Source organism: Lepidochelys olivacea (assembly GCF_965140295.1).
Source record: "Lepidochelys olivacea isolate rLepOli2 genome assembly, chromosome: 3".
NCBI classification, from domain to species: domain Eukaryota; kingdom Metazoa; phylum Chordata; order Testudines; family Cheloniidae; genus Lepidochelys; species Lepidochelys olivacea.
Genome location: NC_140413.1, coordinates 5,712,491 through 5,854,463, shown reverse-complemented (window position 1 = coordinate 5,854,463; position 141,973 = coordinate 5,712,491). Strand labels below are relative to the sequence as shown.

Sequence of the window (141,973 nt, the reverse complement as noted above, 5' to 3'; positions counted from 1 at the left end):
CTAATACGTCTCAACATGTAACTGTAAATGGGGTACTGTCATCTCACAGGCGTGTTTCTAGTAGGGTCCCACAGGGACTGGTTCTTGGCTGTACTCTATTTAACGTTTTTCTTAATGTCCTGGAAAAAAACATAAAATCATCCCTGATAAAGTTTGCAGATGACCAAGAAATTGGAGTGGTCGATAATGAAGAGGACGGGTCACTGATGCAGAGCAATCTGGATTGCTTTGTAAACTGGACTCAAGTAAACAATATGCATTTTAATATGGATAAATATAAGTATGTACATGTGGGAACAAAGACTGCAGGCCATACTTACAGGCTGGGGGACTCTACCCCGGGAAGCAGTGACTCTGACAAAGATTTGGGGGTCCTGGTGGATAATCAGCTGAACATGAACTTCCCGAGTGATGCTGTGGTCAGAAGGGCTAATACGATCCTGGGATGCATAGACAGGGAAAGTAGGAGCAGAGACGTTATTTCAGCTCTGTTTTTGGCACTGTTGCAACCGCTTCTGGAATCCTGTGTCCAGTTCTGGTGTCAACAATTCAAGAAGGAAGTTGATACATTGAAGCGGGGTCAGAGAAGAGTCACAAGAATGATTAAAGGATTAGAAAACGTGCCGGATAGTGGTAGCTCAATCTATGTATCTCAACAAAGAGACGGTCAAAGGGTGAGTTGATCACAGTCTATAAGTATCTACATGGGGGAACAAATATGTAATAATGGGCTCTTCAGTCTAGCAGAGAAAAGTCTAACAAGATCCAACAGCTGGAAGTTAAAGTGAGGCAAATTCAGAGTGGAAATAAAGTGTACATTTTTAATGGTGACAGTAATTAACCATGAAAACAATTTATGAAGGGCTGGATTCTCCATCACGGACAATGTTTCAGTCACGTTCGATGTGTTTCTAAACGCTCTGCTCTAGGAATTTTTGGGGGACGTTCTCTGGCCTGGTTTACACAGGGGGTCAGTCTAGATGGTTGCAATGGTCCTTTGGGATCTGTGGTGCACTCCAGGGATGCCGAGCAAAGAGTTGCACAGGAAATGTTCATGCTGTAAATGGAGGCAGCTTGAGGCCTGCTCAGTAATATGGTCTCAGCAGGGAGTGAATCCTGGCATTGCAGCAGCTAGAGACCGAACACACCTGGTAGGTCACAATGCAGCACTCATCACCCAGCCAGGGCAGACATGCCCAGGAGAGGACACATCTGATGTTAGCCTGATTCTGGCCAGGGCACCTTACATAGGATGGGGCTGTTTTTACTGTCCCTTTCCAACCCGTGATCACATGTCCGCCCACCCCTGTGGATCTAAAAGAGCCCTGGCTCTCCAGGTTTGGCACAGCCTCTGGACTCTGGATAGCTTCTCTCTGCAACACAGTGGCACTTGCATTCTCTGGCATCTGCACATGGCGCAGAGGGACACATTGGCCAATCCGTTAGACGCACGCGCGTTTCTGCTGACAGGGATGAATTGTGTTTGAAGTGCAGCTAAGCTCTGGGGGCACAAATGGGAGCAGCTGCCGCTAGGATTCAAAAAAGAACTAGAGCAGTTCATGGAGGATAGGTCCATCAGTGGCTATTAGCCAGGATGGGCAGGGGTGGTGTCCCTAGCCTCTGTTTGCCAGAAGCTGGGAGTAGGTGACAGGGGATGGATCACTAGATGATTCCTTGTTCTGTCCATTCCCTCTGGGGCACCTGGCATTGGCCACCGTCGGCAGACAGGATACTGGGCTAGATGGACCTTTGGTCTGACCCAGTGTGGCCGTTATGATGTTCTTATGAGATCTGAGACCCAGGGAAGTGACGGGGCTGAAGGAGGAACTGCTGTTTCCTATTGTAGTTTAGCTCAAACTAGCTCACACTGCCCTGCCAAGGGACATCAGCCTCTGCCTAGAGGGAGGGGCCCTGTTTTTCAAACAGGAATTAGTTTGGGGAAGTCCTATGCAGGATGTCAGACTAGATGATCACAGTGCTCCCTTCTGGCCTTATCTGTGAGTCTTCTAGGGGCAAGAAAGCAGTTCAACCTCCATGGCCCGTGTCTTCTGAGCCGGCCTGCAAGGGGGCCAGTCCAGCTGGTGGCTTTGGGGATATGGCCATCTGGTTACTAGGGACTGGAGCAGGCTGCACTGACTGAATTCACACAGTGGACACCGAACAGCTGTCAGGTGGGAACAGGTTCCACTCACTGCCAAGCCAGGCCAAGGTTCTACGTCCCCTTCGCCCTCCAACCCCGTCCCCTACAGTACTTTGGGGGAGTGTCTCAATGCCACTTCTCCTGCCTGCTTCATGGATTGTCTGGAGGATTATCTGGAGGGCCCCGTTGCGCTGGGCACTGCACATGCAGAATGAAAGAGGGTCCTTGCCCCAAAGAGATTACAACCAACAGCCCAAGGGAATCGCTTTCAAACGCTCGTGAACTCCCACTTGACTTGTTCTTTGGTGCATGGGGGACATTAGAGGGTTTTTCTTGCTCTCAGAGAGGTCTCTGATGATTTCCCTATGCCCTCAGATAACTGACACCTGCCTTATTGTAACAATAGTGCATTGGGCTTATATAGCAACTTCCCCTGGCTGACCTCAAAGGACTTTACAAATGTGAATTTAATTAAGCTCCATGACACCTCTATGAAGTGGGGCTGCATTATCTCTCATCTTACAGACCAGGAAACTGACTTGAGAGATCAGCGGCTTGCCCAGTTCCGTTTCATAGGGTGAGTGGCAGAGACTGAAATAGAACCGAGGAGTCCTGACTCGTAGACCCCTGTCCTAACTGCCAGGCAACACTGTACCATGCATGTTTCTGCTTCATTTTAACAGCTGGTACTGAGCAGGTAGGCTCCTCCTGCCTGAGGAATGGGGGCTTTGTGAGGCTGGAAAAGGATTTGTGGTGACATAGTTATAAATGATCGACAATAACGCACTGCTTATGCACAGTCTGTGATCTCCCCTCCTGATTTATGGAGGAGCTGAGGGCCGGTCTCCAGGATGGGCACGTGCTGAAATAAATAGAGCCGTGCTTAATTCAGCCTTTAGACAATCAAATGTGCTTCATTTCTAGGTGCAGAGCGTTCTGTCTCCAGAGCAAAAAATCTCTGTGTCAGAGCTTCTAAATATATCCCGGGCCTCGAGCCAGTGTCATCTGGAAGCAGAGAGGGGGGACAGGTTGCTTTTTAAAATTGCATTTGTCTAGAGCTTCTTGGAGGTTTCTAGTGTTAAAATGAGTCCAGGGGGATGGGTGGGAGGGAGCATTGCATCAGGTCCTGGTGACCTGAAAACATCTAACGTGGCTAAGTAATTTTCAACTTGTTATTTCCTTATTTCAGCCTCAGATCCTACCTTACTTTCACTGGCGTTCAGTATGTCAGACAGCCAATCTCGTGTCGTGGAGAGTGTGCGGTGAGATGGCTAGAGGCGTCACATGGCTTGGCAGTCTACCACATGAGGATATTGTCACCACCTTGTGTGTTTACAATGAAACATCACATAAATGGTTACTACCCTAGAACAGCCCCGATGTATGGGTCCCCTCCAGGCTGTCACTTTCAGCCGCCATCCGAATGTTTGAGTTGAAGAAAATCAAACCAGTGGAAACATACAAGGCTGCTTCATGACATTCTGCAGAGACTGAGTAAGCACGTGGGAAATGGGCTACCCTAATTTTAGGTCAGCATCGCTGATTCTTTGGAGAGCAATAGGGTCCTTGGGAGCACAGGGAGGTAGCTTGCTATAGGACCGCAGCGGGATCCTGCAGAGAAAAGCATTTGAGCCGTTCCCTCTCCTGGGAGATACACTCCACCACTTCACTGCCTTCTGCTGCTCAGCTCACAAGAGAGCCTTGATTTTTCGCTGACACGTGGGTCACCAAAAATAGTTTTTCAGCATTTTTTGCTTTTGTTGTGAATCTGTTCCCCTTATTCTACTAGGGCTGGGTTTGTTCCGGGGGCGGGGAGGGAGGTGGCTGCAGCTTGCAGCATGGGGCCCTGGGAAAAGGTTGATATTTCTGAACTTAGGATGGAACCGTGTTGCCGGAGGATGAGAATGTGTGTCACGTGTCATGCACACGCTGAGCAAATCGCAGAGTGGCACCAGGCTATCCCTGGCACGGAGCTGTCTTTTACAGACGCCTGGAAGTTAGGTGAAAAACTCCTGCTAACCCCATTGCAATACTTACCACATTCCCTGCCCCCACCTCCATTCTGCCAGTGACCCCTTTGTGCATCCTTTCACTTATCCAGGCCAAGATTTATACTAATGAATTTGGGGCCCAATTTGAGAGCTCTTAAAGGGGCCTGAGTTTCTGAACGTGCTGAGCACCCACTCTGTAAGTTCAGGGCCAGTTTGGAAAGGTTTAGCGCCCTGCTGCCATCTCTTGACTCTTTCCACCCAGCCCTCCAGCCCAGCTCACCACGCCACTGCCTCTCCTTGTTCAATCCCTCCTCTGGGTTGGCCCTGAGCAGTGAATTAACCTACCGAGGGACGGAAACGAATGGGAACCCAACACATGCACTTACTGTAACTCAGTGGAGGCGGGATCTTGTTGTCATCCTTCAGAAGGGAGAGCTCCTGGGAGCCCCGAACATTAGAACAGCCACACTGGGTCAGACCAATGGTCCATCTAGTTCAGTACCCTGTCTGGCAGTGGCCAATGCCAGGTGCTTCAGAGGGAATTAACAGAACAGGACATTTATTGAGTGATCCATCCCCTGTCATCAACTCCCAGTATCCGGCAGTCAGAGGTTTAGGGACACCCAGGCCATGGGGTTTGTCCCTGCCCATGCTGGCTAATGGCCATTGATGGACCTATCCTTCATAAACTTACATAATTGTTTTTTGAACCCTGTTATGGTCTTGACCTTCACAACATCCTCTGGCAAGGAGTTCCCCAGGTTGACTGTGCGTTGTGTGAAAAAATACTTCCTTTTGTTTGTTTTAAACCTGCTGCCTACTAATTTCATCCAACATCAGGCCTCATTGTGTTGGGTCTTGGGCATAGACCTCCTGAGAGATGGCCCCTGCCCTAAGGAGTTTACAATCTCGATAGACAAGACACAGGGTAGGAGAAAGGGAACCTTTACAGATGGGGAACTGAGACAAGTGACTTGACCTACGTCGCATGGGAAGCGAGTGGCAGAGACACCAGTGGGCTCCTGGAGTCCTGAGTGGAGTCAGGTGTGAAATTTTCATAGCGAATCTTGCAGTCACTGGAGCTGAGCCTGGCTCTGAGGTTGACTGAGTTTTGTGACTTTAAGAAGTTCACCCCGTGGGGAAATGTTTTTCCCCACTTCATCTCATGTGACTCTCTCCTCCCCCAACTGACAGCAGAGCAGCCAGGACACTTCCCTTCCCCAATTTGCCCACTCAGCCATCCCAAAGCCTCCCTCAAGAGGGCCTGGAACCCCTGGAACTGCACGATAACCTCTCCCCGCCGTGCGCTGTTCTGGGACAGGCTTTCCCAGCACCCAGGCACTGGGACATGATGCCCCTGAGGCCTTATGGGGTGTTACCTGCCCTTACAACTCAGTGCAGAGCCAACTGCAGTGGCTGAAGGAAGGGTTTCTCTCTCTCTGCTGTCCAGGGAAAGAAGATGGGGGGAACAGACAGCTTATGTCCCTGGAGGCCCAGGAGGCTGCTGGTCCCATCTGAACATTGCAGCAGTGCACTGAGGTGAAGATAGAGGGAGTGAGGGAATGCGTTACCTAGGGAGGTGGTGGAATCTCCTTCCTTAGAGGTTTTTAAGGTCAGGCTTGACAAAGCCCTGGCTGGGATGATTTAACTGGGAATTGGTCCTGCTTTGAGCAGGGGGTTGGACTAGATGACCTTCTGGGGTCCCTTCCAACCCTGATATTCTATGATTCTATGATTCTATGAGGGACCATCGTGGGTTGAGGCAGGTGAGATGTTCCCTTGGCGGGGAGGGAGTCTGATTCATCCAAGCAAACCTGAAGAGGGTGGACGTCATTCCAGTTCCCCAAGCCCCAGAGTTCCTCACATGGACGCCGTTGCAAACCCACCCCTCCACGCTCTGCCTGGCTTCAGTTCTGGCCACTAGACGAGCCCACGTACCGGCTGCTTGGAACCTGCTCGTCATTGCAAGAAAGGGGCTGTGAGCCCTCTAGACTGGAGCATGCCTGGACGGACTGAAGGCTGGTGACAGGGGTGAACCAGGGGCTTGCACAGACTCATTGTCAGTGTGAGAAGAGGATGCCATGCAAGCCGGTCCCACCAGGCGTTAGGAACCACTTAGCGAGAGGATCATGTCACTGGGCTATCTGTCTTGTTCCATGCATTGGGTAAGGGTTATACTGAGCGCAGCAGCCTTAGCTGTAAGTTAACTATGTTTGGCGAGGGAACGGGTAGCTGCTTGATTGTGCAAAGACTGTAAAGTGCTGTGGGTCAAGGGAGAGGTGGAAACACCGAGCCATGGTCATTAGTGTCAGTTCAGAACAAACTCAGGATGGCAAGAAGGTATTTGGTGCAAAGCAGCTGGCCCATATTTCACGGCAGGATGGACAGCATAGGGAATAAGGCGTTGGGGTAAGACTCAGCCAGTGTGGGTCCTAGTCCTGCCTCTGCAGAATCCCAGCAAGACCTTGGCAAGTCACTCAGCTACCTCATGCCTCAGTTTCCCTGTGTGTCCAAGGGGAATGATACCCCTCTACCTCACAGGGAGGTTGTGAGGCAAAGATCCATTAAGCGTGGTGCAGCACTCAGGTTCTGTGGAGGAAGGGGCTGTATGAATCCCTTCCTAGGTGAGGCGAACTTCTTTTCAACCTCCAACAAAGCGGCAAATGATGAATCTGACTAACCTGGCGAGAGAATCAGCTGTTAAATTGCTCTGTCCCTGTCGCTCCCTCCCCATCGCCAGCTTTGCTCTCAATTTCCCATGGAAAATGGGAACAAAAAGATCTCTTCCAATGCGCAGGGTTAAGGGAGAGACACGGTCGGGGGCTGAGTAATAGTGGCCCCAGGCACATTCCCAGCTCCGTTTTGTTTCACTTTCCGTCCTCCATTGTTTTCATATTTTTCTTCCCTTTATCCACTGATGAGCAGCTCTTGTTCCTGCTGGGGAAATGGGTGCACCCAGCTGGACAGGTGCCTTGAAAATCAAAGTAGATCTAAAATTCAACTTATAGGCTGGTTAGCCTGACCTGGGTCCCAGGCAAAATCATGGAAAGGCCGGTGTGGGAGGCCATCGGTGGCAGCGTAACTAACACGATGAAGCTAGACAGAGTCAGGCTAGAAATAAGGCGCGCACACATTTACCAACATACCCAGGGCTGTGGTGGCTTCTCCTTCACTGGAAATTTTAAAATCAAGTCTGGATGACTTTATAAAAGAACTGCTGTCGTTAAAACAGGAATTAATTCAGGGAAGCCTTATGACCCGTGCTATGCAGGGCAGATGAGATGATCACCATGGTCCCTTGAGGCTTTGTCTGTGAATATGGGTTTTAGGGGAAGCAGGTCTTGCCAAATAAACTTGATAATTTTTTTAAGAGATCTCAAGTTTACTTCAAAGGTGACATAATAGTTTAGCTTCTGTAAGGCATTTGACTTAGTCCCACATGACAATCTGATTTAAAAATTAATACCACACAAAATCAATATAGCCCATGTTCAATGGATTAAAAACTGGCTAGCTGATAGATCTCGAAGTTACGGTAAATAGGGAATGGTCACCTTAGGGGGGGTTCTTGTTGGGTCCCACAGGGATCTATTCTTAGCCCTAGGCTGTTCAATAGCTTCATCAACGATCGGGAAGAATATGTAAAATTTGGTGATAATGCCAAAAATGGGTGAGGTGATAAATAGTGATGGGGACAGGTCATTTATACAGACTGAACTGGATCACGTAGTAAAGTGGGATCATTTGAGCAACTTGCATTTTAACACAGCCAAATGCAAATAAGTTTCTGGAGGATAGGTTCATCAATGGCTATTAGCCAAGATGGTCAAGAGGACACACCCCATGCTCTCAGTGTCCTACAACCTCTGATGGCCAGAAGCTGAATGGACAAGAGCTCAGTAGTTGCCCGGTTCTGTTCATTCCCTCTGCAGTGCTTGGCACCGGCTACTGTCGAAAGACAGAATACTGGCTAGGAGGACCATTGGTCTGACCCAGTGAGGCTAGTCGGATGTTCTGGTGCGGATCACACTTACGGGATGGAAATTGGTACCCTGAGATGCAGGGACACTGAAAGGACTTGCGGGTCATGGTGGACAAGCAGATCGACATGAGCTCCCTATGAGGCGCTGTAGCTAAGAAACCAAATGCCATCCTTGGATGTAACACTAGGAGCAGGGGTGTGGTATTATCCCATGTACGGCATTAGCGAGGCCATTGCTGGATACTGTGCGCAGGTCTGGTGTCCACAATTCAACAAGGATGTTGAGAAACTGGGAAGGGGTCAGAAAAGAGCCCCCCAAGGTGGTGAGGGGCAGGTCGGGAGACATGTCTTGTGGTTAGACTTCAGTGACCAAATCTATTCAGTTCATCCCAAAGAAGATGAAAAGGTGACTTTGATCACGGTCTGCAAGGACCTACCTTGGCATTGTGGATTTCAGATGTGTGCAGTGGTTGTGGGTCAACTCATGTGGATAGCAAAAGGGTTAAATTTGGCAGAAAGCGTCAGTGCAGGGCACGTGGGGATGTGTATTAGGAAGGCGAGTGGCTCTCTGGTCTGTATATACGGTGGTACCGATTTGCCAAGGTGGGCAATGCAGAGATCCATCTCCAGACTGCATGGCACACGTGGGCAATGGGTGTTCCAGAGATCTGTGAGGTGCAGGTAGCGGGCATGTGACTCTCCTGTCAGTGGCTAAGATGCAGGATATGCTGTGGCCCATTGCTGTGCCCTGGTTGTCTGGGTGCACGGAGTAGAGTTAAGCTCACTGGGTGTAGGGTGGTAGAGACCCGGGATTGAGTTTACGCTTGGTCCAGACAACCTCTTCTTGATGGTTTCTTGCTGGGCTCAGTAGCCTGCTCCATGAGCTCACAAAGAATCATGGCAGAGCTCATGGAAGCCCTATGTTGAGACGTGTGGCTTTGGTGTGGTTGCGATGGGAACCCACCCAACAAGCCCAGGCTTGCCAGGTAGGTCCATGAACCTTTCGACCAATGTGAGCTTGAGGGGAGAGAGATGAGGAACCTGGCCTGGGATGAATTTCTTCTGTCATTAACGTGAAACGCTAGAGCAGGGGGTCTCAAACTTCATTACACTGCGACCCTCTTCTGACAACAAAAATTACTGCATGACCCCAGAAGCGGGGACTGAAACCTGAGCCTGCCCTGGGTGGGGTGGGGGCAAAGCCCGAGCCCCACCATTCTGAACAGGGGGGCCGAAGCTGAAGCTCACGGTCTTCAGCCCCAGGCAAGGGGGCCTGTAACTGGAGTCCTGCTGCGCAGGGCTGTAGACCTCAGGCTTTGGCTTGGGCCCTGGGCCCCAGCAAGTCGAAGGCATCCCTGGCGACCCCATTCAAAGGGGGTCACGACCCACTTTGTGGTCCCACCCCACAGTTTGAGAACTGCTGCACTAGGGGGAGTGGGGGCAGTTGCATGGGTCCGGGGAATCTGTGCAGTTGCAGTCGCGTATGTAAACGAGGCACTGCATGGTCCCGCGTGCAAATGAGGTACATTTGCAAATCCCTGGATTTCTAGTTGCACCCGAACATGTTCAGCGAGTTTCTGAGGAAACCCCCAACCTGGGCCAGTTTCCCTCGCAGGGGCGTGGGATTCTGACTAACACACGGCTAAATAAAGCCACAAATCCCAGCCCGGCTCCCAGCGCAGATTTGACTCGGTTCCCGCTGTAACATGTTCCGGGGCTGCAGTTCTTCTCAATCCACGCCCGTTGCTTTAACACATGGGCTCTTTCTCCCAGGGATGTGTCAAAGCCTACCGACCATTTCCCCGCCAGTTACAGAAACCTCCATTAAATATTGAGTACTTTTCCTCTGAGCCTTTTCCCTCTCTCTGTCGCTGGGATGCAGCAAGTTATCTGATCAGATTAGGAGGAGTCTAGTCTGCTCTGGATGCTGTATGGACCTAGCTCCCTCGGCACGGATGCATTATGCGCCTCATTACCTCGTTACGCCCAGTGATGGGGAACGGTTTACAACCTCCTGGTGCAAAGGGAAGCTACCTTGGCATGCAGCTTTGCTGTGCCACTCACCAGCCCCTTTGGCCTCTCTCTAGACCGCCGTCCTGCTCCCCTCGCTGTATCAGATCTGTTCTCGTTAGCTCCCCCTGCTCAGAAAACCTGCCCCGTCCTCACGCATTAGGCTGGGACATGAGATGCCTTTCGTGAGGATTTTGAAATATCCTGGGTTAATTCTTCCTTCAGTTCCTGCAGCCTTGTTTTTTCCTTCTTGCCATGCTCATTGCATTGGTTCCGCAGTGGGATGCGTGAGCCAGCAGGGCTGGGGTAGGTGCTGGGGAAGCAGATCCTCAGCAGAGAAATGAGCCTCACCCAAGGGGGTGTCGTGGATATACAACATTGGTGCTACGCCCTGGCTTTTAAATAGTCTCTGGGCAGGGCCCCCCAAAGGGGTCTCCCTCTTCCTTCATGGCAGGCCCTTTCCGAGGCTGAGCCCCTGGGCTCCAGCGCTGCTGCTTCGCACCCAGCCAGTCCAGTTGGGACAGACTCCTGGCAGAGCCTGGGACACTCTTCAGGGACCAGGCACCCCAGTGGGTCCTGGCAGTGAGATCAGGCACTCAAGCCCGGCTGGTTACCAGCCGGCTGGAACGCCGCATTGGAGGTGCTTAGGCGGGTATAGAGAGACGAAGGGTACAGCGTGGTTAGAACCTGGTCCATCTGGCCAAGCCAGAGCAATGCACCGGCCAAGCCATCCTGGATTCCTTCGTAGGTTCTGCCTTACGCTGCTTCGATGGCCTCCTGGGACCGTCCGCTGCTCCAGCGGTCCCCAGGGCCAGCTACCTGGGTCCGCCCCAGCAGCTGCCTGAGCGGCTGGCCCTGGAGTAAGCCGCACTGGCAGCTGCAGCCGCAGGAGTCCCAAAGGTCCCGGGAAGTCACAGAATCTGTGACAGACTCACAGCCTTATGTGTGATTGAATATTCTTATATCATTGGTTTTGCCTCTGTTAGACAATTGCAACAAATCTTGTACAAAGCATGGCATGGCCAGTGTCCATGGAAAAGTTATGATTTGCTATTACCCAGTTCATATGCATGTATTATCTTTGTATCTGAAGTTATCAATATTGGCTCTGCACTGTAGCTTACACGGGTGTTGTATTCCTGGGTAACACCCACCAGGTAAGATTTACATTAAGGCCAGACAGCTATGTATCGATGGCCCATCAAGGACACTTAGCTCTCACAATGGGGCATAGAAGAAACTCATTTCACCCAGATAGTGCTTCCTGTGGACACCTCAGCTAGAATATGGGGCAGTGGCTGCCCCGGAGTCATCAAAGCATGGAAAGACATGTGATATGCTCATGTGACCCTGGACTCCATCTTAGACCAGGAACAGAGGCTGTGAGCTTTGTCTGAGACAGTACAAATTCCATCCACATGGCAGAGGATATAAAAGGTCCGCAGAGATGGCTCCATTTTGCCTCTTTCCTGCCCTGGACTTCTCTGGACTGTGGATTTACAACTAAAAGGAGCATTTTGAACAATGGTCTGAGAACCTTCCAATCTTCTGGAAGTTACCAGCGAGACTTTACAAGCCAGCAGTTTATTCCATCACTGCTACAAACCTGATATACGGACTTTGCAATTATTTGTATGTAGCTGATCTATTTGCTGTTATTAATCCTCTTATTCTTTTATTATTAAACTTTTAGTTTTAGTTACACAAGTATTGGCATCAGCATGATTATTGGGTAAGATCTGGGTTATACAGTGGCCTGGCTAAGTGACTGATCTCTTGGGAGTAGAAGGACCCTATATGTGATTAAATTGGTTTTCAGAAACCGCTCATCATAGAATCCAGTGTCTGGTGGTTAGACAAGGGCTGGAACACCAAAGGAAACTTCATGTTTGGCTTTTTGCTAACCAGTGTGGCCAGACAGAAGTTCACTTTTGTTACTTGCTTGGTATCATCAATGATAGAATAACCACCCGTTGGGGGTGAGTCGGCCCTGTTTCTCAGCAGGTTGTCCTGAATTTGGCATCGTCAGCTGTGACCCACTGAGGCACGGTGACACCTGTTTACTACTAGCTAGTCTCTTATGTTAGTTATGCCACCACAGGCTCTGAATTTCCAATGTGCCGGTGGGTGCTCGACCCCAGCTCTGCCCCAGGCCCCGACCCCACTCCACCCCTTCCCCCAAGTCCCCACCCCCACTCGCCTCTTTGCACCCCCTCCCCTGAGCGTGCCACATCCTCGCTCCTCCCCCTTCCCAGCCAGAGCCTCCTGCACGCCACAAACCAGCTGACTGCGGCGGGCGGGAGGCACGGGGAGGGAGGGGGAGGTGCTGATCGGTGGGGCCCACCGGTGGGCGGGAGATGCTGGGGGAAGAAGGGGGGCCTGATAGGGGGGCTGCCGGTGGGTGCTCAGCACCCACCATTTTTTCCCCATGGGTGCTCTAGCCCCACGCCTTATCCAATCACAGCTGTAGCTAAAGCAGTAAAGCCATTTACGTGTTTTGCATTAGTACCTCTCTTTGCAAGAGCCAGTTTCACAGTCCTCAGTACAATTCCATTTCTTCCCCACTGTGGAACCCACACTATAGTGTCACAAGCAGGAGTTTTCCACTTCACCTTTGGTCGAGCTACAGCAGGTGTTCAGTTTGGTCAACACATCAAAGCTGGCTAGCGCATTTAGATGCCTGGCCCCCAAGGCAGTCATGTGGCTAAATCCCCCCTTGGATTGGTTTGAAAATTTCAGTGTCTCACTCCGGGTATCTGAGTTTGACCATGAGCAGGTGACCTGATGTTGAATGTGGCTGCAAATTCCTGATCATAGATTCATGGATTCCCAGCCCAGAACGGACCAGTGTGATTGTCCAGTCTGGCCGCCTGTATAAAACAGGCCAAAGAACTGCCCCAGAACAAATCCTAGAGCAGACCTTTAAAAAAACCATCATCTTGATTTAAAAATGGCTAGGGCTGGAAAATCCATCCTGACCCTTGGTAAATAGTTCCAATGGTTCCTTACCCTCCCTGTTAAAAACCGAGGCCCCATTTCCAGTCTGAATTTGCCTAGCTTCACTGGGTCCTTTTAGACCTTTCTTTGCTAGATTGAAGAGCCCATGATTATATATTTGTTCCTAGGTATGTAGAGACTGATCAAGTCTCCCCATAACTGTCTCTTTGTGAAGCTAACTAGGCTGAGCTCTCTGAGTCTATCACTCTAAGGCAGGTTTTCTAACCCTTTAATCAGTCTCGTGGCTCTTCTCTGGCCCCTCCAGAATTTATCAATGTCCTTCTTCAATTGTGGGTGCCAGAACTGGACCCAGGAGTCCAGCAGCGGTCGCACCAGTGACAAACACAGAGGTCAAATAACCTCTCTGCTCCCACTCGAGATTCCCTGTTCATGCAGCCCAGGATCCCATTCACTCTTTTGGCATCTTTTGGGACGTCAGCATCATGTTAGTTAAGTTGACTTTTCCGGTCATGTTCCAGCTTCCGTATGTTGTGGTAAAGACAGGCCATCAAAACCCACAGTGACAGGGGGCATAAAGGTAGCCAAATAGTCACACACCAGGAACATACAAAGGTCAGGCGGAGAAGAAAGGAGCCAATTGATTTCTTTTGAATAATACAAGTTACCTGCTCTCCTCCTTTACTGTTCTGCTCAGCCTTTCTCGATTGTTTTAATAGTTCTTTGTGACCCAGTGGATGTTGGTATTGATTTTTTCGTCAAAGCATCCATCACCTTGCCCCCGCAATCCTTCCTGACCAGAGCTATAAAAATCCATCTGGTGGCCGATGGGACATTCCTTACATGTCCTCGCTGGTTTATTGGCTCTTTTGAGTCCTCATTTACAGTGGCGTTGGAACTAGCTTCTGGCCCTAGCCTGTTTGCCAGAAGCTGGGAATGGGCGACAGGGGATGGATCACTTGGTGATGACCTGTTCTCTTCATTCCCTCTGAAACACCTGGCATTGGCCCCTGCAGGAAGGCAGGATACTGGGCTAGATGGACCCTTGGTCTGACCCAGTCTGGCTGTTCTTATAGTGGGGGTGCTGAGAGTCATTGAACCAAATGGTAAACCCTGGATCTGATGGAAACCATTTCAAGCCAGGGGTGCGGCAGCAGCCCTAGTTCCAGCACCCTTCTCATTTAAGCAATTTCCAAAAAGATTGTCCGGATTCTTGGGCTGGAAAGGAGGGAGGGTCTGGAGAAAAGACACAACATTTTAGCTGCAGGCTCAAATAGGGCTCCGGGCTCTCAGAGGCAAAGGAAAGGAGCCGCTGACCGTCTTCTGTTGGTATGCAGAACTGGGACAGCTTACTCTGCCTGGGCCAGATCCAGCATGAGGAAAGAGCGCCTCCTGCTGGCGACTTTACCTCGGCGAGTAAATGCCGCGCTCATTGAAGAGGGGGGCTTATAAAGCTGGCTAGAGACGGCTAGTGTGCCGATAGCAGCTATGCAAACTCCCCCCCTCCCCCCCGCCCGCCCCACACCTGCTACTCCAGTCCTGGTCTCCATGCACACGGTTCTGCCAACGCGCTGCTCCCTACAGTCGGGGTAGTGTTCGATGATTTAGCTGGGGATTGGTCCTGCTTTGAGCAGGGGGTTGGCTTAGATGACCTCCTGAGGTCCTTTCCAACCCTGAGATTTATGATTTTATGGAGGCGTCTGGCTGTGGTCTGTCTAGGGTTAGGTGGTGGAGAGGGGCTGGGTGGAGCGAACAGGGAAGCTGGGGTGAGAGAGGCAGCTCAATGCTCTTTACACAGGTGAGATTTGTGTTGGGGACACCTGTCCCCTGGGGACTGGACGGAGACCCATCCAGCCCATTCCACCAGCAAAGGAGAACCACTTGCCCCATTCCCTAGATCGTTCGTATTCAAACAAGGCCCCTGTTACAAGGGTCACTGTGCAAAGGACCTTCTGGTCCCCGCCTCTGTGGGAGCTGCATGGCGCCCCCATGGCTCCTTCTACACCTAATCCCTAGGCAGCCGTATCCACCAGCAGAGTTTCCTCTATTGCCCCTGTGCTGGAGGCCGGCACACGTGACCTCTTCCTTCCAGGCCCATGTCACTCTGCTGAGCCCCCAGCGCCACCTCCCTCCAGATCTCCTCCTGAATTGCTGACTGAGCTCCTTCTGCTGCCTCCGAACCCTACCTTTCGCCTGCCCCATGCGGGAGGCCGGGCACCCATAGAGGATGCTCCGGGTTGCCTGGATCCATCCCTAAACCCGCCTACTAGACGGCCTGGCCCTGTGTCTGCGCAGCTAACAGGGAGCCAGGCGGCCCCTCTTGGCCCCAGTGGGGCTGATCCCACAGTCCCCGAGGTGGGAGTCGGGCCGGCTTCGCGGAGAGATTTATCAGGGTCAGCGTGGTACCAGGGAAAGGGAATCAGGCCTGATGGCCCCACTCCCCACCGGCCGTTCCCCTGGTATTGCTGGCCTGCACCATGAGGGTAAAGCAGTGCTAGGTGGGGATGGGGGGTATTACACTGGCCTGGCACTGGGGGGACTGACGCAGCTGGCCAAGGAGAGCCAGGCCAGGCCCAGCGCACTCTCCACAAGGGCTGTGGTGTGGAGGGGATTAATATGGGGCTGCTTCTGTCTGAGCAGAGCCTGCCAGGTGGAATGTGCTGAGCATCCCCAAACTCATCTCACGTGTGCCCCTCAAGCGCTGGCTGTGGTGGAGAAGGGCCTGCTCCCTCCGCCAAGCCCCCTCCGGGCCCCTTCTGGCTCCAGCCACCATCAGCTGCCACCTGCTAACTCCTCTGGGTTTATTTACCGAGACTCCCGGGGCAAACGGCTCCGTCTCCATCTGCTCTGGGACCCCCAGGGCTGCCCTGGTCAGCGAGTCCCCCCTGGTTGGAAACGGCTCCACTCGGCTCTCACATACACCCAGCCCTGCACCGAACGCTCGCGGAGCATTCACACCCCAGCGCGGATTCGCGCCGAGCGAGAGGCGGGTTCTTTAGTCTCTGAAAAACAGATCCAGCCGGGCCATCCGGCCCAAACCAACCGTGCCTGGCACATGGCGCAGAAACCCTGGGCATTTCCATCGGGCACCGCTGCTCCAGCTGGGCGGGCGGGGGAACCCGCCTGAACATACCCAGCCCGCGAAAGAAGCCCTCCACGCCCAGCCGGAGCTCACTGGCGGACCCACCTGTGCTCTCCCTAGGGGGGGCAGGGCTCTCCCGGCCCCACGGGCCCCCGGCGCAGGGCTGGGGTGAGGTGGCAGCTAGCGACTTAGTGCATCACACGCTGTACGTGGGCAGCTCCTGGGCAGCGCTGAGGCACTGAGCAGGCAGGGACGGTGTCGCTGCCCTGGTTTTACAGAGGGGCACAGTCAGGTACAGTGAGGTGAAGACCACAGTTCTGAGAGCCGTGGTGGGTTCTCTTTGGGGGGGGGGGCCCAGCTTGGGGACACAACACTTGAGCACCCACAACTGGTGGCCACTTTGGAAAAGGGGAGCCTAAGTAACTTGCCCAAGGTCACAGAAGTAGCAGCCTCTTGGATCCCCGAAACTCCTGCTCTAACCACTACCCCGTACAACCAGAGAGAGAACCCCTGAGTCCTGGCTCCCAGCCCCTTGCTCTAACCACTACCCCATACAACCAGAGAGCGAACCCAAGAGTCCTGTCTCCCAGCCCCCAACCCCTGCTCTCAGCAGGGATTTGGCATAGATGAACCCAGCGGGGCCCTGTTCCACCAAGCACTGCAGAGGGGGCTAAGAGGAGCCATTGTCAGGGCCGACCCCTCCTTGCCCCTTGGCAGGCAGCTGGCCCTGCCACGTGGTGCCCTGGGAATTGCTGGGCCAAGGCCGGGCTGTCCCTGACCTCGGGGTTAATAGGGCCGTGGGCACGGTGCCCCTCGCTGGCAGGCTCTCAGTGTCCCTAGCAAACAGCTCTGGATGGTCTCACGCTGCAGCAAGCCCAGCTGGGTTTGTCTCCGGTATTAGACCCCGGAGATGGATTCCGCAGAGCTGCCCAGGCTAGGAGCAGGCCAAGAATGATTTACCAGGGAAGAGGAGGCCAGCTCCCTTCGAAGCAGCCGCTCTGGAGTGAGCAGAGCGAGCAGGGAACATGTCAGCTGCTCCAGGCTCTCAGCTACCCCGTCCCTGCGCTGCCTATGCGGTGCACCGTCCTGGGCTCCTTGAGGTGCCTGGCAGGCTGCAGGGCCGCTCCCAGCAGCTTGGCTTGTGTACCGGCTTTGGCCTGGCGACAGAGCGTCCATCCTGGGGAGAGCTACGAGGGGCGTGTCTCTTTACTCTGCTTTGATGCACCGCCAGGTGTGGCTGTTACTGGCTCAGGTAAGGTATGTCACACACAGCGTCTCCTACTGGCTGATCCGTGTACTACGGGTTTAGCTTTCCACCACACCCCCATGGCCCCAAGCTCCCTGTTACCCTGCCCACCTGCAGCGGCTTTCACCACCCCTCTCCCCCCACCCACTGCTTTCATGCAGCTTTTAACCCCTTCCACGCCTACACGATGGGGGAGGGGAGCTGACTGCCAGCAGCGGGGCTGGGGTGCATTGTCCCATGTGGAGGGGGGCCCCATACAGGACTGACTAAGGTGAGAAAGCAACTCAGTGAGTGCCCCCCCCAACTGCTAAGGACAAAAAGCCCTGTGCATAGCTAAGCCCGTCCCTTATTTACTTTCACTCTGGTATCGAAGCACTGATTGGAGGGAAGGCCCCCAAAGGTGTGAGAAAAGCCCTTAGGGAGAGAACACAGCCATCGGTGGGGACAGCAATCCTCTGGCCTGATCTGCACCACACAGAGCCATGTAAGGCAGCTTACGTCCACCCGATTACGTCAGCGTCTACACTACAGTCTTGTCCCACCAACGTAACAACACTGACATCGTAACACCACCTCCGCAAGAGGTGCAGGGCTTATGTCAGTGTAGTTACAGTGACACAGCGTCTGTGTAGACACCGTGTTACTTACATGGGCTGTTGGCAGAGAATCTGGCCCTTTGTAGCTAATTTCCTCCTTGTGAGTGGCCTGCGGTCGGCAAGGACAGGCTGATGTCCAGTGTTCAGGAGGGTGATGGCCTGCCCAGCTCACCAAGGGCCAGGGCTGCAACGCACTGTGTCAAGGTTCCTTCCCCACTCTGAGCTCTAGGGTACAGATGTGGGGATCTGCATGAAAACCTCCTAAGCTTACCTTCACCAGCTTAGGTTAAAACTTCCCCAAGGTACAAATTAATTTTACTCTTTGCCCTTGGATTTCCACTGCCACCACCAAACTTTATCTGGGTTTACTGGGAAACATAGTTTGGACACATCTTTCCCCCCAAAATCCTCCCAACCCTTGCACCCCACTTCCTGGGGAAGGTTTGGTAAAAATCCTCACCAATGTGCATAGGTGACCACAGACCCAAACCCTTGGATCTTAGGGCAATGAAAAAGCATTCAGTTTTCTTTCAAGAAGACTTTTAATAGAAGTACAGGAATCACCTCTGTAAAATCAGGATGGTAGATACCTTACAGGGTAATTAGATTCAAAACACAAAGAATCCCTCTAGGCAAAACCTTAAGTTACAAAAAAGACACACAGACAGGAATAGTCATTCTATTCAGCACAGTTCTTTTCTCATCCATTTAAAGAAATCATAATCTAACACACACCTAGCTAGATTACTTACTAAAAGTTCTAAGACTCCATTCCTGTTCTATCCCCGGCAAAAGCAACATACAGACAGACCCAAACCCTTTGTTTTTCTCCCTCCTCCCAGCTTTTGAAAGTATCTTGTCTCCTCATTGGTCATTTTGGTCAGGTGCCAGCGAGGTTACCTTTAGCTTCTTAACCCTTTACAGGTGAGAGGATTTTTCCTCTGGCCAGGAGGGATTTTAAAGGGGTTTACCCTTTCCTTTATATTTATGACACACTGCGATTTCAAAGCATGGCTCTGGGTAAGCTGTGAAGCCGACGGAGGCCGCCGAGGTCAGCCCGCAAAACCAGCCCCGGATTTCATAACAGAGGCTTTAAAAACAGCCATTTGTCTGACGCAGGAGGGGAGGACTAAGCTGAGCCTTCACTGGCTGGAGGGAGGCCCGAGGGAAAAGGGCCCAACAATGGACGCGAATGATTGAGTGAGCCAGAGGAGCAGCAGTAGGGTCCTGCCCTTTAATCCAATAAAGCCTTCAAGGCTCAGTATCTTTGGAGGGCCCACTGTATTCAACGGACGGACTATGTCTTGTCTACACGGCAGTGACTGCAGCGTGTGCGGACATCCCTGTGCTAGCTTCGAGCTGGGCAGCTCGGGTGCCAACAGCAGTGAAGCTAGGGCAGCCCAGGCTGTGGCATGGACTAGGTGCCAAATACCGCCCCGCAGGGAGCCTGGGTATGTACTTGGGCAGCTAGCCCCTGCTGCAGTGGCTTCACCGCGATTGGCACCCGAGTAGCCAGCCCCGAGCTAGCGGGGGTACGGGCTACACGTGCTGCAGTCACCCCACCCCCCCGAGCGCCGTGCAGACAGAGCCATGGGGGCGGAGAAGCTTGCGGTAGCCTTGGCTTACACAGCAGGGTCTTTCAGCGTAGGCAGTTGAGGCTCGTGTCTTTAAATGCAGAGATCTCAGGTTCAGGTCCTGCTGCTGACCCTCCCAGGGGCAGAGTGTTACACACACAGATACCCACCCTTTCATCCTGTCTAGACCAAGACAGTTGTTAGTCTCCGCAGTCAGAAAAGATACCCTGTGCAGCCCAGACGCCACTAGGAAGGGCCAGAGCACACTACCGCACGGGGGTGGGTTACGTTTCTAGATGGTAAATCAGGGGTAGGCAACCCATGGCAGGCATGCCAAAGGCGGCACGCGAGCTGATTTTCAGTGGCACTCACACTGCCCGGGTCCTGGCCACCGGTCCCGGGGGCTCTGCTGCCCGCCCAGGGTACTGGCCACCGGCCCCCTGCCAGCCGGGGTTCTGTCCGCTGGCCCCGCTCAGCCCACTCCTGGCTCTGCTGCTGGCCTAGGGTCCTGGCCGCTGGCCTGGGGCTCTGCAGCTGCCCCCAGCTGCCCTGGGGCAGTGAGGGGTGCAGACAGGGGCAGGAGGCGGTACAGCTCAGCACCCCCACCTTAAAAATTGTTCCAGCACCCCTGTGCTGGGATATTTTTAAGTCCTGATTTGCTGCTGACATCACTCTCACGCCACGCGGAACAGTGCACTGCCTTTGGCGTTGAGATTAGAGTGTACGTGCAAGGACCGGAATCAGAATTTTCTGACAGATTGCAAGATTTCCAGCGATTTGGCCCAATGCTTTCCTTTTCTAATTAAACCTGAAAAGTTCAACGAAAGCGACTTGGATTTGCCTATATTTCAGTGGATGGGTGCTGAAGATTTCAAAATGCAGCTCATTCAGTTAAAAAGCTCAGAACTGTGGGCATCGAAGTTTGGAGATCTGCGAAGTGCACTTGAAACGACCGAGAGAGATGTTTCAGAGCAGCAGCCGTGTTAGTCTGCATTCGCGAAAAGGAAAGGAGGACTAGTGGCACCTCAGAGACTAACCAATTTATTTGAGATGAGTTTTTTCATGAAGTTGATAGATTTCCACTCCATACGGCTAAATGCAGTGCCTTGCATAATGACAGGTTTCAGAGTAGCAGCCGTGTTACTCTGGATTCGCCCCTATTCTGACCTGCTGGACGCCCCGCCAGTGAAATTTAACTGTTTGAAGAAAACTGCGTTTGCAATGCTTTCAGCATTTGGATCCACATACCTGGGTGAACAGGTATTTTCACACATGAAATCTGTCCTCTGTCCCTCTCCGAGCTGGTTATCAACTGATCACTCAGAAGCCTGTGTGCAGTTTAAAGTATCCAAATACGTGCCAGACATTGGAAAACTCAGCAAGGAAAAGCAAGGGCAAGGATCACAATAAACTGATAAGATCTGCATTTTAATTTAATTTTAAATGAAACCTCTTAAACATTTTTAAAACTTTGTTTACTTTACATACGATAGTTTAGTTCTATATTATAGACTTATAGAAAGAGACCTTCTAAAAACGTTAAAATGTATGACCGGCACGGGAAACCTTACGTTAGAGTGAATAAATGAGGACTTGGCACACCGACCCCTGCGGTAAATCTTGGTCCTAGTCAGGAGGGACCATTTTAAAAAAAGTTGAGAGCGCCAGCTTGAATCGTTTTAGATTAAATCATCCTCTGTTTTGCAATTAAAACATCTGCCATCACCAACACTGCCCACACAAGGTGCCATTTCATTGCTGTCTTGTTGGGCTTCATGCCTCCGAGACACCTCTTCCACAGGGAAATGTGTGTGTTATTGCACTATCCCTGCTGGATCATGCTGCCGGCTGTGTGCTTACACACTCCTTGGGCTCCTCCAGCTGGCCATAGGCCCTCAGTGCAGGCTAAGCTGTTTGCCAGCCGGCCCACTTGCCCGAGGTCAATCCATCTGTCTGCCTGCTCACAGGTACACTGCTCTGTGTGAACAGTTCTGGCAGTAATTGCCCAACCCTTATCTGCTCTTCTATCTTGATTTACCTCCTCCCCCCATCTAGCGAACTGGTTCCTGCTGTTCCAGGAGCAAAATCAGCAGCTGGTCAGCCTGTGCCTCGAGGTGAAATGAACCCCCTTACGTACAGTATAATTTGCTTACCTAAAAAGAACAGGAGGACTTGTGGCACCTTAGAGACTAACCAATTTATCTGAGCATAAGCTTTCGTGAGCTACAGCTCACTGCATCCGATGAAGTGAGCTGTAGCTCACGAAAGCTCATGCTCAAATAAATTGGTTAGTCTCTAAGGTGCCACAAGTCCTCCTGTTCTTTTTGCAGATACAGACGAACACGACTGCTACTCTGAAACCTGAAATAAGTCTGTATCTTGTTCACTTTCTCAGCACAGCATGAGGGGACATTTCACCTATATTTCATGTTCTAATTAATTAATACTACAATCAAATGTGTTTTAAATTCTAGATTTACAACTCTTAAACAAGAGAACATAAGAATGGCCAGACTGGGTCAGACCAAAAGTCCATCGAGCCCAGTATCCTGTCTTCTGACAGTGGCCAGTGCCAGGTGCCCCAGAGGGAATGAACAGAACAGGGAATCATGAAGTGATCCATCATCCCCTGTCGCCCATTCCCAGCTTCTGGCAAACGGAGGCTAGGGACACCATCCCTGCCCATCCTCGCTAATAGCCATTGATGGACCTAGAGAAAATAATTAATTGAAATAGCTCAATTAATACTGCACACAATTAAAGAAACAGATTTTATGATAGAGAATTTCTGATGTCTCTTTTTAAGAACTTCACATTCCCTGCAGCATTTTATGAATCTGATCAATTTCTCTGTATTCATCCTGGAAGTCTGCAAAAAGAACAGCAGATTAAAACATGGTTAGTTGTCTCTCTTTTAAAAAAAGAATTGTCCATTTCTCTTTATTATGTAGAGAGAAAAGTGTTCTAATCCCCCACACAAATAAAGGAAAACAAGGGATTACAATTTTATGTATTTAAGTACTTTGCTAGATTGGGGCTTTAATACGTTCACCTCATAGACTCAGACTTTAAAACCAGAAAGGACCATCATGGTCATCTAGTCTGACGTCCTGCACATCACAGGACTCAGAACCTCACCCTGTAATAGGCCCCAGATCTCTGGCTGAGTCACTGAAGTCCTCAGGTCTTGATCTAAAGGCTTCAAGATACAGAGAATCCCACATTTACACTAGTTCAAACCAGCAAGTGACACGTGCCACACGCTGCAGAGGAAGGTGAAAAACTCCCAGGGTCTCTATCAATCTTGCCTGGAGGAAAATTCCTTCCCGACCCCAAATACAGTGATCAGTTAGACCCTGAGCATGTGGGCAAGACCCAGCAGCCAGACACTTGGGAAAGAATTCTCTGTAGTGATTCTGAGCTCTCCCCATCTAGTGTCCCCATCTCTGGCTGTTGGAGACATTTGCCAGTAGCAGTTCCGAATGGGCCATACGCCTTTGCAGACAACCCCCACTCTTATTAATCTATTTACGCTTGAGTTAATCATACTTAGCACCCACCTAGGGCTTTTCATCCGTAGAGCTCAAAGTACTTTGGAAAAGTGGCTAAAGTCTCATTATTCCCATTTTACAGATGGGGAAACTGAGCCACAGAGTGATTAACTGATGTACCCAAGGCCACACAGAAGAATGCAGCAGAACGGATGGTCTTGTGGTTACGATACTGCACTGGTACTCAGGAGCTGTGGGTTTGATTCCCAGCTCTCTCAGCATCCCTGTGAACCCTTAGGTAAGTCACTTATCCCAACCCTGCAGCCACAGAAGTCCATGGAAAGCTCCCAGAATATTTAGGCTGCATGTGTGGAGGTCAGGTAGCTCTCAGGATGCAAGGCTGCCATGCAGCCTTCCCTGCTCCATCTTCAGCCCTTTCATGATGGTCATATGGGTTGTGTGCTGGAGCCATGGAATACCTGCATCAAATGCAGCTCTTGACATCACAGGGATCTTCTGCGTTAGACCCCTTTTTCCGAAGGGTGGGAGGAGTAGTGGTATGCCAAAGCTCAATCTTCCAGCCCTTGCCGGGAGGACGTTCCTGCTTCCCCCAGCACTGTGGCTCCATGTAGTAAGGCAGTGGACTTCTCCAAATAGACGTAGGCCAGTTCACACTTAAATGTCACGTCAGGGCCTGGTTCAGCAGCTGCTCCTGTGGACCAATGAGCCCCTTGTTGTATCATTTCATCCTATCAGAGGGCTCCAGCCACGCAAATACCTTGGAGGAGATTTCAAAGTTTTACCTGGCAGCCTCTCGGTGAGTCCTTCCTGGTGAGACAAGGCGAGTTTGAGCATGATGGAAACGTCCTTCTTCAGCTTCGTCACGACGTAGTTCTGCAGCAAACACATTGCCCAGCACGTGAGCCTGGAAGTGACCTCACAGCTTTTTGCTCCTGAGAGCCAGCCCAGCTAGGGGAAAGGGAGCTGGAGTCTGCACCATCTGGTGCAGCACCAGCTGCATTGTCTGAAGTTCTAATCACAATCAACTACCCCGAGGGCATCATGTGAAGGCTCTGGGGCTGCACCCAGGTGTAACTATGAACCTTGTTTGCCCTGCGAGCTTTTATTGCTGGTTATGACAGGCAGGAAGAAAAGAGCCCAGCTTGACCCTTAGATCACAAGGGGAATTTACAGAGCTGGCAGGTGGCTTGTAAACAGAGCACATTTCATCTGGAGTGACGGTACAAATGATGCTCACGATGCCATTTTTACAGTCACTATTCAGAGTAGAACCATCTGTTAAGGTTTCATCTGGGAAAGCTGAACATAGTAAACTGCATGAAACTCAATATATCTATACATAGATATAGTTAGTTATGTTTATCTAAGAAAGGGAAAGCTAATAGAAATTAATATAAAACAGAAGCTAGGAGTTATAGAAAACTGGTAAGGGAAGCACAAGGATAACAGGAGAAAACTATGGTCAGCAGGGTTAAGGACAATAAGAAGGAGTTTTTAAAATATTTTAGGAACAAAGAATCCTAACAATAGCATTATTCATTATTGTCCATTATTGAATGGATGTATGGTAGTGGACCATTACTAGCTGAAAATGATAAAATAATCTATAATAATTCAGAAAAGGCAATATTGTTGAATAAATATTTCTATTCTGTATTTGGGGAAAAACACACAATCTACTCATATCATACAATGATTATAACACACTTTTCATTTTATTCGTGTCTCGGGAGGATGTTAACAGCAGCTTCTAAAATTAGACATTTTTTTAAAAACAGGAGATCCAGATAACTTGCATCCAAGAGTATAAAAAGAGCTGGCTAAGGAGCTCACTGGACAGTTAATGTTGATTTTCACTAAGTCTTGGAACATGGAGAAGTTCCAGAAGACTGGAAGAAAGCTAATGTTGTGACAATATTTAAAAAGGTTAAACAGGATAACCTGGGAAATTATAGGTTTGTCAGTCTGGCATTGATCCTCGGTTAGATAATGGAGTGGCTGATGCACTCAACCCCTGGCTATCAAACAGTTACAACCCATATTTGATAGTGATCACATCCTGAAAGAAATTTTTCCCCAAGCCACCTCTGCTGGCTTCCAAACAAACCACCAGATTGGCTAACCTCATAATCAGAAGCAAAATCCCCACAGAGCAGGACACACCAACTCAAAGCAGCACCAGATCCTGCCAGAACAGATGCAAGCCTGCAGACATGTCTCCGCTGCTGAGATGACCAATACTCCCCCAAAACACACCTTTCATGATCCATGGGTTCTACATATGCCTATCACAACGTGTGGTATACCTCATCCAGGGCATCAAATGCTCCAACTGCCACCATGTGTGTGAAACCAGACAATCGCTATGCCCTTGAATGGGCTCACACAGAAAACTCATAAAATCACCCTGTTACCTATGGGCAAACATTTTTTACGAAGAGATCAATCCTCCTCTGATCTCTGTCCTTTTCCTCAAAGGAAACCTGCACAACACATTCAAAAGACAAGCCTGGGACCTTAATAACTCTCCTAGAGACCAAAAATCTTGGACAGAATAGAGACACTGGATTTATGGCTTATTGCAACAACCTGCAACCTAACCAACCCTCCTTTGTCCTATGACTGGTAATTAGGTGTTAATTGCCCACGTCATTTACAATGGTCTACTGCTACATATTAAACCCTTATTCTTAACCATCAGTTTCACCTTGTATTTAGCTTTGACACACTGGTTACCTTTTCCAGACCTGAAGAAGAGCTCTGTGAAGCTCCAAAGCTTGTCTCTTCCACCGACAGAAGCTGGTCCCATAGGTGCTGAGCACCCACCTGCCACAGCTGTTCCCCGGCCCCGCTCATCAGCTGATGGGGGGGCGCCACTGTCCAACAGCTGATGGGGGATGGTGCTGCTGCCAAACAGCTGTTTGGTGGTTCTGGGAGGAGCTTGGTGGAGGGCAGAGAGCAGCGGGTGGGCAGAGGCCTCAGGGCGGGGGCAGAGCAGGGGCAGAAAGAGGCAGAGCAAAGGCGGGGCTTTGGGGGAAGGGGTGGAGTGGGCATGGGGATTGGGGTGGAGCACCCCTGGGGAGAAGGGAAAGCCAGCGCCCGTGATTGGTCCAATAGAAGATATTACCTCACCCACCTTGTCTCTATTAGGGGACAGCATTTACAATGTCACCAGAACCGCTTGCATCTCACAGTTGGTTCTTGTAATAGCTAGGCGGTCGCTATGCTCAGTACAATCCACAGAGGTAGACAGGGCTGGTTCAACAAGCTTTTACACTCACTGCAGGCCCCATCCGTTTGCATGTGTAATCAACCTGCTTGTTTGTATCTTTTAGTGTCTTGCAAATACTTGGATTCATCTACAAACCGATGTGCTCACAGTTGCCACGGGCACGTAGCTTTAAGGAGCTGGTGGAAACTGTTGTTCATTGCACTGTACCAGATGTTATAACACTGCTTGCTATTCTATATGAAGAAGACATGAGTTGCTGGAGCATACACCTACTCTCAGGAAAATAGTGCAATCACTCTTGTTTCTTGCTACAGCCTTCATGATCCCTGCAGTTCACTGCAGAGAGATCATTTTAGGCCCCAATCACCTGTTGTCTCGTCTTATATTTGGATCATATGCTCTCTGGGGCCTGTCCTTTTGTTCTGTGTGTATACAGCACCGAACACGATGGGGTCTAGCCAGCACCGGTGCTCCTTCGTGCTGTGGTAACACAATAAGAAACATGATAATGATTCTGCAAACATACACGCACTTATGTTTAAGCTGTTTGGGGTTCCATTGGAGTCAATGGTCCTGTTCAGTTAGGCACATGTGTGTTTGCAAGATCAGGGCTGTCATAACCATACAGCTAAGGGTAGCCTAGACTTCCTCCTTACCTGTAAGGGGTTAAGAAGCTCAAATAACTTGATTGGCACCTGACCAAAAAGGATCAATGGGGAAAGAAGATACTTTCAAATCTTGGGGCGGGGGAAGGCTTTGTTGTGACTGTTCTCTTGGGAAGCAGAGAAGCATCAGGTCAGAAAACTCCTGCTCCTATAAACCATCCTAAAAGTTTCTCATATTACAACAGTTGTAAGTAAAAACCAGGCAAGGCGTGTTAGATTATCTTTTGTTCTGTTTGTGAATTTTTCCTTTGCTGGAGGGAGGTTTATTCCTGTTTTTTGTAACTTTGAAACTAAGCCTAGAGGAAGTTCTGTTGTGTTTTAATCTTTTGTTACCCTGTAAAGTTATTTTCCATCCTGATTTTACAAAGGTGATTTTTACCCTTTTTTTAAAATAAAATCCTTCTTTTAAGAACCTGACAGATTTCTCTGTTGTCCTAAGACCCAGGGTTTGGGTCTGTGATCACTTTGTAACCAATTGGTTGGGATATTATTCTCAAGCCTCCCCAGGAAAGGGGGTGTAAGGGCTTGGGGGGATATTTTGGGGGAATAGGAACTCCAAGTGGTCCTTTCCCTGATTCTTTGTTAAATCACTTGGTGGTGGCAGCATACCCTCCAAGGGCAAAGAATTTGTGCCTTGGGGAAGTTTTAACCTAAGCTGGTAGAAATAAGCTTAGGGGTGTTTCATGTGGGTCCCCACATCTGTACCCTACAGTTCAGAGTGGGGAGGGAACCCTGACAGGGGCCTTAAAGGGTGCCTTGAAAATCAAGGTCACGTTGTGTCTGCTCTAGGTGGAAATTAAACATCCCCTGGAGAAGGGAATTTCCTTCAATATCTTTGGCCTACATTCTGGCTGGGTAGCTTGCTCTGGGCTGCTCCCTCTGTGGACACTGTACTGTGGCCAGACAGCACCACCCAAACCCATAAATACAGCCCCACAGAGCAGGGGGGAGCATCCCTCACCTTCAGTTCCTGGAGCTGCATCTTCATCTTCTCCTTTGCCTTCTCAAACATTCCACCCTCTGACTCTTTCTCAGTGCTCTCCTTGAGGGTATTTTGCATCCTCTGGCAGGATTGCAGCCCGTGGATCTTAGCTGCCTCTGTTGGAAAGATGGGAGCGGTCAGAGCTCTAGACAAGAGTGGGCAGGATTTGGGCAGGGAGGGTGGTGGGTGCTGGGTTTAGGTGAAGAAAAGAATGGCAGCCAACGGCATTGACGGCACCACCGGAGGGGACATCTAGCTGATTCTTCTAGTGACAGTGACTTTAGTGCTGGAGAAAGGAGCCAGCCTGGATGCCCCGGAGAATGACACTCCCTCATATTCCTCAATGCAAATGACACCGCCATGTTCACACGTGCTCCAGCCCAGAGTGGGAGGGGTTCACCGCCTCAGGGCACTGCAGAGATGCCAGTGAAACACTGAGCAGGAATTGATTTGTCCTAGATCCCAATTTCTGTTCCAAGACTCCTTCTCCCATGCCTCTTTAATCCTTCTGGAACTCCTCCACCCATCCACAAGGATCTCAGACTGACCCCTGTAGTAGAGAGAGAGAGAGAGACAGCATGGAGTATGGGGCCTGGTGAAAGACCTGATTTGAGCCCTGAATCAGAGGCTGGGAATCAAAGTCAGGCCATGTATTAAAGCAGGCGCTTACAAGTTCACTGTCCGGTACATGAACTTGGCAAGGCTCCTGCTAGTGTTGCTAAAATACAGGCATTCCTAGAGTATATAAACACACTCCAGAAGGCTAGCACAGGTACACCCCAACCTAGCAAAAGAAAAGAGGGTTTGACAGAAGAGATGAATGGGAATGTTTTGCCTGAGACATCAGAAGAAAAGTAGAAGGGGAGGTAACAAAGAGGTGTCATGGAAACACCTAAGATGGTATGTAAGTTGTTTGTCTCAGTCTATTAATGTCGGGGTGCCTCACCTTAACCCTTTGAGTGGCCGACGGGACAGCAGAAATTCCCCCTACTGACTGAGCCGCTCCTGCCGTGGGGCACTCATGTGTTTATGTTCCCATCATCCCATCATCCAGATCATTAATGAAGATGTTGAATAAAACCGGCCCCAGGACCGGCTGCCAACTAGACATGGAGCCGTTGATCACTACCCGTTGAGCCTGACAATCTAGCCAGCTTTCTATCCACCTTATAGTCCATTCATCCAGCCCATACTTCTTTAATTTGCTGACAAGAATACTATGGGAGACCGTATCTAAAGCTTTGCTAAAGTCAAGGTATATCATGTCCATCGCTTTCCCCATATCCACAGAGCCAGTTATCTCATCATCGAAGGCAATCAGCTTGGTCAGACATGACTTGCCCTTGGTGAATCCATGTTGACTGTTCCTGATCACCTTCCTCTCCTCCAGCTGCTTCAGAATTGATTCCTTGAAGACCTGCTCCGTGATTTTTCCAGGGACTTAGGTGCGTCTGACTGGCCTGTAGTTCCCCGGATTCTCCTTCTTCCCTTTTTTAAAGATGGGCACTATATTTGCCTTTTTCCAGTCGCCGCGACCTCCCCCATTCACCATGAGTTTTCAAAGATAATGGCCAATGGCTCTGCAATCACATCAGCCAACTCCCTCAGCACCCTTGGATGCATTGCATCTGGCCCCATAGACTTGTGCATGTCCAGCTTTTCTAAATGGTCCTTAACCTGTTCTTTCATGACTGAGGGCTGCTCACCTCCTCCCCATACTGTGTTGCCTAGTGCAGCAATCTGGGAGTTTACCTTGTCTGTGAAGACTGAGGCAAAAAAAGCATTGAATATTTCAGCTTTTTCCACATCATCTGTCACTAGGTTGTCTCCCCCATTCAGTAAGGGTCCCACACTTTCCCTGACCTTCTTCTTGTTGCTAACATACCTGTAGAAACTCTTCTTGTTACCCCTCACATCCCTTGCTAGCTGCAACTTCAATTGTGCCTTGGCCTTCCTGGTTACACCGCTGCATGCTCGAGCAATATTTTATACTCCTCCCTAGTCATCTGTCCACGTTTCCACTTCTTGTAACTTCCTTTTTGTGTTTAATCTCACTGAAGATTTCTCTGTTAAGCGAAGCTGGTCTTTCTTTCTGCACATCGGGATGGCTTGTTTCTGCACCCTCAATAAAGCTTCTTAAAGTACAGCCAGCTCTCCTGGACTCCTTTCCCCCTCATATTAGCCTCACATGGGATCCTGCCCATCAGTTCCCTGAAGGAGTCAAAGTCTGCTTTTCTGAAGTCCAGGGTCCGTATTCTGCTTCTCTCCTTTCTTCCTTGTGTCAGGATCCTGAACTCGACCATCTCATGGTCACTAACTTTGTAATCAATAAACTTGTTTTACTGTTTATCTTTACCAGTGAGTTTGCCTAACATGCTTGGCAAATCTGCTCAGGTTTACAGAGGCTGGTGTATATCCACTTTCCAATGATGAAGTGGTGAACCAATTAATAAACTTGCATTGCTCAAGAAAGGGTCTTGAGCAGTGCAGGACAGTATATTCCTGAGGTATGAGGCTGGGAACTAGGGGGATTTGGCTGGTGCCTCTCTCTTTTTCTGAAATCTGCAGTCTAAAAAGCTCCAACTTGGCAATGGCTTTGCTGCTTTCACTCATTTTCCTGCTTTTCTGTCCCTTCTTCGCTAGCCCAAAAGAAGCAAACAGAAAACAACGAACTGGCAACCTCCTCCTGACTGTCCTTAGCCACTACACTTAAATCTCACTTAAAATCTTTACACCAGTGTATGAAGTGCAAATCTCGCTCAGTACAACAAGCTGTGTATTTCACCCTGCTCGCTGCACCACTGTGACAGGATCCCCCGGGGGTGCAGCCTGGGACTGTGGGACCACTGTGCCACCGTAACTCTCCAGCCCGGGCTGTCAATGCTTTGCTAGGGACAAGCAGCAAACCCCTCCAGGTGCTGTGATCACTCAGCACAACCACATGTGAAGGCCCACACACAGCTAGATTGCATGAATGCTCCCAGAGCCACTCATGAAACCCACAGAGAAAGGCACCAGGGGTCAGTTCTGGTCCAGGGGGCTCAATGCAGGAGGCGTGAGGAGCTCCATTTCCGTGAAGGGGTAGTAGACAGAGTCAATGCCCAGGAAATGTTCCAGAGAGGCCAAGGGAGGAACCGGTGCTGCACCCCATTGAGACCCAGGGAAGCTTAAAACTCCCAGGGATCCAGAGGCTTGGATTCCCCTCACAGCGGTCTGCTGGGGGGCTGGAAGGGAGACCCGGGTAGATCAGCAGCACCACCAAAGTCATTATGCCCAAGAACACCAATTTACATATGTTGCTCAGGCTTAACATATGAAACTAATGAAACTGAGATGGCCCCTGTAAGTAGCCCCCAGTGAGAGGCAACAAGAGTTCTTCTATTTGTCTGGAGAAACATCTCAAGAGGCCAGAGAACAAACTCTTCTTCTTCTTCTATTTCCTGTCCCATGTTAGTCAGGGTCAGTGACTCTTGTTCTTTGTCTCCAAGCATTCCTGTCTCGTGTATCTTCTTTATGTCTTCTTCCAGCATCTCAAACCACCCTTTTCTGGGTCTTCCTCATGGTCTTTGTCTTGTGACTACTAGGTCTTGAACTCTGGCCAACATATGCAATGTCTCATCATCTCATGCAACCTGGCAAACTCAGACAATGCTCCTTCAGCTTTTCCCTGTTGCGGGCTACCTGCATCATGGCTTGTACCGTTTCACTAATTAGCCTCTCAGGTCTGGTCTTACCCATTGTCCACTTGAGCATTCTTATTTCAGCAGTGTGAAGTAGTTGTTCTCTCTTCCTCCTTGGCCAGCATTCTGACCTGTATGTCACAGCTGGTCTAACCATGGTCTTATGCACTTTGCTCTTTAATTTTCTTGGAATGTTTTTATTGCTGAAAATTCCCTTTTGGCACCAACCCAATTAGTCTGAGAGCTTTGTAGAACTGAAAGCTCGTCTCTCCCTAGCTCCCATCTCTGTGGCTTCGTTAGTCATTTAGCACTTTACAAGACAAAGCGTGGTCCCTGCCCCAAAGAGATCACCGTCAAAGGCCCCCATCCTAACATGGGAGCCTCCCAAGTGACTTTATTATTTAGAGTACGGTAACACCTAGAGGCTCCAACCAAGATTGCACCAGGCACTGTACAGACCTTACCAAGAGACTGTCTCTATCCTGGAAAGCTGACTGTTAGAATCGAGGTGGAAGGGGAAACAGATGGGAAGCTCGTTGCTCCAGGTCACTCAGCGGGTCAACGGCAAAGCTGGGATTAGAACCCAGGTCTTGAGTTCCAGTCCACTGGCCTACCGGCTAGAAAAGCCTGCCTGGAGTAGGACGGTGCATGGACACCAGTCCACGGCAGTGAGCATCCCCCTGAAGGCAGACTTGGAGCTGAGGAGATGCAATGGGAAATCCACAGGGACTCATTCAAATGGGTTTCAAGCTTTTCAGGGCAGGGACTGTGTTTTTACAGTGTGTCTGCACATCGCTTAGTAGCACATGGAGCCCGGAGCCCTGATTGGTGCTGCTGTAACGCAGATAAACAGCAGTAACAGTGTGTGTGTGCAACACCCCCCCACCCCCAGGAATCGGAAAGTTCAGAGATCCTGAGGACTTTGTCAGTGTCTAGCAAACCAGCAAAGCCTTGAGATTCTGCACCAGTCCCCTTGGGGCAGCCCAGCTGAGCAGACGCAGTGCCAACAAACCAACCCCTCCATTCTCCCCGCTCGCTCCAAGGAAGAAAATCAGCCTGCTGCAGTAATCCCTGGCCGGAGGGCGTGGTCGTGTTAAGGACAATTTTTCTCTCACCTTATCGGTGCTGGAGAAGCTGCTTCTCTGGTTCCGTTCCCTGCTTCTCTCCAGCCACAGCGGCAGCTGCTTTGTGCTCTGCCCCTCCTGTTCGCTCCTGCATCTCCTCAAGGCCTCGGTGCTCCAGGCCTCAGCAGCCCCCTGCGCTGGGATCAGTGTGCGGCACCAGCTGGAGGAGGTGCTGAAGCGGGACCCAGTGACGTCTGCTCTAGCATCACTCAAGGAGCGGCATGTGCAGAGTGAGCCATTGGTTTGTAGTGCCTCACTCTAGATGGGTCAATCCAGCCGTTGTGAAATACTAAGAAACCGGGAGACGTTAGTGGAAGACTCGGCTATGAGACGCTGCGATGAATGCCTAGGTCTGCAGAAAATGCTTTGTGATCTTTTCTTCCCTTCTTGGATCTAATCTACTGCAGTGTTGCTGTATCTTGTTCAAAAGCTGCTAGGGTTCATCCCAGAGGGGGCTGCATTGCAGTGATGGATAAAGTGATTTTATATATTAGCTGGTTAGCTGCTTGGGACTGGGACTGGGCCCTGCTTGGCCCCTTTGGGAATTGCTGCAGTACGGATGTTAAACAATCAATATGCACATTTCAGCACAGCCCCAGAAGTGAGGCAGGTGCTTAACGTCTGCAGAGATGAAGCTCCCGTCCGGCATTCTCAGGCCTAGATTCTACCTGTGCTCACCCCCAGGCATGGTGCCAGTTACCGTTACTACTGTCTGTACTGAGCGTTACTAGTGAAAACACTGAGCACCTGCAGGATCAAGCCCTAATTTCAGAGGGGATTGAACCAGGAATTCCCAGACTGGATCAGATCCGAGCTCCATCTAAGCCAGGGTCCTCCACTCCGACAAGGGGCAGCACCAGCTGCTTCAGAGGACGGGGGGAGAAATCCTGCAGTCAGCAGTGATGGGGCAACCTGCCCTTGGGGGCTCTTTCCTCCTGACCCCCAGCACTTAGTTTGGTTTATGCCCTGAAGCAGGAGGGTTGACGTCTCTCTGGTGCAATGGGAGGGTGCCAAAGGACGGAGGGGCTGGGGTGAGGCTGGGCGAGCGCCGCAGGCCTGGGACTGGCTGGCGACTCGTGGTGTGGCAGACCTTAGGCTCTGTCTGCATTGCACTCGGGGCAGCAGGGGTCGGCACACCGAGCTAGTTTGCTAAACGCAGCGGCGTAGCCACCGTGGCACAGGCGAGCAGCCCGCGGACGTCCCCGGGGCCCTGCGGCAGTCGCACCTCCTGCGGCAGAGCGGAGGGACCCCCAGAGATCTAGACACTGTTTTAAGGCAAGTACCTGCTGCGCTCCGGTGCTTCTCCAGCCCCCATGACCGTAGTACTTGAGCACCCCCGAGTCTTTACTGTATTTACCCTCACAGTGCCCCCGGGAGGCAGGGTAGGGCTGTGATCCCCACGGTACAGGCGGGGAACTGAGGCACAGAGACAGCTTGAGAGTGACTGCCCCAAGGTCACCCGTGCCACAGCAGGTGGCCCGAATCCCACGCTAGCCCCAGTTCAGCCTTCCCCTCCAGTGCCAGCCAGGAGAAGGCAGGGACAAAGACCCACATTGCAGGCCCCTGCGTTGTTTCTGCGAGGGAGGCTTCCTCCCCAGAACCCGTCATCTTCCTCACGAGATCCAGTGCCTCCCAGCTGGGAGTCACTGCCAAGTCACCCTTTAGCCCTGGCAGCCCCGGGGATCCTCCCCCCGGATGGCTAGCAGCATTCAGAGCCCCCATTGTGAGCCTTCTCCCAGGGGTGCCTCCACCCATCAAATTCTTCTCGTGGCGTGTACAGCTGAGCCGCTCTCACGTCAAGGGTCACTGCCGGGTCAGATTTCAGTCAGTGGCCCTGCATCCCTGTGTGCCAGGCTGCAACGCCACATTGCAATGCCACTCAGCTTTGCGGAGCATCTCAGACAGGGGGCCTGGAACAAACTGCCCCTTTTGCCCCCGCTCTGGGATACACCCTGGGTTTAACGGGCATATGGCTGTGGGCAGCACTGCTTTCTCCTGCGTATAAATGGAACCCACTGGCTCAGTTGGGTCTTCCTCTAGTGGCTGGTTCACAAAAGAGGATAACAGCCTGATAGATCTACCAGCGAAAGGAGCGACTCCTTTAGCTCACACAGTAAAGCTTGTGCCAGGGAAGCGGATTATTCACTGTTATAGGTGAGCAAACAAAGACTTTGATTACAACAGAGGAACTCGGATCCCCTGCACTAGGACCACTTAGGACAGTGGTGTGGTCTAGTGGAAAGGCACTGGGCTGGCACTCAGGAGACGTGGGGGTCTGTTCCCAGCTCTGCTGCTGAGTCGCTGTGTAACCTGGGGCAAGTCACCTCATCTTTCTGTGCCTCGGTTTCCCTACCTAGTCTGAGGACAGTGGCCCTCAGCCACTGTGGTAAAGTGCCTAGAGCTCTCTGGATGAGCCGGTACCTAGCAAATCACCGCAGCACTGAGGCGGATTCTGCATCAACCCAGCAAGGCTGTTCCTGAACAGAAATTCCCTGTTATTACTGAAGAAGCCTGGAACATGAGACTCAGTGGTGAGAGTCTGACCGCAAGGAAGCGGTGCCAGCCGCTCTCTGGACGGGAAGTGCCTTCACTGGCTTCTCCTGCTGTTTCTCTGAGATTCCTCTTGCAAAGCATTGCCACCCAAGAGCAGTCTCTGAGAAGCAGCCCGATCTCCACGCAGGCTGATTGCCCAAATATACAGCAGTGGTACTGTCATAAATACAAAGGGAAGGGTAACCACCTTTCTGTATACAGTGCTATAAAATCCCCCCGGCCAGAGGCAAAGTCCTTTCACCTGTAAAGGGTTAAGAAGCTCAAGTCACCTGGCTGGCACCTGACCCAAAATGACAAATGAAGGGACAAGATACTTTCAAATCTGGAGGGGGTGGGGAAAGGCTTTTCTCTGTCTGTGATCTGATTCCTTTGCTGGGAACAGATGAAGGCTGCAAGCCCTCCAGCTCCTGTTAAGTTAGTAAGTAATCTAGCTAGAAAATGTGTTAGGTTTTCTTTATTTTGGCTTGTAAATTCACTGTGCTGGAGGAAATGTGTATTCCTGCTTTTGTGTCTTTTTGTAACTTAAGGTTTTGCCTAGAGGGATTCTCTATGATTTGAATCTGACTGCCTGTAAGATTATCTTCCATTCTGATCTTACAGAGTTGTTCTCTTATCTTTTTTTGTTCTCTAATAAAGTTCTGTTTTTTAAGAATCTGGTTGGGTTTTTTTGGGTCTTAAAAATCCAAGGCTGGTTTGTGCTCATCTCGTTTATTCTCAAGCCTCCCCAGGGATATTTTGGGGAAATAGGAACTCCAAGTGGTCCTTTCCTGGATTGTTTGTTAAATCACTTGTTGTTGGCAGCGTTTACCTAATCCAAGGGCAAGGACTTTGTGCTTTGGAGAAGTTTTAACCTAAGATGGTAGAAATAAGCTTAGGGGGTCTTTCATGCGGGTCCCCACATCTGTACCCTAGAGTTCAGAGTGGGGAAGGAACCCTGACAGGCACCTTCATTGCTCATAACTTGGTTGGGCTCTCATCTTGTTTTCATGCACAGCACCTTCCCAATTAGCTTTTACATCTGGCAGGGGGAAAATAGCCCTTGTAACAAATCCACTGCTAGCCTGGACTTCAGGACTGTCACCATGCTGCACCGCACAGACACTCAGAATTGCACATTGACATTTCAACTCCTCCTTCTCTAAGAGACTAGACCAGTCTGCTCTGAAGGAGAATCACCCTTAAATGTTTACACTATAGGGCCTGTGGCACACAGTATGGCAGTTCTTAATCCATCCAGCACAGGGCAGTAGTAACCCGTACACACACAGCAGTTTATTACAATATCAATAAGCTATCTTACGGCTTGTGGTTTAAATTGCTATGCAACAGCCGCTGCCAGCTTTGGGTGCCCCGTGCCCGTTTACTGTAAGAAAGCTGCACTCGTAGAACGGTGAGAGGCTCACAGATCGGTGGCAGAGCCCTAGGATGTACAGGAATCCCTGTCATAGCATGCAGGGAAAAAATGTGTATGCATCACTTCCCCCCCATGCTTAAGACTCTGCATCTCCCAACACCTCAGCTTTGTACTTGCTACGCAGCCCGTCGTGCTCTCTGCCTCCCAGCCCCTTGGAGAGGTGGGGAAGGAATTTTGCAGCTAGGGAACAGATAGATGAAGCCACTTGCCTAAAGTCACACAGACTGTCTGTGCCAAAGCTGGGAATTGAACCTAGATCTCTGGGTCCTGTGCTTCAACGCACTGTCACACTCGCTCTCCCCAGCACTGGCCCTTTTCGCCTGGCGCTTGAACCTGTGACCTTGTCATGAGAGATGGGCCTGGATCCAAACACCCTGGACTCTGGGGAAGCCAGGCTCTGAGATACCAGAACCAGCCATCTGTCTAATGGAGCTAAATCTGCCTCCTTTCAAACCTGGGCCAGAATCCACAGAACTCCTGGCATGCAGATAACGCCCTGACCAGCACTTTCTCCAGGACTGGTACCTGGGCAAAGGCCCCTTGATCAGCACATGATCCGACAGCACAGAGCCTACAGACTGTTTCCATTCACTGCTGGTTCTTTATTGATGTGTTCTCTCTGACAATGTGTTCGGAGCTGTACAGGACACTAAATGTGGACAGTCCCTGACTCAAGAGCTTCCAGCCTAAGAGATGGAGATGGGACATGCTGGAAGCCCAGAGAGATAATGGTTAGGTTCTAATCTGGGGGACATCATGGAAGGGGCAAGTCTCACTAGGAGCATTTCTAAAGGACAGAGCATGGGAGATGGGCTGGCAAGCTTCATTTCTCTTCTCCAGCGTCCCGTCCTCCCTTAATAAAACACCTTCTCCAGGTACGCGTTCAGGAACACGCCGGTGGGATCCAACTCCTCCCGGATGGTGCAGAACTTCTGGAAGCCGGGATACATCTTCTCAAAGTCCTTCCGGGTACAGGTGTGAGCCTACAAGAAAGCGACCGTGTCACACAACCCCTGCCCACAAACACTGAGCAACAACAACAGCAGACATGAGCTCTCCGCCCGCTCCTCTGGAGAGATCGACAGGCGCGTACACAGCCCAGGGCCAAACACAGCAACAGAGTCCCGACCCCAGAGGCTTTACAGTCAGAGCGGGACTAGCTGGCTCCATCTGGAGAGGAGCAGCACAGGGTGGTATGGTTGTTACAGATGGAAGGTCTGCGAAGTCCAGTGAAACCTGCCCTGAAATCCCCCTGCCTCCGACACCTTTAGGGACATCTCCCTTGCTTTGTAAACCCAGGTCTGTGGCTCATTTCCAAGCCCATCCTTGAGCGTCCACACTGCATGGTAAACCCGGGCTTACAATTGCTGGGCCCGGGTCTTCCAGTCATGCTAGTGCGTCCACACTGCACAACACAGACCTTCTGACTCAGGTCCACAGCTTGACCTGGGTCCACACTGCACAATGCCAGGGGTTGGACCTGATTCACAGCAGGGCCTGGGCTCTGACCCACCCCCTGGCAGGGTCCTAGGGCCCAGGCTCTGAGTACTTGCTGACCTGACTCAGAGTGATTGGTGTGTGGACGGAAGAGGGACTTGGTCTCAAACCTGAACCAGAGCCTGGGTTCCGTGTGCAGTGTAGACACACCCTCTATGTCTAAAGGGACCACTTTGCTCATCCATGAGATTCTAAAGGCCACGTTTGCCCTCATGAGTCCAGACTGAAAGCTAAGCCAAGCCACTCCTTCCCCCATCTCTCCTTCGCCCCCTGCCCTAGGAAGACCTTCACCTACCGCCTGCCCCTCCTTGAATCTACTGAGGCCTTTCCCTTACCCCAGGGGGACAATGACTGATTCATGCCACCCCCACCCCTGCCTGGCCCCTAGCCCCACTGTCCTGTATATGGCTGGGAACCCGCAGCAGTGGAAATGGGGCACGTCAGAGAGGACAGGCCGGGGGGTTCCCAGATGAGCCAGATCAGGTCTCTGCCTCAGTGAGCATCCAGGCAGGCCCCACTGCACCTTTCCACCCACAGCAGCCACCCTCCTCGTTACCCTCAGAACCTGGAGTGTGGGTCAGGCCTGTCTAGTTCACGGGGTTAAAGAGCAAGGGCTGGGCTCAAAGACCAGGGCTCTGATTCCTCCCTGAGCCCACGGGCCAGGCTGCATCGGTACCTTTGCCCAGTGCGGTCGCCCCCCAGCCTTCTTCATGATGCTCTCGTAGGCCAGCCAATAGTCCAGCCGGGGCACGTCCTTCCCGTAGGGCCTGAGGGCACAGGGCAGAGTCAGTGGCTAGCAGCTGCCTCCGTCCCCCTTCACAGAGGGCTTCTTTGGCATTAAGACGACAAAGGGGGTACATGACGACAAAGGGGGTACATGACGACAAACTCATTCACCTCTTACATGGATGGGCCACTAGAGGGAGACAGAGCTACCCTCTCCTTCACACAGGTTGTGGCTTCCCCCCACCGGGGGATGCTCATGGGACCCACGGGAGTTTGAGCCCCTGGGCTGGGTGCTGCTTCTGTAGCCAGCCCGACTCGGGCCAGCGGTGGGGTGTGACCCCGGCAGCGTCAGCGCTGGAGGTAGCAGCTGCTGGCACAGGAGCTCAAGGACGAACCCCAGCTGGGTAGGGCCTGCGGTAGACTCTGCTCCGGCTCAGACTAGGTGGGCCAGAGACGCGCTCTGTCTCCAGGACCGGATTAAAACTGAGCCAAGGGCACCGGGGGGTGAATGTCAGGAACAGCTCCTCGTGGGGGAGATGGATCTCGGCCGTGCACTGTCCCGCGGGAAAGACCCATCGCTTGGGACATTTAACATTGGTCAGGACAGAGCCCCGGAGAACAGGCTGGGTAACATTTTCAGGTGTGTTTGTCCAGCACAATGGGGTCCTGGTCCATAACAGGTGTTGTGGACCAGGACCCCATTGTGCTGGACAAACACAGACCTCCAGCGCCTGTAGACATCCCCACAATACGAACAATTAAGTAACAATAAGAATTCCCAGTGGGACAGGACCCAACAGCTCTTTTAATCTGGTTGTCCATGATCAAACCAACCAGCTGGGAGTAAATAATAAACTCAACAGTTAAAATCTCCATGACCCAGCCCGTATTGTAATCCCCGTGTGACATGTGGGGAAACTAAGGCACAGGGAGGCGACTTGACTGGCCCATGGTCCCATAGCCATGGAGCTGGGAACATAAGTCAGGACTCTCAAGCGAGTGGACAGTTTTTCTGCCCCTGGGCAGCAGAGGAAGGAAACTCTGGGGTCACCGGCCCACCAACTCCTAGCGGAGCACGAGCAGCGAGATCCGGATCGGCCGAGCCGTCGACGTCTGGTAACACCAGCTTCCAATGTCCACGTTAACTCTGCCTTGTGCTGCAGCCCCCGTCCTCTCGGCCCCCGGCCCTGCCAGAGCCAGAGCTGGCCGGAGCCCGTTCTTCCCGGCCCAGCCCCCGCTTTACCTGTACATGATGATATTCATGTAGCAGCTGTCTCTTTGGAAACAGGGACTCAGCAAGACGGCGTCCCCCCGAGCAAAGCGCACCTCCACTGGGTAGTGGGCCACCACTTTGGGGTTGTTCTCCAGCACGGCCTTCAGCTCCAGCAGGGCCTCCTTCGTCTTCTCACTGCCCAGGTGCAAACGGCCCCCAGAGCGCACGTGAGCACCGGAGCCGCCATCGCGCTGCTGCGCCTCAAACCACCCGTCCCACAGCGGGGCGAGTTCAGAGCCGACCACCTCTGCCCCTAGTGCTGCAAGGGCAGGGGTTGCGGGTCGGGACTGAGGGGATCAGCAGAGCTCTTGGGGAGGGTGCCCCTGGTTGGAATAGCAGGGGGGCTGCGGCACGCTGGCAGAGCAGAGCGGGGGAAGCTTTCATAGCTGCCTGCATCGCACTTGGCTCTAGCTGGCATTAAAATCCCTCCCTTTTGTGAGTGATTAATTTACGGAGTCGTTATCAATTTAGCTTACGGAGTCGTTATTAGAGCTAAGCCGGGACCAGAACCACCTTCCAGCCTCTCGCCACCAGCAGAGCTGGTCCCTGCAGGACGGCCCCTCAGGCTAACAGGGAAGCGATGCCGCTCTGAGTTTTCTGTGCATGTGTTTGGAGAGATTCCCCCCACATACACACGCACCCAGGGTTTAACCCCAGCGGCCGGGCCCTGCATTTCAGCGCTTCATGCCCGGTGTGCTCTCAAGAGGCGACGAATTCACCCTTCTGTGTCTGTTTGAGAGGAACATGCAAATGGAGGAACCAGTTTGGGTCCTAGTGCACCGGTGGCTGGGTTACCCACGTGGGGTGGGAATCTGCTGATTGGTCCCAAAAAATGGAACAAAACCAGAGTGTGAAAGCAGTAACCCGCTTCGAGGAGTAACCCTCCAAGGGTATTAGGTACCTGACCTCAGTGGGAGTTAGGCCACAGGGAGTTAGGATCTGGATCTAAATTCTGTGGGTCTCTTCAGGTCTTCAAGTGTCAGGGGGGTCGCCGTGTTAGTCTGGATCTGTAAAAGCGGCAAGGAGTCCTGTGGCACCTTACAGACTAACGGACGTATCGGAGTGGGAGCTTTCGCGAAACCTTATGCTCCAGTACGTCTGTTAGTCTACACGAAGCCACAGGACTCTTTGCCGCTTCATGTCTTCAGTAGTTCAAGGCTCTCTCAGCCCTGCCCCCACATACCCCTAAGCTGTGCTGGGCTAGCAACTTGCTCAGTCATTGGGGGGGCAGGCGGGGGAAGGGGGAGGCTTCCTTTATACAGCCTTGGACATGCCAATTAATCTAACTGGCTAGGGCAGTCATGCGACCTACAGCACTGCTCCAAGCATGCCCTGGTCCCGGGTTGAGGAGACACAAGCTGCGCTGTAATGGCTAGAACAGGGATTCGTTAGTGAGGCAGCTGGATACAGACAGACCCTGTGTTTCTCTCAGGTCTCTGCTGCCAGCATCACAGCACAGTGGGGCCCCGTAAGCCCTGGCCTGGGCCCAGCCATCCTGCAAGGGATTGCTGATTACCCCAGAGCCTGGCCGTCTCGCAAACCCCCAGCCTGGACGTCCGTGTGTTCTGGGGGCATCCAACAGTCACTGAGCAGATGAGTCATTGGAAGGAGCTTTCCTGAGCCTGGCTCCTGCCTGAGCGTGACTGGGAAGTAGGAAGAAAAGAGGCACCGTGCAATCTCTCCCCTCCCGCTAGCGTACGCACGCAGGACTGGGCCATGAAGGGGTGCAGAGTTGCATTGCACAGCCAGCAGTTCCCGTACAGCCCCTTGCACGGTCTGGGTGTGGTGGGGGGGTTCCGCAGAGCCGCTTACATGGGGATAGCCCAGTCCTGGACGTGCTGTCGGAAGCGGCACTCGTAGTTGAAGATCTTGTAGCTGAGGTTGACGTGCTCCACCTTGCCCGTGAAGAGGAGCCAGAAGAAGAAGCGATTGATCCAACGCACCAGGACGGGCAGGAACGTGCTGCAGGGGAGACAGAGAGATCAGGGCCGGGGCAGAACCATGGAGAGCACATCTCAGGTCTGCCTCTGACAAGGGGCCAGGGCTCCCCAAAGGGGTGGGTGGATCTGACGGCCAAGCCAGCCCCTCAGTAGTTCCCAAAGGGTGGCACCACTCGACCAGCTGCCCCCTGAGGTCGTTAGGAGGGGAAGGGGTGCTCACAGGCCACTAGGTCCCCTTTAGGAGACAGAAGGAGGCCAGGGCTGTCTCAGAGTCTGCAAGGCCAAGGGGCCCTGCAGGCCAGTTCGGGTGGCAGGAAGGAGGGTACTTGGGTTGAGCTGCCTCTAGTGCACTGTTCAGTCATTGCCCTCACACCCCAAGCTTGAGATGCTGCGCCCCCTTTTCTGGCCTTGCACCCCAGCAGAGATGTCAGCCTCAGAGCACTGCTGGGAGCCAAAGGGGCCAAAGCTCGCTCGGACATGCCACCCGCCTTAGAATCAGAGCAATGTCGGGCTGGAAGGGCCCTCGGGAGGTCCTGGAGATCAGCTCCCTGCGCCGAGGCCGTACAGTCTGGAGGCTGCAGTGACAGTGCCCTAGAGGGTTCCTAAACCTCCTAGTACCTACAGAGGAGGAGATTTCAGAGAGTAGGCTCTTTAATCTAGCCAAAGGTAGATCAAGGCAGAGCAGCTGGAAGTTGAAGCGAGATAAAGTCAGGCTAGAAATAGGATGCACAGGATTAACTGCGAGGGTAATTCATCACTGGGGCAGCTCACCTAGGGACATGGTGGATTCTCCATCATGCAGAGTCTGTAACTCAGGCCTGGGTGTCTCTTTCTAACAGATCTGCTCTAGCTCATCCAGAAGCTCTGGGCCTGATGCAGGAATCGCTGGATGAGATGTGATGGCCTGTGCTCTAAGGAGATCAGACTACTCAGCGTACTGCTCCCCTCTGGCCTTACACATCTATCAGTCTGGACCTGTGTGAGCAGGAGGAAGTTTCAGCAAAACGCCCTCAGGAAGCCCAGATCCTGGGCCCGATTCGAGGCCAGTGAAACTCCACCAGCTGGACGGGAGCTGGAACATGGATGGCTCTGGCCCAGGGAGTGGAAACGCCTACAGGACCCATGCAGCCAAAGGAAATCCTTCACATCAGGAGCTGTCGCTTGTATGCCAGGGACCCCCAGAGTCCCCAGCTGAGATCAGGGCCTGCTGGGCTGGGCAAACACAGAGCAAGAGACAGGTGGGGAGCAGCCTGGCTCAGGGGCTAAGTGGATGTGAAGTAACAAGCAAAGACAGGTTTCTACAGTCAAACACTCACATGTTGCATTCCCTCTCCTTGCCCTCCCACCACCATTCAGCCCCCAGCCCTTCCCTGGCCATGTGGCTCTAAGCTTGGGGGCTACCTGGGCAGTGTCAATCAGGGCTGGTTTCATCCACTAGAGGGCAGCATAACACAGTATTTCAGGGGTGGGCAAATCTTTTGGCCCAAGGGCCACATCTGGGTATGGAAATTGTATGGCGGGCCATGAATGCTCATGAAATTGGGGTTGGGGTGTGGGAGAGGGTGAGGGCTCTGGCTGGGGGTGCGGGCTCCAGGGTGGGGCAGAAATGAGTTCAGGATGTGAGAGTGGGACTCCCAACTGGGGCAGAAGGGGTGTGGAGGGGTTGGGGGTACGGGCTCCAGCTGGGGGTGCGGGCTCTGGGGATGAGGGGTTTGGGGTGCAGGAGGGTGTTCTGGGCTGGGATTGAGGGGTTCGGAGGGTGGGAGGGGGATCAGGGCTGGGGCAGGGGGTTGGGGCATGGGAGGGGTGGGGTGGTTCAGGGGTGCAGGCTCTGGGCAGCGCTTACCTCAAGCGGCTCCCAGAAGCAGCAGCATGTCCCCCCTCTGGCACCTAGGTGGAGGCACAGCCAGATGGCTCTGCTGAGTGCTGCCCCGTCTGCAGGCGCTGCCCCTGCAGTTCTTATTGGCCATGGTTCCTGACCAATGGGAGCTGTGGAGGTGGTGCTTGGGGTGGGGGCAGCGTGCAGAGAGGGGCCCCCTGGCTGCCCCTCCGCATAGGAGCCAGAGGGATGACATGTCGCTGCTCCCAGGAACCGTGCGGCGCGGCCCGCAACTCTGCTCCCCATCTGGAGCGCCGGACCGGGGCAAGCTCCAGACCCTGCTCCCCAGCGGAAGCTCGAGGGTCGGATTAAAATGGCCGGTGGGCCGAATCCGGACAGTGGGCCATAGTTTGCCCACTCCTGTACTAGTTGGTTTCCAAGGGCCCTGCACAGCCACAGTACAAGGGCTGAACAAACCCCAGTGGCATGTTTCTCGGCTCAGGGAAGAGGCGGGAGATGTAGTTCAGGGCCTGGACTTAATTAGCTGTTTCCTGGGCACTAACTCCCCCAAAACACTCAACACACAAAGCTGGCAGGTAGCCAGCAGTGACCCCGTGAAATCACATCGGATGGTGCTTTTGCCGACAGCCTGCTCAAAATCCAGGCGCTCAAGGCACCTGACAATTCTCTGTGGGTGCCCTTCACGCGAGGTGGCTGCTGTCGGCAGACAGTTATCCACACAGGTTCACACAGAAATCAGACTAAAATATTTCATTGGGGGCATCCAACAAGACCAGGAACCACTGGGTTCCTCCTCTTCCCTCACACTGTAAACTTTACCCTCTCTGACTCTGCCTGATGCACCCATGAGGCAGCCCGGCTCTCACAAGAACAGCAGCTCTAGGGAGCAGACTGTGCAGAGATCGCTCAGCTAAGGATGAAGGGTTACTGTCCCCTGGCTGTGTCTGCATCCGCCCCTCATCCTGCCTGATCAGTGGGCTCTTGGTGACAAGGCTCAGACTGGGAGTAGGTGGGGTAGCCCTTTCTGCCTTCAGCACCTCTGGATTCTGAGCATTATTATTAATTATTTGTATTATGGTAGCACTTAGGAGCCCTAGTCACGGATCAGGGCCCCAGTGTGTTAGGTGCTGTATGTACAGAGCAAAAACTCACTTCTTCTGTGAAGCCTTTGAACACTTCTCTGCCATAAGCCAGTTACCTCCACATCCAGTATGGACCACTTACATCTGATCTGTTTAGATCTCAAGCTCCTTGCAACAGGGACTGGCGGAAGCTGCAGCTACCTGGGGAGTTTGTGGCTGTTGCCATGTGATGTACTCTGGCTACTTGGTACTTCATGGTAACAGCAGGGATAGAACTCAGATCCTCCTGCTCCTAAAGCACAACGCCTCTTACACATCTAAGCTGAGGGAGAATCTCCCTCAGCAGTAGAGAGTTGCTGACACACACAGCTGCGTGGTTTTGTTTTTAACAATAGTCCCAGGGCTTTCTGCACCTCTGGAAATGGATGCGTAGAGATGTAGAAAGGAAGTAAGGGAAAGTTCCCCCTTACTCTGACAATGGGTATCTGGAGAGTTTGTTACCGCCTGGTGGTGATTTGATATCATATTACACCTTCCATCCTAGCCCGGCCAGTCCCAACCATCCTCCCTCCCCTGAATTCATAAGAACGTAACATAAGAATGGCCCCAATGGGTCAGACCAACGGTCCGTCTAGGCCAGTATCCTGTCTTTCAACAGTGGCCAATGATAGATGCTTTAGAGGGAATGAACAGAACAGGTGATCATCAAGTGATCCATCCCCTGTCGTTCATTCCCAGCTTCTGGCAAACAGAGGCTAGGGACACCATCCTTGCCCATCCTGGCTAATAGCCATTGATGGACCTATCCTCCATGAATTTATCTAGTTCTTTTTTGAACCCTGTTATGGTCTTGGCCTTCACAACATCCTTTGGCAAGGAGTTCCACAGGTTGACTGTGCGTTGAGTGAAGAAATACTTCCTTTTATTTGTTTTAAACTTGCTGCCTATTCATTTCATTTGGTGACCCCTAGTTCTTGTGTAATGAGAAGTAGTAAACAACACTTCCTTATCTACTTTGTCTACACCAGTCATGATTTTATAGACTTCAATCATATCTCCCCTTAGTTGTCTTTTTTCCAAACTGAAAAGTCCCAGTCTTATTAATCTCTCCTCATACGGAAGCTGTTCCAGACCCCTAATAATTTTTGTGGCCCTTTTCTGAACCATTTCCAATTCCAGTATATCTTTTTTGAGATGGGGCGACCATCATCATGCTGGCTCCTCGCGGGGCGGGGACTGGCTCCAGCCAGTGGGGCTCCAACCTCCTCGTAGCAGAGGACACACCGTCGTAAGACATGTCCTGATCCCATTCGCCCTCCCCGTGGCCCCACCCCAATCCTGGAACAGCCCGACAGCAAAAGAGTCACATGAAGAAGTGACTGAGCAGCTGGAAAGGAGGAGGAGGAGCCAGCACCATGCAGCCAGCCAGTAAGCGTCCTACGGGTGACCGTCTGGAATCCCCTAGCTTACACAGAACATTGTGGATTCCTGGCTATTTAAAGGAGCAGTGCCACCAGTTTCTAACAATACCGAGCATGTATAGGACACTTTAGACCTTCAAAAACTAATCCTCACAACCCTCTGTGTCCCAAACCCAGCCATTACCCTCATTGCACACCTGGGGAAACTGAGGCACAAAAAGTGTATGTGTGTGCTGACTTCTGAGGTCAGCAGCAGAGCCAGGACTAAAACTCAGGCAGTTCCAGACTCCAAGTCAAGTTTCTTCCACCCCAGATCAGGTGCCCTGACCTAATTCAGGTGGAACAGCTGGTTGCCTCTTCTCCTAGTACTGGATTTATTCTGTAGACGCAGGGAACAAACAATGAAACGTAAATCCTCAGGGGCCTGGCGTGCTGTGTCAGCATATCCCCAAGTGGATTCCTTAACAGCCATACCTGCAACAGGGCGCCATACCAAAACGCGACAAGAATCCATCCCTACCTGATCCAGAGCAGAAACTCCAGCAGATAGTATCCGGCGGCGTAGTCCCAAAACCAGTTGGCGGAGGACGAAGGAGGCTGAAAGGTATCACATGAAGGCTCTGATCAGAGATTTCCCCAGGCAGGAGGAGACTGGCAGCCCATGCCACCTTTGCCTCTCTTTCCAGGACATTCACACTGACGGCAGGGAGCATAAAATGGATGCTAGGGAATGAGGGTGGCAAAACGGACCTGCCCCCACTCAAATCTGGCCTGGAGACTGAGGTCATACTCTTGTGTAAGGCATCATGGGGTCTTGGGTACAAGAAGTGACATGAGGTTCAGTCACCCCTCTCAGCCATAGGAGGGCACCCCCGGTAGCACAGCGCCCCCGATGGGAGCGGCTTGGAATGCCACTGACTCATCACCACCATTTCTTCAAGCATGCTGGGAGACTCCAACCCAAGCGTTGGCCAGGCAGGGCCCTCTTCAGTCTGTCAAAGGGGAGGAGATCCCAGGCCCGGGAGAGGAGACCAGCAGAAGGCCCTGAGCCTGGCTCTCCCTGAGGCATAACTGGTGCCCTCTGGCATGGTGGTTTCCTCAACGCGGGGTCTGGCATTGTATCTCAAACGGTGCCTGATCTGGTTTCTCATTGCTGCCAGTGTGTGTGTCCTTCCTCGCCCCACCCCGGGGCAGGGTGGAAGGCAGGCTCAGGGCTGCAGTGGGCTGGGCTGTACCTTGTTGGTATGATCCTGATAGATGATGCTGACGTTCTCGCTGTGGGGGAACCACAGGAAGCGGAAATATTCCGATCGCCGCAGGTGGCTGTCGAGGTTGTCGAGCACCTGCGTGGGGCAGAGAAAGAATGCAGTGAATGGGCAGGAGGTGGTGATGGGATCCCCCCCGCCCCGAAGGACGTGGGTTTCATCCCCATTGCACAGATCTGGAAGCGGTGGGATTAGGGTCACACAGGGAGTTTGGCAGAGCGGGAGGTTGAGGCCAGATCTTGGGCTCGGATGCTGAACTCCTTTCTCCGCCCAGGCCAGGTAACAATCGGAGCCCCCCAGTCCCTGAGGCCATTTGAAACGTTGCCCTGTCACGTCCAGCCCCTTCTCCACTGAAAACCCACAGCAATACCAGTCCTGCTGTCCCCAAAGGAACAGTGCGCCCCAGCTTGCCTGATTCAACTCAGGATCAGCTCCCCGAGAGCATCACAGCACTGAGATAGACTGATAGACTGAGATAGACTGACAGAGGGCTCAGTGCTCAGAGCCAAATTGTTACGGGAGGAGACACTTGCAAGCTCCAAAGGCAGCAAATCAAGCAAGAGCGTCAGTTGTCACTGTCCTACCCAGCGTCGCCACTAGGGAATTCGCGATAACAGCATCCATTGAATTCAGATGCTCAGCTCCAAAAATCCCAGGTCTCTTCAACGTATGCTAAAGGAGAATCTCTGGTTGTTGGTTACAGTCTGGGATCTATGGCACACAGTTGAGCAGTTCAGATTGCATCCCGTAGAGGGCAGCGGCATATTAGCCCATATGTTACAGGCAGCAGACAGCCAAGAGCTGCTTCACTGGCCCTGGGGAACTGTTCACTGATGGTGGGTATCTTGTCCTGGCGCTCAGAGCTCAGCACTTGGGACAGATCAAGGGCCTGGCAGTGCGGGGAAGTCAGATGCGAGGGCGCTTTGTGATGGAGATAATAACTATATTAAATAGCAGCCCTGCCCTGCCCACCAGACACACGCCCTGGGGAGCTCAGAACCTCCAAGACGGTGCCTGTGAACAGAGTGAAGGCTAGTGTGGTCTGCAGCCGCCTGGCCACAGGGCTATAGGACCAGCCTATCCCTGTGCAGCCAGGATGAACCAGACCATTGTTACAAGGTTCTCTGTGCAAAGCAACTTCTAGTCCCCCTTCTGTGGGAGTTGTGTGTGGGTGCTGTCCAGGGTCCTCGTGCTGTGTACACCGCGGGTCGGGTTAGTTTAGCTGCACTGCTCAGGGGGGTGGTTTTTTCACCCCCCTGACGGACATGGTTACAGTGACCTAATTTCCTCGTGTCGACCAGGCCTGAGTTCTCTGTGTCCACTCAATAAGAGAATTGAGCCCATTGGTATCTACAGGTTATTCAGGTCACACACAAAGGGTGTGTCTACACTGCATAGCAAACTGGGCTTGGAGACTGTGTGTTTCCAATCCTGCACTTGAGCATCCAAACTACATAGTAAACTCGGGTTAACAGCTGCTGGACCCAGTCTTAGCCCTGTTAATGGGTCCCACCCTGCGCTACATGGACCTTCCAGCTCGGGTCTGCACTTGGGCTGCATCCACACTGCAAAGTGACGGGCTTGGAGCAGAAACTCAGCCAGACGGGCTCTGACCCAACCCCCAGCAGGCTGCTAGGGTCTGGGTCATATTTGCTGACCAAAGTCAGCCTGATTTGTGTGTGGACGGAAGGGGGCTTGGACTCAAACCTAAGCCAGAGCCTGGGTTTAGTGTGCAGTGTAGACACACCAGGTTAAAGCCAGATCCTCAAGGGCATTTAGACACTTCGCTCCCATGGAAATCAACTGGAGTTAAATTCATTTGAGGGTCCAGGCTCAAGTGACTCACCCAAGGTGACACAAAGAGTCTGTGGCAGAGCTGAGAACTGAAGCCAGGTATCCCAAGTCCCACTCCAGCGACTCACAAGGCCGTCCTGCCCCTCTCCAGCAGCCCTAGATGCCTGCGTGAGGAGGGCGCTCCATACATAAGAGGCAGCATGCAGGGAAGCATGGCGGAGCTGGAGGGAAGCGGATGGATGGGTGATAGGCTGGGGTCACTGGCCGAGAGGGGGAAGAGGAGTGTACTGAGATTGTGAGCTCTCTGGGCCAGTCTGTTTGTACAGCGCCTAGCACTGCGGGGCCTGCTCCACGACGTGGCCGCTCAGCGCTATTGAACGGCCAACCGGAGAGGCAGGAGGCTGGACCGGGGAACGAGCCGGGGACGCCAAGGCAGGGCAGGATTCTGAGGACAGTGCGACTGGCCATGACCACAGCAGCCCAGAGGCTGGGGGGAGCAGAGTGGCCTGAGGGGTGTGGGGGCAGGAAGCCATGGGAGGCGTGGTGGTGAGAGGGCCGAAGCCGATGGGAGAGGGCTGCGGGTGCAGCCAAGGGGGAGGAACGTGAGGGGACGGTTATTGATGGCTGGTTCAAAGAGAGTGGAGCTGGGAGGGGGACGGGGCTGTGGTGACAGCTGAAGAGGGGAGCAGGCTCAGCCGCCATGTTGCAGCGGGGGGAGACAGCTGGCTGCTATCAGGGGGCTGCTGGGCTAGAGAATCCCCTTCCCGCTCCAAATGTCGGCACCTCCAGCCCTGCCAATAACAGGAGACGCATTTCCTCCACTTCCCTGCAAATCCAACCCCCACCCACCCACAAAATGCTCAGCAATCCGTGATCCCCAGTGGCCAGCGCCCTCAGATCCCATCTGACAGACAGCACGCCTCACCAGCGCCTCCCCGCTCACTGCTACCACTTCGGACAGGTCTCCCATCCAAGGACTGGCCAGGCCGAAAGCTACCTAGTGTCACACGGGTGGACAAGATAACTCGCTAGGTGCTGTGGGGGCCTTCACGCCTAGGGGCACATCCGCAGTGCAAATGGCCGTGGTCCCCTCGATACCAGAAGGGCTCTGCTGATTGACACCAGCTGGAGCTCCAGCCCCCTGTGTGTGTCGCTGTTTGGCTCTGTGCTCTATCTCCGGGAGGGGTGGAGAGGCACCTGCCTGGCTGCTGAGCGGCCCCCTCCCCCTGGGAGCAGCTTGTCTTCGCAGAGTAGCGGAGCTGTGATGGAAGCCCCCTTTCGTTGCGCATTGCCAATGTACCCCACCCCGGGGGTGTAACCAATGGCCCAGAGTGTTATCAGGGTAGCCTGGGCTAAAGAGAAACCCGAGGCCAGAGTGGGAAGCAAGAAACCAGGCGGGTCCGACCGAACCACGAATCATCTCTGGGCAGCCCCTGCGCTCCTCTCAAAACAGGCGTTATTGGTAATGGCCTCGATCATTTTGCTTAAATATTTAAAGCACCTGCTCTCTTGCTCTTCTCTTCCACCTCACTGGGTCAACCAATGGGAAAGTCGGGGCGCTGGAAATGCAGGAACTACAGGGCATGGGCAAAAATCCCACAGGGTCGATATGGGTATTAATATTAATATGGTGATTTCCATCTTTACACACTCACTGATTAATCCTGAGAGACTGGTGTTATCCCCAATCTCACAGACAGAGAAACTGAGGCAATGGGAAGTTATGTGACCTCAGCAAGATGAGGGAGGGCATTTCTATCAAGACAGGGAGTTAGCCTGGGACTTGGGAGACCTGGATCCAATTCCTTGCTTTGCCACAGACTTTCGGAGACTGCAGGCATGTCACTTTGGCCCAGATCTTCCAAGGCAGTTAAATACCGCTGGATAGCCCTGCCCTACCTCACAGGGAGGCCGTGAGCTGTTCAGATAAGAAAATCTCCTTCTTGCATAGATATTGATGCGGGCCATATCCCAGCTGTTTGGGAATGGAGTGGGGGAGTGAGGGGGTGGGGAAAGCAAATGCAGTTTTAGGTGGCATTAGCAAGCACAGCATGCAAGTCACGGGAGGTGACAGTCCCGTTCTACTCGGCGCTGGGTAGGCCTCAGCTGGAGGAGAACTGCATCCAGTTTGGGTCACCACTGTGTGGAAAGGGTGTAGAGACACTGGAAAGGATCGGGAGGCGAGCGACAAAGCTGAGCAGAGGGGTGGAATGCAGCCGGGGGGGAAAGGCTGAAGGAACTAGGTACATTCAGTTTGGAAAAGGGGGAGATTAAGAGGCAACCTCAGCATTTTACAGAAACATTTTTCCCCTTTATCAACCAAACTTGAAATCTCAAAAAAAAATTAAAATAAAATAAAATAAAAAAATAAAAATAAAAAATATCAACTTAGTTCGCTAGGATCCATTTTCCATAAAGCCATGTTGAATGGCATTAATTACATTACCCTCCTTTAATTCTTTATTAATTGAGTCCCATAACAGCTACTCCATTATCTTGCCCAGGATCGATGTTATAATGACAGCCTATAGTTACCCAGATCATCCTGTTCACCCTTCTTAAATATTGGCAGATCTTTAGCTTTCTTCCAGTCTTCTGGAACTGTCTCAGGGTTCCTGGACTTATTGAAATCAACGTTCACTGTCCAGAGAGCTCCTCGGCCAGCTCTTTTACAACTCTTGAAAGTTATCTAGACCTGCTGATTTAACAATCTCTAACTTCAGTAGCTGCTATATAACATCCTCCAAAGATATTAGCGGAATGGAAAGAGAATCACCATAAGCTATGACAAAGGCTGTGTGTTTGTCATAGAGGTCACAGATTCCGCCAGCACCTGCAGCTCTCCCAATATTTAGTCAGGGGTATAGTACAAGTCATGGACAGGTCACAGGCTGTGAATTTCTGTTTACTGCCCGTGACCTGTCCATGACTTTTACTAAAAATACCCATGACTAAAACGTAGCCTTAGCTATGACTACATCATCATTTTTCCCCAGATACAGAACAGAAATATTTACTGAACACTTCTGCCTTTTCTGTATTACTATTGATAATTATCCCATTTCCTTGCATAATGTCAGGTTTCAGAGTAACAGCCGTGTTAGTCTGTATTCGCAAAAAGATAAGGAGTACTTGTGGCACCTTAGAGACTAACCAATTTATTTGAGCATAAGCTTTCGTGAGCTACAGCATATACATCGTATGCATCCGATGAAGTGAGCTGTAGCTCACGAAAGCTTATGCTCAAATAAATTGGTTAGTCTCTAAGGTGCCATAAGTCCTCCTTTTCTTTTATCCCATTTCCATCTATTAATAGTCTGATACCACTGTCAGGATTCCTTTTGTTCCTAATATATTCAAAACCTCCTTTGTATTGTCCTTAACCATCAATTTCTCATGGTGTCCCTTTGCTTCCCTGATCAATTTTCAACAATTCTTAGCTTCTGATTTCCATTCATTACCATCAGCTTCACCTTTCTTCCATTTGTTTCATATATCATTTTTTATCACTGCTTTCACCTCTCCCCCAAACCAGGTTGATTTTTAACCAATATGGCCTCCTTCCTCAACTGTGGCTTTTGGGGGATCTCGCAAAGTTTTCTTAAACAATTCCCAATGATCATTGCCATTTTTCTGATTAAATTCATGCCTGAGATTGGCGCTGCACCTCCTTTGCCTGAGGTCCGGCACGTGAGCGCTCCAGTCAGCCCCGTGGGCCCTCCGGGAGAAGCGGCGTATGTGGTACCCTGGATTCGGAGAGTGAGATTGTGCTGCAGGGTCTGCACGGCAAAGGCACTGTCTTGGTGCCGCCCACCCGAGTGCGCAGAGATATAAGCACTGGACTAACTACGCACATCTGCCTGGCAACTCTCATGAGCAGCTTCCACTGACCCTGAGCCACCCGCGTGGCAGCTGGAAGCAGACTCTGCAGAGCAGGGTCACCCGTGACAGGCCATGAGACCCACTACCTCTCTCCCATGTTGTGACAGTGGAACTCACCCGCTAACATGGCCCGTCTTCGGGAGAGACCCTGATGGTTTAAGCCCTATGGACCGGTTCCTTGGGCTGAGTGGAGAGAACCCTATAGCATTGCATGGAGCAAAAGCAGCAGGAAAACAATCCCATAACCGCCCCGCCCTGCCCCATATAATGATCATTGTCTCTCCCAAACACGCCTTCCTTGCAATTCTGCCCCCGTTGGGCCCTGCAGATTTCAGAACAAACTGGGGGCTGGACCCTGTGCAGGGCAGGTGCCAAGTGCCAGGTGCACACGCCCCAGGCAGAAAGCAGGAGAACCGGATCCTGACTTGACTAGAAAGCTGCTGCACAACCCCAGGTCACTCCTGCCTGGGACTGCTCATTAGCACCACGAGGAACATGCTTAAACCCCCGTCACGTCAGACACTCCCATTCGCCCGCTGTGCCTGCTCATTTATTACCCCGCCCCCCTGTGAGTAAGGCGGAGGGCTGCACCTAGCGCTTAACCGTGTTTGCACGCACCGCCTGAACTTGTGATGGAAAAAGATCAGCTTCAGAAGGGACACAGCCAGGCCCCTTTTAATAATACTTGGCTCTTACCTAGCGCTGTTCATTGGCAGATCTCCTTGCAAAGGAGCCTTGCAAAGGAGGGCAGCGTCATTCTACCCATTTTACAGATGGGAAAACTGAGGCACAGGGAGGGGAAATGGCTCGCCTGAAGCCACCCAGCAAGCCAGTGGCAGAGAGTTGGAAATAGAGCCCAGGTCTCCTGAGGGCCTGTTTTGTGCCCCACCCACTAAGCCATTTCCAGCACCTAGGATGTTTCCATGACATCTTTAAAAGAATGAATTCCATGAGAATGCTTCAAACATCTGAGCCTTGCCCTGCAGCCTTGAAGGCTGCTGCATTTGGCTAGTCCATGGACACCAAAACATGAAACTGACCAGAAACAAAGAATGAAACTGACTCAATTCACTCTCACTCTCCAGGTTGGGATAAATGCAAAAAGCAAACAAACACCATCAGCGGGAAACAGATTTTTTAAATATTTTCAGTTGTGAAAACTAGCTGGCATTGTTGGTAAGGCAGTGAACCCATTATAAATGTTTGGGGACAGATTTATCACCCGGCTCTGACAGCACAAAGCAGCTGCAGACCCAGTGTGGCTGGCTGGTTGAGCTGGATTTACGGTGCATCCTTCAGCTAAAAAGGAACCAAACAAATCAAGAAAGCAAACGTTGCTTGTCCTGCCACAGCCTGTGACTCAACTGAAAATAACCAGCTTCCTCCCAGGCTGCATTGCAGGTCCCCTCTCCTCAGAGTCCCTAATAGAGAGCCCAGCTGCCCTTGTCTCCAGGGTTAAAGCAAATTAAGGCCCTTGGTTCCCCTTTCTCCACGGGACACAAACAGTCTGAACGCCCCTTTCCTGAGTGTTAAAGTAAAATTAACTCACAGGCTCCCCTCTCCATGCAGCCTGTACTCCCACCGTGACTACCCTCTGCCCCCATTACTCTCAGCAAACAGTTGCCCCTGCCTTTGCTTCCTCCTCTGATAGGCCCCACCTGCGTTTCTGGGAGGCTGACAGACTCACTCCAGCTGACTGCACCCCGCCCATGAGCCTTTGCCTACCAATCCAGAGTCCTAGAGCCCTGGACTTCCTGCCCCAGCCTCCTCCTGGGCTACCTCAGCACCCGAGAGGGGTAGCAGGGCCGGTCACAGGCTACTGTGCAAAGCAGCCAGAGCAAACGGGTGGGTCCAGCCCATCACTTTAATGTTGTCAGTGTCCCTCTTAAGAAATAAACCCATTCATCCCTGTGATACTAAGGCAGCCAACTTGCCTCAGTCCCCCCTCTCCTGCAAACACTGGCTGCTGCAGACCCGGCTGACTTTGCCTTACCCCCAGGCACCTGTCTGAGAAATTAAAACTCCATTTCCAAAGAAACGAGACTCCCCATCAGTCACTGAATCGTCGGCGTGAAAGTCTCCATTTTTAAAGATCACTCTGTTCCCACGCTGGGTTGCACCATAAATGCATGTGGGGAGTGTAGTGCAAGTGTGGGATATTCCTTAACCGACTGCAGTCGCTCCCCGCCAGCCTGAGCCAGAACAGCTTGTCTTGCCATGCACGGCATTTCACCTGCCGCGGAGGCCACTTACGAGAGGGGCCTATCGTTTTGTCCTCCCGCTTCTACTGTGGACATTACGGTACCTCCTGGAGGGTGGAGGGGAAGGTGGTCTCCTGCAGATAGAACTCCGGGACGCACTGGAAGGTGATGGTCAGGACCACGCCCAGGCAGCCGAGATGCAGCCGAGCGGCCTGGAAGATTTCAGCGTTGACGGACTCAGAGCACTCCAGGATGTCCCCCGAAGCCGTCAGCAGGGTCAGAGCCACCACCTGTCGGGGGGAGACAATGACGTGTCATTCCCAGCCACAGAGGCTGAGCAAGGCTCGCCCCGTGGGGAATAGCTGGCAGGGCTATGGAGCCACCCCCGGTCTTCGCTATAGCCGTCACGCTTACCCTCCCCTCGGCAGCCGTCAGGCAGCTGGCGTGCTGCTCAAGCATCTCCTTGAGTTCCCTTATACTCCCCCCTCTGTCTACACCCATCGGCTGTCTCTTGTCTCATACTGCGATTGGAAGCTCTCTGGGGCAGGGATATTCCCTTTGATCGGTGCTTGCAAAGTGCCTGGCGCCGATGGGGAGGGGAGGAGGTTCATGACTGAGGCTTCTGGGTCCAAATCCTCAAATCCCATCACTGCAGTCAATGAGAGTTGGAAGCCGTTTGAGGACCTGTGTCCGAGGCACGGCTGCAGTATGACTAGTTAGAGTACTCGCTGCCTCTCTGGCGGTAATTACACACATAGGGATCACTCCAGCCAGGGGGAGGATGGATAGCCCAGAGTGCTAATGTAGGACTTGGGATACCGGGGTTTGATTCCCCTGCTCCGCCACAGACTCCCTGCATGACCTTCGGCAAATCACTTAAACCTGGATCCTTAAAGGTGCTTAGGTGCCTGACTCGCATCAAGATCAATGGGAGTCAGGGGCGTAGCCTATAAAATGCCTTAGGCTCAGAAAAAAGTAGTAATGAGGCTTTGGCCTAATATAACAAGGTCCCAGGTGTCTAATGACCTTTCAAAAGCTGGGCCTTGGCCTTTCCGTGCCTCTGTTTCCCCATCTGTTCCATGGGGACCGTAGCACTGCCCTGCCTTGAGGGGGCCTTGTGAGATTGGACAGCTGCTGGGTCTGGCAATGCAGCCAGGGAACTCCCTAGCACATGTGGCCTATTGACGGGCAGGCCCTGGTGGCGTGGAAGGCTTTATAATAACTCCTGTTAACACTGCCCGACGCTTTAGGACAGGAAGTGAAGCGGGTTGTTGTATCCAGCTGAGCCTGCAGGGGGATTTTAACTGCATCATTTGGAATCTGACTAGGGCAGAGGTGGGCAAACTATAGCCCGCGGGCCACATTCGGCCTGCGGGACCATCCTGCCCGGCCCCTGAGCTCCCAGCCGGGGAGGCTCGCCCCCGGCCCCGGCCCTGCTGTCCCCCCTCCCCCGCAGCCTCAGCTCGCCGTGCTGCCAGCGTGGGAGGGGGCTGCACTGCGGGGGCAGGGGAGAGCAAGGAGGGAGGCTCCCCGGTGGAGGCAGCCACAGGGGAGCAGGCGGGCAGTGCGGGTGGCGGGAGCACAGCGAACGCGGGCGGAGGATTCAGGAGGACCAGGCAGCCGCGCAGCCAGCCGGAGAGAAGCAGTGCTTTGAAGGGGAAACCGCTGCTTCTCTCCGGCTGCGCGGCTGCCTGGTCCTCCCGAGTCCTCCGCCCGTATTCACAGGGCCGCATTCTGAAAGGGGCTTTAGAGGGGGGGTTGGATAGGGGGTGGGGTCCTGAGGGGCCGGTCAGGGGGCGGGGGTGTGGATTGGGGTCGGGGCAGTCCGGGAGCAGGGGGGGTTGGATGGGAGTGGGGTCCTGGGGGGAGGCCGGTTAGTAGCGGGGGGTCCCAGGATGGGGCGGTCAGGGGACAAGGAGTAGGTGGGGTTGGATGGGTCGAGGATTCTGAGGGGGGCAGTCAGGGTGGCAGGAAGTGGGAGGGGGCGAATCTGGTTAGGGTTTGGGGTGGCACAGCCTTCCCTACCCAGCCCTCCAGACAGTTTTGGAACCCCGATCAGGCCAAAAAGTTTGCCCACCCCTGGACTAGGGCCTCACCATCCTGTGAGGAAAAGCCCTGGGATCCTCCATGACCACAGACAGTCAGGACCTTGGGTTTTATAACCCCTCCGTGAGACGGCACCTCCAACAGCCCCCTGCCCCCTGCCACTGCATTGCTGGAGTGTACTAGCTCAGAGAGAGCAATGCCATTTGGAATATCAGCACCTCGGTTTTCCCTCCTCCAGGCACCAGCCCTGTTTAGCTTGTGGGAAATGATACGATCCCTGGCCCGATGACATAAAACTAATAATCCTTAGCTCTTCCAGCAGGAGATCTCAAAGCACTTGACAAAGGGAGAGTCAGCATCGTTATCCCCAGTTTTTTACTGGTTGGGAAACTGAGGCACGGGTAGGGGACATACCTTGCCCAAGGCCACCCAGCAAGCCAGATGCAGAACTGGGATTTGAACCCTGGTCTCTCAGTCCAGTGCTCTACCCACTAGGCAATACTGCCTCCACTCCTGGTGTCGTGAGCAGAAAGGACATGCCATGCTCTTTGCATGCTTCATTCTACAGGGGGCCCTAGACCCAGCAGTGCCAGCTGCTGCTGAGGACAGGGGCGCTGGGAGGGGAATTCACCTTCCAGCAAAGGGCCACCAGGAGGCTGTGGCCCAGTGAAGTGCTGTCTAGGCCTTGTGGGTGAATTTCCCCCTGACAGAATATGAAAGGGACCTTTCTCCGGCAGATGGCGCTGCCAAGTTGATTTTGGACCTGCATTTCCAAATTAAAAACATAAGCACCATGTCTGTCCTCTTTCCTTCTGCTGTTTATGTCCACGCTCTGTCACCTGCCTGCTTGCAGGAAAACGACGTCTGATTTCCGAGCCTGCTGGTGCAAAGTATCACCGTGTGGCAATATGAGCGAAACCCTTGTGACTGGCTCTGGATGGGGGATTTTTGGTGGGGTATTTGTGGTGTTCAAAAGAAGAGTGGAGGGTACAAAACAGGTGCACAAGGGGGAGATTTACTAGCCACAACAGGGTATTGCTGTGGGCTCAAAGAGGTTTGTACTGTAATACTGAGCTAAAGCAAAATCCCTGAAAGGGATCGGCTGATCATCTAGAAAGCTACTGAACCCAAGTTCTGTTGCTTCAGGATCTCTGTCCACGTGCCCAGAATATAATTGCTGCTCAAGTTGCAGCTCTTACACAGACAGACTGCAGGTGGATTAGAGCTCACTGGAGCTCACAATGGAGGGAGGTGACCAGTGAGGTCACCCGAGGATCTGTACTGGGACTTGTGCTGTTCAATGTATTCACTAATGATCTGGAAAAGGGGGTGAACAGTTACGTGGCACAGTTTGCAGGTGATACAACCTATTCAAGAGAATTCAGTCCAAAGCAGACTGCGAAGAGTTACAAAGGGATCTCACAAAACTTGGTGACTGGGCAACAAAATGGCAGATGAAATTCAACATTGATAAGTGCAAAGTAATGCACATTGGAAAAGATAATCCCAATTATACATATAAAATGATGGAGTCCAAATTAGCTGTTACCACTCAAGAAAGAGATCTTGGAGTCACCATGGATAATTCTATGAAAACTTCCACTCATTGGGCCGCAGCAGTCACAAAGGCTATCAGTATGTTAGTAATCATCAGAAAAGGGATAGAAAATACCATAGTGCCACTATATAAATCCACAGTGTGCCCACACCCTGAATACTGTGTCCAGTTCTGGTCGCCACGTTTCAAAAAGGATACCATGGAATGGAAAAAGGTTCAGAGAAGGGCAACAAAGATGATCAAGGGTATGAAACGGCTTCCAGATGAGGAGAGACTAAAAAGATTAGGATTGTTGATCCTAGAAAAGAGACGACTAAGGGAGGATATGATCGAGGCCTATAAAATCACGAACAGTGTGGAAAACATGAATAAATATTATTTACCTTTCCCACAATAAAAATATCAGGGTTTCACTGATGAAATTAACCGGCAGCAGGTTTAATACAAGCCAGGGGAAGCACTTTTGCACACAACGCACAAATAGCCTGTGGAGCTCATTGCCATGGGATGTTGTGATGACCCAAAGTATAACGGGGTTCAAAAAAGATCTGGATAAGTTCCTGGAGGATAGGTCCATCAATGGCTATTAGCCAAGATAGTCAGGGATGCAACACTAGGCTCAAGATGTCCCTCAACCTCTGATTACCAGGAGCTGGGAGCAGAAGACAGGGTGGATAACTCCATAATTGTGTTAAGAACATAAGAACGGCCATATTGAGTCAGACCAATGGTCCATCTAGCCCAGTGTCCTGTCTTCTGACAGTGGCCAATGCCAGGTGCTTCAGAGGGAATGAACAGAATAGGGCAATTTACCAAGTCCATCCCCTGTCGTCCACACCCAGCTTCTGGCAGTTAGAGGTTTAGGGTCACCATGTTCTGTACACTCCCCAAGGAGCTCTGGTACAGGCCACTGTCGGAGACAGGACACTGGGCAAGATGAACCATGCTCTGACCCAGTCTGGCAACTCTTATGTTCTTAGTGGCTTGGCCTTGGGACACAGAGCCTTTCCTTATGCATAATGAATCATTTTGAGCCACTCTGTATCTAACTCTGCAGCTGTGATCGAGCCCTGGAAGCACTGTTTTGTAAGGAGCTCAGAGATATTATAATATAGGTGGTCGAGTAGCATGCCCAGTAATTCAGGTTGCTCAACACTTCCCATTATAAGACCCTGTTTTCAGTAGCTGTGCCAAACTTCATCCCATTGACATGCTGCTGCAGGGTGAACTTTTTTGGAAAATTTCAGTCAAAACAATTCAGCCATTTCCAAGAATGAGACGAGGGAAAAATAACTTGTTTTGCCCGTGTTAAAACATTCTAGTGATCTTTTCTTTGAAAAGCTCCAGCACCCCCATGCTTAGGAGCGGGAACTTGAAATTTGGCAGTCGGATACCTATGGCAGTGAGGGCCATATAAGCACTGAAATAAATATCTCCCAGGGGTTCAAATTCCTGGTACCTTGGGCACGGGTGAACCTCAGCCATCCCTACTCCCGACAGGAGGGAGGCTGGTCCTGTGGTTGCAGAAATTCACCGGGAAGACTTGCCTTGCCACTTACTGCACCGTAACAGGCTGATTTATTGTTGCTTATTATAATTTGCTTTTCAGGTACTTTATGGAATTTTTGACAGCTGCTTGTGAATTTTTGGTGATGTCTGTTCTCGAGAGGCAGAAGCTGCTTGGCTGTATATCGATCCCCAGCCACCCTGCGCCCCATTCAGTCCGCTCCTCTATCACTTCACTTATTTGTCATTTCTTAATGCCCTGATTTTGTATGCATTTGTCAGACATGATGAAAGTGGGTAAGTCTGCTCTGGACCTAACTCTGCAGCTAGGATCTAACGATGGAAGCATTGCTAATTCTGTACCGAGCTCTGAGATATTAATGATGTAGCAGTCAGGGGACCTGAGCCTGTGTGCCTCCCAAGCAGAGGGGCTCTTGCTGCTTTCAGTGGAAGTCCCATAGAGGGTTTGCAGGATTGGGTCCTGGATCTTTGACCCTGCCCAGCAGTGCCTGACCCTTAGCATAGCATTTCCTGGGGATCTCATGTGGGTCGCTCAGCACAGAGCAGCAGGGATAGTGTAATATAGTCAGCAGTCCCTTCCATGGCTGCCGAGTCCAAGCCAGGACTGAAGGAGACCCTGTTTAGTGATGCCAGGCAACACAAGGTGCGGAAGCTAAAGGGCCAGAGAGAACCACAGGGTCCGTCTGTGTCCAGCAGCAGCATGTCCCAATAGACCATTCCCTTTATATTCAGTAAAACCGAGTCCTGTTTCTCCTCTACCAAGAGAGGGGGCACTCTGGGGAGCCGGGGGAAGGAAGAGAGAGAGAGGAACAGTAAAAGAGGTGAAAAGAAACAGCTGTTTTCACTCCTTTGACTCCTCCTGGCTCCAGCAGCATAAGTTCATTCCTCCAGCTGCTCTAGACGTCAGTGATGGAAAAGATCTGCTAGGGCCTGGAGTTCATTCCCTGCTAAAGGAGGATTGTTCCCTATGGCTGACTGGCCTGGGCTTTGTCCAGTTCAGCTAGGATAAGCTGCAGGCAGCTGGCAAGCCCTGTTGCGCTAAATGGCACCGTAAGGGGTATGGTCTGTTCTGTGCCTTCTGCGCGTAAGAGAGAGAAGATCGGAGACGGCGCCTTTGCCTGGCGCATTACATGAATTGGATCCTCACGGCTGATGTCAGGCCATAGAGGCTCTGTGAATGTGCTGTGTGTGACGGGTGATGCAGGATGGGACGGGTCAAGCTAGTGGTCTAGGAGCAGCAGGCTGTGCTGGCCGGAAGCAGATCAGAATTAAAGCCCTAGGTCCCTTGTGATAGGCCAGGACATGGTATCCAGGGGACCATGTGCTCAGTCCCGGGTCTGCATGTCAAGCTGTTCTCAGCATTCCAGGGAGAGCCATGCTCAGAGAGCCGGTCACCACAACACAGGGCCCAAGACAGGTGGGCAGAGCATGAGGGGAATCCTGTCTAGACTAGCCTGGCATTGAGACCCAGATCCTGCCAGATGGTCATGCTGGCGAGAGGCATGCAATGCGCCCATCATACGCTCTGGTGGCACTTCCAGCAGAAAGCAATTCCTGCTCTCAAAATGCTCAGCGCGGCCCCATGGGGGCCAAGGACTAACTGGGGTGAGGAGCGGCAGCGTGGTCTAGTGGTCGGAGCGCAGGAGCGGGAGCCAGCCTTCCAGCACTTGTTGTGCGGCCTGGGGCACCTCACTTCGCCTGCCTGGGTCTGATTTCCCCGCCTGTAGATTAGGGTTAATGATGTCGACTCTCCTCTCTCCGGGGGTGTGAGGAGGAGCCAGGAACTGGGAGGTGAAGGGCATGAAAGGACCAAGCGTTTGTTACTAACCCCTCCCACTTCTCCCTGTTCAGGGACTGAAAGCAGCAGCAGGGCTGGGGGGCAGGACGGGGTTGGGGTTCGGGGTGTGTGCAATATTCCAGCCCTGGGGAGGAAGGCATCAGCTCACTTGACACTGGGGAAAACCCGCCATCTGCCGGGGGCCGTGAGCAGAGACCCCCTTTGCGGGCAGTGCAGCCTCAGGGAGTTTCCTCCCTCGGAGGCTGGGGGCTGAGCAGACGAACTGGACCCTGAGCTGTGAATTCTGAGATGGTTTGTAGTGGGGGATAAACAGCATCCTGTGTCTGACTTGAAAGGGGCCAGGCAAGCTCTTCCCGGCCTAGTTATGGGTTCAAGGCCCTGCCCTGCCTGATTCAGCTCCGGCACTTGACTCGGGGTCTGTCACAGGCCAGGTGAGCGCGTCCTACCCCCCGGGGGTCTCCCTCTCTCCCCAAAGAGCTCTTTTTCAACCAAACCTATTCTGAAACTTCTCACCCAACAGCATTCTGGTTCCCCAGCCAGCCCTCATTCCGCCAGCTCCGGGCCTTACCTGGGTGGGCAAGATGCCATGTTTGATGCCCGTGTTGTGTGTCCCCGTTCCAATAACCCCAGCGGCCGCCACTTCCGAAACAGCTCCTAAGCTGCACACAGACAAAGAAACGTCATCGGCAGTTAGTTGTGGTTGTTGTTCCCAGACGCGTCTCTTGAGACGATATTGATTAATGTGACACCCAGAACGAGGGCCGTTAATTGCCAGCTGTCCCAGATCAGGATGTGCCAAGCCAATGTAATGCACCCGCTGCTTCGTATCAAACCGTGCTGAGATCACAGGCTGGTGGGCAGGGGGTCCAGACATGGGCCTGACACTCCGATTCAAGACAGTCCCTTTGATGCTCTCCCAGGGCCTTAGGCTGATCTCAGGGAACATCACCCATTCCCCAGATCCACGGCACGGACCCAGTTTCAGGCATGTGGGACTTGTGCATGGGACAGGTCGAGCCCTGACTGCTTCTGGGCACTGAGGAGGCATGTTCATATGACACCAGTTGAAATGGGATCCACGCCCCTGGTCCACCTTCCCTGCCAGCATCCGAGATCCCCTGCTACCGGGGTAACCTGCAGGTCAGCTCCGCTAACAGGGAGCTGCTTCCCTGGCTGAGCCCAGCTGGAACGCAGCGTGCTGGGACAGCGCAGGGGGAAGGGACCCGCAGCCCCAGCGCGCCGACCGCCAGGCCACTGGCTGTTACTGGGCAAGACGCAGGAAATCCAGGCAATGGGGAGACCTTAACCTGGGATGTAATTCTGAGTGAGGCACATGGTTGGAATTGGTTTGCAATGGACCACTAAACCCTCTCGCGTTTATTTTCCCACGTGCTATGGGGAAACACTGGGTGAAAATTCAGCCACAGCACAAATCTCTAATGCTAGAAGTAGGACCTCGATAGGTCACCTAGTCCAGTCCCCTGCTTTCAAGACAAGACTAAGTAATAACTAGAGTATTCCTGGTACGCCTCGGGAACTACATCATTACAGAGTGTACAGTCTTTGGGACAGGGACTGTCACTCACGACGGGTCTCTACAGCGCTTCTACAACAGTGGCCTGATCTCGCTTGGGGCTCGTACAAGAGAACAAATAAACAATAAACTTGTGACTCTTTTGCTCTTCCAAGCCCAAGCGAGTGCAGGCTGTAAATATGTCAGGCTGCATGACGGGGACAGAAACGTGCACCCCAGACGTGCGCCCAACACAATGCACGGTGACCACACAAAACGGATCGTTTACTTCTGCAATTACCCTCTTTGTCACGCCCCTGAGGCATGTCTTTTTGAAACCCTATCCAAGGCCCGGCGAGCATCCTGTTCAGTCCGTCCCCAGGAGCCCGGATTTACTGCAGCGTAAACTCCGAATGACCGAGGAATCAATCGATTCAGTTACCCAGTGATTAAAGAGTATGCTCTCTAATAGTGTCAGTGAAATTCACATATCTGGTATGACCCACATGGCCTCCACATTTTAAATCTACAGACCTTTCTAACAGTGACTGTTTTTAAAAGGCTTTGAGGAGGGGTTCACTAAACTTCTACTTCAAGTCCATAACTTCTGGTTGAGCTATAGCTCATCTTTTAGAAATAGACTTCCGCTCGTGAGTTAAAGACTTCCGCTATAGACCCTGCCCCTAGGTAAGTTGTTCCAGTGGCTATTTACAATCACTCTTAAAATCTTGCCCCTTTTCTAGTCTGAATTTGTCTGGCTTCAACTTCTAGCCATCAGCTCATGTTAGGCCTTCATCTCCTAGACTGAAGAGCCATCTATTGGGAATCTCTTCCCCATGTCCTGAACTCCCAGCAGGGAAATCTATTGCCAGTTTAGAGCCAAGTAAGATAAATCATTGATCTTGGGCATGCTGTTGAACAATACAGTGTGTAAGTAAAGTCTTGTCTATACAGGGAAGTTTACTGATATAATTACCATGTGGACTCTTATTCCGGAATAAGAGAGCCTTTTTTCAGTTTCGCTTATCCCGGTAACTTTCCCTGTGTAGACAAGCTCTAGATCCTGGCTTGGGGCAATGAAGGAGTCCAAAGATCAGAAAAGCATTAAGACAGGTTTCAGAGTAGCAGCCGTGTTAGTCTGTATCCTCAAAAAGAAAAGGAGGACTTGTGGCACTTTAGAGACTAACAAATTTATTTGAGCATGAGCTTTTGTGAGCTACAGCTCGCTTATTTATTTGAGCATAAGCTTTCGTGAGCTACAGCTCACTTCACGAAAGCTTATGCTCAAATAAATTTGTTAGTCTCTAAGGTGCCACAAGTACTCCTAAAAGCATTAAGGTTGTCCTGAATAACACTGAAACAGCAAACAGCTCACTTACTTGGCCAGGGCCAACCCATACTTGCTCAGCTCGACGTTTAGATCAGACAGGAGGATTCCCGCTTCCACCATCACTTGCCTCTTCTCTTCATCCACCTGCAAGAGATAAGCTCTGAGGACTTGTATTCATGGCCTAGAGAGAAGCTCCCTGCTGCTTGTCACCACCTCTGGGCACAATTCGCACTGAGAATCAACCCCCTTGCTAGGTGGCTGTATAGAACTGGAAGGCGAAAGCCAAACCGAGGTGGTTGGTTGGGTTCTGTTTGGTGAGAGGAATGTGAGGTGATACATAGCGTTCCATGTCTGGGCTGCGAGTCAGAACCTGGCCCAGCTAGGCAGCGATTGCAAATTGGCTCCTTGGTGGCCTATGAGCGGATGTGTCTCATTCCAGGTCCTAGAGGACAAGTGTCCCCAGCAGAAATCCCACCAGCACAGCTGGGCCCAGCTGGCCTCCTTGAGAGTCTCAAATGTGCCACGGAGTGTGGACCCACCTTCCCGTGTCTACAGAGAGGTCCTTGCTGTTGAAGCCCACTGTGTCTGGGGAGGGATGGGTGTGTGTGGGAGAGGGGTGGGGGGAAGCTTGCCCTAACGCTCTGCCAGCTCCATGAACAGAGGGGACTCCAGGCTTGGAACCGCTTCATAGGACAAGAACCCACCTGAACTTTAGACAAAGACTTGAGCCAAACTCTCAAGATGACCAGAAGTTGAGATAAGGTATCTTGTCTCCCCCAATTGTTGTATTCTCAGGTGACCCTGCATTTCTGCTTCCAGCCAGAGGCCCCAGAGAAAAAGCAGCTCTTCTGATATTTCCAGAAATAGGAATTCAAGACCTTATACACCATCCTCAACTTCCAAAGCAGGACAATGCCTGGAGGGAATGACTCCTCATGTCCTTCACTTTATCTCTCAACAAGACAAGCTCCTGGCCAAGGTCACAAATGGACCAAGAGCCAAGCAGGACACCTTCCCTTTCCTGAAGATGCTGCTGGTAGAAGGTAAACGTGGACAACATGCCTACTCGGCAGTCACCGGTGTGACTATGCAATGAATCCAGGCTCCTCGCAGAGCACCTCCACTGGGATTATTGTGGTTTGACCCCAGCCTCTGAGCTACACATCCTGAAGCTTCCCAAGTAAAACACCCCAGGAGATGAATCCAAGGGATTTAGCATGGACCAATATGCAAAGGGGAGATGGTGCAGAGAGCCATGTTGCTGGAGCCAATGCTCTTCCAGCCCAGATCTTCCTCCCTTAGCTCTGCCAATGCACCTCGGCCTTGGCCGGCAGCCTCCTTGCTGTGCCAACCCACATTTTCATCCCCTAGCTCTGCCAATGCACCTCGGCCCTGACCGGCAACCCCCCTGCAGCTCCAGTCCTTTCCCTTTCTCCAACCTTGCTCAGAATCGGACCACTTTGCAGTACGGAGAAAAATCCAGCCACCTGGGACTTGCCTGACCCACCCAAACCATTCCAGCTTGTGCTCTACAGGACTTAACGCCTCTGCCCCCACCCTGTGCACTGACCCGCTTGTGCCCCCCGGACCCTTGCTCTGCTTGGGGACACCGTCTATTCTGGCTCATGCCCATGCCCTGTGAGCCCTGCTGTCACTGCTCAGCCAGGCTAACAGAGATGCTTCCACCCCTCCAGTTCCACAGCCCATTCATTAACCTTGCAAGCTATTTATTTCAGTCCCTAAGAGCAAAAGCCGTCAGGGAACAGGCCTTGCCTGTAATTAAAAGCCGCAGCTGATTATCGGTAATGACTGAGCTCTGGTGATTTATTAGCTTGGAATTAGCAGTGTTCACTGTGGGGCCACCCACCTCCAGTTGTCACAATCTGTCAGTGCCAGGCCCCAGACAGGTACAACCTGCCCCCTGCCCTGCCATAGCGAAGAGCTGGAGGGAAGGGGAGTAGAAATCAGTGTGCAGCAGCAGCCAAAAAAGCAAACAGAATGTTGGGAATCATTAGGAAAGGGAGAGATAATAAGACAGAAAATATCATATTGCCTCTATATAAACCCATGGTACACCCACATCTTGAATACTGTGTGCAGATGCAGTCGCTCCATCTCAAAAAAGATATATTGGAATTGGACAAGGTACAGAAAAGGGCAACAAAAATGTCGAGGCGTATGGAACGGCTTCCGTCTGAGAAGCGATTAATAAGACTGGGACTTGTCAGCTTGGAAAAGAGACGATTAAAGGGGGATATAACAGAGGTCTATAAAATCATGACTTGTGTAGAGAAAGTAAATAAGGAAGTGTTATTTACTCCTTCTCATAGCACTAGAACTAGGGGTCATCAAATGAAATTAATAGGCAGCAGATTTAAAACAAACCAAAGGACATATTTCTTCACACAACGCACAGTCAACCTGTGGAACTCCTTGCCAGAGGATGTTGTGAAGACCAAGACTATAACAGGGTTCAAAAAAGAACTAGATAAGTTCATGGAGGATAGGTCCATCAATGGCTACTACCCAGGATGGGCAGGGATGCTGTCCTAGCTTCTGTTTGCCAGAAGCTGGGAATGGGTGAGAGGGGATGGATCACTCTATTACCTGTTCTGTTCATTCCCTCTGGGGCACCTGGCATTGGCCACTGTCGGAAGACAGGATACTGGGCTAGATGGACTATTGGTCTAACCCAGCGTGGCCGTTCTTATGTTGATTGTGAAGTGTGTATAAGAGCAAAGCACAGATTAAAGCAACACTACTTTATTACTACATACAGCTGGTCATAATGTTTTGAATCTAGAGTTTAAAATGAGGCACAATTTTGAGGATACTTTTGCTAATTTCCTCCTGCACCCCTGTTTTTTTGACCAGTTGGAGAGTTGCCTGAAAGTTCTTTATTTTGGGACATTTCAAAATTTGAGGTTTTCTTCCCCAAAATTCCAAATGGGATAAAATGTTAATTTTTTTTGGTGATTCCCCCCCTTCTCCTTTTTTGATCAGCTCTCACTGTTATTGTTACTACTATGATGCACAATAATTACCGATTTGCATTTGTAGGAACGTTACACCAATGTGTCCCCAACCCGTAACACCTTGGGGAGATCCCAGAGCCTGGCAAAGCAGGGACGTACAGTACCTTGAGGATCTTGTTCATCTTCCCCATTTGAACCATGAAGTCATCCGTGCAGGCGATGTCCGAAGGGGAATGTCCACCACCGACCACCTTCACCCTCTTACTCCGCTGCCTGGCCAAATCCAAAATCTGTAAAGACATCACACTGTGAGTGCCGGCTGCTCTTCCAAGGCACTCTGAGTCCTGAGCACATGGAGAATCAGTTGCCCGCGGGACTCGAACCCAGGACGCTTGTGTACAAGAGTAGCAGTGAGACCATTTGAGCTGGATGACAATAGAACACAGCAAGCGTTTGTGGTAACACTGCTGTCCTCCCTAGGCCTCCAGCCACTAGAGGGAGCAAAGCTTTACCACAGCACAGGGGAATAAACAGAGCAAAGTTGCTAACGCATATGCACCCAGTAAAATAAAATCTAGCTAGTCATCCTCCAAGGGGCAGTAACTGGTGTATTTACCCTGACCACCCCTAGGGGTGAAATCCACCACATGCAGATGGCCAGCCTGAGGTTTCGGCACCCCTTAAATGGACTGAAGTGGTGCCTAGACCTCGTGTTGAGTCCCCCAGGATTTCACCCTGAGTCTAAAAAGGCTGTTCTGCTTTGGAGTACAGATTCTCCTCCCCTCCTCCTCCTATTGTTAGTTCCAATCAGAGAGAGGGACGGTTCTAAGAAGCTGCAGGCGGATTCTCCATCACTGACAATGTTTCGATCAAGACTGGATGTTCTTCTAAAAGCTCTGCTCTGGGAATTATTGTGGGGCAGGTCTCTGGCCTTTGCTATACGGGAGGCCAAACTAGATGATCACTGCGATCCCTTCTGGCCTTGGAATCTCTAAGGGTAGCTGTCAGAGAAGATGCTCATGCTCTGTAGTTTGGAGGCTTCGGTGGTTATTTTGCTTTCCTGGTGAGGGCTGGGTTGGTACTCAGAAGGAAGGGAGGAAACCTCAGCCCTGAGCCTTCCACCTACCAATTCTGCCTTGGCTTTTTATTCCAACGGACCATACGATCGAAACTTCCTTCTTACCTCTTTGATCTCCTCCACCGATGTTGGCTGGAAGTACAGTTCTGGAGAGGATCCATAGGTCCTGGCCCAGTTTTGGAACTTGACCCCTCCCTGGCCGTGAACCTAGGACAAAAACAAATCAAACCTGACAAAGGGAATGATTTTTTCCACATAACATGCGATTAAACTGTGGAACTCCCTGCCACAGGAAGTTATTGAGGTAAAGAACTGAACAACGTTGCAAAAGGATCTGAATATGGATATGGATATCAGGCATATCCAGAATGATCATAATTAATGACAACGGAATTCTGGAAGGGATATTCGTTATTGGACCTCACGCTTTAGGGCTTATGCCAGTCTCTAATTATGAGAAACCAGGATGTGACCAATATGGGGGCAGATTATCCCATAAGCACATACTGTGGGGTTTCTTACTTCTTCCTCTGAAGTCTCTGCTACTGGCCACTGTCAGAGAGAGGACACTGGGCTAGGTGGACCTTGGGTCTGATGCTGTCTGGCAGTTCCTATGTTCCCTTGACAGCACCAATCAATGGTCAAAACCAGAGGAGAGGGGACAATGGGATCAGTATACCCAGCTACCCAGCCTGCCTTTGCAGGTCAGATCCGGAGCGACGAACAGCCCCTGGTAATCACCCTTTGAGGGCTGTGCAGAAGCCAGGCCACGTGCAGGGCACGGATGGCCTCCACCTAACGCCTAGAGCCCAGCGCTGCCGATGGGGACTAGCACTGGGCTTTGGACAGGAGAGTGTACCACCGTCTCCTCGCCGAGTTGGCCACTCCAACGGGTGGGGATCACTCAGCTATCTCAGCTGAACAGCTTCCGGGGAACTTCAGGGACTGTCAATCCAGCGCCTCTCGCCAGCCCTGTGTCCAAACAGGGTCAAAGGGAGGGACTTCAACACACCCAGCAGAAGCAGCATGATGGGGTCCCACGATGGGGTCCCACGTCTAGCATGGCTGCGGGAGCAGGGAAAACTCCAGAGAAATGCTGGCAAATGCTCCCCATGCTCAGCCCCAACCCTGCTCCCCTCCTACCCCAAACACTCCCCTGCTCCCTATGCAGAGCATCCACCCCACTCCCCTCCTATCCCGGACACCCCGACTGCTCCCTGTGCAGAGACCCGACCCTGCTCCCCTCCTACCCCAAACACTCCCCCGCTCCCTATGCAGAGCATCCACCCCGCTCCCCTCCTATCTCTGACACCCTGACTGCCGCCAGATCCCCATGCTCAGCCCCCACCCTGCTCCCCTCCTACCCCAAACACTCCCCCGCTCCCTACGCAGAATATCCACTCCACTTCCCTCCTATCCCTGACACCCCAACTACCCTCCTGCTCCCCATGCTCAGCACCCACCCCGCTCCCCCCTTATGCCAAACACTCCCCCGCTCCCTACACAGAGCATCCACTCCACTCCCCTCCTATCCCTGACACCCTGACTGCCCCCGATCCCCATGCAGAGCCCCCACCCTGCTCCCCTCCTACCCGACAGCCCAAGCTGCCCAAGTCCATGCCTAGGGGCTCGGACAGGATCAGACTTGGACACGGGTGTGGAGCTGTCTCCTCGGGCTTCGGAGAAGAAACGCGTTACAAAGCGGCAAAGGCGCAGGCAGCTGCAGGTCCTGCTCCTGGGCGCCCAGAAGCAGAGTGGAGCTGACCACAGCTCGCCCAGCCACAGGAACGCCAGATATCCCCCCCCCGGCCCTCCACTGCCCAGCAGCAGGCAATCCCTGGCTGCCCCTTTGTAAACGGCTCTCTAACTGCAGCCGCAACCCTCTGTACGGCCACCCAGCTCCCTGGGGGAGCATCCACACTCTTTGTAAACCCGGGGCTGCCCGATCCAGGCTTGTGGACTCGGCATTTCCGCGCCTGCACTTGAGTGTCCAGGCTGCATTGTGAGCCTGGGTTTCCATTCGCTGGAGCCGGGTCTCACACCTGTGTTAGCGCGTCCCTCTGTGCTCCGCCCACCTTCTGACTCGGGCCTGTGTCCACACTGCTCAAGGACAGGGCGTGGACCCGAGTCACAGCAGGGCTCAGCTCTGACCCATGCCCCAGCCAGGACTGAGGAGCCACACCCTGGGTGCTCGCTGGCCCGAGTCAGCCTGATGTGTGTGTGAACGGAAAGGGACTTGGGCTCAAAGCTGAGCCAGCGCCTGGGCATAGCCTGGGAGGCTCGGCCACGCAGAGTCCTTAATGCCAGCGAGATTGCTGCTCCTGCTGGGGAAATGGGCCATCCACAGGGAAATCCCTCGTCAAATGGGCACCATGAAAAGCCAGCGTGGCCCAGGCCAGCCGGATCTGGAATCGCAACTCTTGGATTTGCAAGGCATGGTCATCTCCCTCTCCCCTGCCCTTCTCCTAGACATCCCCACAGCTTAGACCTGAGAGGGATCCTTTTCATAGAATCATAGAATCATAGAATATCAGGGTTGGAAGGGACCTCAGGAGGTCATCTAGTCCAACCCCCTGCTCAAAGCAGGACCAATCCCCAATTGTCAAGCCTGACCTTAAAAACTTCTAAGGAAGGAGATTCCACCACCTCCCTACTTAACGCATTCCAGTGTTTCACCACCCTCCTAGTGAAAAAGTTTTTCCTAATATCCAACCTAAACCTCCCCCACTGCAACATGAGACCATTACTCCTTGTCCTGTCCTCATCTACCACTGAGAATAGTCTAGAACCATCCTCTCTGGAACCACCTCTCAGGTAGTTGAAAGCAGCTATCAGATCCCCCCTCATTCTTCTCTTCTGCAGACTAAACAATCCCAGCTCCCTCAGCCTCTCCTCATAACTCATGTGTTCCAGACCCCTAATCAGTTTTGTTGCCCTTCGCTGGACTCTCTCCAATTTATCCACATCCTTCTTGTAGTGTGGGGCCCAAAACTGGACACAGTACTCCAGATGAGGCCTCACCAATGTCGAATAGAGGGGAACGATCACGTCCCTCGATCTGCTCGCTATGCCCCTACTTATACATCCCAAAATGCCATTGGCCTTCTTGGCTACAAGGGCACACTGCTGACTCACATCCAGCTTCTCGTCCACTGTCACCCCTAGGTCCTTTTCCGCAGAACTGCTGCCTAGCCATTCGGTCCCTAGTCTGTAGCTGTGCATTGGGTTCTTCCGTCCTAAGTGCAGGACCCTGCACTTATCCTTATTGAACCTCATCAGATTTCTTTTGGCCCAATCCTCCAATTTGTCTAGGTCCCTCTGTATCCTATCCCTGCCCTCCAGCGTACCTACCACTCCTCCCAGTTTAGTATCATCTGCAAATTTGCTGAGAGTGCAATCCACACCATCCTCAGATCATTTATGAAGATATTGAACAAAACCGGCCCCAGGACCGACCCCTGGGGCACTCCACTTGACACCGGCTGCCAACTAGACATGGAGCCATTGATCACTATCCCAGCATTACAAGGGAGGAAAGCCAGGGTCTGTCTTCATTGCAGGTGGGCGGAGCCTCCCAGCCTAGGTAGTCAGAGTAGCAGCCGTGTTAGTCTGTAGTCGCAAAAAGAAAAGGAGGACTTGTGGCACCTTAGAGACTGACCAATTTATTTGAGCATAAGCTTTCGTGAGCTACAGCTCACTTCATCAGATGTAGCTCACGAAAGCTTATGCTCAAATAAATTTCTTAGTCTCTGAGGTGCCACAAGTCCTCCTTTTCTTTTAGTGCGGACCTTGCGGCTCAAGCCCACCCAACTCTACAGGCTTGAGAGCCCTGGCTCTGACCTCCCAGCTATTGCTTGCGCACTGCTTTGTGGCTTTGTGGCCGTGTAGCCGGGCTGGGGGGCTCGCTCCCAGCTGCAGTGTTGACACCCCCTTTGGCACACGCAGCAGACCTGGATTAGAACCCCAAGGCTGCTTCCTCACTTCTCTTTCAGCTCCCCTCCCCAGATCATCTCCTGGACCCTGCCCTCCCCCCCCCCCGCACTGTTGGTGCAAGAGCAGCCGTGCTGCATCAACTCCCCATCTGCTGCACTCCTGACACACTCCCACACCCCCTTTGCTAGTGCATGGGTAGTTTAGCATTGTGTTTTCGCTCTGGGGACCCAGTTTGTCTGGAAGTGGCTGTACAAATGAGGCCCTTTGTCATTGCATTGTCTGTTCTCCACATGGGGCCCCTAGCAAGCAGCCAGTTAGCTATCTCCTATCTCAAACTCCTGCAGGGGAGACAGATTCCTTGGGTGGGGGTGGGGGGGTTCCTCCAGGACCAGGGGCTTGGGGAGTGGCAGCAGGGCATGGGCCTTGCTTGCATTGCTACTACCTGTGCTGAGCACAGAGGCCCCCCCCCCCCCGCTTGTCCTCCCCCCGCCCCCTTTCTCAGCACTTATTCCACTGACCAAACCCAGCCCCCAACAGCCTCTGGATTACAGCTGCAGGGCCAGGCCAAGTCAGTTCTGGTGGGACATTCTGCAGAAGTTTTCATTGCTTTCAATTTTCCCATGATGTTTTTTTTTTCCTATGAAAAACCTAAACCAAAAACTGAACCAAAAACTCAGTGTTTGGTTAAACAATAATGTTCCATTTTCAAAACACGCGCGTGTTCCAGCTAATCAGTCAGAACAAAATAATTCTGAGTATCGGGGGTCACCGTGTTAGTCTGTATCCACAAAAACAATGAGGAGTCCGGTGGCACCGAAAAGACTAACAGATTTATTTGGGCATAACCTTTCGTGGGTAGGCTTTTCGTGTGGGTTTCTACTCACAAAAGCTTATGCCCAAAGTAATGCTGCTTTCCCGAGCCCCAAACCTGACCATTGGGTACCAAAAGCGAAGTGGTTTCGGGTGTGGGGCCTGTTTGCTTCATCAACAAGTTGGCTGTTGGTCAAAGAGGCATTGTTCGTCCAACTGCATCCCGCCCCCAAGTTACAATTTTAAAACTCTTCCCCACGTGTGCTTTGCACCCCCGCCTGCCCCTGGATTATTCCTGCACTGCAGAGCCGCACCCTTCACCCTCACCCCTGCTCCCAGAGGCCAGAAGCAGTTTCCTCCAGGAGCAGATCCTTACCATCGCGCTGGTTTCGCTGGGGTCCGGTCTCTGACCAAAGCAGGGTCCTGGATTGTGACTCCAGGCGAAGAGGGGCTGTGGTATGTGGGGGGCTGGGCCCAGATGGAGCAGAAGAAGATGAGTGTGGGGCGTAGGGAGACCGTTCTCCTGACTTGCAAGAGCAGCAGGGAGCAGCTGCTGAGTCAGGCTGGCTGGGTGCAGAACCTGTTTGGGGAAGTGTCTGGCCAGCAAAGCACCTCCCTCCTCCAGGCGAAGAAGGGCTAATGAGTAACCGCACTCGCCTTCTCTCTGCAACCTGCCCCCTGCCCTCCTCTGAGCAAGCCAGGCCCCAGGACACAGGGGGAACCATGGCAGATCTGATCTCTCAGACCTGGTGCCCCCCGGGCCAGCTGGAACCAAAGAGGGTGGACCAGCCACGCACGGGGCCTCCCCAGGTGGCCTGCGTGTTAGATCCAGGTCTGGCAGGAAGCGGATTGGCATCTGGCTCACGCCTCCTGCTGCCTCCGGGAGCCACCTAGAAAAGATACAGGACACAAACAATGCTTCCTCCTGCACTGTTGGCTTGGGCCTAGCCCCCTGCCTGGCTCAATCGGCACGCGGCCAGGGTGGAGGGCACTGGGCCAGTTTTAAGCCGGGCGGGCCTCTTTTGGGCTGGTCTGTCCCCCGACCGTTACAGACACGACACCAGGCATGCTTTTGTCCAGCATCGGACAGGGGCCACCCTTTCGGAGAGTGTGCCATACATGAGGTACCAGCGTGCCCAGTGTTCGGGGAACATGGGAGTGGCCACCTTGCCCTCCGTGGCGGCTTTGGCAGAAGGACAGTCCAACGGTTCGAGTACAAGGCTGGGGCTACACCACGGGCACTCTGCATGACCCTTGGCACGTCACTTAGACTGTGTCTACACAGCAGCCGGGAGGTGGCGCTCCCAGCCCCAGTGGACACACACCTGCTAGCTCTGCTGGAGCGAGTGCCTACAAATAGCGGCATGGCCGCGGCAGCAGGGGGTAGCTGCTGGCGTTAAATCCCACCTGCCCCCTGGGGCACCGGGCAGCCACGGTGCAGTTTTCAGGCGCTCGCTCAAGCAGAGCTGCCATATGCGGCACTGGGAATCACACCTCCCAGCTTCTGTGTAGACGTACCCACCGCATCCAATGTTTAACGGGGTGCAGGTGGGAACCTGGTAGGGTTTCAAAAGTGCCTAGGCCCCAGATCCTCCATGGTAATTAGGTATGTAACCAGGTCGGCCGCTTACTGTCTCCACAGCGCCTCCTCATGGCCAGGGGTGCCACCGCAGCGCCCCACCCTTGTTTCCTCCTTCACAGGGCTCCTCAAACAGACTCCACCCAGTCCATGGGAAAATTTGGGGCCCAAATTATTCCGTCCTCAGGTATACTCTGGCCCTCCAGTTCAGTGTCTCTCTCTCCTTAGTTGGGGGTTCCCAGCCCGCTTGGCCAGAGCTGGGTCCCAGTTCAGCGCCTCTGCAGGAGCTAGTCTTTGCTGCATCTTCACGCCAGATACAGGGTCTCAGGTTTCTGTTCCTGAGCATCCCCCAGGTTACGACCCGGCCTCCCCCCACAGCTACTTCTCCCCACCACCCGCCCCCTGGCAGCTCCCTGCTCCCTTGTGCAGAGAGATAGGAACTCGCTGCCTGCTCTCAGCTGGGGCTCATCTGGTCCTCAGGGCTGGCTTAGTCTCAGGCTCTCCAGCCCACGGGCAACCATGCTGTTACAAAGTGCCTAACTCCCACTGTAACCAATGGGAGTTAGGCACCTAACTACAGTTGAGGATCTGGGCGAAAATCCCACAAGAAATCTGCATCTTTAGGCAAGTAAACACCTTAACAAACCTGGCCCTGGGGCTCCCTGTGTGAACTGGGTGTGGTGAGAATAAATCCATCCGGAGGACGATAACAACCATCCCTAGCTCCCAGGAGACTGGCACTAATAACAGTGACTGAAACCCCAGCGCCTGGTCAGTGCTGCAAGAGGGAGAAAAACAAATGCCCCCAATTGTCCCATGCTGCACACTGAGAATAGCTGGGCTGAGGTGTCCCGGGACCCGCTTCTCCCAGACCCCTGGCTGTCAGAGCTGGACCCAGCAAACAGAGGAGGTTGTAGGTTAATAGCCAGGAGCATTCCAGGCCTGGGGTTCCCATCTCGTCTAAAAGCCCGCTCAGAAGTCCTGGCTCTCAGGAGCGTTCTCTGGGGGCAGACAGCTGCTGTGGGGCAGAGCTAAGGGAACTCCCCCCCCACACACACATGCATGCAGCTCATGAAAGGAAAAGCCATAACTATTCATCACGTCCCCCGGGACAATGAGTGCTGACCGCAGGAGGGACGATAAATCTGGACCAGGCGATCTTTAGGAAGTGTGTGGGGGCCTCTGATAAATGATCTACGGCCAAATAAATGGCAGGTGGCGAAAGGGGACTGGCTGTTAGCAGCTCTATTATTAACTTCATAATTAGCTGCAGCGGCTCGCAGGCTGGGTGCAGAGGTGCCCGGCTGGTCCCCTGTGAGAAGAGCTGGCTGGTCACAGGCAAGGCTGGGGAACGCGTGCCAGGCATCCTTTAGGTGGAGTGTCAGGAGGCAAGGACGTTGCTTGTTAACTCCAGGCCGGGATGTATTTATGTCATAGTTTCAGGGCAAAAGGGACCAGCGGATCGTCTAGTCTATCACAGGCCACCAGCACCTGCCCCTTACGCCACTGAGCTCTGGCTCAAACCCCTGCTGGTGGAGAGGCAGCTGCTTTATAAAGCTTCAGAACCTGCTCAGAAGTCACTGATCCCCAGGAGCTGCCAGCTCGTGCTGAGCCGGGCGGTTTGCTGGTATCTAGCAGTCCCACATGTCTTTCCCGTATTAAGGATGAGAGGGGAGTTCACTCTCCACAGCTCATCAGTCGTTGCACTGCCCACAAAGCGTTAAAATGGTGCCCAATGGGACACTGGCTTTTCTGAGCTGGAAAACTTCCTACCAGAGATCGGACTCCAGCTGAGATCGACTCTTGCTCCCGCTCCTTTTTGAACCAGGGGCGTAGAGGCCAAAGGCCCTGGAGCCTGTTCCCCAGGTCTGATACTTTGCCTACCCCATTTCCTTAATAACCGACATATTCTCTCTAACGCTGATGACCTTGGGGCTTTTTGCTACTTGGCATAATGGCGTCTGCATCATCTTCTCCCGGGGTCTTCAAATCGCCCTGGGAAACTCCTTGAACGGATGGGATCTAACATTGCCCCTCGATCCAATTTCCCACAGACGTTTTCTTAACCACGTTTGGTGCGAAGAAGTGAATAATTCTGGGTACAGCCCCTGTCCAAGTGACACATTCATGCCGAGTTCCTGCGGCTCTGTAGCGGGGTAATCACCCCACTTCTGCCCTGAAAGGGTTAAAGCAGCCCTGGAGAGGGCTGCGGCTGTGAAAAAGCTAGGCTGATTGGGGGAAAGCAGCCACAGTTCTGGTCAGCCTGACCAGGGCCCAGCTGGCCCTTATAAGAGGGCAGTGGGCCAGAGGCTGACGGTCTCTCTCTAGCTTCTGGAGAGACAGGACCTTGCTGCCCAGGAGCTGGACAGGGTACCTGGAGTGGAGCATGGCTGGGAGAAGGCCAAGGTTGCTCGGGAGCTCCAGCCTGGAAACCCCGCAGGCTGCAGGCCTTGTTAAAGGCTGGGAAGGGTACTGGGGTTGCAAAGGCGCAGCCCAGGGTAGACAAAGACAGCAGGTCCAAAACCCTCCTTGCTGATGATGAATGGCTTATATATTGCAGTCTGCCCCAGTGAGCGGGGGCTAGATGGTGACTGGCAGTAGCCACTGAGGTAAGGTGGGGATAGAGGGTAGGGGGTTCCCCGGGGAAGGGAGACTCGGAGATTGGGGGTTACTGCTGGGGGCAGAACCCTGGTCTAGAAGGGCACCGGGGTCCAGGAGGGACACGGGGCCAGCGGTGGGCAAGACACCGGCCGACAGAGAGCACTCCGGAGGCTAGAGAAGCTAATTCCCTGGACGACCAGCAGGAGGCGCCATGGTGGTGAGTCCCGCCCCGCCACAGGCTCCGTTAATTCATGCTCCTGTTATCAGACCTCAGCAAGCTTTGGTCCAGCGGCGTAAAATGCAGTCGTGTCTGTGACCCTTGAATGCAAGGCTGGGCGACCATTGGAACATCGGCCTCTGTAACAGATCAGCAGCTTTGATTCAACATGCCAGCTGGGCAGGACCAAAGGTCATTAAAAGCTGCACAACGTGCCCACGGCCTATTCCACAGCTTCATCCCCAGGCCGAGGGCAAAGTGCGACCTAGCGAATTAGCCGCTTAACAGAGGCTGGTTGGTACATTCCAATGTATCGGCGAGTGAACTAGTGCATGGTTCGTCCTCTTCCCACATTGCCAAAGGCTTTCCGGGCAGACTCAGCTGCTGCAGATTCTCAGCCCTGCCGCGGGTCCTTTGGGATTCTTAGAAGTGAACTTACTGTTGCTAAACAAGGTGAAGGCTGGTGACCAATATGCTCTGCTCACAGAGCATAGGTGGAAGCAGTGGGATATTTCCATACGTACCATCATCCCTTATCAACATCCTTCAGCCATTACCTGGAGGGGCCAGCTCCTGGAGAGAGATGGTGGTTCAGAGTTCTATTCTCACTCAGCCCTAGGTAGCTGAGATAAGACTATTCCTAGGGTTTGCCAGATTGAAACAGGACTAAGACCACCCTGTCATTTCACACAGATCCAGTATCCTGGCTTCTGACAGTGGCTAGTGCCAGATGCTTCAGAGGGAATAAACAGAACAGGGCAATTTGTTGAGTGATCCATCCCCTTGTCATCCAGTTCCTTGTGTTAGTTTTAAACCTGCTGCCTATTCATTTCCTTGTGTGACCCCTGGTTCTTGTGTTATGTGAAGGGGTAAATAACGCATTGTGGAACTATCCGCCGTGACTCCAAGAGCTGTGTTCAGCTGGGCCTGGTTTCCGTGGGTGGCTTTTCCAGCGAGTTTTAAAGGCCCATTCCCAGTGCTGCTGGAAGTGCCGGCAGCTCAGAGCTGAGTGCGTCTGTGCCTGGATCCGATGAAGTGGGCTGTAGTTCACGAAAGCTTATGCTCTAATAAATTTGTTAGTCTCTAAGGTGCCACAAGTCCTCCTGTTCTTTTTGCGGATGCAGACTAACACAGCTGCGACTCTGACACCTGTGCCTGGATTGTCTTTCCCTCCACCCCGAGTGAGAGCAGAGTGAGGGGTTCAGGTTTAGTGACTCCGAGGGCAGCTGGGCTGGGCTGCCCCCTCCCCTTTCACAGTTCAGCCATGCTGATTAAATGTGAACATTTGCCACCGGGAGAGACTTCTGCTGAAATCTGTGGGGTTTTCGCTGTGGAAAAGAAGGGCGTGAGTCCGAGGTTTTCAAAGTGCTGGTAAAAGCAGCTCTGGAGACTGAAGCCCTGGGGATAAGTTCAACACAGCTGGAGACAGTGCTGGCTTCCCCCACACCAGTCCCTGCCCATGTGCCCCCGCCCTGCCCCACAGGGACCAGCCCCTAGTAGGGAAAAAGGAACTCAATTTCCAGCCGTGGGAGGGGAGGGTCCTCACTGGTGTCAGTCAGCACAACTCCACTGACATCCATGGGCACTTTGCCAGTCCACCCCTTGCTGTACAATAACAATGCTCGTTGGTGGCCTTTTCAGAACGCAGGCACCGTCCACTGGGATCTGAACTGGGACCCTCCCCACTCACTGCATACAAGCCATTGAACGAGCATCAGAGGAAAGCCTTATTCAGGGCAGAGTCCAGCCCCCGGCTGGCAGAGGAACGAGAGTCAGGGCCAGGCACTCGCATGAGACTCAGGAGATGGGGGTCCAACTCTGCGCTGTGCCCCAGACTATGTGACCTTGAGTGAGTCCCCAAGGACCAGATTCACAAGCAATCCCTGCTCCAGTTTAAACACCAGGGTCACAAGCAGAGCAGCTGGCTGCTGAGCATGTCTGAAGGTCTGGTCCCAATTGTGGGTGCTGAACACTGGAAAACCTGTCCCTTAAAAAAACCAAAAAGCCCTTCCAGTGCCTCAGTTTCCCCAGCTAGGAAATGAGGAAATATACATCATAGGGCTCGCGAGCTGGTATGGTGGTGCGGGCCGTATAAAGGTGAGAATGTGCCACTTTCTCAAACATCAGTGGGGACCCGTAAGAGGAATGTGGTAATAATGGGGCCTACAAATGTACCCTAATCATGAGCTCCGCTGTGAGGAGTCAGTGAAATATTAATTGGGCCAGGGAAAAGCAAGACTCCCCCTGTAGCCCAGTGATTGGGACGCTCACCTGAGAGGTGGTAGATCCCGGCTGGAACCCCTTCTCCTCATCAGGGAAGGGGAAACTTGCATCACGTACCTGGTGAGGACCCTAGGCTATGTATTATGCAGGAGAGCCTTCTTCTCCCAGCTGGTTTGTGTCATTCCACGCAGCCGCTGCGTATGCCTACCGGATTGGGCCCCACAGGCAAATCAGGCAGAGAGCACCTATCTTTCCCTGGTTCGTGAATCACAGGCATATCTCTGAGAGCGGGGCGGGGCTTGGCACTGCCTCTCTCATCAGCATCTGGCCTGCTGGCTTTGTGGATCACATTCTTAGGCGCCTCTCCCCACGACTTTTATAGGGCACCTAGGTCCCTAGCTCAGGCTTTGGGGATCACAGTGTTGTGCCTGTGATTTTCTAGGCACCTAAAAGTTAGGCACTGCTATGCTCATTCCTCATTCTAGTGCTTAGTTGCTCTGTGCCTCAATTTCCTCATCTCGACAATGGGGATTATCACACCGCCCTGCCTCACAGGGGTGTTGTGAGGAGAAATACATTAAAGGTTATGAGGGCTTTGTTGTGATGGGGGCCCTATAAGGAACAGAGAGAGTTGGCCAAAACCCACTGATTTAGGGGAAAATTGGAAAACAAAGGGGGAACCCATATTGTGCTCGGTTTGACCATGTCTGAATAATTACACAAGGTGCCGGGATTTCAGAGACTCCAGCACAGAGATGCCATTGCTCTCACAGTAATTGTCCGCATCTCTCGGTGAAGCTCCCGTGACCTATCGCTGTTCTGTGCTCGTCAGCCATCGCCCGGCATAACGACCTTTCCTTCTCGCCACCCTTCCCCTTTCCCCTGCGGATCTCAGCGTCTCCTTCCACTGCGCATTCGACACACACAGCTCGCAGAGAAGGAGAACCAAGGGGGGAGAGAAAAATCAGACAAAGGAGACGTCCTCCCAGCCCAAGGGCCGGGCAGACGAGACAGGCCTCCGCTGGAAACATGGCCTGTTCCAATCCTCACACCTGCGGATCAGTGTCCATCTCGAGCGCTGCCCTCCAGCGCTGCCTTTTCTCTTGCATGATGGGGAAGCTGGTTAATTCGCTCCAGGGTGGCCAGAGGCCTCCTGTTATGTCACAGAACAGCAGCTCCGCGGAGGAGGTCACTGTACGTGCTGACACTCAGCTCAACGGGCCCTTGGCGATCGGGTCTTAGGCATGACGGAGCAGCCCGGGACCCCGCTATGAAAAGAGGCTGCGGGGCAGCGTGGTTGGGGGTCTGGAGCCAGACCCTCCGTTGATATAAAGCCGGAGAACTTCATTGGTGTCACTGGAGCTGGGCTGATTTACACCAGCTGAGGATCTGGCCCATCGTTACCAGGCTGGGCGGTCTCTGGGTCGCTGGTTCTGACCCACGTTCGGCTGGCAGTGAAGAGAGTTTAGGCCCAACTCTTCCAAAGTGGCCCCTGGTTTGCGGGGGGCTCTTCTCTTTTCTACGTCCTGCTGAGATTCCTGCAGGCAGCTTTTCCGAGGTGCTGAGCGCCAGGGGCTGCCGTAGGAGCCAAGTGGAGTTGTCAGTTCTGAGTGCCCAGCACTTCTGCAGCTAGCTCCAAGGTGTAGCAGGTTGGATGCCCAGAAACAGGGACGCCCACAAAGCGGGGGCCCTTGGGGGACATACAGGGCTGAGGGATTATCAGCTTCCTTCTGAGCACCCAGATTTCCTATTCGTTTCTCCTTTGAAGAAGAGGCCAGAGGATGTAGGATGACATATTTCTTTTAGTTCAGGCCACGGGGCTGTTTAGGAGCAGTCAGAGGTGACCAGGGACACTGGGCGCCTGACCTGAGACCCTGATTCTCACCCCAACTCCAAAAATTAGATCCCTTAAAGGAGAGCCAAGCTGGGCCCTCAGAAAATGGAGGCATCTGAGATCACTAGGCCTGGCTGAAGATCTTGGCTAGGAGGATGAGGGGTGTCATCTCGTGAAGGCCCCAGCAGTCCTTGCACGCAGCACGGTGCAGGTCGAGAAGGAGGGTGGAAGATCTGTTGTGGTGTTTATCGGCCACATTGCAGCCTATGCTCATGCTGTGCTAACTATCCCATATCTCCAAGTTGTGGTGATTTACTCCGCAAAGTGGCTTCTTGTTCCCTCTGAAATATCCTTCTCTCGGCCATGTGTGACTGGCGCAGATTTGGTTTTGCTGAAGTGTTTCTGCCTAATTCCACTTGTCCAGTTTCCCCCCCAAGTCTGTTTTCCCCTTGGAATTGTTGGGGACACTGGGGCATGGCCACTAGGTAACTCGAGGGGATGGAAGACCACGAGTCTCGATGAAGCCCCCTGAAGCCCCCTCGCACTAGGCCCAAGTGTCCTTGGCCCCGCCTCGCCTGGAGGCACTCACAGCAGCTCTGCGTACTAGGCCCAAGTGTCCTTGGCCCCCCGACCTGGAGGCACTCGCAGCAGTTATGCTGAGGATCTGCAACAATATGTTGCAGAGTCAGACTGCCTGAAACTAAGCAAGGCCAAACAGGGCAGATATGGAAGAACAATGCTGAATAAAGCAGCTTTATGTATAGTTTAATAAATGATACAGAGAATCAGGGAACTAGCTGGGAACTGGATTGGCTGCCTATATGGATACTTGGGGCAGCTTGCTATCGGATAAGTATGCTGGGAAAAAGGATGTATAAAAGCCCGTGTAACTTCCTGCTCTGTTTGCAGGATTTGAGGTTTTATTCTCCCTGTACCTTTTTGCAGCTGCAAATAAACTTTTCTGCTTCTCCACCCCGTTGTGATTATTGGGTGTAGCACACCGGGTAACGAACCACTCAAGCTGTTGTTCAGCCTCTTGGCCCTGAGTGCCGGCAACAGAGTGAATAATTAGCCCGCTCCTTTGCTCACCACCCTGCCTTTCCTAGGGCGGCTGAAATACCTGCTTCCCAAACACTGGCCTTTGGTCCTGCCTGCTCCATGCCTGAGCGCATCCCTGGCCTCCTACAAGCTAGTGCTCAGCACACGCCAAGGCCGGCTGCTTTCGGCCACAGGGTCTCTATGCGATCGGCCTAGGGTGACTTCTCCAAGCCCTGAGCAGAGCCGTTCTGGCTCCTGACAGCTCACACCGGAAGCTCACCTGGCAGAGCTGCTACCTACAGGCTAGGAGGATCCCAGGTGCTTTGGGAAACTGAAAAAAAAATCAGACCTCCCCCATATATGCCTTACTGACCTTTGGGAGATGCTTATAACCATAGTGATCTCTGGTGGTAACTGGCTGGTGGCGCACTGAACTGCCCTCCTCCTGTGGGAGAGGGCGGGTGCCTGCGTATCCCTGTTGGAATTGCCGTTCAGCCTTTCAGCCCCAAATGAGATCAGGAGCCCGCGGTGCATCCACATAGTGAGCCACCCAGTCATTGCCCCACGGAGCTTGCAGTCTAAGTGCTGGGGAGCGGGGCGTGGGCAGTGTGGCCTAGTGGACGCAGCAAGCTTCAGGAGGAGGGAAATCAAACCCAGAGTCAGAACGAGAGTTAGAGGGCGGATGCCAGAGCCAAGGGTCAAGCCAGAGAGAGAACCAGGAATTGGAGCCCAGTGTCAGAACCGAAATCAGGGGTCGAATGCCAGAGCCAAGGGCCAAGCCAGACTCAGGGTCCGAGGCAGGGCCTGGAGCTGCGGACCAGAATGGGGGTCCCTGGAGTCAGGGAAGGCAGGAGAAGGGCTGGGTCCAAGGCAGCAGCAGCAGCCCTCAGCTGGTCTCCTAAGAGCAGATCTGCTGATCCCCTCAGCCAACGGGCGGTTTGGCCCATCAGGTGGCTCAACTGGGGCCCAGCTGGACTCGTTAGGCTGGGGAGTTTAAGCAGGCAGCTGTGGGTCCTTATTCCTGACACTAAACACACTGAATGGGCAACAGGCGGGAAGGCAACCAACAGCAAGGAGAAGGAAAGTGACTTGCCCAAGGTCACAGAGCAAGTCAGTGGCAGAGCCAGGAAAAGCCACTCCATCTCCTGCCTCTCCATCCACAAACCAGGCCACTCTGCCACACACTGACTGCAGAGAACAAGCAGCCCTAGGAACAGGCCACCAGCCCGCTTAGCTCAATGTGGTCCTCGCTAATTTTGCAACTCCTGGATCCAGAATGGGCTTAGCCGGGCTCAGGGGTTGATCTGCTGCCTTTGGTACTCGAAGCCCTTACAAGTGAGGAGCGAGGTACCGGCACTGAAAGGCGGGAGCAGACACTCGCTCCGCAGTAGCTCACTGGCAGCCCTGGAATCTCCCTTAGCAGGAGAGGGGAGCCCTAGGCAGGCCCCTAATTCTTTTATAATCCACAGCCACCATACGCTCAAACTGCATTCACAACCATTCACAACCATTAATTAATCCTCACGTCCATGCAGACAGAGCCACACCCCTTCCCGCACTCCGAACCCCTTGGCTCCAGCTCGGAGACCCCTCCTGCACCCCAAAACATTCATCCCTGGCCCTACCCAAGAGCCAGTACCACCAGCCGGAGCCCTCACCCCCCCACACCCTAACCCCCTCCTCCAGCCCAGAGCCCTCTCCCGTACCCGAACCCCTCATTTCTGGCCCCACTTGGAGCCCGCACCCTGAGTCCAGAGTCCATACCCCCACCCCCGCACCCCAACCACTGCCCCAGCCTGGAGCCCTCTCCTGCACCCCAAACCACTCATCCACAGCCTCACCCCATGAGCCTGCATCCCCAGCCAGAGCCCGCACTCCCCTCCTGCACCCCCCCCTTCTCCAGCCCGATGAAAGTGAATGAGGGTGGGAGAGAGTGAGATACAGAAGGAGGGGGGGATGGAGCGAGCAGTGGGCAGGGCCTCAGAGAAGGGGCGGGGCAGGGGTGTTCAGTTTTGTGCGATTCGAAAGTTGGCAGCCCGAGTGGTTGGACTCAGGCCCACATCATGCAGTGATGTTTGCCCAAGTCTGTGGCCAACGTGGGACTTGAATCCAGACCTCCAGCATCCCAAGTCTCAGACACACCACTGCCCTTCCTCTTGTTGTACCAATAAAATAAAAACCAGCAGGATCTTATTAAAGGGAAAAAGGCAAAATACCACATTTATTGTGAATACAGAAAGAATCATAGTAAGCAGTTAGTTATAGCTATAACATTCCATTCAATCTCATATTTATTCACACATTCATTCATACAAACACACACACACACACACACACCCACACACACAGGTTCTGCAAGGTTGTTATCATAGTTACCAGCCTTAGAGTTGCTCATGCCAAGCCACTGGCCAGGTGGCCTGGACATGAGGAGGGAGCAGGGCCTTGTCAGATGCTCATCTGATGCTCCTGGAAGTTGGTTTGCAGAATCAGACCCCCAAAGTTCTCACTTTTTAGAGTCTATTTTTATAGGAATTTCTTCCTGTGCCAGTCTATGGGAATTGCTTCATCATGCTGTTGCTGAATCAATCAGCAGATAGCACATTCCTGACGGCTCCAAGATGTTATCTTGTTCTTTGGTTCTCCCATCCTTGAGGCTGTTGGGTGGATTCCAGTCTGCCCTCCGGGGGGTCCTCTGGTTATTTCCACTTGACGCCTTCTTCAGCCGATGGACACTGGATTCTTAGGCTGGCACCTCCCTGATCATTCAGTTATTATCCACACCAAGCATCCATCCACATCCATCCCTATCTCTATTTTAATCACAATTGTTAATACAACAAAAGGGCGGGGAGTCTCTGGGTGCTGTTTCTGTTGTTACAGAGTTTTGCTTTGAGTCTCTCTCTCTGTGAACTGCTTTGAGAACAGACTCTGTCTTAGAATGTACTAACACAGTTAGCAGCTTGCAAGTTTCACACACAGAGGGAGAGAAACAGTACCAAAAACCAAGAGACCTCTTCATTAGTAATACCCTGGAATTTAAACTCTGGGGAATCAAACTCATTTGTGATTTTAATACAGAACTTCTTTAATATGATCCAACACTCTCTGCCAAAGTTATTGACTCCCAAAGCTCCTCCAGATGTACCTGGGCCTCTTCAGCTGCCCGTTGGCCAGAACCTCTGGAGGCAGCTGAAGAAACGCCCCCCTCCCTCTTCGCACGGCGGGGTCTGAGCCCGAGTGCCGTGACGGGGGCTGGACGCCACAACCTGGCCACACACAAGGAGAGTGCGTCCAGCTGAGCCGCCCAGACACTGGTCTCCTCCTCGCTTCCTTCCTTCCCGGGGGCTCTGCCACTGCAGAGACTGCCTCCAGTTTATTCTGCTTCATTCAGGCAATAGCCACAGGTCGAGGTAAACCAGTGAATGGGCTTTGACATGTGAACAGCCTCTTCTTCCCAACCCCCGCCCCCCCCCGGACCCCACTCCCTTGGTCCCAGCCCCCAGAGCCCATGCTCCTACTCTTGTGCCCCTGAGGACGGGGATGCCACAGACGGGACGAGGCCTTCCTAGCTCAGTCTAATGCCGCTGGGAGGCGTGGGCGTGACAGTCGGTGGTGCGGAAGTCCTCTTTCTCTCCCTGGAGATGGGGCAGGCAGGGCGCGCTCCCGCACACTGCCCTGCTCACGTGCCATGGGCACGGGCCATGCCCTGCCCTGGAGGGACTCCGCTGGGGGCAGAGGGTAGCGTGGAGTTAGTCTCTGTGGCTCCCTCCGCCACGGGGTGCCTCTGCCAAGACTGCGACTGATGGCGGGTTTTGGTGGGCCACACTTTCACTTGGAACTGGACTGAGACCCAACAAACTCACTCCACCTGGAACAGTCATCGCCTGGGCTAGAACCGAACCAGCCAATGAGAGAGTTGAGATCCTCTGTCCCACTGCTACTGAGTTGTCCAGTCCCTCGGGCTCCTGTCAGGAGGAGGGATATGGTTAATTTCTAGGCCTCCCGCTTGGCATAGGCGTGGGAACTATGGGTGCGGGGGGGTAGGTGGGGGAGGGCTGCAGCAACTCCAGCATTTATGTGGGGCTCCACTGCTGGCCCTGCGCCCAGGGTCCCAGCTGCCAGCCCCGCACCCACCCCTAGCTGTGGCCCCAGCCTCGGCCCCCTTACCCCTGTCCAGGTCCCCCCGTCCCGGAGACACATCCCTGCTCCAGGCCCAGGCTCTGGGGGCAGACAGGTGGACAGGGGTAAGGAGGCTGGCTTTCAGTACCCCCACTATTAAAAGTGTCTCGCTCGGCACAGGCAGGTTTCTCCGGAGAGCGCTAGCATGGGGCTATTCCTCTGAGCTGGTGGAAGGCTTTGCTCACAGAGTGCGTGACACCCAAGGGAACTTTAACCACCAAGCTGAACGCCGACAGGCTGAGCTGGAGACGGACGAACGGAACAGCCAGCCCAAATCGGACAAATAATCCGTCTTGGCTCCAGCCGTGCGGTCAGTCCTGGGGTTTCAAAAGCGGGAACATCCTCCCCCTCCACAAGATAGCATGCTGACCTGCATAATGTTATCACGGGGATTCCTTCCTGCTCACTGATGTGGATCCATTTATGCTAGAAGCTCGAATATCGATAGGTGGCCCGTGTCATTCCAAAAGAACTTTCTACCCCCTTGGCCTGGCTGCTGAAATCCCGTCTTCTCCATTAACGGCCTGCGTTCTGAATGGGGCCGATGACACGGGGGGAGCAGAACTGGCTGGCAGCATTGTGATAACTGGCCTACAAATGTACCCTGATTGTCAGCTCCCCTGCTGAGAAGTGGGTGAAGGTTCCTGAATGGCCGCAAGGCTCTGTTATATAAAGCTGTTTGAGAAAAAGGGAGGCGACGGAGGCTGAATGAATTTAAGCAGAACGGGCCTATTGCTCCCGCTCTGTGATCAGGTCATGGCTGGTAAACAAGAGGAGCGGAAATCAAGGAACCAAAACTGGCCTGTCGGAAATAAGGCCTAGCTGGTGGACAGAATCATGAGAGGATGGTTATTCACCCCCCACCTGTTTGGGGCCTGTAGAAAGAGACTTTGGGGGAGAACATAGAAGAACTTTTACCATCACTGTGGCAGCGGTGGAGGTATTGTTGCCATGACACCAGAACTTGCGTGAGGACATCTGATCATGATCGCTGCACCAGCAAGGATCCCCCACATGTGAGCTCCTGCTCTGTTTCCCCCTCCTGCTTCCACTCCTTTCTGCCCCCACCTTCTTCGTGTCTGCTCTGTGCTCTCTCCTTCTCTTGGCTTTCCACCTGACCCTGAACTCACCTTTGCCGCAGGGCACCAGCACCAGCGAGGTAAGAGGAGAGGGCCCATCTAGCTCGGCCTGGCCTGAGAAGGATCAGTGAATGAGAAGGACCTGATCAGACCGACCAGCTGATGTCTCTGACTGGAGAGGGGAGCTGAAGTCCAGAACAACAGCTGTCATGGTGACCTGCCTGCTTGCCCAAAGTGTCTGCCCGTGACTGACCAGCCACCCTCTATCCTGAGAACATCCAGAAAAGCCGTATTCCCCCCACCTCTTCTTTCCTGTCTGTGTCAGTGTTTGCCTGTTTGGTCTAAGAGAGACAAGGTGGGTGAGGTAACATCTTTATTGGACCAACTTCTGTTGGTGAAAAAAAACAAACTTTTTAGCTATACAGAGCTGTGTTCCAGGTTTTGTGTAAGGCAGGAAAGTGACTATCATTCCCCATTCAGATGGGAACATTAGAACTAATCCCTTTCTCCCCCATCAGGAAGGGCTGTTTAACCAATATTCACTGCCTCAAAAAGAAAAGAAAAAAAAGGACTTGGACGGGTTTTGATCGTTTGTTTTGCATGAACACATCTATCTGAGTTTCAACGCTCTTTATCTCATTTTGACTCTTTCCCTTTATGTGTTTCAGTCAATCAATTTCTAACCTTTGGTCTGAATTTTCTAGTGTGTTTGCCATGGTGCTGAGCAGGCTGAGGTCTCAGTGTACCAAACCCCAGACCTTGTTTAAGACGGTTTAATGTTGGACCATGACTGGGTTATGTTGACACCTTGACTACACGGGCCAAATCTAAATTAATTCAGCAGCAGTGACAAGGTATGGCTCCCAAGTGGGAAAAGCTTTTTTCACTAAACAGAGCCAGGGATCCGTAAAGTCGGGGAGATTATTTTTTATAACAAAATAAGGTTTTTTAATCTTTATATTAAACAAATTGTCAAGAACCATTTGTCCTCTCATTTAGAGTCTTGTATGGAAATCACCAAAGAGCAAGGTCAGTGTTATACACCTGGAATGCCCACAGTAGGTGGAGGCTGCAGATGTGAATCTTAGTCCTAGTCTCTATTCAAGCTGTAAGAAGGAAAGGAGGACTTGTGGCACCTTAGAGACTAACAAATTTATTTGAGCATAAGCTTTCGTGAGCTACAGCTTATGCTCAGATAAATTTGCTAGTCTCTAAGGTGCCACAAGTCCTCCTTTTCTTTTTGCGAATACAGACTAACACGGCTGCTACTCTGTAACGTATTCAAGCTGTGTGTATCATCATCTGTGCAGGGTCCCGGGCATCCTCCCCTATAGCTGTTGTTAACCAGAAGGAAGGGGGTGCGAGAGGCTGGTATTCACTCTCCCCCTTTGAGACTTTGTCTGTATACAAATGTGTGCATAATTTGTGCTGCAACATTGAGCTCCACCTGACTACCAAGAGCTGAAACAATCAGACCGGGAGGGGCCACCTCCCCAGCCAGAGACTAGCTCCAAGTACCTCCAAGTACAACCTGGAAAAGACAATGGTGGACCATTAAAGTTAATGGGAAAACATTGAAGCAACTTGAAGCTGATAAGAAAAGCCTAGTTGTGGAAAACTAAGGGGGGAATTTTCCCCACCTCCATAACCATGAGTCATCATGCCATGGGGGAGGGAAGGGGGAGGAGAGGAGAACAGGAGAGCAAAAGAGAGAGGGGGGAAAAAACCTTTTAAAAACAAAAAACGAGGAGTACTTGTGGCACTTTAGAGACTAACAAATTTGTTAGTCTCTCAGGTGCCAGAAATACTCCTCGTTCTTTTTGCTGATACAGACTAACATGGCTACCACTCTGAAACCTTTTAAAAACAGGCTCTTCAGCCTATAATAAATCCCTTATCTTGAGGAAAGCTCCAGCATACAAAAAATGTACTAGTTTTATGATTTCAGTATTCATTTGCCCAGGGAAGTTACTGAATTATGAATTTGATTCTGATAGTTATTTCATCATAACTTCCTTTTTCAGGTGCCACCATTCCTGCTTTGGTGTCATGCCCTCAAATTGAAAGAAACAGGTACTATTTAAAAGCCTTGGCAAAAATTCTCCAGTTTGCTGTGATAATCAATGAATTGCCTCTGAGAGGAGATCAAGGTACCATAAACACCAAGGATTTAGATCTTACTCTGAACAGTTCCTCAGGAATTCTCATCAACCTACTTAAGTCTACTGCGGGACAAGATCCAAAATTCAAGGATGCTCTGAAAACCACTCTGAAAAATGCAAAGTACACCTCTGCTGCAATTCAGAATGAAATGATTGATGCAGTGAAGAGGATGCTTTTGAAAGTCACTGTTGAAGATACTCAGAAAAGTGGCGAGGTAATATCACATTTCAGGCAGAAGAACTTGACAAGGGTTGCTGTGAATGTAGAAAATGTGTCCACTGTTTTATACTATTCCACTGATGGCAAAACCAAGGAGAGACTTATTGGAGGCCCAATTGCATGGCCTCATCACTGAAGATATTACACAATAAATTTGGAAAGACCTCCATGAACTGAGTCTTGATCCTCAAAATACTTTACGTTCTTGCTCTGATGGCGAGAAAGTTATGTCAGGGTGCAAAGGAGGTGTACAAATGCTTTTACAACACAAAATTAAACAAATACCTTACACACACTGCTTGAATTACCAGTGACATCTGGTGGTTACCCATGTGTGAGAAGAAATCAGCAGTGGCAGTCTGTAGCAGTGCATGGGCTTCTTCCATCCTAGGTGCAGGACTCTGCGCTTGTCCTTGTTGAATCTCATCAGATTTCTTTTGGCCCAAAGCTCTAATTTGTCTAGGTCCCTCTGTATCCTATCCCTACCCTCCAGCGTACCTACCACTCCTCCCAGTTTCGTGTCATCTGCAAACTTGCTGAGGGTGCAATCCACCCTCAGCCCCCTAGCTTAGAGCCACATGGCCAGGGAAGGGCCGGGGGCTGAATGGTGGAGGGAGGGAAGGAGGGGGAATGCAGCGTGTGGGGAGTTTGAGGGTGGAAATCTGGCTATGGCCTTGTTCCGCCTTCCCCTGTTCCCTGGCTTTGCTTTTTGCCTCACATCCACTTAGCCCCTGAGCCAGGCTGCTCCCCACCTGTCTCTTCCTCTGTGTTTGCCCAGCCCAGCGGGCTCTGATCTCAACTGGGGACTCTGGGGGTCCCTGGCATACAAGCGACAGCTCCTGATGTGAAGGATTTCCTTTGGCTGCATGGGTCCTATAGGCATTTCCACTCCCTGGGCCAGAGCCATCCATGTTCCAGCTCCCGTCCAGCTGGTGGAGTTTCACTGGCCTCGAATCGGGCCCAGGATCTGGGCTTCCTGAGGGCGTTTTGCTGAAACTTCCTCCTGCTCACACAGGTCCAGACTGATAGATGTGTAAGGCCAGAGGGGAGCAGTATGCTGAGTAGTCTGATCTCCTTAGAGCACAGGCCATCACATCTCATCCAGTGATTCCTGCATCAGGCCCAGAGCTTCTGGATGAGCTAGAGCAGATCTGTTAGAAGAGACACCCAGGCCTGAGTTACAGACTCTGCATGATGGAGAAACCACCATGTCCCTAGGTGAGCTGCCCCAGTGATGAATTACCCTCCCCAAGGGCCCCCAATCCTCCCACTTTTTGAAAAGGGACAGGCCTGGCCCATCCACTTTTCACCCTGGGATAACCCCCTGCCCCTCCTCTTCCCCCACCTCCAAAGGCCCCGGCCAGGCTGGAAGCTGGAGCCTGGCCTGGGTAAGAGCAGCCTGGGGAGCTGCAGACACTTCACCTGCCCGGGGTGGGGCGGCCTGAGAGTAGCCCCAGGCCCATGTCCCCTCTCCACCGGCCTCCCCCCTGGACCCGATTGTGTGAGGTGCTGGACTAACAGACCAGAAAATGGTCCTCAGCCAAATCTCCAGAGCTCTGTCCTGTCTGATGTTAAACGTCCCAAGTGATGGGTCTCCAGCCCTTTCCCCGGGGACACTGTAACCCATGTGCCTAATAGGGAGATAGCTCTTTCAGAGTCCCATTGGTGGGAGGTAGGAGTGAGTTGTGTCTTGGTCATTGTGTTTTTTAAATGTTAGAAAATTTTATTAGCATTTTTGGTAACTGGAACTGCTCATTTGCCAGGAAGGATGATGCCATCATACTTCTGCTGGAACCAACACATGGCCTGCTCCTTCCCAATTCTGTACTTGGGGTTTTGTGCTTCTTGTCAGCAATGCTGTCAAGGGTCACTGCCGGGTCAGATTTCAGTCAGTGGCCCTGCATCCCTGTGTGCCAGGCTGCAACGCCACATTGCAATGCCACTCAGGTATGGGGAGCCTCTCAGACAGGGGGCCTGGAACAAACTGCCCCTTTTGCCCCTGCTCTGGGATACACCCTGGGTTTAACGGGCATATGGCTGTGGGCAGCACTGCTTTCTCCTGCGTATAAATGGAACCCACTGGCTCAGTTGGGTCTTCCTCTAGTGGCTGGTCCACAAAAGAGGATAACAGCCTGATAGATCAGCTGGTGCTGCCCCTTGTCGGAGTGGAGGACCCTGGCCTAGGTGGAGCTTGGGTCTGATCCAGTCTGGGAATTCCTGGTTCAATCCCCTCTGAAATTAGGGCTTGATCCTGCAGGTGCTCAGTGTTTTCACTAGTAACGCTCAGTACAGACAGTAGTAACGGTAACTGGCACCATGCCTGGGGGTGAGCACAGGTAGAATCTAGGCCTGAGAATGCCGGACGGGAGCTTCATCTCTGCAGACGTTAAGCACCTGCCTCACTTCTGGGGCTGTGCTGAAATGTGCGTATTGATTGTTTAACATCCGTACTGCAGCAATTCCCAAAGGGGCCAAGCAGGGCCCAGTCCCAGTCCCAAGCAGCTAACCAGCTAATATATAAAATCACTTTATCCATCACTGCAATGCAGCCCCCTCTGGGATGAACCCTAGCAGCTTTTGAACAAGATACAGCAACACTGCAGTAGATTAGATCCAAGAAGGGAAGAAAAGATCACAAAGCATTTTCTGCAGACCTAGGCATTCATCGCAGCGTCTCATAGCCGAGTCTTCCACTAACGTCTCCCGGTTTCTTAGTATTTCACAATGGCTGGATTGACCCATCTAGAGTGAGGCACTACAAACCAATGGCTCACTCTGCACATGCCGCTCCTTGAGTGATGCTAGAGCAGACGTCACTGGGTCCCGCTTCAGCACCTCCTCCAGCTGGTGCCGCACACTGATCCCAGCGCAGGGGGCTGCTGAGGCCTGGAGCACCGAGGCCTTGAGGAGATGCAGGAGCGAACAGGAGGGGCAGAGCACAAAGCAGCTGCCGCTGTGGCTGGAGAGAAGCAGGGAACGGAACCAGAGAAGCAGCTTCTCCAGCACCGATAAGGTGAGAGAAAAATTGTCCTTAACACGACCACGCCCTCCGGCCAGGGATTACTGCAGCAGGCAGAGTTTCTTCCTGGGAGCGAGCGGGGAGAATGGAGGGGTTGGTTTGTTGGCACTGCGTCTGCTCAGCTGGGCTGCCCCAAGGGGACTGGTGCAGAATCTCAAGGCTTTGCTGGTTTGCTAGACACTGACAAAGTCCTCAGGATCTCTGAACTTTCCGATTCCTGGGGGTGGGGGGGTGTTGCACACACACACTGTTACTGCTGTTTATCTGCGTTACAGCAGCACCAATCAGGGCTCCGGGCTCCATGTGCTACTAAGCGATGTGCAGACACGCTGTAAAAACACAGTCCCTGCCCTGAAAAGCTCGAAACCCATTTGAATGAGTCCCTGTGGATTTCCCATTGCATCTCCTCAGCTCCAAGTCTGCCTTCAGGGGGATGCTCACTGCCGTGGACTGGTGTCCATGCACCGTCCTACTCCAGGCAGGCTTTTCTAGCCGGTAGGCCAGTGGACTGGAACTCAAGACCTGGGTTCTAATCCCAGCTTTGCCGTTGACCCGCTGAGTGACCTGGAGCAACGAGCTTCCCATCTGTTTCCCCTTCCACCTCGATTCTAACAGTCAGCTTTCCAGGATAGAGACAGTCTCTTGGTAAGGTCTGTACAGTGCCTGGTGCAATCTTGGTTGGAGCCTCTAGGTGTTACCGTACTCTAAATAATAAAGTCACTTGGGAGGCTCCCATGTTAGGATGGGGGCCTTTGACGGTGATCTCTTTGGGGCAGGGACCACGCTTTGTCTTGTAAAGCGCTAAATGACTAACGAAGCCACAGAGATGGGAGCTAGGGAGAGACGAGCTTTCAGTTCTACAAAGCTCTCAGACTAATTGTTTGAAGATTCTCCAAGCTAGTTTGAGTCCCAAACCTTTTTCTCCCCTGCAATTTAAACCAATCCCCCATTGTCACCTAAAAAGGAGTCTCTAGCTGAAGGAGTTCTGGGGTATGGACTTGGAATAGACTGTTCCCTGCAAGGTTTGGCTGGCACCTGCTGCTTCCTCTCCGCACTGTATGTTGTCTGCACTCATTTCTTCTTTGAATATTCCTCTCGGCTCCATTCTTCACATGCTCGCTCTGGATTTGCTTTCACTCTCTGTTCCTTTCCCCGCACTTGATTTCTTTCTCTCCCACCAGCTCTTTATCAAAGTCTTAGGATCTCTCTTTCAATCATTATCTGCTTCCACTCCAATTCTCACTGTATATTTTCACTGGTCTCTCCCCTCTGCTCCTTTTTGCAGCCTTTCTGTAGCGAAACACAAACCAAGTCAAACTCTGGAATGGGCTTAGAGCTACATTTAGAAGGCTTAGCCCATCCCCACTGAAAACGTACAGGCAAAGCAATGGGGTAGCACCGCCTCCTGGATGCTGCAGGTTAATTATTAATTTGGATTTCAGCAGTGCCTGGAGGCAGAAAAATCGTAAATGTCACGGGCTGCTCAGGGGTGATTCGGAAACCAGGAGAAGGGTCCAATTCTGTAAGTAGATACTTCCTAATAAATAGCAACCCCAGATCTAATAGAGATTTGCGGGTGCCTTGATTGCATGGGTGCCCTTGTGCACGACAGGGAAATAGGGATAAAGTGGACAGAGATTCTAAAACCCTCTAGGTTTATTATTCCCTCCCCCCCGCTCTGCCATTAGTAATTTGCCAGCTGCAGCAGCTCAGTGCCTGCTGGGTTCAGTAACTGCAGCTCTTCAGATCTGCTAGGACAGCCCCAAACTGCACATTTATTTCATAGAGAAGCTTCCCAGCAATAGGGCCAGCCAGGGCTACATTGTGGTTAATGTTTTTCTGGTCTCCAATGAACTGAGTGGTTGAATGACAAAGACAATGCCTATCTCTTTTATTTACCCCTTTCAGGTGCCTTACTCCAACTCATAGACCAGCTGAAGGACCCTAACCCCTGGTCGGCAGTCCGGCCACCCCATTTCACAGCAGCTAACACACCCAGGGGTGGCTCTTCCCTTGACTGCAGTTGCAGGGGAGGGAACTACCCAAGAGAGTTGGGTGGGAATAACTCTGGCTGAAGGAGGGGCTGGATCCCACTAGCGTGACACCCGGGAGGCAGGAAGATGCTCACAAAGGGTGGCTGAGGGACCGATTTCCCTGCCATACTCCGAGACGCTTGCCTGACGTGCCATCAGTGACGCCAGTCAGCCCCTGCCATGGGCTGTGGGGGCAGCCGGACGGACGGCCTGGAGCCGAGGTACCGGGAGAACTGGACCAAAGAGACGGAGTCTACCTGGCTGATGAACACAGATGCAGACATCCCGCTCTCCGCCCTCCAGACCATCCCACAGGAGAGCTCCCCTGGGGCTGCCTTTGACAGGGAGAAGAGCACGATGAACTCAGGTAAGACAGCAGGCCGTGCTCAATGGCAAGGATAGGCGCCTGGCCCTCTGGGGCACTCAGTCATGCTGAGATACCTCTGAGGGTGGTGCCATGCCCAGAGGGTAGAACAGAGGTCCCCAAGCAGGGCTGGTCAGAGCACTTGCTGCTGGTGGCCTGCGGAGAGCGGGCTGTTTGCAGGGTGCTGGCCGCTCTGACAGGTCTCCAGGAGCTCAGTGGCATGGAAAGGAGCAGTGTATTTTTTAATGCCTTCCTACCGGCTGGTGCACATGCCAATTGCTGTAGGTACAGCGGGGGGCTGGGTGGGCCGGGCGGATAGGAATGGGGAGCAGGTCCAGCCAACGGAGCGGAGGAGGGATGAATGGGGGAGAGATGGAGGCCACAAGTCACTCTCTCTGAGCTGTGGTTTGCACCATGAACACGTTGTCCCCCAGTTTCGATAGGAGCCCCATGCTGGGGGTTGTGGATGGACAGGGTTAATGCTGTGAACACCTCAGTCCAACCTGCAGTGCAGAGCAGGCCGCTGCCCACCTGCAGGGGATGTCCCTCGGGACAGAACGGTGTGAAGCAACAGCGACACCTCGTGGTGCACAGGGCAAGCTGCAGCGTCTTGGTAACGCTGGGGCAAACTCAGGCCAGGTGAGAGCCGCTATACCCACAGGCCTGCGATACCCACAGGCTGGATCTGTTCCCGGTCTCCCTGCTGCGGGGCTTGATGGGAACAAACTGTGAGGTGTTTTGTATTGACATGGTGCCTTATAGATTCATAGACTCCAAAGCCAGAAGGGACCATTATGATCATCCTGTCTGTCCTTCTGTATAACACGGGCCAGAGAACTTCCCCCAGATACTGTGTGTTTGAATTGAAGTCTGGGGAATGGCTTGGTGAAAAGAAGCAGGGGAAAAAAATCAGGCCTTTTAAAGAAGGGGGGGAATGAAGGGGGCTATAAACCCAAGGTATCCCCCTTTCGCGGGAGGAGGAGTTGTGTGTTGTAAGGTGTCCCCTTGAGTCTGGCTTCCACTGTAAAATGAACATCAGCCTGAAAAATTTTTTTAGAATGTGCTGATCTGCTGTTGCTCAGGTTTGCCGCCATGGATATAGCTTGGCAGTCAAATTTGGTAGCCATGTTTACAAGAATCCCTTGGAAAGTTGGTGAAATAAAACCTAAACTGGCCCCAGAAGCAAGAGGGGAAAATGAACCATCAGGGGAAACTCTGAGTATCAGTCCAGGAACTTTGATAGGGCTCCATTCTTATGTGCATCCAGGGTCTGATCCAGAGCTCACTCAGGTCACCTCCAAGGATCTGCCCTCTAGACTGCAAGCAACAGTGATTCCCCATAGGAAAGCCATCCTACAGGCCATCTCTTACTGTGCTGTAACTCAGCCGGAGTCTGCACAGTGATGTGCGGCCAGGGGAGTGACCTTGCACTCCCTCAGGATTGCTACCGATACTTAAGGGTGTGATCTTGAGAAAAAGCCAGCTAACTGTCAGATGAAAAACTCAGCACAGCCCATGTCCATACTCCCATGACTGTCTCTTCCTTAAGATGTCAAGCCCCCTATTAAATTTGCTGAGTCTCTGGGGGCTAGGGAATAAAGCTGCTTTCACTGGAGCAGAAAGGCAGCTTGAATACATGCCAGTTTCCCCCTAGCTTTGGTTTAGGCGAATAGGGGAGGTTTTGCTAATCCCATTACTTGGGGCATTTAGAACCAGACTGGACCAATCGGTAGCAAATGAGCAATACTGACCAAGCCTGCACCGGTCCTAGGGAAAGGCGCAGATGAGGCCAGAGGTCTCATCCATCTCGACGTGCTATGATTACATGAGTTCATTGAGTTCCGCATGGGTAGAGCACAGGAGAAAATGCACAAGATGCAGTATAAAGGAGGATAAAATACCCCTTTTAAGGCATCTACCGACAGCATGGTGCAAAGATTTGACCATTCCATGCAGATCTGTCCTGATCCTTAGATCTAATAAATAGCATGACCAGTCCTGGCTCTCTCCCTTAGCAGCCATAATCATTTACAATAATTTTCACACCAAGTTACCCCACATCCTGATAGCAAGTGGTTCCTTTTGCTTCTGCTGAGATCTCGGGGGCAGAATGTGTAATTCAGGGAAGAAAATGATCAGATCTGTGAGCTTTCCTGCTGAGAGGATTTCATGGCTTCTCTTCCCTGATCCCAGCCATAAAAATGAAATAAATTGACAGAGACACACTGTGTTCCATAGAGGTGCTGTATGTTTGATTCAGTTCATTGCATCCATATGCAGAGCAGCCGTGACAGCATAACTTGCAATGAGGCAGAACTTTTGTAAAACAATATTGCTATTACAGTGGCATGTTGGGGTTCCAATCTCGGTTGCGCCTCAGTTGTGCTTGGCCAGTGGTCCCCAAACTGTGGGGCATGCTGCCCTAAGGGGGCACGGAGGAATGCTCAGGGGGGCATGGCAGGGCTCAGGCCAGCCCCCATAGAGGGTGGGGAAGAAGTGCCACCCAGCCCACTCTGCCCCCAGTTCCACTCCAGGCCCTGCCCCCAGCCCCAATCCTAGTCCCTGCTCCCGCTCCTCACCGTGGCCCCAGCCGCAGCTCCGAGCCCCACCCCCGACGACGGCCCCACTCCTGGCCACAGTTCCCAGCTCCCGATGGTGGCCAAGGCTCCGCCCCGGTCCTGGCCCTGGCTCCCAACCGCGGCTTTGCACCCACTCCCAGCCTGGCCTCCCCACTGCAGCTCCCGGGGAGGGGGGACACAGACCGGGTAAGCAGGGGAGCGTGACCGAAAAAGTCTGGGGATCCCTGTGCTAGGCCCTGCACATACACATAGCAATAGGCAGTCCCTGCCCAGAAGATCTTGAAGCCTAATCAGAAAAAGCGTGGGGGAAGGGAAGTCTTGTGCCTATTTTATAGATGGGGAAACTGAAGTCCAAAGAGACTGTGAACATTTAAATCGATAAAAATAGAGGGGAAAGGCTTAACATAAACGTCGCTATCTGTCAAAATTATTAAAACAATCTGCCAAGCCTAGCTGTCATTTTATTTTGTAATTTTGAAATACAAAAATGGTTTTGAGATTCATTCTATTTCCAACACTTCACGGCAAATGAACTCCAGACTGGTGAAAGTAGGGACTGTGCAAAGAATTCACAGCTCATCGTGCTCTTCTACTGTGCAAAGAATTTGAAGCCAGATTTGAAGCTTTTGGCATTCCCTTTCAGCTTGGAGATGGATCTCATTTCATACCAAAGAGTCATTTCAGCAAAATAGTGCCCATGCTGAGTTTTTGAAAGGGGCTTGTTTTCACTCAGAAATGGTCCTCTGTGTTTTAATTAAAAAGAACAGGAGGACTTGTGGCACCTTAGAGACAAACAAATTTGTTTGAGCATAAGCTTTCATGAGCTACAGCTTATGCTCAGATAAATGTGTTAATCTCTAAGGTGCCACAAGTCCTCCTGTTCTCTTTGCGAATACAGACTGACACGGCTGTTACTCTGAACCCTGTGTTTTAATTGTGAGCCTTCATTTTACATTAGCGGGAAGCATAACTTTGAATTGGCTCAAAAAGTATTTCTTCGTTTTCCATTAGGAGATTTCTTTGACGATGGGATTCCTAACCCAGCGCAGGCCTACTTGAAAGTTTGCTCTGTGATGTCTGATTTGTCCTTGAATGAAGTCAAAGCTCCAGCTGGTGGAAGTCAAGTAACCCACAAGCCATTGAATGGACTCTCGCCCTCTGGAACAACACTGCAGAAAAAAAGTGTGCTCTGTACTGAGGAGGTGAGGTTGTTTCATAAGACGGAGGTGGGCTTCACCAGGAGATGCATGGGTAACTTCTCAAGAGATAGACCATGGGTTTGTTTTTTCAGTAGGAGGAGCTCGTCCCTCTGTCAGCACCGACCACAGTGCCCCAGTATGCTGTGAGGAGCAGAGCGAGGTGGAAAATGGTTTCCCTATCCTGCAAACAGTCGAGATTTCAAAAAATGTTCAGTTCCACATTAAGAAGAAACTGAGACCTTCTGAAATTTTTCACAAACAATGAGGGAGAGCAAGAGAGCCCAGAACACTCACCGGGGATGTGATAGACGCAGGTTCAAGTCCCTGCTTTGCAGGAAGGTGTTGAATCGAGGTCTCCCACATCCCAGGAGAGGGCACTAAACCCCAGGCTACAGAGTCAGTCTCCGCAGGCCTCTCAATACGTTAGTTGCACATTATAGAAATCACAGCTCTGACAAGAGTCACTGACTCTATCCGTTAGGAAACTCACCTGAGATGTGAGAGACGTGAATTACGGCACTCCCCACATCCCCAGGGAGTGCTAACTATGGGGTTGTTGGCCTCTCTCTTTCTCTCTCAGATTTTGAGCAGAAATTCCATCCTGGACCTGAGAAACCTTCCAACCCAACCCTTTGCTGGGAAAAATTCCAGGTGTGATGAATTGTCATTTCCAATTAAAAAAATGTTTCATCAATATATTCTTGACCAGCTGTAGTTCGTCAGCACTGTGTGGAGGGATGTACCTACTTGTAGATGGGGTGGAGGGGAAGTGACCGTGTGCTATGATGCAAGTGATGGGGGAGGATCCTATCTCTATGGCTTAAGATGACCAACCTCCTCTCTCCAAGGGAGCACATTTCTAGCTGGAATTTTGAACAACACCCGACTCTTTCGGGAGACCTAGCAAACCCTGAAACATAAGCTTGTGAGACAAACTTCACCTCCACCGACTTCCATCAGTCCGTCTAATGGCCTCCTCTTCCAGATGTTGCCCAAGGTCCCCCGGGAGCTAGACACAGAAATTTAAATCTAGGCCAGGCAAAATGTGCTGAGAGGTACAATTGTGCCATTTCTGTAGGCTGGGGTAGGGGGAGACACAGAGAGAAAAGAGCTGCTATAACAGTTAATCTCCTCCAGCATTAGTGAGTCACTTCATGTCCCCGCTTTCCCACATCTGTCACACAATCCCCAGCACTCCTTGATGTCCCAGGCATGTGCCTTCAGTCCACAACCCTTGCTTTTGTTACTGCCAGGGGTATGCGCCTCCCAAATACTTGATGACTCCAAGAGCATCCTCTCCAAGTTCCCCATTTCGAAAGGAGGTTCATGCTGGTGCCTGACACCCATGGCAGATGGAGCTTTTAGCTGTCCCTAAACCAGGTCCAGCAAAGGCAGCTGGAGCACAAACTTCCCCCATGCACGTGTAAGGTAGTGCCAGGCTGCAACCACTGTCTGCTCTGCAAGACGCACCCATTCCACTGTCACCTTCTCCTCCATGGGTCTGTTCCGTGCACCTGCCCTGTCTTGTGTCCCACCCAGACTGTGAGCTCTTTGGAGAAGGGACCATCTTCTTGTGACTCATTTTTGTACAGCGGACTCCTCTTCCCTGACTACAGCCATTACGTGCTACCATAATGCAAATAAACTAAAGTAAAAGCTCCCCCGTTCTGGGGAGTCTGACCCAGGGGGAAATGCATGAGAGGGGAGTTCAGGCTCCGTGGCCCATTCATTCCTTGGCACCTCTGCTGAGATGGCCGACAAATGGTCATAGAATCTGTAAAGTCCCCCAAGAACTGGACTGAGGCCAATGTCTCACTTAGGCCACTGAACAGCCATCAGCTGGGGGCAGCTTTCAAGCACTGCTGTTTCCTGTGTGCTATTCAAACCATCCTCATTAATTATTAGGTGAGCTCTTAGAGGCCCCAAAAGCTAGATCAGGGCCCCCGTGTGCTGGGAGCTGGACAAACACAGAGTAAGAGGCAGGCCCTGCCACAAAGGCAAGTCAGACAGAGTGAGAGGGGAAGCAACATATCCAAGGTTATGCCTCAGGTTAGTGGGAGAACAGGGACTAGAAAAGAGCTCTGCTGAGTTCCAGTCTGGTGTCTAACCCATGAGATTGCTCTGCCTAGTGCCTAGGGGTGCTATGCTCCATTACAAACACTCTGGAGGGCAAGACAACCTTGACAAATTGGAGAATCGGTCTGAAAGCAACAGGAGAAAAGTCAGTAAAATGAGGGCAAAGTACTGCACTTAGGAAGGAAAAGTCAAATGCAAACCTACACAATGGGGAATAATAGACGAGGGGGTCGTACTGCTGACCAGGATCTGGGGGGTACAGTGGGTCACACACTGAATACGAGTCAGCAATGTGATGCAGTTGTGAAAAAGGCTAATATCCTTCTGGGGTGTATTGACAGGTATGTCCCATGTAAGACAGGAGATAACTGTCCCACTCTGCTCAGCACTGGGGAGGCCTCAGCTGGAGAACTATGTCCAGTTCTGGGGGCCGCACATTGGGAAAGAGGTGGACAAATGGGAGAGAGGCCAGAGGAGAGCAACACAAATGAGCAAAGGTTGAGAAAACCTCACCTGTGAGGAGAGGTTACAAACACTGGGCCTGTTTAGTCTTGAGAAAAGAAGCCTGAGGACGGACCTGGTAACAGACTTCACATCTGTTCAGGGCTCTTACAAGAGGACAGTGAGCGATGGTTCGTTGTGTCCACTGAAGGCAGGACAAGAAGCAATGTGCTGAATCTGCAGCAAGGGAGAGCTAGGTTAGACATTAGGAAAACTTTCTAACTCTACGGGGAGTTCAGCTCTGGAACAGGCTTCCAAGGGAGGTTATGGAATCCCCGTCACTGGAGGTTTTTAAGAGCAGGTTGGACAAACCCCTGTCAGGGCTGATCTAGGTTTACTTGGTCCTGCTTCAGCGCAGGGGACTGGTCTTGATGATTTCTTGAGGTCCCTTCTACCCAACTTTATTCCATATGATTCCATATCCCATTAGCACCTATCAATGCCCCAATATCTCCAGTCCCCACCCCGCACCTCTACCTTTTGCTTATTTGTTTGTAACCAGAAGAGGCCACTGGTCTGACTGAATTCTCTCCATAATACGCTACATTCCGGCCACGTGGAATCATCCGGCTGCCTTGGTACCATTGCTGGGGGGCCTGGACTGGCATGGCACCAATGATTAACCTTCCCTCTCCTTCCTTTCCAGACCAAGTGGCGATCCAACCGCATGGCCAACAAGCAAGTCACCATCATGGTGACGCAGAACATCCAGCAGATCGACACATCAGGGAGAATCATAGGGACCTCCTGCACCACCTATGGGCTGGCAATCCCTGTGGGGGAGAAAGGAAAAGCCTAACTCCGATCTTTCGTCAATGTTTGGGCTCTGACAGGCATCTTGTGGGCTAGCAGCAAAGACCACCTGCCCTGACCCAGTAGGAGACACATTAACACTCCTTCCATCTTGATAGGCTCCTAGAATAATCCCTCCCAGTGCTATATGCTTTGATTCAGGTCCCTGGTGCCTACTCAGCCCATTGGTGTGTGTTGGGGGGCATGTGCACAGACTGCTATTGATCTCTGCGTAGCAGGGCTTATCTCTAGCTAGCTGACTCCATGAGACCCACTGCCTTTTGTAGGAGTCTCTGCAGAGATCAAAGATCTGAGGAGCTAGACAAGGCTCCCCGCCCCGCCCAATTCCTGCCTAGGAATGATCCTTGGACGGGTGGATGAGAGGACAGAATTGCACTAGCAAGCTCTGCTGCCAACAGCCAAGCACCACCATGTGGTCAGCTCTGCAGTTCTTCTCCTTGCAAGGGATATTTCTTGGGAAGGAAGACCCCCCCCAGGCTGTCATTTCCCTTTGCAAAAGCAAGGAAGAGTCTGTCCCCTTCCCCAAGAGAATGGGGGCAGCTGGATGCTGGCCTTCCACACACCGGAGGCTCCAGGACTGGGGACTCCATTCTGCATCACATGTCACCAGTAGCTAAAATCTGGCTGCAAAATCTACACTAGAGAGGAGGATGTGAGAGATGGACAGAACACAGCTGGTTTTTCAAATCCCTGGTGGACACTGGCTTGTACGCTGAACCAACCCGGACTTTGATGATAATTATAGCAGTTCCACAGAGCCACTCTCCGAACTAGACCCACCTTTTAATCTTTGCTAGTCAACACCTGTCTGTAACCGAGGTGCGAAACGCTCATTAGCACTCCCTCAACCCTCTGGGGCCAGATCTGTCGCTGGGGGAATTCGGCTTACCTCCACTGCAGTCAATGGGGCTGGGCCAATGTGCACCGGCTGAGACAGAATGACTGGCTTTCTCCACTCTGCAGTCAGTCACAGCTCTATTACGATCTGCCCAGTGCCCTAGAAAATGCTGGTACTAGACAGAGAGATGAGAGAGATGAAGGCTGGGGCTCTCATAGGGAACTAAGGTCCCTCCCAGTGAAATTCAACTCCCTTAGGCCCTTTGAATCTCTCAGCCAAGGCCCCTGCCCCAAGCACCATACAATCCAAGAGCTTGATCCTGCAATCGCTGTCCACCAAGCACAGTGCTTAATGCCGTCAGGGGTCTCCTGGACAGTGCAGTGCTCCTGGAGTCAAGCGTTTGCACAGCTTGACTCCAGTATCTCCAGCCCTAAGGATCTTGACGAGAGGTGGGGGAGTGGGAGTGGGGGTGGGGAAAGGAGAATGAGGATTGATACGGTATGTTGGTGTGATCCCTTAGGGCTGTAACGTGCATGTCTTGGTTGGTCCATTTGAAAGTGGCTGTGGATCATATATGGAACTCCACCCATTTGTATCTGGGTGTGAGCACCAGCTTCTGGGCAGCTGCTCCCTGGCTTGGAGACCTGGGCTGCACAGGCCCTAGAGAAAGCAAAGCCTTCTGATCATGGGGCAGGCAATGTTTTGGGCCAGGGGAGAAGGCAGGAGGTGAGGATTTAACAGGAGCGAGGGAACTGGTGTCAAGAAGGAGGTTAATGCATTGGAGAGGGGTCAGAGAAGAGTCTCAAGAATGATTCAAGGATTAGAGAACCTGTGCTGGAGCAGAGGTGGGCAAACTACGGTGGCCTGTGGTACCGTCCTGCCTGGCTCCACCGCGCAGGCAGAGGGGCTGCGAGCTCCTGCCGCTCTGAGTGGCATGGTAACGGGGGGGCAGTGGTGGAGGGGTTGGGTAGGGAGTCCTGGGGGGCAGTCAGGGGACAGGGAGCAGGGGATGGTTCAATGTGGCAGAGGTTCTGGGGCGGTCAGGGGTCAGGGAACGGGGGGTTAGATAGGGTGTGGGAGTCCCAGGGGGCCTGTCAGGGGGTGGGGGTGTGGATAGGAGTCAGAGGGGCAGTCAGGGGACAGGAAGTGGGGGGGTTGGAGAGAGGGTGGGATCCCGGGGGGGGCAGTTTGGGGCGGAGGGTCCCAGGAGGGAGCAGTCAACGGACAAGGAATGGGGGGGTTAGATGGGTGGGGGGTTCTTAGGGAGACAGTCAGGGGGCAGGAAGTGGGAGGGGGCAAATAGGGGGCAGGGGCCAGGCTGTTTGGGGAGGCACAGCCTTCCCTACCTGGCCCTCCATACAGTTTCACACCTCAATGTGGCCCTCGGGCCAAAAAGTTTGCCCACCCCTGCGCTAGAGTGACAGACTGAGCCCCTTGAGTCTATTGAGCTTAACAGAGAAGGTTAAAGGGTGACCTGATCACAGTCTGCAAGTACCTACATGAGGAACAAATATTTAATCATGGGCTCTTCAGTCTAGCAGAGAAAGGGGTCACATGGTCCAATGGCTGGAAGTTGAAGCTAGACAAATTCAGACTGGAAATAAGGTGTAAACTTTTGATGGTGAGAGTAATTAACCATTGGAACAATGTACCAAGGGTCATGGGGGAGTCTCCAGCACTGACTATTTTAAAATCAGGATTGGATATTTTTCTGATAGATCTGCTCCAGGAACTATCGGGGGGCAGGTGTCTAGCCTGTGTTGTACAGGAGGTCAGACAAGATGATCACACTGCTTCTTTCTGGCCTTGGGATCGATGACTAGGAAGAAAGGGACATGGCAGTGTGGGGAGGGGGGAATGATGAGGAGGGAAGGGAGGAGGGAGGAGCAGGGAGGGCAGGAGAGTGAGGCTGGCAGCGGGAGATGGTTCAGAGGATGTTGCCACAAACAGCCAATGAGTAGAGAGGAAACAGTCTCCAGAGTGCACAGGTAGAAAGCAGAATTTGGTGCCATCCTTTTGGGTCCAGGAGGCTGTGAAGATGCCTCCTCCACCATCGTCCTGTTGCTGCTGCCCTGAGCTCCTGCTCTGGGGAGAGGAGACCTGTGATTGCAGGGGCTGGCTTCAGCCCACAAATAACTGGGAGGGGACAGTGGGGCCCTGGTTCCCTGGTCCCCCAAACCCTCCAACCCATTTCATGTGGCTACCTAAATATCCACCTTTAACATCCAGCCCCAGGTGTGGCGTTTAATAAAAAGCAACATAGGGAAATAAGAGACGACCCTACAGTTGAGATCTGAGGTTGGGGAAGAGCCATCAAATGGGGTTAAAACCCAGAAATTCATAGGACGAAGGTTGTTCAGAGTCATGGGAATGGATCCTTTCAGCTGGGTTTGTTTGCAGCTCTCTGCTTCCCCCTTTGCTCTTGTAATCATTCTGTCTCTGCAAAAATCAAATCCAATTAAAAGAGGGTTAGTCGTTTCCAGAGGAGTGTATTAAAAGCAAGAGTTCGGGGAGTGATGCTTTGCTTTACCTATTACTCTTTTAACATAGCGATAAATATTATTTCACCACCACGGTCAAAGCAGACCAGTGTGGGTGTTGTCCTGGAGCCAGCTGACGGAGGTACTGCTCTAGCTTAAGGGGCGGTGTTTTGTGCTGCAGGGCTCCAAATCGAGCGCAATGTGTAGCGCCTCAGGTGGATTTCTGATACAACACGGAATACTTCGCTTTTCCGATTGTTGTAGCTTCCTAGCAGTCAGGAAAGATTTGGGGCCAGGGCCTCAGCTGGTGGAGGCATGCTGATTTCTGCGGGCTGACGATCTGACCCTTGGTTTCCTTGCTGGGAGAGAAGTCCGTGCTTACAGGCTCGGGGATGTTTGCTCCTGCTCTACCCTCATGTTCAGCATCGACATCGCTCCAGTTAGTGCTTCCAAGCGGGAACGATACGAAGCAGCAACAGCAGCAGGGAAGCTGAGTTCACTGCCGGCTTAAAAGCAGCTGGGTTCAAAGCACTCTGCTCCTCTGTCATAGCTGCTCCCCCAACCTCTTAGCAGCCTTTAAGGGCACATTCCTTGGCTGCCACACCAGATCCCCCAGTCCTTTGCCAGTCAGGCTCAGGCTGAACAAAAGGGAGCCATGCTGGCAGCTCCAAAAGTAACACCTCAGGTCTGCTTATGACCATCTCAAAGAGCCTTGGAGACAAGCGGTGCACAGCCGGTGGTGATGGCTGTCTCAGTTCACCCCTGCAAAGGGCAAAGGGTGGGGGAGCTCCAGAAAGGTGGAAAATGTATGTTTTGGGGCTGGGGGTGGTTCTGCTTGTTAATGGGGTTTACATGAGAAATTCAGGTCTTCTCTCCAGTCATAGGAATCTACCCAGTCTGACAGCAGGTCAGCCTCTGCCTCAGTTTCCCCTCTCAGAAGTTATCCACAGGCTGGCAAGCGGCTGTGGGGTTCTCATGTAGGAGCACTGCTGCACCGGGGTGACATAGCCAAGTCACAGAGTTCACCGCAGTCGGAGTCAATCAGAGTCCAAAGGAAAATGCCAAACCCCACCTTCCAGCGCAGCCCTTCCTCTGAGGGTCTGTCCTTTCCCCAGCTGGCTTCAGCCCCTCAGTTGGCTCCAGCATCCAGCCCTCCTGGGCTCCAATGTTGCCCTTGTTATGGGGCAGCATAGGGGGAACACCCACCCACCGTCTACTTCAGGCCTTGGGATCCCAAACAATTGGTCTGCCTCTCCCATATCCCAGACTGCCCTGGCTTCCTTTCCCAGGGCCTCTTCCCATGTGCACATGTAACCCATGCATCTGTCACTGTTCCTTTAAACAGTCATACAGGATGGTTTGTTCTTTTTGCCAGAGGAGTGAGGCAGCTGGATACTGGCTTCAGCTAGCCTGGTACTAATGGAGGGCGGGAAGTTCACAAATCCTTGGGACATGCTGTCATGGTCTTTCTGGTTCAGGGTACAAATCCAGACCAGCGAGGGGCTGTGTCACCATCTTCCCTGTAACCGTGGGTGCCTCACAGTGCTTTGCTGTTGTAGCTCCCAACCTGGGCCACTCACAACCAGCCTACCAGCAAGCGGGTCACCCCCTGAGTTTCTGTGTGCTAGGCGGCCTGGTTCCACAGCTCTGACCCCAGTAGCCTGTTTACAGCCCCCTCTGGCTTCCACCAGCCTGGGTTACTACATGCAGGGTGACCCCAACACACACCCAGTCCTGGATTTTCCTCAACCCGTGGACAGTCCAGAGAAATCGTATGGTTTGTTTCTTCCTTTAAAGACACCAAAGCCCTTCACAGCTTATTAACTTAAATAGGGGTAACTAGACTCTTCCCTTGAAACGCAGCCCTGAGTTTAGGGTAAAACTGAAACTGAAATGAGTCTATTAACAAAACCTATATAGGAGTCATCGAAGTCAAGTATAAGGAATGCAGATAGAAAGAGTTACAAGTAAAACAAAACAAGCTGCACTTTAAAAGGTCTAAAACTTAATCTAGCTAGACACAGGCTCTGTTCAAGGTGGTTTCTCTCATCCACAGTCTCGCAGCAAAATGGTGACTGGCTCTCCCCTTGCTCAGGCTCTCTTTAAGGGGCCCAAAGGTGCTGGTGTTTTTGTTTTCTTAGGTGAAAGAATGTGGGGTTGTCTGCCTCTTTCTTTTATAGCCCACTGACTCTTGGAAGTTGATTCTTCTAAAGCAGTGGTTTAGACAGGGGTACGGGGTAGACAGAGGTCTTCTTGGGAATACAGCAACTCCTACAGATATTTGCCTTGTTTTGTAGCAGGCTACATAAAAAGAACGAGCGAAATAAGTACAAACTAACGTTTCGTACAGACACAAGGAGAAAGTCAGCAATTTTTCAGTAAGAGTGTGCTGTGACACATCTGTATTTTATGTCTGATTTTGTAACCAAGTAGTTTCGAAGTGAGGTGAAACTTGGGGGTACACAAGACAAATCAGACTCCGGAAAGGGGCACAGTAGATGGAAAAGGTTGAGAGCCACTGTTCTACAGGATACCCCTCAAACAAAGTTTATCCAAGCTGTGAGGAAGGCGACCTGAAGTCTGGTGGTGAAGGCTCCATGTGTAACCCACACACCTCCTGGGTGAGGTGTCCTGTCCCTTCTAGTGGAACCAAGACCACTTACTGAGCGAGCTTCCTGACGTGCTTCCTCAGCGAGGGGAAGTATGTAACCCGCACACCTCCTGGGTGTGGTGTTCTGTCCTCTCGCGTGGCACCGAGACCATTTACAGACAGTGAAATGAGTCTGCTCTACAGCCTTAGCTAACAGCCAGTCGGCTCTGAGCTCATGCGGTAGCGGCTCCTGTACTAAGCTCCAGAGGTCCCAGGTTTGATCCTGCCTGCCAATAACCAGGGTCTGTCAACATTATATGTGCTCTTCTTTTTTCCCCCCACTTCTGTTTGCTGAAATGTAAATTGTTCTGTTCTCTACCATCTCCTTCCTCTGCTTTCTTGAGGACCCTGTTTGCTGCTTATATAAACCCCCATTCCTTTGTTTAGGATAGACCTCTTTAACAACGTTTGCCTAGGAGGGGCTGTCGAGTTTCCACAAATAATGTCGTAGAGGGGGAACTCATAACTCTATATGTGATGTTGCAACATGATCTTATTGACCAGAGAGTTGTTCCTTTTCAAATGGTACCTCACAAGGCATATTTCATACAAAGATTCTTACCACAGCATGTAGGGGGTGAACAGAGGGCTGCTTTGGGTCACATATGCTCAGTAGGGCATCTCCAAAGGCGGAGGGCCAATTCCACTCCCAAATTGAAAAAAAGGGGGGTGCCAACCTGTTCCCCCACTTCAGCCACCTCCAGAGGCAGACAGCCGTACCGGAGGGGCGGTGAAGATCTCTGCCCTGAGGACTGATGTTCGCAGGCCTGCTTTGACTACCTGCAGCAAGCAGAGAACTGCCAGGAGAAAGATCCCAGCCCATTCAAAGAACAGGGTGCTTGCTGCTTGCTCAGCTCAGGAGGGTGTGAGGACATAAATGCCAAATAAGCAGCGCATGCTTCAAAGGCGGAGGCTTCGTGGCCCATGTACCTTTCAGTAGTGAAGAAATCTGTTTGTTGGACATGATTATTTTTCTTTGACCGCTATGTGCTGTATTGCTGTAATGATAAGAGCATGTTTAGATTTATGAGGCATCTTAGTTGACCCACAGATTTTCTTCTTATAAAGGGAAGGATTTTTTTGTTTAGTCTGAGCAGCTTTACTACACTGTGGTGTCTTTCCTCCAAATCGGAGCAACTCAGGTGACTGGCATCCCCAACTGCCCAATTTGCATATTTGTGTTGTTCTCCACAGGTGGGAGTTCCGCTGTCAGAACTGACTGAACCTGCTCACTAGCCCTGCACTAACGTGGAATTATTATGGGTACGGGTGTAATCAAAGTTTGGTGGGTTACACTCAGGCCAGGCCCTTGTCTCCGGCTCTTTAACGGAGCACTGACTCTGCTCTCCCAGGAGCCCCTCTCTGCCTGAACACAGGTTGCTCTTACAGACCCAGCTCACGAGGTGACATCTCCCCTGTCTTTCCACCCAGACGCCATGGAAGGCTGGAGAACTGAGCAGGATTATGACATCACAGGTATCAAGGAGACTGAAGAGCTGTAACAGAAGAACGGCCACGCTGGGTCAGACCAAAGGTCCATCGAGCCCAGTCTCCGGTCTTCCGACAGGGGCCAATGCCAGGTGTTTCAGAGGGAATGGACAGAACAGAGAATCAAGTGATCCATCCCCTGTCGCCCATTCCCAGCTTCTGGCAAACAGAAGCTAGGGACACTCAGAGCGTGGTGTGGCATCCCTGCCCTTCTTGGCTAAGAGCCACTGATGGACCTATCTTTCATGAAATTATCTCGTTCTTTTTTGAACCCTGTTTGAGTCTTGGCCTTCCCAACAGCCTCTGGCAAAAGAGTTCCTTGGGTTGACTGTGCATTGTGTGAAGAAATACTTCCTTTGTTTGTTTTCAACCTGCTGCCTATTAATTTCATGTGGTGACCCTGAGTTCTTGTGTTATGAGAAGGAGTAAATAACACGTTCTTCTTTACTTTCTCCACACTACTCATGATTTGGAAGACCTCTATCATATCCCCTGTACTTGTCTTTTCGAAAATGAAAAGTCCCCACTACTTACCTCTCTCCATTGTGAAAATGGATTATTTATTCCTACCCTTTGTTTCCTATGTTTCAACCAGTTACTGATCCATGAGAGGACCCTCCCTCTTATCCCATGACAGCTTCCTTTGCTTAAGTGCCTTTGGTGAGGGACCTTGTCAAAGGCTTTCTGAAAATCCCAGTATGTCAATGCACTGCAAGGCCTTCAATGGCTTTTAAACTTTCTCATGGGGACATCGGAGACATGGTCCAGTTAACTTGTGTTCAGGCCTAGCAAGAACTCAGATGCAACCTGCTGTGAGAAACTTGTTTTAATAATGATGCCCCTGTGACAGCACAGGTCACAGGTCAAAATGTGTAACTTCAATAACAATTTCAGAGTAACAGCCATGTTAGTCTGTATTCACAAAAAGAAAAGGAGTACTTGTGGCACCTTAGAGACTAACCAATTTATTTGAGCATAAATAAGCTTTATAAGCTTATTATACATAACAACATATTATTACATATTACTTATTATACATAACAGCTTATTAACAACATAAGCTTTCGTGAGCTACAGCTCACTTCATCGGATGCATACTGTGGAAAATACAGAAGATGTTTTTATTCACACAGACCATGAAAAAATGGGTGTTTATCACTACAAAAGGTTTTCTCTCCCCCCACTCTCCTGCTGGTAATAGCTTATCTAAAGTGATCACTCTCCTTACAATGTGTATGATAATCAAGGTGGGCCATTTCCAGGTTTTCTCCCCCCCACCGTGCCAGGTAGATGGAACTCAGAAGGCTTAAGTGCTAGTCCTGGCTCTGCTACTGTCTTGCTGGGTGATCTTGGGCAAGTCACTGCTCTTCTCTGTGGCTCAGTTTCCCATCTCTAAAAGGGGGCTAATGTTCCACGCCTCCTTTGGAAAGTGCTTTGAGATCTACTGATTGAAGATGTTAGATAAGAGCTAGGGCTCTTTATTTTCTTATGATAGAGGGTGCTTTTCCTAAAGCTTCCAGGCCTGGAGTCAAGTGAATTATTTGAGAATCTCTGCTTTTTAGTTTATTTGTTAACCATTTTCAAGCCCTCATGTCTGCAAAGAGAAGCTGGAGGACGTGAATTGAATGCACCCTCGCGGCTTAGACACCAGCAGGCAAATGAAGAGTTCCCCAGAGGAATTTTTTTGGAAAATCTCACTATTTTGAAGCCACTCTCATGATTTTGGTGGGGCCCAACTCATGGTTTGGGAATGCTTGGGCTGGCGATACCGTGAAAGTTTGTCTGCGCTCGTAGCGCTGGGTAATCACTGCAGGGCTGCTTCTCGCTTCAGGCTGGGAGATTCCGCCTCAGTCACAGCGGTTTTATGAGTTCCCACAAGGAGGGGGAAAATGTCCCTTGCCTAGAGGCTTGAGAGTCGTAAAGCTCGGAGAAGACCCAGGGTTTTCCTGGGAAATCGGATGCCCTCTCTCCTGCCTTATTCTGAGCTCAGCAGCTCAGCCCCCTGGGGCGGTTGCCCCATCCTATCTCCTGATGTAAGTACGGCATTGACAGCTCACAGGCGAGAGGGAGATTGCAGGAGGGCAGCCCCATTCTGACCTACTGACGACATCAGCACCTGCCTGATGCCAGAGCAGCAAGCTGCAGTCAGGTGTAGCCTGGGTACTTGTTGCTGGTTTGAGAGTATCTGTGGTTCTTAGTGTCTGAACCCTGGGAAATGAGTTCACTCCTCCTATATCTCAACTGGGCCTCCTGCCTAAGGATCCTGAGATGCACAGTGCTGTTTCTCGTCTTTCATGCTGTGATGAGCCTCGCCAGATCTGAGGTAAGTGAGAATCCGAGAGAGATGGAAAGGCTGGATTGATGCCAGTTGAATGCAGGAACCAAACTTAAGTATTATTGAATCAGCAGGCTCAGATCATCTACACCCAAGAGTCCTCAAAGAACTGGCTCAGGAGGTTATTGGCCTACTGACAGTAATTTTTATCTAATTTAGGATAACTGAGGGAATTCCAGAAGGCTGGAATTTGTGCTCATGTTTTGTCAATATTCAAAAAGGTATGGGAGGTTGACCTGGCTTATGATAAGCCAGTTAGCCTGAAATAAGGAAAAATTGATATGGGATTCAATCACTAAAGAATTAAAGGATGGGAGTATATTTAAAGCAGGTTGACAATGTTTTATGGAACATGGGTCATGTCAAACATAGATGTGCCAAACTTAGACTTTTGTAAGGTGTTGTTTTTCACAGATTCCAAGGCAAGATGGGCCCATTGTGATCTTCTAGTCTGACCCTCCTGCATAGCACAGGCCAAAGAACTTCCCCACAGTAATTCCTAGAGCATACCTTTTATCAAAATGTCCAATCTTGATTTTAAAAATTGCCAGCGATGGAGAATCAATCCACCAGGACATTGAAAATTGTTCCAATGGTGAATTACTCTCACTGTTAAAAATGTACACCTTATTTCCAGTCTAAATTTGTCTAGTTTCAAGTTCCAGCCATTGGACCATGTTAGACCTTTCTCTGCTAGATTGAAGAGCCCATTTGTAATTATTTGTTCCCCTATGTTGGTATTTATAGACTTTTAATCAAACCACCCTTAATCTCTTTAAGCGACATTGACTGAGCTGCTAGATTCTATCACTACAAGGCATGTTTTCTAATCCTTTACTCATTCTCATGGCTCTACTCTGAACCCTCTGCAATTTACCAACATCCTTCTTGAGTGTTAGACACCAGAACTGGACACAGGCTTCCAGCAGTGGTTGCACCACTGCCAAATACAGAGATAAAATAACCTCTCTCCTCCAACTTGAGATTCCCCTGTTTATGCATTTAAGTACCGCAGGACATCTGGATTAAAAAATTAGCACTATACAATATCACTGGAGCACAGGTTAAATGGACTGAGTACAGGCTAATGGCTAACTGGCAGATCTCAAAAAGTAATTGTCAAAGGGCTCCTCGAACGTGGGTGTTTCTAATGGGGCTCTGCAGGGATCAGTACTCGGTCTGATGCTAGTCACTATTTTTATCAATGGCTTGGAAGTAAATATAAAATTGCTGCTGATAAAAATTTGCCGATGAGCCGAAGATTGGCAGGATGGTCAATAACAATGAGGACAGGGCAGTCACACAGAGAGTTCTGGAGAGTTTGTTTGAAAAATGGGGCCCATTCAAACAAAATGTGTTTTCATACAGCCCAACACAGAGTTACACATCTAGGAACAAGGACGGCATATTCAGCTTTGCATTTAAGTAGCTTTAGTTGTGTATCATCTGCTAATCTGGCCACTTCACTGTTTCCTCCCTTTTCTACATCATTTATGAATATGTTCAACAACTCTGTTCCCAATACAGATCCTTGGGGGACCTTGCTATTTATCTCTCTTCATAAACTAACCATTTCTTTCTAGCTTTTGTTTCCTATCTTTAAACCAGTTACTGGTCCATGAGAAGATCTTCCCTCTTATTCCATGATAACCAACATACTTTGCTTAAAGGATCTTGTTCAAGGCTTTCTGAAAGTTCAGGTCCACTATATTCACTGGATCACCCTTGTCCACATGCTTGTTCACCCCTGTGACATACATCCCATATTCTTCATAGAAATATTGTTACATGAATATGGCCTAAGTAAGGTATGTTTTATGCAAGATGGGTCATGTGAGATATCATTGGAATGGTTATGATTTACTGAATGTGATTATCCTATTTGTATGGATGTATCATTTCTGTATCTGAAGTCAGGAACATGGGCTATGTATCAATTACAAAAGTGCTTGCACCAGGGGAATGCCCACCAAATAGTAGGCAGTCAGCATGGATGGGCTATTAGGAAGGTGTCAAGGTTCCTTCCCCACTCTGAACTCTAGGGTACAGATGTGGGGACCTGCATGAAAACCTCCTAAGCTTACTTTTACCAGCTTAGGTTAAAACTTCCCCAAGGTACAAAATTATTTTACCCTTGGATTTCCACTGCCACCACCAAACTTTATCTGGGTTTACTGGGAAACGTAGTTTGGACACGTCTTTCCCCCCAAAATCCTCCCAACCCTTGCACCCCACTTCCTGAGGAAGGTTTGGTAAAAATCCTCACCAATTTGCGTAGGTGACCACAGACCCAAACCCTTGGATCTTAGAACAATGAAAAAAGCATTCAGTTTCCTTACAAGAAGACTTTTAATAGAAGTAAAATAGAAATAAAGAAATCCCCCCTGTAAAAACAGGATGTTAAATACCTTACAGGGTAATTAGATTCAAAACATAGAGAATCCCTCTAGGCAAAACCTTAACTTACAAAAAAGACACACACACAGGAATAGTCATTCTATTCAGCACAGCTATTTCCTCAGCCATTTAAAGAAATCATAATCTAACACATACCTAGCTAGATTACTTACTAAGTTCTAAGACTCCATTCCTGTTCTATCCCTGGCCAAAGCATCATAGAGACAGACACAGACCGTTTATTTTTCTCCCTCCTCCCAGCTTTTGGAAGTATCTTGTCTCCTCATTGGTCATTTTGGTCAGGTGCCAGCGAGGTTACCTTTAGCTTCTTAACCCTTTACAGGTAAGAGGATTTTTCCTCTGGCCAGGAGGGATTTCAAAGGGGTTTACCCTTCCCTTTATATTTATGACAGTAGGAAGATTTTGAGCCATGGGAGAAGTCCTTGCTCACAGAAAGAAGCACACTCAGTCTGGGCCTGTGTTGAGAATACTTGTCCTACAGAAAGGACCCAGAGATGAGCAGAGTGATGCTCTCTCAACTCAGCGTGCTTGGTCCTCTTAGCACTGTCATAACAGTCCCCGGTCAACCAGGGACACTTTGTTGTGAGTTAATGCCTCAAGAGGGTGAAATAAGACCTGTAGTGGGTATGTAGCAACGTGTTTGAAGCCTGAAGTTGGCAGACCTTCATCAGCCCGCTGGGGGCTGGCAGGTGTGGTGCCAAGAGTGGGATCTACAAGGCACCATATCCCAGTGACTGCTGCTGTGGAGGGCAGAGAACCAGACCCAGCAACAGCACTGCTATTCCTTTGACAAATGGCATCTCGGCAGCCTCGGGGGGCATGGATCAATGTTCACATTGCACTCCCTGACCCCAGCGGTACCCAGGCCGGGCCGGGAAGCCAATGATCCAACCAACAGACCAAATTCATTGATGAATCCTGCTCACATGCCACTTCAGGCACATTGTGCGTACGCTAAGAAGAAGAAGCAGCAGCCTCAAATGTGAGATAGCAGCTTTCTCCAGTCTCCGGGTCAGATGCCACCCCTCCCTGCAGGACTAGCCTAGGACTGGCCACCAGAACCAGCACCACTGACCCAAACGGTCCTGATCATGATCCTAAGGTCACCATGAAGAGCCCATCAATGCTCAGCAGCTCCCAGGCAAGTGGGCTGAACTCGTGCCAAACTGTTGTGTTGGGATTTTTTTGGTGCAAAACAGCTGCCGTTTTAGGATGATATTGGGGTTATATCAGCACTTGTTTGGGAGGATTTTCATAACGCATTCCTGGCTTCACCACTCAGGAGTAGCATGGCCATCCCAAAAGCATGCAGATAAAACCCCTATACCATGCATTCTCTAAATATGGAAATAGGAAACACTGTTGTCCAGATGTCGGATTTCTCCCCCAGGGTCTGAATTCGGGGGCTGGTATCTGTGGTTCGTTGCATATCCTGCAGTCCTTAAACCTGCAGAGTTTTGGAAGCTCTGCAGGAGGGAGAACTTTGCAGGCTCTCTCCTTCAACGCTGATAAACTCTGCAGGCTCCTGGTACCAGCAATCCCTGTTTCTCCAACCCCTCGATGATTCCAAGGACCCCTGTAATGGGTTGTGCTGTGTGCCCTATATGGGCTGTGTCAAGGTTCCTCCCCCACTCTGAACTCTAGGGTACAGATGTGGGGACCTGCATGAAAAACCTCCTAAGCTTATCTTTACCAGCTTAGGTCAAAACTTCCCCAAGGTACAAAATATTCCACTCTTTGTCCTTGGATTGGCCGCTACCACCACCAAACTAATATTGGTTACTGGGGAAGAGCTGTTTGGACGTGTCTTTCCCCCCAAAATACTTCCCAAAACCTTGCACCCTACTTCCTGGACCAGGTTTGCTAAAAAGCCTCACCAATTTGCCTAGGTGACTACAGACGCAGACCCTTGGATCTTAAGAACAATGAACAATCCTCCCAACACTTGCACCCCCCCTTTCCTGGGAAATGTTGGATAAAAAGCCTCACTAATTTGCATAGGTGACCACAGACCCAAACCCTTGGATCTGAGAACAATGAAAAAGCATTCAGTTTTCTTACAGGAAGACTTTTAAGAAAAATAGAAGTAAATAGAAATAAAGAAATCCCCCCTGTAAAATCAGGATGGTAGATACCAAACAGGGTAATTAGATTCAAAACATAGAGAACCCCTCTAGGCAAAAACCTTAAGTTACAAAAAAGATACACAGACAGAAATAGTTATTCTATTCAGCACAGTTCTTTTCTCAGCCATTTAAAGAAATCATAATCTAACACGTACCTAGCTAGATTACTTACTAAAAGTTCTAAGACTCCATTCCTGGTCTATCCCCGGCCAAGACAGAATATAGACAGACACACAGACCCTTTGTTTCTCTTCCTCCTCCCAGCTTTTGAAAGTATCTTGTCTCCTCATTGGTCATTTTGCTCAGGTGCCAGTGAGGTTACCTTTAGCTTCTTAACCCTTTACAGGTGAGAGGAGCTTTCCCCTGGCCAGGAGGGATTTCAAAGGGGTTTACCCTTCCCTTTATATTTATGACAGGCTGCATGATAGGAAAGAACAATGCCTACCCATGATGCCTCAGAGTGCAATACTCTCCCACAAGGAAAAACTTCCCTCTGGCCCCACATGGCAATCCCCTCTGGCTCCTTGTTATCCCAGTTTTATTTATCCCAGTTCTCTCTAACCCTGCTGCTTTTTCTGTGTGTGGCAGGCTTCTCAGAGGAAGATGAGGCACAGACACAAAAAGAAGAAAAAGAAAGGTAAGCAGTCCCTGTCCCCACAGCTGTGATGGCAGACTCGGGCCCCATGCAAAGCAGAGAAATCGGGTCTATTCCCCCACTCGCCTCCCCTCTTCCTGCGAAGGCACAGACATGCCCAGAGTCATGCAGAAGCAATGGCTGGGGCTCCGTTCACACGCTGCCCCTGAAATCTGGGGCTCTGGGGTGCTAGAAAGCAAAGGGTGCCCAAGCAGCTCAATGTCTCCCTTATGTCTCACTTCTGGCAGCTTTAGGACACCTTGAGGAAGAGATGGAGGAGGCTTGTGCATCCCTAGAGACATGGTAAGCAATGCCCCCCTCCATAAATCTGCAGTGGCTCAGTCCCCTCGTTTAGCGTCATGCAATTCATCCCCACTCAGGGGTAGTAGCCCTAGTAATCCCTCCCCTGCCCCGACCTGTATACCAGGCAAGCACCTATTCTCCTTTAGAATCATGCAATTCATTCTCACCCAGCAGAAGTTGCCCTCTCTAATCCACCCGCATGCATCATACAGCGGGTCATTCCCTTCCTCTAGCATCATGGGGCTGGGGGTGGGGTGATAGATTGTGTTGACTGGACTGGACCATCCTCCCCTCCCAAGAGGGGGAGAAAACCTTTTATGGGAGCAGCCCCATGTACACCAGGGAGGGGAGAGTTTACTGAGGAAGGCTGGCCTTTCTGGGATGGTGAGTAGGGTGAAAGGGATCCGGCAGCACTTGTGTAATGGACCCTATTCGACCCCCGCCTCCAGTCTTCCGGCATGGGTTCCCAGTAGGACTTGAACCTTGGACCTTCAGCTCTGCAGCATAAAACACCCCTTCGAGCTAAAGAGGTAGCTGCATTAGTTGGTAGCTGTCATAGGCCATTCTCCTATATGTTGATTAGCTTGTGCGGAAGGGACGTGACCCACACGCTGCCAGTAGGACACACTCTCACCTTCTCAGCACTAGACAGGGATCACCTAAGAATCCAGCTAACCCAAAACCAGAACATCCAAGGCCTGGGTATGGCAGGGGAGGAGGTTGCCTCAGTGGAGAATGGGACACGGAGCCTTTCAGTGCCGCACCTCTGGGTGAAAGAGGGCCTGAGAGCAGGGCTTGCCCTCAACTATCTGCTCTCTCTGTTCCACAGCTGCCGCGTGCCCCTGGAGAAGCTCACCTTGGCTGACAGCCTCAGGCTGGTTGAGAGGAGGACACAGTACGTGGGCAGATACCTGGATGAAGTTCTGATACCGTAAGGCAACTGAACGGGGGGCACCAGACTGGGGGCTGTGTGGGAGGGGATAGTGAATGTAGAGAGGAGGGAGCAGAGAAAACCAGACACTCCAGGATCCTAAAATAACAGGGAAAAAGCCACTAAGAGGGTTTCGCTTCCAAGGTGAGGTACCAGTGAAAGCGAGGTGAGGGATTATCAGAAATTAAATGCAGAGACTACAAGATGGGGTTGTGAGTAGGAACAAATCCTTCTGTACGGCAATATCTCCCAGCAGACGACTGTCTAGAACCTTCCCCTGCTATGTTTGAAAGAAAAAGCAATCAAATGACACCCTGTGATGGGGTGTCCAGCCTACACAGGACTGGGAGGGGTTAAGGTGGGCAGCTAGCCCTATTAACTCCACAGGCTGCATCTGGAGGAAGAGTCAGAGAGCAGGGAATTGATGGCAAGCAGGCTCAGCTGGGCAGGAATAGGCCAGGCCTATACAGCCAGGAAGCTGGCAACAGACGGAGGCTGCCGCTGGGAAAGGGCAGTCCCTCCCTGGGAAGAAGGGGGAGTGTTAGGAGGTTGTACACCCATCAGGGGAATGAGGAGTAACAGGAAGCAGTCCAGGGAAGAAGTGGTGAGGCTGGGAGAGGAAAGCCCAGAACTCCTGGCTGGAGGGTCCCTGGACTGGAACCGGGAGTAGAGGGCAGGCCCAGGTTCCCCTACCAGCTACTGAGGGCGTGGCACAGACCGGAAGGACAATGAACGGGAAGCCTTCCTGGGTCACTGCAAGAATCATAGAGAATTGAAGGACTGTACCCCAAAGGGGAGAAACGCTGAGAGACAGGGCCAGCGGGCTGAGTCATGAAGACTGAGGTTCCTGAAATGAGAGAGTAGCTGCACTCCCAAGAGAGAGACGGAGTGATGGCGTGCGACATGGGAAGGGGCATTGACCTCAAGAGCCCATCCACGGAGTGACCAGGAGGAGGCACCAGAGAAGCAATGAGGGGTGCCCCCCGTGACAACGTGGTGGGAAATGTGGGTACTCGGTCACCTCTGTGGGAAAGGGATTGTGCAGAGGACTGTAGACCGAGTGAAGCGCTGTATGAGACAGTCACCCTGATGTCAGGGGACTGTGAGAGAGACTGTACCTGACAGTCGCCCCTGATGCAAGGGATCAGATCTAAATTGTGTAGGAAGAGAACCCCAAGGGGGCTAGAGCGAGACTGTAAAGCAGCTGAATGCTGACAAAAGGGTCCGTATTTTGGGAACGGACCCCAAGGGGAAAGAAAGACAGTCAAGAAAAAGGTAAAGGCCTGAAGAAAGAAAAGAAAAGGAGAAAGAGAGGCCCCTAGTGAACCTGTAGATGTTGTGGTGAAAGCGAAAAGGCAGGTGAGACTGGGGGGAGCAGAGAAACCCCCCGGGGAGGAAGGTGAGGCAGGTAGGAATTAATGCCAAGGTGACCCACAAGACAGTGGGGACTGAGACCCTGAGAGCGAGGGTGCTGGAGGACTCGATGGGGCAATGAAGCAACTGTAGGGGAGGCTAGTAGCTGCAGCGCAGACCCTGCAAGAGGTTGTGCAAGACCTGGAATCTCAGCAGCAGAAACGGAGAGACAGCACGAGGGAGAAAGGGAAACTACTTATGGTGGGTGACATAAAGAAAGAGAGGGAAAGTCTGTACACTTGGCTGCATGAGAGGCGGGGAGGTGCTACCTTCCTCTCCTCCCCCCATGAGGAGCAGTCTTGAGTGGGAGGCTCTGTGATGAGCTGTCCACCCCACCCAGGACTGGAAGGGGCTCAGGTGGCCAGGCAGACGTATGAACTCTACAGGGTGCACCCGGAGGAAGAGACAGGGAGCCGTGAATTGATTGCAAGCAGACTCAGCTGTGCAGGAAGAGGTGGGGCCTATAAAGCCAGGAAGCTGGCAAGAGATAGGGGCTGCTGCTGGGAAAGAGCAGTCCCTCCCTGGGAAGAGGGGGAAGTACCAGTTTGGAGCTGGTACACCCAGAGCATAGAGGGGAACCAGGAGTAGTAGGAAGCAGTCCAGGGAAGTAGCAGTGAAGGTCTCGAGAGGAAAGCCCAGTACTGCTGCGTTGAGGGTCCCTGGCCTGGAACCAGGTGTAAATTGAGGGCTTGGGTTTCCCGACCGGCCACCGAAGGCACGGCATAGACGGGTGGGGCAGTGAACAGGAAGACTGTCTGGATCACTGTGGGAGTGAGAGATAATTGAAGGGCTGTACTCTGGAAGAGGGGGAAACGCTGAGTGGCCAAGCCACGGGGCTGAGTCAAGAAGAGGACACTGCAGTTCCCAGAACGAGAGAGGAGTTGCAGACCCGAGAGAGAGACGATGTGACCACGTGTGACAATGGGAAGAGGCATTGACCTCAAGTGCTAATTCCCGGAGTCACCAGGAGGAGGTACCAGACAAGCAGTGAGAGGTGCATGGAGTGATACACCCCAAATATGAGTCATCAACTGGGTTCAAACCCAGGACTTTCAGGACCAGAGCACAGACCTCCACCACTGGAGCTAAAGAAGAAACTCCATTAACTGGTAGCAGTAGTAGGTGGTTAACCTCTAGTGCCTCAGACACAAGAAGAGGACAGTTTTCCATTGGGTTAGAACATAAGAACTTAAGGACGGCCATACTGGGTCAGACCAAAGATCCATCTCTCTCAGTATCCTGTCTTCCGACAGTGGCCAATGCCAGGTGCTTCAGAGGGAATGAATGGAACAGGTAATTATCAAGTGATGCATCCCCTGTTGCCCATTCCCAGCTTCAGGCAGAGACTAGGGACACCATCCCTGCCTATCCTGGCTAATAGTAATTGATGAATTTATCTAGTTCTTTTCTGAACCCTGTTTATGGTCTTGACCTTCACAACATCCTCTGGCAAGGGTTACATACACATGCTCACATCTTCCTCACCCAAACCAATTTTTGTTAGCTAATCTTTCTATTAAAATAGCACTCGGTCCCCAATCATGCTCAAGGCCCTATTGTGCTTCCTGAACGGCCACCGAGGGCACGGCATAGACGGGTGGGGCACTGAAAAACAAGACTATCTGGGTCACTGTCGGCGTGAGAGATAATTGAAGGACTGTACCCTGGAAGAGTAGGAAATGCTGAGTGGCCTAGCCACGGGGCTGAGACAAAAAGAGGACACTGCAGTTCCCGGAACGAGAGAGGAGTTACAGAATAGAATCTTTCTATTAAAAGAGCACTCGGTCCCCAGTCATGCTCAAGCCCCATTGTGCTAGGTGCTGCACCTGTGCGTGTGACAAGGGGGTTATCGTTATCGATAAAATGGGTGCCAGCTCCCTCTCGCAGTCCTTCGTTCTCCAGTTGATGTCCTTGTGTCAGAGCGTGGTGTGCCATGCATGCCTAGACACTGCCCCGTTGCAGTACAGTTGGAAGGCTGTGCCCAAGGTTTGCCTTTGCTCAGCAGGGCCATGTCCCATCTGTCCCTGTCTGCTCTCTCCCACAGGCCGAGTGTGATGACATTTGCCGTGAGCCGGTTCTCTGATTCCTCCATGGAATCCATCAGCTCTTTCCCCTGGAATCCCAGCTCTTTTTCCCTGACAGAAGCCTCCGTGGCTCGGTCAGAGCCCCTCTGCCACACAAGGGAGATCATGGCTGTCAAGGGCTGGGAAGGATCCACTCATCCCATCCAAGACCAGCCTCTCCCCAGGCCTCCTGTCCACAGCAGACGAAACCGGCGAGAGCAGATCACAAGTCTGGACCAGACATCAGCCCAAGGCTTAGACTTCAACATCCGACAGAAGCATCTGCAGAGCCAACTGGGGGCACCTACCCCATACACAGAGTCACTGGCCAAGATGATCCCTAATGTTCCTGCTCTGCGTCCACCAGACAGAGACCCCAGGGTGAAGTTCAACATGAGCAGGGTCCCTTTCCGAAGCCATGAAGTCCTGGAGGAGTTGGACTGTCACTTGCACACAAGGAGACTTCAGCATGAGCAGGGCTTACACCTCACCCCGCAGAAACCTCACACAGCTCTTCTGTTGCCTCTAAGGGCCCCCAGTCAGAGGTGGCTGGAGGTTGGACATGCCCTACCCACAGACAGAAGGCAGCAAATGGCCAGGTCTTACTCCTGGAAGCATCCTGGGGCAGTAGCATCAAAAGGGAAAGTAACCGCAGAGCATCGCAGCGCATTGCAGACAGGGAAGCAAAGCACAAGCTCCTCTTGTTCCACACGTTCTCCAACGCCAGTGGAAGATACCACCATGGAGACGGGCAGCAGTGATGGCACGGCAGGAAAGCAGACTAACCCGGATCGCTGCACTCTGCCAGCAGGGATGGATCTGACATCGCCACCTCCAGGAACCGTAATAACAGAGAAGATGCTCGCTGTGACACTCCTTGTTGATAGAAGCGAGCTGAGAAAGCCCCTTCCCAGTTTGAGTGGCACCAAAGGGACTGAAGAGAAGCTGGAGCTGCACATGGAGAGGAAGGTTATCTCCAGAGAAGGCTCCTACCTGAGGCCAGGGGCACAGGCAGGTGAGAGCAGGGCAGATCTTCCCAGGACCCAATGCCACCAGGTTGCCCCAGAGGCACCAGGCTCTGGGCAGTTACCAAGATCCATTCTTGACTCTCTCATTGCTGGGCAGTCTGCACACGATCAGCAGATCAAGGACATGATGGAAATGTTGAGCAGCTCCCACCCCTTGGTGGGCCATATCTCAGTCTGCCAGCTCTGCTGCAAGGCACATCAAGGAAAAATGAAGGGTAAGAAAACTCAGGAGGAGACACAAGAATCTGCTGAGCTGCATGGTCTTCGAGACATCCCAGCTCCACATGGGTTCGATGGAACTGTGAATTCAAAGCTCTGCAGGGATCAGCCACCAATCAGAGTCCGCAAGAAGTGCGGTAAGCTTCTACAGAAGAGACCAGCTGGCTCTGCAGGTGCTGACTTGCCCAGAACATCCCATGGAATTCCCCAGCGATGGACTCCAGGAGACTCTGCAGCATCATTCAACCTCAACAAGATGCCAGTGGTGTGGCTCCTTCCAGCAGACAGGAGCAAGAGGCAGGATGGAATGGGGAAAAGGGCTCCCACCAAGCAACCGAAGATGGTGTCCATTGCGACAAGTACAACAGGGCTTTTGCAAGCAGGGGAGAAAGCAACTGGGAGTCCTGACGCTTCTCCTCCAAAGCCACCAAAGGCCTCCAGAGCTAGGACATCATCTCCTTCAAGGAACAAAGTTCCAGTTCTCAAACGGATCTTGATGTGCCTGAAGCAAACCTTCTCCAAGCTTCAAAACAGAGTGAAGTCCCAAATATCCAAGGACTCTCGTTCAAGAACAACTGGTCCTAAATTTACAAAGCTACCCTTTCGAAAGGTAAGGGCTTCTCAGGGTGTCTGGTAGTATTATAAGGGACCTACCGTCAATCAAACCCTCACCCCTCCTCTTTACCCCTTAAATCCCACCCCTTGACCCCTTCAACCCCGACCACCTGTCACCGGAAGTCCCACTCATGGGGGTATTACTTCCAGAGTCAAGTCGGACACATGACTGGAAGCAAAGTGTGTCATGTGACCCCCTTGAAGAACTCCTCCCACTGCCTTCTACTAATCAGGCTCAGTTTCACCCCCATAGGCCTCCCCGACAGGAGATCTGACTAATCCAGGGGAGTTCCAGGGAAGGGTGACCCTCTGGAAGTGGTTCATCGGAGCCTTCTAAGAACTCCACCCACCTCCCTTCTGCCAATGAGGAGGGGTTTCAGCCACATAGGACTGCCCAGTGAGGAGATTTGACTAATCGGGGGTGTTCTAGGGCGCAGTGACCCATCTGAAAGTGGTTCATGTGACCCCTCTAAGACTTCCTCCCACCTCCCTCCACCAATCACAATGGGTTTTGGCTGCATAGGACCGCCCTGAGAGCAGATTTGACCCATCGGGGGTGTTCCGTGGAGGGGTGACCCACCCAGAAGAGGGTTGTGTGACCCCTCTAAGAACTACTCCCAGTGCCCTCTGCCAACCAGAGTGCAGCACCATCACCGTATAAGTCCCAGCACTGGGGCAGAAGAGGCCATCTTTTACCAAGAACGCGTGCTTTTTAGAAATCGTGGAAAGATGGACTCCTTCAGCACCCCCGTGAGAATTCGGACTTTGTTTTAGCCCTGAGGGCCTTTGGACTTGTGTGGAGACACCCCGATGAGCATGGTGGCCTCTTGTCGTCCACCCTCCTGGAGGAGGAAGGCAAACGCAGCTTGGGGCAGTCACCGGAGAACAAGGTGAATGGAAAAGACGTCGCTCAGGTAAATGAATGAAGTGGTGGTTGATGATGGGGTGAAATGGGGTTAGGAACCGGGGGGGGGGGGAGTTTTGTAAACTTAAAAACAAGCAGTGGGAACTTACACTGTTTCTTTTCTGAAAATCTCTCGACAGCTCGACGATGCCTTTCCAGAGGCCCCGGAGGCCCCTGACAGCTTCGCATCAAGCAGATAAGATGAACCGGGCCTACCTTGTTTTTGCTCAGCGTCGATCTAAATTGTTGAAGAGGACTCCGAGGATGACGGCTAGGAGGCGTTTCGGAGGAGGTTTGGCATGGAACCCACTGAGCCAGTGCCACGTTGTGAGCATAAAAAAGTCATGCGGACTACTGTACGCGTTGCTGTTTCTGCTGTCCTCAATCGCTGCCTTCGGGAAAAGCTGTTTGTAGATTGTGAGGGCTGTGTCATGGTTGCGCCAGCCCAACAGCACCATGGCTGTGAATAAAAAACCAAGGCTGACAAACCATTCTCCCAACACCATAAGCTCGTCACAGCTCCCCCATATTCTAGTATTTGGGAAAAGAATTATGCTGCATTCAGAAAACTGATGAAGATTTGGGGGAAATATGACACTTTGTTCAGTATACTGGTGGCTGCTCTATCCTCAGAAGACCTAAAAGAAAGGAGGGCTGGAAACGACATCAAAAATGCAAAAGGTCTGGCAGGTGACTTTTTGAAAAATACTTCAATTTTTCCAAAAGGTGGCTCTGAGCAGGCGTGACTAGCTGTGGAAAGGGGCCTGGGTAAAAAGGGCACCCTCACGGGTACACATCAGGTCAGGTGTAAACAAAAGCGGGGACAACTCTTGGTGGACAAACAAAGGGCTGCCAAAAAGTTCCAGCCCAGAATTGCTGTAAAATTTTTTGAAAAGGCTAAAGAGGCAATGAGGAAAAAAACCAAAAAGAGATGTCCCCGACTAGAGGCTCTCTAATTGGCTTGCCTGAAAATGGGGAAGCAGAACCCGACTCTCACGCAGAGTCTGATTCAGAAAATTCCCCAGGGGGCTCTCTAGAAAGGTCCCTGTCTACTCCTGATGACCCTCACGGAGGCCCCTCGGACTCTGACTCTCAAATAGCCTCTGATGTAGAAGATGCCGCTGATGGTCCCGTAGAGGAACCCCCAAGTAACTCTGAAAATGCAGAGGTGTATATGGAGAGAGTGAAAAGTTGGCAACGTGAATTACCTAGATTTGGGGGGTCGGTATATTGTGAGGAATTTCATTTTGTCAATCTTGAGCAAAGAAATTCAGCTCAGCAGGTTGTTGAAGCCATACACGGGGGAATACAGTTCGTTTTGGACGACGTTGATGGTCGGGTAGGCCCTGATGATTCTGTTCAGTTAGGTTGAAAGAGCTGAAATTTAACTAACCCTTTGCTTTCGGTCAGAAGAACTAGGGATGAGCTATCTGCTGAGGATTTCTTAAATCAGGCCTCAAAGCTGCTACAGAGCAAGAGAGCGTTGCATCTTGATGGGACGTTGTGACAGTTGGAATTAACAGAGGTGGTGGCGCTCGTAGAGTTTTAAATTCTATCCTCAGTAGTCAAATCGTGCATATAAAGAGACAATGCTTAGTGTAGACCTGACTTACACCGGTTTTGCGGGTGGGCTCTTGGCTGGTTTGTCTGACTGTGAACCTACGGACGTGGAATTGTTAGCGGGGGCGAGAAAGTTGCTTGGGAAACTGGGGTGGTCAGATCCAAAAATGGTTCTGCTCAGTGCTGTTGCAACATTGGAAGAGCATTGAGGAGTCACCATACAGGTGGTGCTGTCTGCCGCGAAAGGCGGACGGGGCTTCTTTAAAACGGGGGGGGGCACATGTACCCTAAGACTCTTTTCATCCTTTTGCATGATGAGCATTACTATGGGGTTCTGGACGTGAAAAAGTTGTTTGGTGCGAAAAATTATTGTGAGTTTTGCCACAGAGGGTACCGTCAGGACCACTCTTGCAGGTATCGTTGCCACTTCTGTTTGAGCGTAACGTGCTTAGACAGCATGGGCGTGCAGCTGAGGTGTCCTAGCTGTAGACTGTATTGTTGGTCCAAAGGGCGTTTAGACAGACTGTGCATTGAAAAAGGGAGTCGAATGCCCGTCTAAAACTTTGTGTGATAAGTGTCAGTCTTATGTGGACAAGCGGCACAGGTGTGAAGGGAGGCGCTGTAAGCAGGGTCAGGGTTTGATCGCTGGTGATGTAGACAGTCACCTGTGTTTTCTGGAGAGCATTAGAAAGCCCGAATCCTCGGAAAAGTATATATTTTTTTATGATTTTGAATGTATGCAGGAGATTGGGTTGCACACGCCCAATTACATTTTTGCTATGTCCCTAAAGCCTGAGAAATCCTGGGAATTTAAGGGCAACAAGTGTCTTTCTCTGTTTGTTTAGACCTTTATTGGCAAAGAGTTCCAGGACTACACGTTCCTAGCGCTCAGTTCCAAAGGTTACGATGCGTACTTCATTGCGAGACAGACAGTTACTGAGGGAAAAGATATGCATAGAACTGATCACTCAGGGTAGTAAACTAATGTGTGTGGAAGTGAAAGCCCTGGGCATTCATTTGATAGACTCTTTTCAAACTTCTTGCCCATGAAGCTTAGCAAGCTCCCACAGGCGACGGGGCTTGAAGGGTGCAAAGTGTATTTTTCACTTTTTTTTAACACTTTAGAAAATCAAAATTACATGGTGCCTATGCCCGGTGTGGAGCACTGTGTTATGGAAAGCATGATGCCCAGGGAGAAAGCAGAGTTTCTTGATTGGTATCGGGACCACAGATATGAGACGTTTGACTTGCAGAATGAGCTTGCGTATACCTGTCAGCAGGATGTCAAAATTTTGAGACAGGCTTATATCCTGTATGGAAAAGAGATTATGAAAATGACGGAAATGGGAGATATAGTAGAGAAAGAACCTGGTACATTCACTGAGATAAAACTGTGTATAGAGTCATTCCGGTACATAACGCTGGCATCTGTCTCCATGGCTATGTACAGGATTTTGTTTTTGGAGTCTAACACAGTAGCTCTTCTCCCTCCAGACAACTATCACAAGTAGAAAAAGAGATATTCAACCCCATCTATTCAGTGGCTGTTGTATACCTCTCACAAAGAAAATATACAGATTCGGCATGCTTTACAGGGTGGGGAACTACAGGTAGGCCCCTACTTTTTAGACGGTTATGCCAATGTTGATGGGGTAAGCATGGCCTTTGAGTTTCATGGGTGTTTTCTCTGCGTTTGTGTCGCCTATTATTGTGAAAAAGCACAAAATCCTATGACGGGGACAACTTTTGGGTTTCTTTATTACAAGACGCAGCTCAAGACTGACTACGTGAAAAGACTTGGTTTTGTTGTGGGGACTCTCTGGGAGCAGGAGTGGGAGGTGATGAAAGAAACAGAGAGGGAGCTTGCAGATCTTTTAAACCGAGCCAGCTTGCCCCAGCCTCTCATGCCAAAGGATGCACTTTATGGGGGGAGGACAAACGCTTTCCGTCTGTATTACAAACCTAACCCTGGGGAAGAAATCCACTCTTATGATTTTACCAGCCTGTACCCTTTCATAAACAAAACCAAAGAATACCCCATCGGACACCCCGATATAATTTATGATAAATTTGAACCCCTTGCAAATTATTTTGGAATTGCAAGAGTTAAAGTGTACACCCCGCAAGGCCTCTTTGTCCCATTGATACCTGTCCGAGTGGGTGGCAAGCTTCTGTTCCAGCTATACTAAACCTGTGTGGAAACCGAGCAGCAGGAGATATGCACCCACACTGAGGAGGACAGGGCCATCCTGGGGACTTGGTGCACGGTGGAATTGAACACGGCCATAGCGAAGGGGTACGCGATGGCTAAAAACTATGAAATCTGGCATTTTAATGAAAAATCTGATGAACTCTTTTCAGAGTACATAAAATTACACCTCTGCCAAAAACAAGAGGCTTCAGGGTGTCCCAGCTGGTGCACAAAGGAAGAAAAACAAAATAAATACTTTAACGATTTCTACCAGCAGGAAGGCATGCTTTTATGTCAACACGAAGTCAGATCAAACCCCGCTAAATGCCAAATCGCTAAACTGTTTTTAAAATCTCTGTGGGGTAAATTTGGCCAAAGAACAAACCTACCCAACACCAGCATCATGAGAGATCCCGACGAACTCTTTCAGAACCTGTTTTCCCCCAATTACGAGGTTTCATATCCTGCGAGTTTATCGAGGATGAAACCGCGTGTGTGTCTTGGAAGCACGCAAAAGACCTGCACTCTGTCTCTGGCAATACCAATGTCTTCATAGCCTGTTTCACCACCGCTTATGCCCGCTTAGAACTATACAACCTCCTAGACAGGTTGCAAGAGCGGTGTCTGTACCACAACTGACTTGATGACATTTGTGAAAAGGGAGGGTGACCGGAATCCCCCTCTGGGGGATTATTTAGAGGACCTCACGAGCGAGATCCCGCCAGATCAACATATCTCCGAGTTTGTGTCGGCAGGCCCAAAAACATATGTGGACAAGCTGTCAGGAGGAAAGGCCTTAGGAAAGTCAAAGGTATTATCCTGAACATAGCAAACTGTGAAAATATCAACTTTGACAGTATGGAAGATCGAGTTCTGGACTATTGCACGGGCCTGCGAGAAAACACCTCAAAAAAGACAGAGGTGCAGCAGCCCTCTGTCGTAAGGAACAAAAATCAGTGGCAAATAGCGACAAAAACCCTTCAGAAAACAAACACAGAAAGTCGTTTACAACAAGAAGGTCCAAGGAGAGGATTTAAAACCCTGCCCTATGGTTTTTAAAAATGGATATAAGATGGAAACACCCCTTTTCTGCAATTCTCATGGGGCCTAGCAACTGCCGGAAAAGTTACTTTATAAAAAATGTGTTGGATAACGCCCAACAAACACTGTCTGTTATGCCTGAGAACATCGTGTGGTGTTACAGTTGTTGGCAACTTCTGTAGACAGAATTGCTCTGTAAATATCCCTTTATCAATTTTGTGGAGGGGCTGCCTGATGCTTTTGACGATGACCATTTGTTTCCTACCAGTAAAGTAAAGATGATTATCATAGACGATCTGATGAGCTCTGCTTGTGAACATGATGAAATCGAGAAAGCCTTTACCAAGTACGTGCATCACAGAAACCTGAGCATTATGTTTATAGTTCAAAGCGTATTTTGTCAGGGGAAAAAGAGTCACAAGATTAACCTAAACACAAAGTACATGGTTCTGTTCAAAAACCCCAGGGATAAATTACAAATCGCTACACTCGCTCGGCAAATGCAACACTCGGGGACACCGGTACTTTCTTCAAAAAGGATCGCGGATACAATGGTACGATGCGCAGTTTAAAGCCTACAGCCGCACTGCCCGTTAAACAGAAAGCGTCTTTACTGCGCGTCAGTTTAATTTTCACATCCACTCCGTTCAACAAAAGTTTTTCTCGCAAAAACAGGTCGCTGTGCAGATGATCCAGCAGCTCTACCATCCTGCTCTGGGCTGTCAGCTTTGCACGCCTCACAAACCCCAGATTCCCTCCGTCCAACTCTAGTTTCTTCGTGTTGTCCGGCAGTGTCTTTGTAAAACAGGCCGGTGGAAAATTGCGTGGCGAGGGTGTTGTCGCTGTAATTGAGCACCAATTCTATAAAGGCCCTGTAAGGGTAACAGTTGTTGCTTTGCCTTACGAGGCGGTCTCCCAGCGGGACATCGCCACGGGGTAATTCACCAGGCCCACCTCGGCGTCCACGGCGAGTTCAGTTTCGTCTCCTTTTACAATCTTGCAACACAGCTCCAGCAGCATGTTGTTTAAAACCATATAATCTATGCCATTCCCATCTATGCTATAAAAGTCAATGGGGGCAGACTCCGTAATGGCCGACAGAGGCGGCACCTCGATGTAGATGCCTTTCTCAATGCTGGTCTGCGTAGGGGCTATTTGGAACAAGTCTAGTTCGGATGTGGTCCACTCTTCAGACCCACAGTGAACAAAAGCCATGTTGATTCAAATATATCTCTTTCACCAGCCAGTGAACATCTCCTCTTTTGCCCAGGCTTCCTCTTGGACTTACGCTTATGGCTGGCCCTGCAGGTCAAAGCCCTTCTTTTAAAGGGTTTTGGGGGACCCTGTGCATCGCGGGTATGATACATTTCTCATGCTCTTCCTCCTTTTAATGTACATCAGTCCTGATCCTTCCTGTGAAGCTGTATTCCCCACTTTCTCCAGAACAGTGCGGGAGACATGACCTACCATGTCTTTAGCTATGTTTTGAGTGGCGATTTTTACATGGGGTTTAATAATCTCTAACCCCCTCCTCAAAAGCGGTACAGCTTTTCAAAAGAGGCTACGAAATATTCCACCCACACCAACCCCGTATATCACAGGGGCCCCATGACATCCAGGAAGGGCGTATTCAGCCTGAGCTTTGTAATAGTTCCTGTAGATGGTGGGGTCACCGTAATTTTTTAGGATAGCCATATAGTGTTTTGCTTTTTAGAAACCTCGCTCTGTCCACGGTCGCAGGTGCAGCTTGATGATCACCTTGCTGAAGCAAAATGAGATGTGTCTGTTCTGATCTGTCTTTAGTTCAGTGGTGATGGTGTCAATGTGGTGTTTACTGACAGGGATGTAGTGAGGTTTATCGTAGGTGATGGTGACAAACTCATTGTTCCTTCCTCGGACGGGAATGCAGCATAACAGGGCAACAGAAAAGTCCCCCACAAACGGGTGTTGTTTGATTTGCGTGTACAGATACAAGGAGTTGAAACCCCCTGTGATGTCTGCCGAGACGGGAAATTTTTGGACACTGCGCTTGGGGCCCAAACCCAGAATGTTAGCTAGCTCCCTGCTGGTCGAAAACATATACGTAAAATTGGCAGATTTAAGTCTCACTTTTCTACCCACAGGGTCGTAGTTCATGACCACCTCTGGTGGTGCAGAATGACGAGCCACGGTGCTGTTCATATGATCCAGTAATTTCGGGTATGGTCGAGTAATAACCTCGTCGTAGGATGAAATTCCACCTCATATCTCCAAAGGTGATTTTGAAAGGGGTGTCTTCGTGGATAGTGTTCCAGCTGTGCGGCTATTGTGTTTCCACTAATCCCACCTCCCAGGTACCTGGGAGATCCAAGGGCTTAATTTGCGTATTGTAATGTTGGAGCTGGTGTTTTGAGGAAAAGCTGCAGAGCTGGCATTGCTGGGCAAAGTAATGTAAAACCCGCTGTCCCTCATTTCTCTCTCTCTCTCTCTCTCTGTCTCTGTTTGGGTCTAAATGTCACAGAGTTGAAAAGCTTTCACCTAGCTGTTAAACTCATCGGGCCACCCCAACCATTTCACCAGTAGCTGCTTTTTTCTCCCTTTCCCTTTCGCTGCTTGAACTTTTTCAACCCTGTAAATCCTGTCTCGTTTGGGGTTTACTTTTTGTAATTCTTCAGGGTAAAAAGATCCAGTAACTGTCTCACCCTCGTAACCTTTTAATTGGTATACGGGTCTCTGGACCCTGGTTAACGCTTCATCCACGATGAATATCTCATTACCTTTTTCATAAGCTCCTTTGGTTTTAGTCTCAAGTGGTCGCCTTTTCTAAAAGGGGCAACAACTAGTTTATTTTAAAACCATCTCCCTAAACCGTTTTCCATACCTTCAAAGAATTTGAAGGGTTAACATCAGCGGATCTGGTGAGTATCGTTCTGTGAAAGCTCTGGTTGTAACTCTTGATAAAATCAGGTAACACGTCAATGTAGTGAAAGGTGTTATGGGCTGTAAAATTTCTCTACATCCTAGTTTTTAAAGTTCTCTTAAATCGCTCTACAACCCCTGCTTTGACTTCAGTATTAGTAACAAAATGGTGAACTCCATGCCGCTTTAACAATCTCCTGAAAGGTTTGTTTAAAATCTTTTTCCCCCTATCGGTATGTAGTTTTTGAGGCATGCGACCTTTGCTGAAAATAGCTTTAAAGGCCTTGGATACCTCACCACTCGTCTTGTCTTTTAGGCCGAAGGCCCAGGCATATTTGGATAAAATGTCTATGATTGTTAAGATGTGTACCTAAAACCGCTGTTGCGTTTGGAGAGGCGGTGCATATCCATCAAATCTGCCTGCCATTATGCATACACATCTGAAACAATGGTCTTGTTTCTTTTAAAACATATTTGAGCCTGTTTGTGTCAAGTGTAAGCGTCCTGGTGTGAAAGCAAAGCTGTTACCTGTCTTCTATTTAAAGTTTTACTCTGCTTTTTGGCCACTTGAAAAAGAGGGTTCGCCCCGCCGAAGATCCCAGGTTCCCCGGGGGACTAATATATTTTCTTTCACAGAGTTGCCTGTGTAGACATGACTCTTACTGGTACCGTCTTTTACTAACACAAATATGAAGGGGGACACATTCATATTGATGTATTTAAATAAGTTTTACTAATTGCCTGGTTTAACATGACCTTTTATAGCCGCCGGTAAAAACGGACGCCATCACCCCTACCATAAGGGAGTGATTCTTCCATTTTGTCCTTTTCTGGATTTTCCTCCTCAGATCTGTGTCTCAGACATGAGTAAAAACAGCGGATGCATGATATATTTACTCCCACGGGGCAACCGATGTAGAAGTTCTCAAAGGCCTCTGGAAAGGCATCGTCGAGCTATTGAGAGATTTTCAGAAAAGAAACAGTGTAAGCACCCCATTGCTTGTTTTTAGATTTACACAGCCCCCCCGGTTCCTAACCCCATTACACCCCATCATCAGCTCTCACTTCTTAATCATTCATTTACCTGAGCGACGTCTTTTCCGTTCACCTTGTCCTCCGGTGACTTCCCCCGAGCTGCATTTGCCTTCCACCTCTCGGGGGGCTGACAACGAGAGGCCATCATGCTCCTCGGGGTGCCTCACGAGGGTTTGGGTTTCAGGTTCCGTGGTATCCATCAACGGCTGTGTCAAAGGGCCCTCGTCGGAACTGTCGCTGATGGAGCACTTTCTCCACACAAGTCCAAAGGCCCTCAGGGCTAAAACAAAGTCTGAAGTTCTCACGTGGATGGCGAAGGACTCCATGTTTTCACGATTTCTAAAGCATATGTTCTTGGTAAAAGGTGGCCTCTTCTGCCCCTGCGATGGGACTTATGGGGTGATGGTGCTGCGCTCTGATTGGCAGAGGGCGCTGGGATGAGCTCTTTGAGGGGTCACATGGCCTTCTTCGGTGTGGGTCACCCGCCCAAGAACACCCTTGATTGGTCAAATCTGCTCTCGGTGTGGTCCTATGCAGCTGAAACCCATCACAACTGTTAGAGGGCGGTGGGAGGAGGTCTTAGAGGGGTCACACGAACCACTTCCAGACAGGAACACACCCTGGAACACAACCAATTGGTCAAATCTCCTCTCAAAGCAGGCCTATGGGGGTGAAAATCATCCTGATTGGTAGAGGGCAGTGCGAGGAGTTCTTAGACGGGTCACATGACACATTTTGCATCCGGTCATGTGTCCGCCTTCACCCCGGAAGTAATATTCCCCATGGGTGGGACTTCCACTGACAGGTGGTCGGGGCATGAGGGGTCAAGGGTTGGGGTTTAAGGGGTCAAGTGGCGGGGTTAGGGTTTGTTTGATGATAGCACCCTTATACTACTTCCAGTTTCCATACTACTGAATCCCACCCTGACAGCATTACCACTTACAGAAGGGGCCCACAAATTCTACCATCTCCCTTGCATCAGTGGGCCTGGTAAGCATGGACCAAAGGGGCTGAGAACAGTTGCATGTTGTCCTGGGACACAGAGACTGATGTATAAGAGACTCTCCTTGGGGTATGATGTTTAACCCCAGATTCCAAAGTGAAAGGCAGGCCTGGGGCTTGGATGAGACTGAGGGTGTGAATAGCTCACTGGATTTGTTACTTTACTTCATCTAGTTCAAGAATAAATCCTTCCTTTGCAGATTCATGGCCAAAGTCTCGTCCTTACAGATGTTTTCGCAACATTTGTGAATAAAAGCAAACAATCCATGGAGGAAACCCTCAAAGTTTTCAGAAATTGAACTGGTGCTAGACATGGAAGGGTGGTAGCAGTGGGGGGAAAAGCCCCAGAGATGTTTATACTAGAGGGTGGAAAGCAGGGGACTCCATGGGGCACTTGTATTGCACAGGGCTCAGAAGAGAAACTTACTAGTAGATAAAGGGCAGGGCTTTCCTGGAGTGATGGAAAGACAGAGTTTGGAATTTCCAAGGTGGCAGACCCAAAACCTGAGGAAGGGGCTGGGGCAGGAAGGGAGGCCCTTGAACCAAAGTGAGGCCCTTGAAAGAAGGAGAGATCTGCCACAGACCTGAGGGGAGTGCCATCCAAATGGAGTATGACTAACCCCCATTTCCCCTCTCTACAGCATACCATCCAAGAGCTGAGATGTCATAGGGCTGCAGTGTTGGAGCGGGGGAGGCAGATATTAATAATTAAAGGAGGCTTTAGCATAATGAATGGCCAACAATCCATGAAGGAAGATAACAGCAAAGTCTCTAAGTTTTCAGAAACTGACCTGGTGCTAGACATGGAAGGGTGGCAGCGAGTGGGGGCGGGGGGAAATGCCCCAGAGATGTTCATACTAGAGGGTGACTACCCCCCATTTCCCTTCTATACAGCACACCGTCCAAGAGCTGAGATGTCATGAGGCTGGGGTGTCAGAGCTGGGGAAGAAGATACCAATAATTAAAGGGGGCTTGAGCATAATGAATGGCCACGGCCAAGCTGTGGAAAACAGAGATCTCAAGAACTGAGGCTTGGATAATTGAGGTGCCCTGCAACTTAAACCCCAGTCCACTGTGCCAGCATTGCACATGTTAGCTGAGATTCCTGGGCTCAATTACCTGCAGCACCGGGATGTAGGTTTGGAGAGCAGAACGTGGGCCATCTAGCTGGTGTCTGGGAGCAGACAAGTGGCTGGAGATAAGGTTCTGCTAACCCTCTGAGAGAGGCAGGTTCTATTACAGCAGGACTCTCTGGCCTTAAAGGGATACAAACCTCAAGTACAAGCAACCCAGTAGCTAGCTATCCCCAGCATCAGTGGGCGTGGGGAGAGGCTGGATGGGGTGGCACTAGGGCCCAGGGAAGATGTTGTAGCTGATACCTCTACAAGGAGCTTCTCAAGCCTGGGAATTATTGTGGTATCTAGCCCAAGGAACCTGATGAGATCAACTGATGACAAAACCAAGTCCTGGTTGGTTTGCCCCAAGTCATGAGGGCCCGGGCAGGTTATGGGTCTATTACAGGAGGGGATGGGTGAGGTTCTTTGGCCTGCAAGGTGAAGGAGGTCAGACTAGATGATCACAATGGTCCCTCCTGGCCTTAAAGTCTAGGAGGAACTTCTTTGCTTTCCAAGAGATGGGAATGGCTCAGAGGGGATCCCAGGTAGTAAGCCCCTAAACTTCTTGAGCCCCTCCCAGTTGTGATTCCTTCTTCTTATGTGCTCATATCCCTTCCCAGCTCTGCCTCCCTCTTGGGGTCAGAGTCACCAAAGGGCATAAGTGCCTAACTGCTGGTTTAGGCACGTAACTGCCAAAACGAGGCCCCACTGGGATTCCCAACCCTCCGCCCAGCTTCTGCTCACCACTGCAGGGTCCTAAACTCACTTGACACTGACATATTTTGTAGTAAAAGTTCACGGGGCATCTGTGTTTCTGAGCATGCACCCTGTAGCACCCACACCAGGGACGGTAGGAGTTTGCCACCTAACTTAGCTGTGGGGCCCAATCAGGTTCCTCTCCGTGAGCTTACAGAGGGTGAGGAAAGGACGGGGAGGTGGAAGACCCAATGTCCAGTCTCCCTGCACCCAAGATTTTTTAATTATTCTCCCCACGATGGAATAGCTTCAACGGGAGTGATTGAGGGAGCCCCTGTCAGGCTGTCCCAAAGCCCAGTGTGTTCACCTGACAGGTGGCAGATCCCCATTCAAATTCTTCTCCCCTCAGCAAGAGGGTGGGACTTGAACCTGGAGTCTTCTCCATCGCCAGCGTTTGTGAATCCCTTTCTCAGGTGTCTGTCTCTCTCCAGTTGTTCTACAGGGAGCCCAGGCACCAACGCAGGGTTTGTGAATCATCCAAAAGATCGGCATGGTGACGTTCAGTGTCACCGCACCTCAGTCCATTGTGAATTTAGCTCTTGGTGTTCTGTGTAAAACTGGGTGACATTCTTTGGATGAGGAGGATTATTACATGAAAAATGCAGTTCTGAGTGACCTGAAATGAATAGCGCATTCGACACACACAGTTTTGGCCAGTCCCAAAAGGGCCAGGAGAGAAGGAGAAAGGTGGTGCCCCTGGTGTTGTTGGAACTGCTCTGTCGTTAGTCCAGTGGTTCGGGTGCATTTCCCCTCGCTGTAAAAGGCAGCAGTTCAAATCTCTGCTCTGGAATAAGCCACCACAGCCTGTCCTTGAGTCACTGAAAAGTTTCACATTCAGTTTGACCCCAAACAAACGAATGTATTTCTCATAAGTGCCACTGACCGGAAATATCCATGATTTGCCCAGCTCTAGCTCTGGAGAGAGCCCACTGCCGTAGTGCCTGGGCGTCCAGTCAGGGAGTCTGGGCCCCTGTGTGATCGAGGGGCATCCCCCTTTCACCTGCAGCAAACCCCATGTCCCAGGGGAGCCTGAGCTGCAGACAGGAGGCGCTGGGGCAATCTGCATTGGTTTCCACAGTGAAGCAAAACCACCACAACCGAGCCCAGACCGAGGTCCCCGGGGCAAACAGACTGATATCACGCTGTATGGGGTGGGAACCGTTCCAACCCGGTCCCTGGCAGATGTGCTGAAGGTTTTGTCAGGGCAGCCCCGGGCTTCCCGTGCAGTCGGAAGAGGGACTGGAGGGTGGACGGATGAAGAGCTTGGAAGGGGGGAACCTCCCCCAGATCTAAGGACTGTTTGGAGCTCCAAGCGTCAGGGGCTCCCTGTGTGTGTTTTGAACCCCGATTTCCGGTTCAGCCCACGGGGCCTGCTCTGGAGATCGGCTCTAGGCCGGCGGGAGGGGGCTGCTGGCCCCCACCGACACTCAGAGGGGTTTGTGGCTGGCCTCTCCCAGTCCCCAAAGAAAGGGGAATGGAGGGAGAGAAATCAGGGTCCTGAGACTGACAGTCCCCAGGGCCAACGGGGAGACGCCAACGCTCCAGATCAGCCCGATTGACAGGGCAGGCCAGGCAACGAGGGAGCCGGGAGCCCAGGGTCCCGTCCTGCGTGTGAGGGGAGCTGCCGGAGGCGAGCGGGGCCGAGCTAAGGGCAGAGCAGCAGCCAGAGCGGGGCCAGAGCTGGGGGAGCCGGGGCAGCCGGGAGCTGGGGCCGTGCAGACCAGCCGCGCCGTCGGGGGCCCGGCCAGCTCGCGCCTGAGGGCCCGTGGCCAGCGCCAGAGCCGGGTGCGACCCGCGGTGTCACCGCCACCCAGCCCGGGCCTGGGAGGGAGGCGGGGGGTGTGAGGAAGAGCCGGTGAACTTTCCCTACGTCCCAGAGACGCCGGTGGTGGTGCCCCCGAGCCCACAGGGCGGGTCCCTTGTTCCCCTTCACCCTCTTCCATTTTTCCTTATTCTCCTCACCGTTGCTGTTTAATACATTGTCTTTGGTGTGAACTCAATGCACTGACCAGGGGGTCAGGGAAGGGCCGGTGCGGAGGGAGGGAAGGGCTGCTGGGCTGGGCAAACACAGAGCAAGAGACAGGTGGGGAGCAGCCTGGCTCAGGGGCTAAGTGGATGTGAAGTAACAAGCAAAGCCAGGGCACAGGGCAAGGCAGAGAGTTACCCACACAGGTTCACACAGAAATAGCTTTGAAAGATTTCCTTGGGGGTGTTGGGGACATTGGGGCATGGCCACTAGGTAACTCGAGGGGAGGGAAGACCATGAGTGTCGATGAAGCCCCCTCACACTAGGCCCAGGTGTCCTTGGCCCCCGCCCCCCGCCTGGAGGCACTCGCAGCAGCTCTGCGTACTCGGCCCAAGTGTCCTTGGCCCCCCGACCTGGAGGCACTCGCAGCAGTTATGCTGAGGATCTGCAACAATATGTTGCAGTCAGACTGCCTGAAACTAAGCAAGGCCACACAGGGCAGATATGGAAGAACAATGGTGAATAAAGCAGCTTTATGTATGGTTTAACAAATGATACAGAAAGAAGGGAACTAGCTGGGAACTGGATTGGCTGGCTATATGGATACTTAGGGCAGCTTGCTATTGGATAAATATTCTGGGAAAAAGGATGTATAAAAGCCTGTGTAACTTCCTGCTCTGGGTGCAGGATTTGAGATTCTATTCTCCCTGTACCTTTTTGCAGCTGCTAATAAACTTTTCTGCTTCTCCACCCCGTTGTGATTCTTGGGTGTAGCACACCGGGTAGCGAACCAACCTCAGCTGTTGTTTAGCCTCTCGGCACTGGGTGCCGGCAACAGGGGCGGCCAACAAGACCAGGATCCATTGGATTCCTCTTCTCCCCACACAGTGTAAACTTTACCCTCTTTGACTCTGCTTGATGCACCCATGAGGCAGCCTGGCTCTCACAAGAACAGCAGCTCTAGGGAGCAGACTGTGCAGAGATCGCTCAGCTAAGGATGAAGGGTTACTGTCCCCTGGCTGTGTCTGCATCCGCCCCTCATCCTGCCTGATCAGTGGGCTCTTGGTGACAAGGCTCAGACTGGGAGTAGGTGGGGTAGCCCTTTCTGCCTTCAGCACCTCTGGATTCTAGGCATTATTATTATTTGTATTATGGTAGCACTTAGGAGCCCTAGTCACGGATCAGGGCCCCCGCGTGTTAGGTGCTGTATGTACAGAGCAAAAACTCACTTCTTCTGTGAAGCCTTTGATCACTCCTCTGCCCTATGCCAGTTCCCTCCCCCTCCAGTATGGACCACTTGTTGTCATGAGCAGGGCATGGGTCATCTAACTTAGTGATCAGAGCAGGAGTCAGGCCCCATTAGCGACCAGGAAGTCAGAGCCGCAAGTGAACCAGAGGGCAAAACCAGGAGTCAAGCAGGGATGAGAAGATCCCACTTCCTGCTCCTGTGCTGGGTTTATATAGAAGCTGTGGCCAATCAGGATCCCCAGAGTCCTGTCAATCAGATGACAGGACTGACAGTCTCTGTCAGAGCTCAGCTTCTCTTCCAGCAGCTGTTAGATGCTCACTGCACGGCAGGTTAGACCACACAAGTGCCTAAGCCTGTACAGACAAGGGTTCAAGACCTACAGTCTCTGCCATCAGCCCCTTGCTGAGGGGCACCCTCAGAGTGATGTGGGACCAGGTTTTTCAGGGTGATTTCTATGGAACGTTTGCACAAAGGTCGGAGTATCTACATTTTCCACAGGCTTCCAGGTGTGCTCCTCAGGCCCTTTCCCAATCAACAAGACACCCGAGCCTGCCACTGTCACCTTTAGAGTCCAGGATTTTGTGGCCCACGTATTCCTCGTGGCCCTCTACCACTGGAGGAGGTAGCTGGATCCTGTCAGGAAAAGGGTTTTCTGGGTAGGGTTTCAAAAGTGATACGTGAAGCACCAGGTGACCTGCAGAGAGCAGGGTGGTTGGAGCTCAGAAATGACTGGATTAACCTGCCGCAGGATCTGAAAAGGGCCAAGGAACCG

General features: G+C 51.6%; 3 protein-coding genes across 5 annotated transcripts; 1 reads left to right on the top strand and 2 right to left on the bottom strand.

Moving 5' to 3' along the window:
* Window positions 1–22,386: 22,386 nt before the first annotated feature.
* Window positions 22,387–32,918, bottom strand: LOC311518335 (nuclear GTPase SLIP-GC-like; the record flags this gene model as incomplete). Its single annotated transcript, XM_084624057.1, has 4 exons — window positions 32,763–32,918; window positions 27,947–28,083; window positions 23,871–23,961; window positions 22,387–22,445 (listed from the first exon to the last, which is right to left on the bottom strand). Exons 2-4 carry the CDS (start codon window positions 28,043–28,045, stop codon window positions 22,387–22,389), a joined length of 249 nt encoding a protein of 82 aa, XP_084480183.1. The 5' UTR covers window positions 28,046–28,083; window positions 32,763–32,918.
* Window positions 32,919–37,319: 4,401 nt separating this feature from the next.
* On the bottom strand, window positions 37,320–74,921 carry LOC311517363 (L-gulonolactone oxidase). Its single transcript, XM_084622117.1, has 12 exons — window positions 74,604–74,921; window positions 69,590–69,691; window positions 68,571–68,696; window positions 65,481–65,575; window positions 63,157–63,247; window positions 55,764–55,949; window positions 47,753–47,860; window positions 47,038–47,114; window positions 42,047–42,196; window positions 40,205–40,369; window positions 38,912–39,002; window positions 37,320–37,721 (listed from the first exon to the last, which is right to left on the bottom strand). The coding sequence occupies exons 1-12, from the start codon at window positions 74,604–74,606 to the stop codon at window positions 37,593–37,595; spliced, it is 1,323 nt and encodes a 440-aa protein (XP_084478243.1). The 5' UTR covers window positions 74,607–74,921; the 3' UTR covers window positions 37,320–37,592.
* A 19,243-nt stretch (window positions 74,922–94,164) lies between these two features.
* LOC311519078 (brain and acute leukemia cytoplasmic protein-like) lies at window positions 94,165–105,710 on the top strand. Of its 3 annotated transcripts, XM_084625298.1 has the most exons (5): window positions 95,819–95,900; window positions 96,287–96,778; window positions 100,366–100,556; window positions 101,134–101,204; window positions 103,777–105,710. In XM_084625298.1, the coding sequence occupies exons 2-5, from the start codon at window positions 96,592–96,594 to the stop codon at window positions 103,826–103,828; spliced, it is 501 nt and encodes a 166-aa protein (XP_084481424.1). In that variant the 5' UTR covers window positions 95,819–95,900; window positions 96,287–96,591; the 3' UTR covers window positions 103,829–105,710. The 3 variants fall into 3 exon arrangements, with proteins under 3 accessions (XP_084481423.1, XP_084481424.1, XP_084481422.1); XM_084625297.1 differs by lacking the exons at window positions 95,819–95,900; window positions 101,134–101,204 and adding an exon at window positions 94,165–94,372; XM_084625296.1 differs by lacking the exon at window positions 101,134–101,204.
* Window positions 105,711–141,973: the final 36,263 nt, after the last annotated feature.

Coding starts and splice junctions, on each gene's coding strand:
- LOC311517363 (XM_084622117.1), bottom strand. Junction 40,370..42,046: donor CAGGACTGGGCTATCCCCAT/GTAAGCGGCTCT, acceptor GCACCTGGGCAG/TGAGAAGACGAAGGAGGCCC. Junction 39,003..40,204: donor ATGAATATCATCATGTACAG/GTAAAGCGGGGG, acceptor CTGTGCCCTCAG/GCCCTACGGGAAGGACGTGC.
- LOC311519078 (XM_084625297.1), top strand. CDS start 96,592: ATGGGCTGTGGGGGCAGCCGGACGGACGGCCTGGAGCCGAGGTACCGG. Junction 96,779..100,365: donor GAAGAGCACGATGAACTCAG/GTAAGACAGCAG, acceptor GTTTTCCATTAG/GAGATTTCTTTGACGATGGG. Junction 100,557..103,776: donor GTGTGCTCTGTACTGAGGAG/GTGAGGTTGTTT, acceptor CTTCCTTTCCAG/ACCAAGTGGCGATCCAACCG.